General features: G+C 55.4%; 5 protein-coding genes across 15 annotated transcripts; 4 read left to right on the top strand and 1 right to left on the bottom strand.

Annotated features, from left to right (window-relative positions):
* Positions 1–2,488: 2,488 nt before the first annotated feature.
* Positions 2,489–37,594, top strand: POU2F2 (POU class 2 homeobox 2). 9 transcript variants are annotated; one of them, XM_044257264.1, is made up of 16 exons: positions 2,489–2,569; positions 10,013–10,078; positions 10,183–10,217; positions 10,360–10,416; positions 13,372–13,554; positions 13,792–14,073; positions 28,365–28,470; positions 28,564–28,655; positions 30,355–30,468; positions 30,742–30,883; positions 30,972–31,120; positions 31,200–31,376; positions 32,622–32,688; positions 33,851–34,052; positions 34,191–34,264; positions 34,518–37,594. In XM_044257264.1, exons 1-16 carry the CDS (start codon positions 2,503–2,505, stop codon positions 34,847–34,849), a joined length of 2,145 nt encoding a protein of 714 aa, XP_044113199.1. In that variant the 5' UTR covers positions 2,489–2,502; the 3' UTR covers positions 34,850–37,594. The 9 variants fall into 9 exon arrangements, with proteins under 9 accessions (XP_044113199.1, XP_044113202.1, XP_044113201.1 ...); XM_044257267.1 differs by lacking the exon at positions 13,792–14,073 and having other exon boundaries at positions 13,438–13,554; XM_044257266.1 differs by lacking the exon at positions 13,792–14,073.
* Positions 37,595–43,933: 6,339 nt separating this feature from the next.
* ZNF574 (zinc finger protein 574) lies at positions 43,934–49,671 on the bottom strand. 2 transcript variants are annotated; one of them, XM_044257259.1, is made up of 2 exons: positions 49,477–49,671; positions 43,934–46,904 (listed from the first exon to the last, which is right to left on the bottom strand). In XM_044257259.1, the coding sequence occupies exon 2, from the start codon at positions 46,882–46,884 to the stop codon at positions 44,194–44,196; it is 2,691 nt and encodes an 896-aa protein (XP_044113194.1). In that variant the 5' UTR covers positions 46,885–46,904; positions 49,477–49,671; the 3' UTR covers positions 43,934–44,193. The 2 variants fall into 2 exon arrangements, with proteins under 2 accessions (XP_044113194.1, XP_044113193.1); XM_044257258.1 differs by lacking the exon at positions 49,477–49,671 and adding an exon at positions 49,317–49,446.
* Positions 49,672–53,882: 4,211 nt separating this feature from the next.
* Positions 53,883–105,210, top strand: GRIK5 (glutamate ionotropic receptor kainate type subunit 5). Of its 2 annotated transcripts, none has more exons than XM_044257257.1 (20): positions 53,883–54,125; positions 57,518–57,646; positions 57,948–58,112; positions 60,369–60,466; positions 60,569–60,734; positions 61,822–62,000; positions 63,337–63,390; positions 63,492–63,653; positions 65,147–65,299; positions 65,683–65,787; positions 65,895–66,002; positions 72,789–72,992; positions 86,530–86,643; positions 86,838–86,947; positions 87,347–87,520; positions 97,560–97,725; positions 98,497–98,722; positions 100,548–100,676; positions 100,772–100,893; positions 104,232–105,210. In XM_044257257.1, the coding sequence occupies exons 2-20, from the start codon at positions 57,568–57,570 to the stop codon at positions 104,658–104,660; spliced, it is 2,943 nt and encodes a 980-aa protein (XP_044113192.1). In that variant the 5' UTR covers positions 53,883–54,125; positions 57,518–57,567; the 3' UTR covers positions 104,661–105,210. The 2 variants fall into 2 exon arrangements, with proteins under 2 accessions (XP_044113192.1, XP_044113191.1); XM_044257256.1 differs by having other exon boundaries at positions 86,527–86,643.
* Positions 105,211–109,494: 4,284 nt separating this feature from the next.
* Positions 109,495–129,747, top strand: ATP1A3 (ATPase Na+/K+ transporting subunit alpha 3). The gene is made up of 23 exons (XM_044257248.1): positions 109,495–109,528; positions 113,723–113,812; positions 113,951–114,010; positions 114,853–115,056; positions 116,240–116,353; positions 116,471–116,605; positions 117,177–117,294; positions 117,426–117,694; positions 119,388–119,586; positions 119,664–119,773; positions 119,861–119,995; positions 122,289–122,481; positions 122,812–122,987; positions 123,090–123,226; positions 123,490–123,640; positions 123,741–123,909; positions 126,387–126,541; positions 126,618–126,741; positions 127,435–127,580; positions 127,939–128,069; positions 128,476–128,577; positions 129,064–129,155; positions 129,356–129,747. The coding sequence occupies exons 1-23, from the start codon at positions 109,523–109,525 to the stop codon at positions 129,382–129,384; spliced, it is 3,045 nt and encodes a 1,014-aa protein (XP_044113183.1). The 5' UTR covers positions 109,495–109,522; the 3' UTR covers positions 129,385–129,747.
* Positions 129,748–133,918: 4,171 nt separating this feature from the next.
* RABAC1 (Rab acceptor 1) lies at positions 133,919–136,565 on the top strand. The gene is made up of 5 exons (XM_044257255.1): positions 133,919–134,047; positions 134,351–134,563; positions 134,838–134,935; positions 136,092–136,193; positions 136,281–136,565. Exons 1-5 carry the CDS (start codon positions 133,992–133,994, stop codon positions 136,367–136,369), a joined length of 558 nt encoding a protein of 185 aa, XP_044113190.1. The 5' UTR covers positions 133,919–133,991; the 3' UTR covers positions 136,370–136,565.
* Positions 136,566–137,262: the final 697 nt, after the last annotated feature.

Raw genomic sequence — 137,262 nt, 5'->3', positions numbered from 1 at the left:
GCCGGCCGCGTACAAGCGATTATTGTCTTGTCGGGAGTCAAACGTATCGATCCGGTGAGAAATATGAGCAGAGCAATGGGGCCCGCGTGTCAGTTACCAGCCCCGCTGGCCCTGGGGAGCCCCCTACGTCTCCTTTAATTACCGCTCAGCCCTGAGCCCAGCCTGGCCTCCCCTGTACTGCCTCACTTCCAGGCTCCCCACACCTGAGAGGCCCCCCACTGCTCCCCAGCTCCCATGTCCTACCTGCCTTGCTCAACATGGCTTGAGGCCTCTTCTCTGGCTGAGAGGGCACTATCTGCCCTGCCTGGGCCTCCCATTCCTTGCTGCCAGGCCTTCCCCACCCAGAGGCCCCAAAGTCTGGCCCTCTGTTCTTTCCCAGCAGGCAGACACCTCAGACCCATTCTTCTTCCGCTCCCTGACTCCAGCTCAGGGACTCCGTCAGCCCTGGGAGGCAAGAGGTATGGGGTGATTTTATCCATTGGGGGAGCACTTGAGGCCTTCCCTGGCTCCCCTCACTCAGCTACAGAGCTGGGAGGGCAGTGCCAGAAATGGGTGGCGCTTCCCTTCGTTCTCATCCTAAGGGGCTGACACCCAGTCATGTCCAAAAGCAGGAACCTGACATGGCTGACATTGACTATGTCCACAGTGGATCACCACGGTGGCTTGGTAGGGTTCTGGCCCCCCGTGATGTCCTTATGACCCTCGTTTCCATGCCCCTCAAGATGTAAATCCTAAATCAGAACAGAGCCTACAGCATCAAGACAAGACTCCAGTACTCACGGCCACCAGCCAGACTGCCATTTGGAAGGCCCTCATGTACAGAAACCCTGCACCTGAAAGAGAGATGGGGTTGGGCCAGGAGGGGTAGGTTTGAATTGAAGCTGTGGTGGGTGGCTTGATGCTGTGTGGTCTCTGGATCTCCTGGGTGAAACAGCTGTTGGGATATGGGGTGCTGTGGAGTGTAGATGGCTGGGAACTGTCCCCTCTGTGTGCAGACATAAAAGCCCTTGGCCATCCCCAGTGAGTGGGCGGGCTGGCCTGCCTGCCTGCCTGGGTGTGTCTGGGTGCACTGGGTCCAGAAGGAAGGGCACTCATGAAGGGTCTGCCTCTGTGTTCTGTCCTGCCCGATTGTGCACGGGTGGGCACACATGCATGGCCAGGAGGTGTGCCTGGGCACACACGTGTAGATGTGCCCTTGTGCCCACGTGAGGGAGCAGAGGGGTTTCTGTACACAGGAGTCTCCGATGGTGGGTGGAGAGGGCTGGCATTGGACCCTGGGCTCATAGACGAGGGTTCTCTTGTGTCTGCGTGTGCACATGTGTGTGTGAAGTGCTGGGGCCCACGTGTGTAAATGCTTGAGTGTATGTGTCTGTCTGGGTGAGTCCAGGCGTCTGTGTGCGCGCGTGTGGTTTGGGTGTCCCTCATTGTGGGCGCGGCGAGTCCTGCGGGACCTAGGGCGGGCGGGCGGGCTGTGTGGACGTGCCAGGTGGCTTTGCAGCCTCGGACCGATCGCAGGCAGGAGGAAGAGGGCAGAGGATTCCGCCGCGCCTTTGTCTACACCGCGGTGCGCTGGGAGTCCTGCGCCTTTGTGTGACCCTCGCAGGTGTGCGCGCGGGGGCGGGGGGGGGCGGGGAGGGGAGCGGAGGGAGGGGCTTCCTCCTCCGCAGCCGGCCCCGCCCTCCGGCCTATTGGCTGAGCGCTGCCGCCCTCTGGCGGGCACGGTGGGAAATGCTGGGCCGGGAGCGCAGTTCTGAGAATGGCCGGCGGGCAGTCAGGGGACGCGGGGCTCCCCTCACCCGAACCGGCTCGGCCGCCCGCATTTGCCCCCGGCAGACGTCTTGCCATTCTGGGTCAAGGCCCTGCCCCGTCGCCCTCACTGCCACCGCCCACGGGCACCCATTCCTCTTAATGGATGGGTGCCGCACCTGCAGACAGGTGCGCGGCTGGGTACCTCCCCCCTCACAGCCTTGCAGGACACCCAGCGCAAACGTCTCCCCGTGCTGTGCTTCTTGGCTTCATCGCTTCTTGGCTCTGGGCCCTCGGGAAGGCACCTCCGCTCTATTGGCCCTCAGTCTTTTGGTCTGTAAAATGGCACAAATAGTGATCAGTATAAGAGATGGTGCCTGTCAAGCCTGGCATTGGGAAAGCCCCCCCAAAAATTCCAGCCAGTGTTTAGTGTTGTTGTTGTTGTTAGAGGCCCACCCTCTTTGCCAGGCCCACATGCCCTGTTCCAGATGTGTCGGCCTTTGTGAAGGCAGCTGGAGGGAGGGCTGGGGCAGCTGGGGCAGGCGTGTCCCAGACACTCAGCTGGAGGACTCAGCCTCTCCAGCCTGGGGACCCTGCACCCCCACTTCCCCAACACACACATGATTTGGGGTCCGCAGCCTCCTGAGGTGGGCCTTTGGGCCAGAGTATTTTCCCTTTTGAAGGGGGCGGACCCTGTGGTTTCCTCCCTGGGTGACTTCCGGCTGAGAGGGCTTGGCCCCCAGAGAGGGCGGGGAGATGACACAGTTGTTCCCCCAGCCCTGCGGGGCAGGCAGCATGGTTCACTCCAGCATGGGGGCTCCAGGTAAGGGGCCTGGGGCCAGCACCCGCTGCCTGCCCTGCCCTTCCTCCTTAGCTGTCTCCTCTTGTTTTCTTTCACTCTGAACCTCACCAGCTCCCCCTTTCCCACCCTGGGTCCCCACCCTCAGCTCCTCTTTCCCCTTCCCTTCCACTCCAAACACCTGGGGGCTTCTGATCTCCCTCCTCATCTGTGCTGCCATGTTCTCAGGGCTGTGGGCTGGGGGCGGACAATGGAGCCCCGTGTTGGTAGCAGGCTCTTATATGGAGGATCAGTGAGTGGGCCTCTTGGTTGGGGGGCTGCTAATGAGTGGGAACACTAAGTTGCAGGACTTTTCAGTGCGTGTGAGTTTCTGTGTGTGTGTAGGTGACTGGTAGTTCTGAGTCCTCCGAGTATGCCTGTAGTGTCTGTGCGTGCGGGGCTCTTGTGTGTGGCATTGTGGGCTCGCCTTGGCAATGATCTCTTGGCTCACTGCCTCACTTCATTTGTCTCCAATGTCATCTCCTCAGGGAGGCCTTCCCTGACCTCCTTGTCTCAAGGACGTGGGCAGGAGGTGGGCAACCAGTCCAACCATTCTCAGTCCCCTTGCCCCTGCTTTGTCTTTCCTTTATGGCATTTATCACGGCCTGGAAATTTATTATATGTCAGCAGACCAAGTGGATGTTGGGTGCCAGGCACCGTACAACATGATTTGTATTTGTTGGCTCATTTGATAAAATGTGTCTCTCTCTGCATGATGATAGTCATCTCCCAGCAGTGCTGATGGGACAGTTAAATGAGGTAATGTGTGTAGATGCTTAACACAGTGCCTGGAACACAGCAAGCGTCAGCACTGCGTGATTGTTTCGTTTGTGGCTGTATAGGCCTGTGTGTCGGTGTGTGTCCCATTCGCGAGCATCTGCAGGATGAGTCCTGGTTTGGCATGTGCCATCCTCTCTGCACCTGTGTGTGTAGGCATCCCTGGGATCCTTCAACCACATATATTTATTGAGCAGTTCCATGCTGGGTGATGGAAATATAACTGAAAAAGGGAGCTTGGGGCCCGTCCTCCCGGAGTTCCCAGTTGGGACACACAGACCTGTTGGCTAGACAGCAGAGGAGTCAGGGCTGGGATGCTGGAGACACGGAGCCGTGGGAGCCCAGAAGACTGGCCTGGTTGAGCCAGTGGGGGTGTCAGAGAGGGCTTCCTGGAAGAGGGGACATGTGGGCTGAGATGTGAAGGATGAGTGGGTATGAGCAAGACAAAGGAGGTGAAGGAGGGGGTTGAGATGGAGGGAAGAGTACTTACAGGATGGCACATGGTTATTTATTGAGGTGACTGTGCAACTATGTATGTGTGTGCGCACATACAGTGTAGACCCAGAGATCCGGGGCACTGCACACGCATGCCCTCTGCTCTACCCCGGACTCATGCCCATCTGGGTTTGAATGGGGGCCTCGTATGTGCTGGAAGTATTTAGTTAGACCCCTGACTGGGGATTTCTCACAGAGCTGCCCTGCCCTGGAAGCTCACCTGACTTCCCTGCCTGGACGTGAATGAATACACTGCATGGTCTTGGGCAGATCACTTGTCCCACCTGGGCTTGAGCTCCGCACCTGCGAACTGGGTTCAGGGGTCCACCCTGGCCATCTCCCAGGATAAGCTGATTCTGGATGTGTGAGTGTGCACTCGTGTGTGTGTGTCTGTCTGTCTGTGTCAGTCCGTGTGTCTGTCTGTGAGTGACTCTTAGTATGTATGCACATTTGTGTGTTTCCAAGTAACTGTGTGTGTGTGTGTATGCATGCATGCGTGTGCGTGTCTCCGTGTGTACCTGTCTGTGTGGCTCTGGGCATATGTGTGCGTCTGTCTGAGCAACCAGAGTGCATGTGTGTATTCACGTCTGTCTATCTGTCTGTCTGTGAGTGACTCAGGTGTGAGTGTGTGTGTGTTTGTCTGAGTGACCTCTGTGTGTGTGTGTGTGTGTGTGTGTACACATGCATGTCTGTTTGTATGTCTCTTTGTGACTCCAGGGTGCGATTCGGTGTATGTGGGCATGTGTATGTGTTGTCTGTCTGTCTGAGTGACCTGGGTGTGTGAGTGTGTGTGTAAGTGCAGGTGTGCTTGCACATGTCTAGGTGTGTGTTTTGCATATGTACCCATGTCATTTTGTCTGGGTGTGTGTCTTCTCCTGCCTGGGCTCTGTGCGCACCTGTCCCTGTGTGTGTCTGCGTGGTCTGTCCTCGTCTGGGCCCTGCCCAGCTGAGGTTGTGGTGTGTGTGCGACGTAGCAGCTCTAGCCTGTTGTCGGCACAGCTGCGGGGGCCACCCTCTCTTGTTGTGTCTGCTGCCTCTCTCGCCATCCCTCCCTCCTGACAGCTCAGAAGTGTTCACTCCCTTGAGGCCACCCAGGGACAGATGTGGGGTGGTGGGGGTGTGAGATGCTGCTCCTAGGGAGGCAAGGACCAGGCCAGCTGGGCACACAGAGGTTCCTGGCAGCGTGAACCCTGCCCACAGGGGCTCCCAAGCCGCAGCCTTGATTGAAGCCAGCTCTGAAGGCAGGAGACCCAGGGGACAGGCCAAGAGGGGCCAGGAGGGGTGAGGGGCAGCCCTTGGGCCCTCTATATTTAGCCCCATTTTCGGTAAGTGCTAACGAGAAGCTGGCCGAAGTCTGCTAAAACCGGCTGGGGGAAATGCAGAGGAGAAGTGAAAGTCCGGGGAGGGAGGGGCGAAGGAGGGGTGGGGAGGGCGGAGGGGACCCAGAGTCCCAGGCCTGAGGCAGTGGGGCAAGCGAGTGTGACCCCAAGGGTGTGGGTAGCCCTGGGTGTGTCTGACTCCAGGATGGTGGGATTGAAGGGGCCCGGCAGAATTCTGCATTGCTTTTTCCTGCCTGGCCCTCTAAAGAGTTATACACTGCCTGGGCCGGGAGAAGGGAGGGATGACTGTAGTCACGTGACCAAGCAGCCTTTCTGTGTGAACGAGGCCTTGAGATGAGCTTTGGAAGGCACCAGGGAACTGGAGCATATTCGATGGCCTGGTGGGCGTGGGGGATTTTTCAAAGTCCAGATGTCCAGGTCTCCCCTTGTCCCTGTGAAAGCAGAGAGTCTGGGTGGGAATAGGTGTCAGTGTTTCTCTAGAGTCAAGAGACCGGGGCCTGGGCTGACAGCCTGCAGGACAGATGCCTCTGCATGACTCTTAAGGGGATTGTCAGTGCCCTCCAGTGTCAAGGAATCATTTGGCTTTGGGTCTGTGGTAGAAACGGAGTCTCCTCTTCATCCTTGGTGGGGATGATTCGATGACTCCCTTTTTGTGGATTGTGGGAAGGAGGAAGAAAAGAAAAATGGGCTTGGGCAAAGGGCAACACTGGCCATTTTACCGGCAGCCCAGCCAAATGCTGCAGGGTGCCTGGGCTGTATGCAAATTGGGGTGGGGGAAGAATTAGGGAGAACAAGGGAAACGGAGTGGTAGAGATTTCCTCTCATGCCACCTTTGCCTCCACGGCCACTATCCCTGCAGAGGTTACTTCAAAGGTTTAGGTTGGAGTTGCTTGGAGATTGGGGCTCAAGGTCAAGGTGGCAGGTGGCAGCAGGGAGAGAGGCTTGTCTGGGACAAGATTGGGTCCTGGTCTGTCAGAGATTCTTGCACGCATTCATTCATTCCAAAGACATAGTCCCAGCCAGGACTGCTGGGCTCTAAGGCGCTCTTAGTCTGGGGCAGGGGGAGGCCCTTGCCCAGCGGGTCAGAGTGTGTTAGGGAGGGGGAGGCAGGGGGTTTCCAGATAAGAAAGACACTAACCACTTGAGGAGTCAGGGAGGACCTCACAGAGGAGGTGATGTGTGAGCTGGGACCTTAAAGAGGAGCTGGAGTTTGCTTGTGGGGAAGAAAAGGTCACCAGCTGGGGGCAAGAGAGAGATCAGGGCCTCTGGGGCACCCGTGTGCACTCGGCCCAGATGTCCTGGGCTGGGCAGTGCTGTGGACCCCAAGATGAGTCAGACCTGCCCTCAAGGGGGTCCTGGTCTGACGGGGGAGAGGTACTGGGGCCCAGATGGCTGCAACCTCTAGGACAGTCACCAGGGGAGGAGGTGGAGGGAGCTACCACCATAAGGGACAGAGCCTGTGCTGGGGCCTGAAGGATGAGTAGGAGCTCGCCAGGTGGACAGAGTGGGGGCAGCCTTCCAGGTGGGGGGAGTAGCCCATACCGAGGCCTCAGGAAACATGTGTCAAATGGCAGAGAGACAGCAGGACAGAGGCAGGAACAGGTAGAGAGACCCAACACTTAGCACCTACTCTTATGATCTGGGGGTGCTGGGGAGCCAGCAGTGAGTCAGAGCAGGTCTGGTGGGAGAGGATGGGGACACAGAAGGCCACAGGCCATTTGGCCTGTGGGCTCAGGGCTAGGACAGTGGGAGGGCACTGCCGTGGGAGGCTGTATTATTTTCCCAGGGCTGTCATCTTGAAGTGCTGTATGCTGGGTGGCTTAAACAACAGGAATTAACTTCCCCAAAATCTGGAAGCTAGAAGTCCAAGGTCAAGGTTGCAGTGGGTTGGTTCCTTCCAAGGCCTCTCTCCTTGGCTTGGGAGTACCGACTTCTCCCTGAGTCTTCATGCTGGCTTCTTTCTGTGTGTCTGTGTCCCAATTTCCTCCTCTTATGAGGACACTAGTCATATTGGGTTAAGGCCCACCGTAATGGTCTCATTTAACTTGATTACCTCTTTGAAAACCCTATCTGGGTTTTTCTTGGGGAGACAGGGAGCTGTGGAAAGGTTCACAGCCAGGTTGTGGGGAGATCCTCCCTGGGGCCTGATGGACACTGGCTGGGAGGAGGGGCCAGGGAGGAGGTTGGAGCAGGAGTCTCAGGGATACTAGGAGGTCTGGGATGTAGGGCCACACTAGCACCAGCCGTCACTGCAAGCTGGACCAAGTTCTGGGACATGTAGAGGCAGGATTAGGGTGGGGTCTCTCACCTGGGATCAGCACCTGGGGCCTCCTCCTGTGTCTCTCAAGCTCATGAGCCACTCACCACCACCCACGGCCTAGAAGCAGGGCCTGAGCTCCCGTAGCATCCTGGGCACCCACGCTGCCCTCGCCAGCCTCTGCCTTAGTAGTGCTGTGTATTGGCTCTTTTCTTTTCTTTTTTTTTAAATAAAGATATTTATTTATTTATTTGGCAGAGAGAGATCACAAGTAGGCAGAGAGGCAGGCAGAGAGAGAGAGAGAGAGAGGGAAGCAGGCTCACTGCTGAGCAGAGAGCCCAATGCGGGGCTCGATCCCAGGACCCCGGGATCATGACCTGAGCCAAAGGCAGAGGCTTAACCCACTGAGCCACCCAGGCGCCCCTTCTTTTCTTTTCTTTTAGCTTTTAATTTTCTTCTTTTTTTGGTGAAAACGTACTTAGAGTAAAGTGCTTGAATTTTAAGGTGCAGCTTGATGCATTTTCCCTATGTATGGAACCACATAACCACCCAACAGATGATGGTACAGAGCATTCCCAACCCCCTGCAGGCATCCTCATGCCCATTCCCCGTCAGCAAGCCCCAAATGGTACCCAGAGTCTGACCTTGGCCATCTGGTATCATCTTGCCTGTCTGTGAGCTTCCTGTAATTGGAATCCTACCGTCTGTCCGCTTTTGTGTCTGCTGTCTTTCCCTCGGTGTCGGGCCTGCCAGACTCAGGGGTGCGTGTGATGCAGGAGTTTGGTCCTTTTCCTGTAGTGGAGCATTTCACTCCATGGACAAACCACATTGTGTCCATCTGCTGAGAGGCCCTTGACTTGTTTCCAGTTTGGGGTCATTTGGAAGGGGCTGCTGTGTGCCTGCGGGCTCAGGGGGCCGGGTGTTTCTCTGTCTCAGGAGGTTGCCTGGGAGTGGATGTGCAGGGTCTTAGGGAGGGGGCACCTCTTCAGTTTTCCTGAGTTGTGCTTGTATCGATTTACACTCCCATGAGCAGTATGTGACCTGGCTTTTTAATCAGTAATTTTAAACCCGAGCAGCGTTTCATGTCAAGTAACCCTCAATTGCAAAATTCCTGGACATTTTTTCCCCCCAGTTGCTGAGAACGTCCTAGCTCTCGTTAGTGGACCTTCTTTAAATATCTTGGGCACGGAACACTCTTGGATCGGACACCCCCTTTGATAGGGCATCGTGGTTTAGGCAGGGATGTAGAGTGAGTGGTGGGGGAGACCTTCGGGTCAGAGTCAGGGTCACGAGTGAGGTCTGGGGCCACACTGGGAGTCAAGGTCAGATGAAGGGCTTGTACCACTTGGATGGGAGTTGGGATTCAGGGTGGGTAAGGGGACTGAGAATGGGTAGGGCAGAAGCCTAGGTTTGTGTGGGGTCTAGGACGAGAAAGGGTTGGATTTGAGATGGCATCAGTCAGGGTACACTCCAGTAGGGGTGACAGCTGGAAATGAGGCCGGCAGAAATCACAGCAGGGGTCCACTAGACCATAGCAGTCCTGATTAAAAGTGGGAACTCTGGAGTCATGAAGACTGGTGTCCAATTGGGGCACCTCTACTGTCATATCTCTACTATGCTCTCAGGCCCTCAGTTTTCTCCTCTGTAAAATGGGGGTAATATTAGCACCAACTTCTACTGTGAGCTCTGAATCGTACTTAATGCTGTGCTCAGCACTGGTAATCGCTTGCCTTTCCATTCTCAGCATCGGAGTGTTGTGAGGGCAGAGCATTGCTTTGGGTCCCTGGTGCCAGCTGGCTGTTTGCCCCCTCCCTTCGTGTCCTGGGCTTACGGGACGATTGTGTGGCACTGAGTTTGTATGCTGGGGTACCCGGGTTGGATCTGGGATGCAGTCAGGATTCAAGGCTGGAGTCCTGGGGAAGCCTAGGAGTAAGGCTGAGGACCTGGTCAGGGGCAGAGCTGGATAGTGTTGGAGTCGGGGTTCCGAGGTCCTGTGGGGCTGCCGGGCCTGTATGCTGAACATGAGAAGGGAGGCCAGGAGGCCAGGTGGGGGTCAGGTGTGGACAGGAACGTTGTGGGCTGAGGGAGGGGCAGAGGGCGCCGAATCCCACGCAGAGATCAGAAGACTCACTCCTTTGGGGATGCTACAGCCCTTCACACCCCCAGACCCCACTCAGAGTGGAAAACATGTCTCACCCGAAACCTGGTGAGGCAGGACGGGTGTGCCTCAGGAGGAGGCCCAAGGCTGACTCGCTCCTGTGGAACATCACCCACATTCTCCCGGGCACCAAAGCCTTCCTGCGACCACCAGCCGCCTCCCACCCTGTCCCAGGGCCTCACGGGAGCTGGCCCTCCCCGTGCCACCTTCTGCAGGGGTGAAAAGGATCCCGTTCTTGTCCTGACAGAGGAGGGCAGAGGCCCAGTAAGGAGGGCATGTCTCCTGGAAAGAGGCATCTGCAAGGTGGCAAGGGGTGCGGGGGGTTTGGAGAGAGGCCGGGGTGGTGCCCAAGGGCCCTCCTGGCTTCCCTCACCCCACTTATATCCCTCTTCTGTCCCCAGAAATAAGAATGTCTAAGCCCCTGGAGGCCGAGAAGCAAGGTCTGGACTCCCCGTCAGAGCACACAGGTGGGTGGGGAGGGGAGCAGGGAAGGCAGGGGGCCTGTGGGGTGGAGGAGCTGCAGGGCTATGGGGGGGGCACAGGTGACAACTCACTTTCCCTCTCGTTGCAGACACTGAAAGAAATGGACCAGACACTAACCATCAGGTCAGGAGGGAGTGGATGAGCTGGAGGGGTGGGAAGGGGGAGAAGGGAACAGAGGGGGCCCTTGTTGGGGAGGGGCAGGGTGTCAGAGCTGAGCTGCTTCACCTCACTCTTCCGATTCCCCACCCCAATTTTTTCTTCCTAGAACCCCCAGAATAAAACCTCCCCGTTCTCTGTGTCCCCAACCGGCCCCAGCACCAAGGTAAGCAGCTATCCGAACAGCCACAGCAGAGGAAAGAGGAGGGTGTCCTGTGATGGGTTGGTGTCTGGGAGAGGGTCCCCGCACACCTCTATGGGCCCAGGGCCTGAAGGGGGGCGACATGGAGCCCTGATACCTTGGTGACAAGGCTCCTCCCGCCCCTTCTCACACTTGGGCTCCCGCCCCAGGCCTGTGACTCACCCAGGCTCCTTCCCCTTCCCTGGGGGGTGGGGGTGGCCAGGGAAATCCCCCCCAGAGCCCCAGGGCGATGAACAACAGGAAGCTGAGGGCCCCGCCCCCATCCCAACTTCCCTGACAGAGGCCTGCCCTACCCTCCAGCCCCCCAACACACACAGTCAGGGGCCAGCCAATAGAGGGGGATAAGGATTGGGGGCAGACCCAGTAAGGATGGCTGAGGTTGATAGGGAAGCTGGAAGTGGCCAGACAGAACAAATCCCTAATCCAGATGGGGCCCAGGCCTCCACGCTTCAGTCTGTCGAGGTTGAAGGCAGCATGGACGGCAGGGACGGAGGGGTCCTTAGCAAGGCATGGGGTTGGGAGCCAGGAACTACTCTGTGACCTTGGGAAAATCACTGTCCCGCCCCGCCCCCTACCGCTGCTGGGCTGCTCAGTTTCCTCTTCTCTAACATGGGGGGCTGTCAGATCCCATGGCCTCTGAGGTACCCTGAAGCATTTTAGCGGGTGGGCATCTTGTGCTGAGTGAGTTGGCTGGGGCCCAGGGGAGAAGGGCTCTGCCTCTGGCCTCCTTCTCTCTCATCTCAGGCGCAGTTCTGGCCTTAGCCCTTGGAGCGGAGCGCATACACATTGCCCTGACCCTCTCCCTCCTCAGCTCTATCTTTGCAGCCTCTCCCAGCCCCACAGCAGCCTTGCTTCTGTGTGGGGAAACCAGGGGACCCTGGGAAAGAAGGGTTCTCGCTGCCCTTCCCTCGCCTGGACCCTGGTTCCTCGGGAAAGCCCGAGGCAGACCGAGGCAGAGAGGGCATTGACCTCTGACTCTGGGCCTCTGTCCACACCTCGTCCTGTTTGCTGGTGGCCTCTGTTTTCCCCAACTACAGTGATTCATGTGCTCCCATCATGATTTCAGATACATCCACACACTGCCGTGTACAACTATGTACGTTACAATCGTGTTAATTGGCTTCAATTTTAAAAACATTTTATTATGGAAAATGTGAAGCAGGTACAAAAGGAGAAAAAAGAGTCTCATGAAAGTAAGCCCCCAGGTACCCATCAGTCAGCTTCAGCAATTCTCAGCTTATGAACTGGCTTGCTTTTTCAACAGCTCAAATAAATGTTTTTTAAATGGAAATTTCATGAATGGAAAACCAGAATCTCTTACCATGGAAATAAATGCAATGATTTTTTTTTTTTTAAGTAATCTCCACGCTCCACGTGGGGCTCGATCTTGTGACCCTGAGATCAAGTGTCAGTGCTGTACCAGCCAGGCGCCCACACAATGATTATTAAAATGTACCCAGAGACTCCTGCCTGCTGATGGGTGTAAGCCCGAGGCCTTCCCTTCATTTGTTAGAAAGGGAGGTGAGCAGTGCTGGGGGTGAGGCGCTAGACGCATCCCAACCCCTAAGGGAGGCTTTCTCAAGAGAACCAGAAACAAGGAAAGAAATCTGAAAGACTCACCATGTTGGTTGTTTTTATTTTGTTTCTTGTTTTTTTTTTTTTAACTTTTAATTGAAATGTGACAGTACAGAGATCCTCAGTGGATTTTCACAAACTGAACACCTATGTTGCTTGCACCAGGTTAAGAGGCAGAACACGGCCAGACTTCCGGAGGCCCCCGATTTCCCACCAGGGGATGCGGCATCCCTGGACCCTTCAGACTTCCTGACATTTGTCTCCATCCCCTGGGGCACACCACTCACGCTCTGGGATCTGGCCTTGGCCAGGCCTCTGTTCATCTCAGGCTGCATTCCAAATGCCACACCCCCCTGCCAAGCTGCTGGGTCACCTTGCACAAGTTGCTTGCCCTCTCTGGAACCCCTCTTGTAAAACGGAGCTGGGACATTGGGCTGAGGGATTAGGGATCGTCCTTCAGCCCAGCGTCCCCTCTGGGCCCGAGAGTGTGATTCTCCAAGCCTTGCCCACCCCACCCACACACGTCCTTTACCCGCTGACCTCTCAGGCAAGCCTACCGTGGCCTGGCCTTTCTGTCTAGGAGAGGAGGAAGACCATGACTGCTCTATGCCAGTCTGTCCTATGTGTTTGATGCAAGACGCGGCTACATAGTGCGCCAAGAGACAAGGCGGGGTTCGGCGGACTTCTTGGGGGGGGGCGAAAAGCGGGCAGCAGCTGGGCCACATCTGGCCTATGTATGTGTTTGGCTGGTCCTGCCAGTGGATTTTTTTTTTTTTTTCTGGGTTTTGCTTTAGATTTTGAAATGAGTGGTTGGTGAGAGCAGGGGGCCCGAGTAAGCTCCCCCCAGGAGGCCTACCTGCACCACCGGCCCACCCCTCCTCACCTGCCCGTGCCACCCGTTCGCACTGTCTGCCTCTCTCCATACTTACTCGAATTCCAGACCCGTGTCCCAAGGGGGTGATTTTTTTTTTTTTTTTCATTCTTCCAATGAAGTCTCACTTCATTAATGGGAGATGCATCTCTGGCTAAAGCCTATGAGGGCTTGGTGCCTGGAACTCTACTTTTTGATGCCCCGAGCCCCCTGCTGGCACATTCCCCATTTTACAGATGGAGAAACCGACCCCCACCCCCCAGAGGGGAAAACTGCTCTCCAAAGGTGCCCCCTCCTGTTTGGTGCAGGGGGGTGTGCTAGCCCTACTGAATGATGAGCAGCCTGAGGCCAGAGGGGTGGCCTGAGATCACCAGCCAGTCGGTACAGGGCCCTGCCCCCATGCCTCAACACACCCCTCCTTTACCAGCCCGAGGCTGCTGTTACCACACACGTGCCCTCTCTTTGATTCACAGGTGGGCATTCTCTCTGGCCTCCACTTAACATTCTGGGGTCCCGGACCCTGCCTCTCTCCCCCCCAGATCAAGGCTGAAGACCCCAGTGGCGACTCAGCCCCAGCAGCACCCCCGCCCCCCCCGCCGGCTCAGCCACATCTGCCCCAGGCCCAACTCATGTTGACGGGCAGCCAGCTAGCCGGGGTAAGTACTTGGGGAAGGATGGGGAATGTGGGCCACCCATCTGTTACAGGACCCGTGGCAGGGGGTGTTCTACCAGGGCCGCGGCCACGCTCTCATGCCTGCCTCCCGCCCTCCTCAGGCCTCCTGGAAGACTTGCCCCCTAACCTGCTTGGCTCGGGCACTAACCCCTCTCTGCCTTCTCTGCTCCTCCCGCCCCCCCTCCGCCCCTCCTTTGGCCCTGCCACCCGTGCCCCACAGCTCACGGCGCTGATGCCAACTCAGCAGCAGCTCCTCCTGCAGCAAGCCCAGGCCCAGCTCCTGGCCGCCGCTGTGCAGCAATCCAGTGCCGCCGCCGCCGCCGCTGCCGCCTCCTCCACCTCCTCCTCCTCTTCCTCCTCCTCCTCCTCCTCTGCCTCCTCCTCGACCTCGCAGCCCCCAGCCTCCTCTGGGGGGGGGGACCTGCCACCACCACAGCCTGCCAGCCAGCCCCCCGGGACCCCGCAGCTCACCCTCTCCCAGCCCATCCAACTCACAGCACAGGTAAGGGCAGCCCTGGGGGGCAGGCGCCCTCCAGCAGAGGGCCTGCAGAAGCCCAGTGTGTAGGCGGCTGACCGGTCCATGTGGACACTTCTGACCGCCGGTCACATGCCAGGCAGCTCCCAGCAACCCAAGGAAGCCTTTGGGGAAGCCGCCCCCCGCCCCCATGTCTCAGTGGGGTACAGTGAGGCTCGGGGGGATGGGTCTCCTCCATGTGGTGGTACCCCCGGCTGAGCGCTTTCTGTGTATCTTTCTGTGTATCTCACCGCGGTCTCCCAGACACCTGGGAGGTTGGCCCATTATCCTCAGTTTATGGCTGAGGAAACGAGGAGTCACCTCCGTGGAATGGTGCCCACGTGGGCTCAGAAAGAAAGGCGGAGGCTCTGAGCCAGCGCCCTATAATGTGTGCTGAGGCATATCCAGTGAGAGATGCTCTTTCAGAAAAGAGACCTGTGGCCGCTGGGTCAGGGAATACCGCAGCTGCTCTGGCCATTCTGGACACTTCCAGCTACACTGAATCATGAGTCAGTAACTGTATTCATTTCCCAGGGCTGCCGTGACACAGCCCCGCAAACTGGGTAGCTCTAGGGAGAATCTCTCTCTGCTTCCTCTAGCTTCTTCTAGCTTCTTCTAGCTTCTGGTAGTGCCGGAAATCCTTGGCATTCTTGTAGTTGGATCGCTCCAATCTCTGCCTCTTTGGTCATAAAGCCATCTTCTCTCTGTGCGTGTCTGTCTCTGCATTCACCTTTCCCCTTCTTAGTTAGGACACCAGTCATTGCATTAGAGCCCACCCTAATGACCTCATTTAACTTGATTACATCTGCAAAGACCATGTTTCCAAATACAGTCATATTTATTGGCACCAGGGGTTAAGGCTTCCAACAAATCTTTTTGGGAGACCCAATTCAACCCAAGATAGCGGCCCACAAATTTCCTGTGAGGATAGGTGGTGGAACCGAGTAGGTAGAACAAAGCCTCCCGTCCTGATGGGCTGCTCTCTCCATCCACACTTATTACCTCCATCCACACCTATTACCCATTGGTGCTATCTGCCTGGGTTCTCTAAGCATTTCAGTCTGTGGCCCATGTTCCAGGGCAGTGAAGGTCCTGAGAAGTCCTGCAGCAAGGAGCCTTGTTTAACTTCCCTTCGCCCCGAGTTTCCCAAGATGACTGTTCTTTGGATCGCTTTTCTTTCTATCCACTGCCTTTCGTGGAACCCTGGGGCCAGACACTGTCTACACAGAGAAGGTGTCCGGTGCCCACAAGGTTGTCCCTTGACAGAGTTCAGCTTCTGATGGGCCCATTCCACTACTGACCAGCGCTTTCATTGAGACAGTCTTTAATGCTGAGCTGGTTTCTGCCTCCTTAGAGCTTCCTGTCTCTGGGCCTCGTTCTGCGGAGACTCATAGAGAAGTCTGTGTCACCGCTCTGTGGCAGCTCTTCCAGACTCAGCCCCATGGTGCCTGGCTTGCCACGGCAACTGTAACTGGAGTCTGGCAGGTGCTGCCTTGGTAGCAGGTACTGTGCTAACCGTGACCTCCTTGATTCCACAAATCCTCATCCCAGGCAAGGGCACCCCAAGGGGCAGAGCAGCCTGGGAGTCCGGGGCTCAAACCACATGATCTGGGGCTGCTGCCTGTAGCCATCCTTTCTACCTTCCCCCTCCCCACACCAGAGATCTCAGAAGCTGGTGAGGGGGGGTTCCTCTTAGCACACTCAGCTCTTCACAGAGCATCCCCAATACTCAGGGCTCCTCCCTCCCCCAGGCCTCACGTGTCCGTGCCCTGGCTCCTGTTCTCCTGTCTGCCTGGAAGTTGGCTCCCTCCCTTTACCTGGACGGCTTCTCTTTAGCCTTTGAACTTCATCTTGGGAGTCCACACCCCCAGGAAGTCTTTCAAGACTTCACTCCCTCCAGCTGCTTTGATTTCCTGCCTCCTGCTTTCTCCGGAGGCCCCCAACCCCTTTCCTTTGCTTCTGGCTCTAATCACCAGTGCTGGGTCTGAATATGCCCGAGGAAGCATCTGTGGAAGGGACAAAGACTCCAGTGGGGAGAGAGGGACGGAGCAGCCCTGTGCAGGTCAGCCAGGCATCCTCCCTTGGGAGCGGCAGGCATTCCTTCTGTGCATACACTCCTAAAACCACCTCCTCCAAGCTCCCTGCCACCTACTGTCCGGCCTCCTCCAACCCCTTCCTCTCGCTCCTCTCTCCCCAGCCCCAATCTGCTGGGGTCTGCCTTCTGCAACTCTGAAGCTGGGCCAAGTTTCTTTCCCAGAGTTCTGTCACCCTGTGACCTCATTTCCATAACAGACAAATGTTTATCCCATAACAACAAGGGCTCTAGGCACCGTGCCAACCAGTTGCAGTGGGTACCACAGTCCTCCCCACTTAGGTGCCCCCTGCAGCCCCCCCGTTGTCTTGCCGCTGGGCTTGACCGCTCTTCCTCAGCCTGTGTCCCATGCCTGCCCATTCTGCTTCCTGTGCCCGCTCCGCTCTGTCCTGTGGTCATTTCAGACACTTCCCAGCCTCCAGTGTGTCAGGCCCAGGCGGGAAGCTAAAGGCTTAGGAATGACTCAGACCCTTCCTTGCCCCCTCAGGGCTCCCAGTCTTCTAGGGAAACAGACCCACCAGCGAACCACTAAGAAATGTTTTACTTGAACAATACTAAGAAAGTAAAAAACACCCTTAGCCCTATCATTTTAAAATTACATGAAGTGCTAAGGGAAAGTCCCATCTGTCCCCCAAATGCCAGCTTCCAGAGTAATGTCAATTCAGCCATTTGGCAGGAACCTTCCCTGCATTTTCCCAGCTCATACAGAGAAAGGGACGATTATAACACACTTCTATAATTTGTGTGTCCAGCTCTCAGCACAATGCTTTCCACCAAGGGGGACACGTGGATGTTTACTGAATCAATGAGGGATGTTTTGCTGCAACTTTTCAATCAAGGGTAGGGAAGACATCTCTCCAGGCGGGTAATTCAGAATGTCTGGGGTAGGGGTGGGCATTGATTGAAAATTTACATTAACCGTTAAAACATTATCTTGTATTTGGAGAGGGAAAAAAATCCCTATTTTCATAATATGACTGTAGCAAATAAAGCTTAACAAAATCTTTTAGGCGGGCAGGACCTAGTGAGTACAGGTTTCCCAGAGAAACCCATTGGATGTGGTGGAAGTGTGAGAGAAGACAGGTGAACTGTGTCTGAGGGAATCAGAGAAGGCTTCCTGGAGGAGGTGGAATCTCGCCTGAACGGGGACAAGTAGGAGTTTACCAGGTATATGAAGGGGAGAAAGCTGTTCCAGGCCTGGAGTGTAACGTAAGAGAGTGCAGTGTGCTTTGGGAGTGGGGGGTCGGGGACCAGCAGTGGAAGACTGCGCAGGATGGGCTAGCAGGGGTGGCCGTGGGACCAAACACCATGCCAGGTGGCTGAAGAAGGAAAGGGGATATTTGGCTCAGATCACTGAAGAGGCCCAGCCTGGAACGTGGGGCCTGGCCCCAGGGGTCTGCCTCTTGTTTTCATTCTGAGCCAGGCAAAATGGGCACCTGCCCATTTCAACTTGCAGCCTCAGTGCCTAGAGAGATAAAAGAGCCAGCCAGGGTTGAGTTAGTGTCCTCAACCCCTGTGGCGGTAGGGTGAGCCCACCTGGACCGTGTGACCTGAGAATGGGGGAGAGCAAGTCCCCAAGAGGAAGCGATGGGTCCTGTTGCTCGGGGAAGGGGCAGTGGGTGCTGGGTCATCCAGTCCTGGAGACATGGGGTCAGTGTACCTTGGAGTCCAGGAGCCAGGCCAGGGTGTATCAGTCGCCCCACAGCTGCGGGGTTGGGGTCTGCTGTTACTTACCTATCCTGGCATTTTTACGTGAGGGAGTAGCAGGGGGTATAACACAGAATGTGCAGAAGGCGTTTTTGCTCCCTGTTGGGTGGGTTGCGGCTTGGCTGTGTTCTGCCCCAGTCGTTGGGTCGTCCTGGGCTCTGTGCGGCAGGGCCACCTCTGGGGGAGGGAGCACAGAGAAGAGCCCTTGCTCTATAGAGCCACATCTCTCTCAGAGGTGTGGGCCACCTCTGCCCACACCACTGCCCCCCCCCAAACTTCAGGGCTTCTTCTAGTGAAGTGACTAGAATAACATAGTTGCTTATTCATTTATCCAGGACTTCGGAGCACCTTGTACGTGCCAGGTGCTCATTCATGGCCCTGAGGGAACAGCTATGAATGAGGTGGAGGTGGCTGCCCTTGAGGGCATTATGGTCTAGTGGGGAGACAGACAGTAAACAAGTAAACAAATGAACAAAACAAGAATGTTTTAGAGTGGGTGTCCTGAAGAAAATGAAACAGGCTGGTGTCTTTGAGGGTGGTGGGCAGGAGAAGTTTCACTGAGGAGGTGGCCTTTGAATGCTGAGGCCTGAATGAGTCAGTCACAAAGAAGTGAGGAAAAAGTAACAGCAAGTGCAAAGGTCCTGAGGTGGAAGGCAGCTTGACATCAGGGCATGGAGGAGAGTAGTTATATCTGAAGTTGGGCAAGTGAGCGGGACACAAGTAAGAGGTGAGGGATCTTCTAGGCCAGATAAGTGGGTTTGGAATGTCTGCCAGGTATGAGGGAAGCTGTAGAACCCCTACAGCTTAAACAGGCAAGTGGCATGAGCCAACTGACCCTTTACAAAGCTCCCTCTAGCTGCCATGGGGAGAATGGACCATGGGGGCCCAGAGTAGAAGTAAGGGGCCCAGTGGGAAATGCTGGCAGGCATCCAGGTGGGAGGTGAGTGTGATGGTGGGAGTCTGGGGTGCAATTTTGTGTAGATAGGGTAGATCAAGGATGACTCCTAGAATTTTGGCTTCAGCAACTGGAGGGTAGTGAGGTGATTTCCTGAGTTGGGGAAGACAGGGAGTGGGTACAGGGTGTTTTGGAGGGCAGGAGTAGGGAACCAGGAGTTTCCCTTTAGACATGGCAGGGGATAAAGAGTGTATTCATCATCCAAGTGGAGACATCAAAGAGGCAGACGGGCATTTGAGGCTGGAGCTCAGTGGAGAGGCTGAGGGGGGGGAGGGGACTGACAGTTATGAGTTGTCAGGCAGAGGACAGGGCTCCTGCCCTTGAGAGCTTATGGTTGAGGGGGGTGACAGCAGGGGAGTGACAGGGGGTACAGGGGTAGCAGATGCTTGTGCTAGGGGAGTCTGTTGTGATTTCCCAAACACCTTGCAGGTACTAATATTAGTCAGGCCTCAGTACAATCCAGTAAAGAGTCAGACATTCTTATTCCCATTTTGTAGATGAGAACACCAAGGCCCCGAGAGAGCTATGACTCAGTGGTAATGACTACCATTTATGCAGGACCACTCAAGTGAACAGAGACCAGACTAAACATGCTACATGTGTTGTTTCATTTAATTCCTGTACTAGCCCCCGGAGGTAAGAATTATTGTGGCATCACTGGAAGAAATGGAGGTGTAAACAGGGTAAGGGATGCCCACATTCCCCCACTGTGTGGAGGACAGCTGGGTGTCTGGCCGTCTCCAGGACACCGTGCACTGTCACCCTATAGAGCTGGGGAGGCCAAGGCCCGGAAGCGAGCTGGCTTCCCCGGAGTCACACAGGGAGAGGCAAGCAACAGAGCCTGGGCTCAGACCCCCAAGGCTCCCAGCAGGCAGGGACCCTTGCACTCCTCCGACCGCCCTCCCACCTATCTCCCTCCGCACAGTTCTGGGCAAGTCCGGGTGCCGCTTCTCCCAGGTGGCTCTCAGGACAGGTGCTCCCTGCCTTCCTGGGCAGCCTTCTCCACCAACAGGGTGATCTGACATGGCTCAGAGGGTCAGGAAGCCCATCCTCATTCTGAACACAACTGATGACAGTGTCGTTTACATGGTCCTACAGACACCCCCTTCCTGCCCTCCTCGCTCTGGACTTAATTCTAAACTGTCCATATCTTGGAATGGGGTGTCCAGAACTGGCTAGAGATTGCCGTATCAGGGGTGGCCGGTGAGTGTTACGCAGACACCAGCTCAGTCTGCGTGGCTGCCGGAGCATGTGTGGGGGCCTGCAGTTTGGGGGGGTGGTGTCTGCCCTGTGCGCTGGAGTGAGGCGCTGCACCTGGCCGCGAGCAGCCGCAGCAGGGGCCAGGCCTCCTTTAGTTCCTTTTAAAGGCCTTTTTTCCACCCCACCCCCCACCCCAAGGTGGAACCAAGCCCAGATGGGAAAATGGACATTTATACTCCGATTCACCCGTGTGTCATGTAAATTGAGCGTGAGTCTTTCTGCCCAGCTGTGGCCAAGATCCCAGTTGTGGCAAAGGACAGCCTGAAACACCACCAGTCAGTCCTAGGTTTTACTCATTCATTGGAAATTCATTGATGCCTGCTGGGTGCCCACTCTGGGGTGGGGGTGATCAGAATACAGCGATGAATGAGAACCTGAGAACCGGTCTCTTCTCACCTTCCCTTGAGAGCTTATGGCCTTAAGTGGGGTGTGCTAAGCCCTCTGTGCTCATTTTTCTCACAGGTCAGGAACAGAGCAGATGATCCACTAAATATCCTGGCCAGGGGACCTTCCCCAGTGTCTCCACTTCCTCTAACTTCCTCACCATCTTGACTTGGTCTTAACACGCCCCCAAGTGGCTTCAAATTGCCCATGGCCTGTAGATTATGGAGAAATGGGGCCTCCTACTGGTTAACCCCAGTCCTGAGCCAGCACAGCACCCAGAATCTTCTTTTTCTCATGCTGTAATTTCTTTAGTCATTTAGTGAACATCCAGCATGCCCCAGCACCTTTTGCTGGAATAAGGCAGACAAATCTGTGCCCTCCCAGAGCTGGCATCTCCCCATGGCAGAAAACTGCCATGAAGAAAGTAAAAGAGTATAATGTAATAGAGAGAGATTGAGGAAAGGAAGACTCCTGATCAGAGTGGGTAGCCAAGGGAGGCCTCTTTGGGGGGAGGGTGCATTTTAGAGAGACCTGCATGATGGGGTGGGTCCAGTTGTGTACAGATCAAGAAGAGGGAGGGCAACAGCATGTGCAAAGGCCCTGAGGTGGGGACCTTTTCTGGGTTCAGTAATAGGAAGGAGACCAGTGTGACTGGCTCTGAGTCAGGGAATGAGAGTCCTTGTTGATGAGGAAGGCCAGGTCAGCCAGGGCCATGGCAAGGAGTTTAATTGTCTTACAAGTGTGATGAAAACCAGTGGAGGCTTTATGGTTAGATTAACATTTCAGAACAGGAACCCTCTGGAGGGGTCTGTGCATAGAATTCAGGGGGGGTCCATGAACTTGGATGGGAAAAAATTATGTCTCAAATTTTACTATCCTCTAACTGAAAATGTTGCATTTCCTTCTATTATGAATATAGGGAACATTAGCATTAGTGGGACTCTGTTACCAATGGAATCACAGATAATTCTATATGATACACACAGACCTCAAAGTATTTTTACTCATCATTGCTTTGAAATTACAGTAGTCTTCAGATGTATTATTTGATCTTATTATTTAACAGGCTAATAAAGAAACCCATAGATTATTATTCATAATTCAAGATGTTGGATGATTTTTTTCATATGTAGTTGATTTCATATGAAATCCTGCACATTTTACTTTATACATTTTAAACTATATATTTTTTAAAAGATTTTATTTATTTATTTGACAGACAGAGATCACAAGTAGGCAGAGAAGCAGGCAGAGAGAGAGAAGGGAGACCGAGCCAAAGGCAGAGGCTTTAACCTACTGAGCCACCCAGGCATCCCTACACATTTTTTTTAAACTCTGAGAAGGGGGAAGTAAGTCTTGTCAGACATGGGGTAATTCTGAGCCCAGAAAAAAATTTAAAACTTTTTTTGTTAGGACTTGCAGATGTGTTGGATGGGGGAGAGGAAGGGATGGAGGGTATCAGGACTGACCTCTAAGTTTCTGGTCTGAGTGGCCATGCATGGAGTGGGGTTGGGTTTTTCATTTGGACTTCTCCCTATGAGGCCCCCTGCAAACTGGGATGCATTTTCCCCACCCCTTTTCCTCTCCCTGCTGATTCAGAAAGAAATCTGTGGACACTCCTCTTTTAGGCTTCTGGGAGAAAGGTGAGTTTTCGCTAAGAGTCACATTAGGGTAGAGACAGTAGTTAACAGATATTTTAATCAGCAAACTAGTCAGGAAAACACTGGTGATAAGTCTTTATTTCTGGCTTTATTCTTTGATTCAGCTCAGGGGGCATTTAATGGGGGCTGACCAGACTGTGTTGAGAGATAGGGATATAAGAAGAGTAAAACCTGGCCTCTGCCTTCTAGAGTTACAGTAGAGCAGAGGAAAACTGTACATAAACAAATGCGTTGCATTGCGAGAAATGCAGTGTAGAGCAGGGTGGGTTCAGTTTTGTGGGGCCTCATCTTTATACAATGTACAGATCCTTTTAGAGAAAAGGAAGACAAAATTATGAGACCAAAATTAGGTTTGGGGACCTGGAAGGGTCTCTTGTAATGGAGTGGGGGTCCTCAGTTCCAGGCTTCACTCATATCAGGCTAGGCCTCACATGGAAGGGACGCCACCCCGTGAGTGACCAGGAGGAGAGACTCAGAAGACAAGGCAGAATGGAGTGTTGGGACTTCAAACCCCTTAAGCTTTGTTTTAGATGAGCAGCTAGAAGGAAGAAGTGAGAAGTCAGGAGCAGTTGGGGACTTTGTCCACTTTCTGAGGCACAGAGAGGAAGCAGAAGCCTTTACCATGGACAGAAAATAAGCAATTGGGAAACAGGATTGTCAGGCAGAAGCGAGTGTTCGGTTGGGTAGGGTGGGGTGGGACATCTTTATTTCTTTATTCGGGCTAGGTAAATGTGCAAAACTCAAGAGATATGGGAAGACTTACAGCACTGCTAGTTTCTGGTATAGTCTTCCAGGTATAGTCTATGCATACCCAGGAAATACCTAGATATACTTAAAAAAAACAAAAACAAAAACAAGCGCCACAAACAGAAGCACCTCATACCCACTGTTCTGTCTCTTGAGGTCTTCATTCAACAGGACATCTGGGCGATTGTTCCATATCAGGACACGAAGAGTGTCCTTGCTCTTTTTGACGTATGTATAGTATTCCGTCAGAAAGATCCACTCTCGCTCATTTACCTGCTCCCCTGCTGTGCGGTCACCTTACTTCCCCTCTTGCGGAACACTGCGTGCTGCTAGGAATGCCCTTCTAGGGAGGGCATTTTGCACAAGTGTGAACGTATCTCTAAGACAAATTCCTAGAAGCGAAATGGCTGAGTCAAAGGGTATAGGCCTTTGTCATTCTTTTTTCGTTTTAAAATTTTTATTTTATTTAAATTCAATCAATTAACATATAATGTATTACTGGTTTCAGAGGTAGAGGTCAGTGATTCATCAGTCTTATGTGGTACCCAGTTCTCATTACATCATGTGCCCTCCTTAATGTCTACCACCCAGTTACCCCATCCTCCTCCCTCCTCCCCTCTAGCAACTCTCAGTTTCCTATGATTAAGAGTCTGTTATGCTTTGTCTCCCTCTCTGATTTCATCTTGTTTTATTTTTTCCTCTTTTCCCCTATGATTCTCTGTTTTGTTTCTTAAATTCTACATATGAGACCATATGATAATTGTCTTTCTCTGATTGACATAGCCCTTAGCATAATACTCTCTGGTTCCATCCACGTCATTGCAAATGGCAAGATTTCATTTTTTTAAAGAGATTTTATTTACTTATGTGACAGAGAGAGATCACAAATAGGCAGAGAGAGGGGGGATGCAGGCTCCCTGCTGAGCAGAGAACCCGAATCCCAGGACCCTGAGATCATGACCTGAGCCAAAGGCAGGGGCTTAACCCACTGAGCCACCCAGATGCCCCAATATTTCAGCTTTGATGACTGCACTATATCTATATCTATACACCACACCTTCTTTATCCATTCATCTCTCGGTGGACATGGGCTCATTCCATAGTTTGGCTGTCGTGGGCATTGCTGCTATAAATATTAGGGTGCTGTGCCCCTTCAGATCACTACATTTATATCTTTGGGGTAAATACCCAGTAGTGCAATTTCTGGGTTGTAGGGTAGCTCTATTTTCAATTTTTTTTTAAAAGATTCTATTTATTTGACAGAGATCACAAGTAGTCAGAGAGGCAGGCAGCAATAGCAGGGGAAATAGGTTCCCTGCCGAGCAGAGAGCCCGATGCGGGGCTCAATCCCAGGACCCTGAGACCATGACCTGAGCCATAGGCAGAGGTTTAACCCACTGAGACACCTAGGTGCCCCTATTTTCAGATTTTTTTGAGGAACCTCCATGCTGTTTTCCGGAGTGGCTGCACCAGCTTGCATTCCCACCAACAGTGTAGGAGGGTTCCCCTTCCTCCGCATCCTCGCCAACATTTGTTGTTTCCTGACTTGTTAATTTTAGCCATTCTCACTGATGTGAGGTGGTATCTCATTGTGGTTTTGTTTTGTGTTTCCCTGATGCCGAGTGATACTGAGCAGCATTTCATGTGTCTGTTGTCCATTTATACATCTTCTTTGGAGAAATGTGTGTTCTTGTCTTCTGCCCTGCTTCTGACAGATGTTGCCAAATTATCTTCTCCCCAGTGATGTGCAAGAGTGTATGTTTCCCGATATGCCCCAACACAGCATGTTCTGCACTGCTGTTATCTGCCCATCAGATAGGTAAAAATAGTATCTCTGTGCAGTTGTGGCTGTGTTTATCTTACTGTGAATGAGTCTGAATGTTTTTTCATTCAGCTGTTTATATTTCCTTTGCTGGGCAGTCACCAGACCTATGTTGGCCAGATTACAACTGGATTGTTCGTTTTTCTCTTATTGATCTGTAATGACTCTTTATATGTTAAAGAAATGAACACTTTGTTTCAACTTGCTTGTTTCCCCTCAGCTTGTTCACATCCTAGGACATCAAATTGGTCTTTGGGATAACGATAGCATTGGGAAGAATTGAGGGGCATTTGTCATCCCCCTCAACTTCCCAGAAGGAAAAAGAATGTTACTCTAAGTAACATAACTTTCAACTGTATACATAAAAGTTGCTGGGTAAAAATCATGAAGTATCCATGTGGGTCCATTCAACAAATATATGTGGAGCACTTACTGGGTACCTGATCCTATTCTAGATGCTTGGATTATAATATTGACCAGAACCATCAAGACTGCATACTTGTGGAGCTGACATACCAGTGAGGGAGATGCACTGTGAAAGGCTAAACAGAATGAGAGATACCTTGAGATAGTAATAAGTCTTAAAGAGAAGGTGAAGGGAAAATAACAAAGGGAGGGATAGGGGTGACTGGGTGGCTCAGTTGTTGAGCATCTGCCTTCAGCTCAGGTCATGATCCCAGGGTCCTGGGATCGAGCCCCATATCGGGCTCCCTGCTCGGCGAGAAGCCTGCTTCTCCCTTTCCCACTCCCCCTGCTTGTGTTCCCTCTCTTGCTGTCCTTCTCCCTCTCTGTCAAATAAATTTTAAAAATAATATTTTAAAAAACAAAAGGAGGGGTGGTAGTGGCTGCTTTAGATTAGATGGTCAAGGAGGGCATCTCTGAAGAGGTAATTTTTTTTTTTCCCAAGAGAGAGCAGGAGTCCCTGAGGAGTGGGGTAGAGAGAGAGAGAGAATCTTTTTTAAAGGATTTATTTATTATTTATTTATTCTCTATTTTTAAAAAATGTTTTACTTATTTATTTGAGAGAGAGAGAGAGAACACAGAGAGAAAGAGGGAGAGAGAGAAGCAGACTCCCCACGGAGCAGGGAAGCCGATGTGGAGCTCGATCTCAGGACCTTGAGAGTGTGACCTGAGCTGAAAGCAGATGCTTAACTGGCTGAGCCACCCATGCACTCCTATTCATTTATTTTAGAGAGAGAGAGAGAGAGCACAAGTGGAAGGGGCAGGAGAGGGAGAGAATCTTAAGCAGATTCCATGCCTAGCCTGACGCAGGTCTCAATCTCATGACTCTGAGATCACCAACCTGAGATCATGACTTGAACTGAAATCAAGAGTTGGACACTTGGGGGGGCGCCTGGGTGGCTCAGTGGGTTAAGTCGCTGCCTTCGGCTCAGGCCATGATCTCAGGGTACTGGGATCGAGGCCCGCATGGGGCTCTCTGCTCAGCAGGGAGCCTGCTTCCCTTCCTCTCTCTCTGCCTGCCTCTCTGCTTACTTGTGATCTCTCTCTGTCAAATGAATAAATAAAAATCTTTTAAAAAAAAAAAGATTTGGACACTTGGGGTGCCTGTATGGCTCAGTTGTTGGGTGTCTGCCTTTGGCTCAGGTACTGGGATCAAGCCCCACATCTGGTTCCCTGCTCAGTGGGAAGCCTGCTTCTCCCACTCCCCGTGCTTGTGTTCCCTCTCTCTCTGTGTCTCTCTGTCAAATAAATAAACATTTAAAAAAAAAAAAAGAGTCAGACACTTAACTGACTGAGCCACCCAGGGGCCCCTGAAAAGGTGATTTTGTGTGAAGACTTGAGTGATAAGAAGAGATTAGGCAGGAGTATAAGAACTAGAACTGTTTTGGCTGAGGGAACAGCATGTGCAAAGGCCCTGAGGTAGGAGTTGAGGTCAGGAAGACTAGCATGGGCTTTGGTATAAAGGACCTTAGAGACCAGGTGAGGAGTTTTGATTGTATTATTGTGGCCACAAGAAGCCACTGGAGTGTGTGTGTGTGTGTATGTTTTACTTTTTCTTTTGGAAATGTTCAAAGCTAAAAGTGAAGAGTATGATATAAGGAACCATACATGCCTTCACCCAGTTTAACAGATTCCAACCTTTTGCCAATCCTGTTTCCTTTATATCCCTCATTTTTTGGTAGAGAGGCTAGATTTTTTTTTTCTCTCCCTTTGTCCCTGCCTCATTTTCTTAAAACAAAACAAAACAAAATCTTTCAGGGCACCTGGGTGGCTCATTCGTTAAGCATTTGCCTTTGGCTCAGGTCCCAGGGTTCTGGGATCAAGCCCTACATCCCTGCTGAGCAAGGAGCCCACTTCTCCCTCTCCAATTCCCCCTGTTTGTGTTCCTTCCCTTGCTGTCTCTCTCTGTCAAATAAATAAATAAATTCTTTTTTTTTTTAATCTTTTCATTGAAGTTGTAACAAATACTGAAAAGTGCACCAATCATAAATATACAAGCCAACGACCCTTGCAAACTGAGCGTACCCCTGTAACTGGCAGCCAGATCAAGAAGTGAATATGGCCAGCTCCCCAGGCGCCCTGTGATGCCTTCTTGCTTCTCCCTCCCCACATGCGAATGGAACCAGAGAGGACACTCTCTACCGTGTCTAGCTCCTTCTATGTATCATGTCTGGGAAGTTTATTTTGCTGTGCGTCATTATAGGTTGTAGACTGCCCCTTCTCATTGCTGTAGTAGCCCACTGAATCAGTTTACTCACCCATTTCTATGCTTGATGGGTACCTGGGCTATCTTTGAGTTTGGGCTATTACAAATGGTTCTGCCGTGAACCTTCAGGTACGTGTCTTTTGGTGAACACAAAAACACACTGACAGTGGCTTACCCCCAGGCGTGGAACTGCTGGGTCGCGAGGCAGGCATACATTCAGCTTTAGTAAGTAGTGCTTCTACTTGTTTTCTAGAGCTGCTGTAACAACCAGCCACCAGTGGCTGTCTCGAACAACAGAAATGTCTTCTTTCACAGTTCTGGAGGCTCAACGTCCAAAGCCAGGGTGTTGGCAGGGTTGGGTATCTTCTCTCTGCTTTCTCTTCACAGTGCCTCCCCTCTATACATTTCTGCCTGTGTCCAAATTCCCCCTTACTAAATGGGCACCCATCATATTGGATTGGGACCCCGTCTCCAAATAAGGTCACCCTCTGGGGTTCCGGTGGGGGCGGTGAGGATTCCTACACATTTTTTGAGGGGCGGACACAATTCAAACCATAACAGTGCCAAAGAGTTTTCCAAAGTGGTTGAACCAGTTTACTGTGCTGGAGTATTTTAAAGCTAATTCCAGCTTGGTATCATTTGCCTCGAGTGTTTTAAGAGAAAGGAAGACTTGGTCTGATTTACATTTTTAAACGATCCTATTTGTTCTGAGGAAATGTAAGACAAGGCAAATATTTCTTTAAGAAAGAGCAGGTAAATCAAGAGTGAGCCCTCCTGGGATGGCCCAGATAGGATGCTCTGGTAGCCCTGGGTTGGGAGAAACCTCCTGGGGGTGCTTAGCTCCGGGACACTATGGGACACCATTCAGAGCCAGTGCTCTGTCCCTCCCTGCCCACTCTGTGGAGTCCCTCAGGGCTCAAGCAATGCAGAGGGAGCTGGGCCAGGACTCAGGCTGTCTTTCTGTCCGTCCCCATCCCTGCCAGGACATACAGCAGCTCCTCCAGCTTCAGCAGCTGGTGCTTGTCCCCGGCCACCACCTCCAGCCACCTGCTCAGTTCCTGCTGCCACAGGCCCAGCAGAGTCAGCCAGGTAAGGCCCCACCCCAAAGGCCTCCCCTCCCCAGGATGCTTCCACAGAATTCTCCCTCCCCCCTCACCCCGTGCAATCCCCTTGTCTCCCCAGGCCTGCTACCGACGCCAAATCTCTTCCAGCTACCTCAGCAAACCCAGGGAGCTCTTCTGACCTCCCAGCCCCGGGCGGGGCTACCCACACAGGTGAGAATGTGTGCCAGGCTGGGTGAATGAGGGTGGGAGGGTGAGGGTCTCCTCTCCCTTTGACCCTTCTCATGACCACAGAAGCCAGGTCAGGAGTCAGAAGACCTGGGGACCAGCCTTGCTGTGGGACCTTAGACAGGCCGTGCTCCGTTCTGGGTCAGCTTCTTCCTCTGTAGAAGGAGGGGAATCAGCCATGCCAGCAGCTCTTAACCCTTTCAGACACATGGACTCCTTTGAGAATCTGATGAAAGATTTTGATCTGGGGACGCCTGGGTGGCTCAGTTGGTTAAGCAGCTGCCTTCGGCTCAGGTCATGATCCCAGCGTCCTGGGATCGAGTCCCACATCGGGCTCCTTGCTCAGCAGGGAGCCTGCTTCTCCCTCTGCCTCTGCCTGCCATTCTGTCTGCCTGTGCTCTCTCTCCCTCTCTGACAAATAAATAAAAAATCTTTAAAAAAAAAAAAAAAGATTTTGATCTGATCCCCACTGTCCCAAAATGCATACGTGCATAAGCACAAAACAACAACAACAACAAAAAAACTATAGATTGTGGCCTGGCCTTTCTTTCAGTGTGCTGACTGGGTTCTAGGCTTTAATAATCTTTCATGATTCTTTATGGATTTTAGTGTTCCCTCCTAGCCACTTTTTTTTTTAAACAGCCCTTTCAAAAAATATGAACTATTTCAGAAAACCCCAAAAGTTTAGAGACTAATACAGGGCTGGGCTGAATTCTGAAGCCCAAAATGCTTGGAAAACCAAGTTGTTTTTGTAATGTGAGACCAGAAGTCACCTGGCTGCAAAACCCACCTTGACCTATGGCAGGGAGTCTGATTTCCTTTTCTCCCTCCTGTGTGAGATTTGTGCTTTGCTAAGAGCTGTTAATGTGTTCGGTGATGGGGCGATGCCTTGACCCTGATGGGGAGGGGGGTCACATTATTTATATGTGCCTGTGTAGGCTTTCTAAAATCTGTAAAATTTCTGGGTTACAAAACACATCTGGCTCCAGCGTTTGGATAATGGATGGAGGACTTGTGTGACCAAAGTGGTTGCACTTAACGCCTGTTTCAGATATTTTTAGGGAAATGAAGCAATCCAGAGAGAGTTGTTGCTTCTTTGTAAATCCCCCAGTCACCCTCCCCATCTACTTTTTAAAACATTTTCACTTTATTTGCAACCTTTAAGGGGGTTCTCCCATCCCTCAACCCCATGGGGTCGGCAGAGCAGCCATGATTGTTTCCATTCTACAGAGGCCCAGGGAGATTAAGAAACTTGCCTGAGTTACCTGACAATTCGGTAACAGAGCCACTTGTTGATTCCCTGCCTGAGAGAAGGATAAAACCATGGGCCCCAGCTCCAGGGAAAAAGCAGTTGGTTGAAAGGAGCTGGCTACTCCTTTTGGGAGTTTGCATGCTGGGAGGGAATGTGCTGAGAGAGCGTTGGGGCAGCGAGAGGTTCCTACAGAGCCGCAGAGTGTCTCCTCGGCAGTCCCTGCCGGTGAGAGCGCACCAGCCTCCTGGGGACCAGTAGAAGAGAGCCTGCAGGAAGAGGCGGGAGGGCTGGAAGGGAAGGAGGGAGGGGGAACTGTGCACCCATCGCTGAGCCCCATCCTGGTCCTCGGTCCTGCACCCCACCCACCCCTGCCCACCCTACCAGGCCGTGACCCGCCCCACGCTGCCCGACCCGCACCTCTCACACCCGCAGCCCCCCAAATGCTTGGAGCCACCATCCCACCCCGAGGAGCCCAGTGACCTGGAGGAGCTGGAGCAGTTCGCCCGCACCTTCAAGCAACGCCGCATCAAGCTGGGCTTCACACAGGTCTGGGGCCACCAGGCGGGGGGTGGGGGGGTGAGGGGTGTTGTGGGGGGAGGTGCGGTGGGCGTGAGGCTGAAGCGACCTGGCCAGGTGGTGGGCGGGAGGCGGGCTTGCTGTCCCTGACACTTGGGCAGTAGGTGTGGTCAGGTAGTAGGGCGGGGCGATGCCACAGCAGGTTGGTGGGCGGGGCAGGAGTGTGGCCAGCCTGTGCAGCAGTGAGCCCTAACCCGCAGGCTGGGCCCTGACCACTGCCTGTTTCCCATCTCACTCGGCCAGGGTGACGTGGGCCTGGCCATGGGCAAGCTCTACGGCAACGACTTTAGCCAGACGACCATCTCCCGTTTCGAGGCCCTCAACCTGAGCTTCAAGAACATGTGCAAACTCAAGCCCCTTCTGGAGAAGTGGCTCAACGACGCAGGTGGGACTGGGTTGGGGCTCCCAGGGCACACGGCGGGTTCTGGGCCCAGGAGGCGCCCTCTCATGCCCCCGTTTCCGCCCGGGCACAGAGACTATGTCTGTGGACTCAAGCCTGCCGAGCCCCAACCAGCTGAGCAGCCCCAGCCTGGGCTTTGACGGGCTCCCCGGCCGGAGACGCAAGAAGAGGACCAGCATCGAGACAAACGTCCGCTTCGCCTTAGAGAAGAGTTTTCTAGCGGTGAGGCCTTCTGTGTGGCCCTGAGGGTTGGGGTGGGGGGTCGGAGTGGACCTGGGGTTCACCAGCCCTCTGCCCGCAGAACCAGAAGCCTACCTCAGAGGAGATCCTGCTGATCGCAGAGCAGCTGCACATGGAGAAGGAAGTGATCCGCGTCTGGTTCTGCAACCGGCGCCAGAAGGAAAAACGCATCAACCCCTGCAGTGCAGCCCCCATGTTGCCCAGCCCGGGGAAACCGGCCAGCTACAGCCCCCATCTGGTACAAGGAGCCTCCGGGGGGTGGGGGGCATAGCGCTCTGACAACACCCCGCCCCTGGGCAGGCGCCTCTGTGAAGCACAGTCTACCTGCTTGTTCTCAGTGCCTGGCACAGGGGCAGGGAGACTGACTTTTAGGGACAGGCTGTCACATGGGTAGAGCACAGTCACCCAGGGACAGTTTCCAGGAAACTGTAGTCTTTTGTGGGGCATACAAGCACCCATAGACACACACCATCAGAGCCAAAAAACAGGGCCCAGTTCTCACAGGGCATGGCCACATGGGGAGGGATCCCAGGTAAGGGATGGAGGTGCCCCTCCCTCCACACACAGGTTCACAGCCACACACACAGACACAGGCAGGGACAGCATTTTGTCCCTGGGTGTACATTCAGGCTCACCGCTGCACACAGACCCACTCAGGATCAGACACACTGGGACACCTTTTTATTGCATTCTTATGTGGAAAGGGGCTGTGACGTGACAGAGAGGAGCCCCCTGCCCCCCTGGTATGGAGGAAGAAGAGACCACCTGAGCTGAGTTCTAAAGGATGAGGGCGAGGTTGCCAGACACTTGAAGACTGCTGTGCACAGAGGCCTAGAAGCCAGAGTGTGCTGACCACAACTGGAGGAACTCCAGCGCAATTTAATGTGGTTGGAGCAGGAATGTATATGAATGAGTGTGAGGGTAGGGGCTGGGCAGGGGCCAGACTCTCAAGTAACATGCTGAGGAGCTTGAATGTGAACATGGGCAGTGAGGGGCTAATGTGGACTTTTGAGCTGGGAAGGGACAGGGTCACCTTAAGAATGAGCTATTGGAGATGATAGAAGGACAAGACTGGAGGCAGGGAGGCCAAGGAGGCTGGTGGGTGATCCCAGAAAATCAAGCAGTAGGACACCCCAACACTCTGATGCAGAGACACCCCTTATGATCATAACACCCCCTCACACACACACACACGCTTTAGACTTGTAGCTGGATGGTGTCAGAGGAAACACTGATGGTGTCAGTGGGGGAACACTCTTAACCGGGAATGCTTTCTTCCCACCTGTGGCTCAGGATCATGTTGGGTAAATGTTAAGTTAGATAAGATGGAAAGAACCTAGCATAATATAAGCATAGCATTGTGCCCAGAGCCCCTTCTCCCCTCAGCCTGAGGGCAGATGAATGGGGGTCTTCCCCACAGGGAGCATCATGGGGGCTGCTGGGAAACAGTGGCCTCACCATGCCTTCTTTCGTCTCTCCCCAGGTCACACCCCAGGGGGGCGCCGGGACCTTGCCATTGTCCCAAGCTTCCAGCAGTCTGAGCACAACAGGTCAGGGCAGGCAAGAGCCCCCCGGTGAGGGGGCATTGGGAAGACCCAGTGCAGGCCCGGGGTTCTCTAGTGGCTCTGGGTGTCTGTGGGCCTCAAGGTTGAGCCTGGGGATGAGGAAGGCAGGGGGCATGGACGGGAGAGGGCAGCCTCACCCCTCCCTGCCAGAGCAGCTCGGCTCTCCTCTGCTCTGTGATTTACTATGAGAAAAGCACAGGCTTTGCTAAAAGTTGATGTCCTCAGGTCTGTTCCTGCCTTTTATAAACTGTGTGAGCTCCAGAAGTGACTTTACCTCTCTGAGCTTCGGGTTTTATAAAACTATTGTGAATGTATACTACATACAGAAGCTTTATACATGAATATGTACATACAAGAGTGTGTGTCTGCGTACAGACCCACATACACACAAATATATACTCTTTTGTACCCAAAGCCCTCCTTGCTCCCTTCCTGGGACAGGGCTTGTGTATATGAGAATAATATATGTAAGGATTTATAAGAATATATATATAAGAATAATAAAACTGGAGCCTGGCTGGCTCAGTCCGTGGAGTATGCGGCTCCGGATCTTAGCGTTGTGAGTTCGAGCACTACACTGAGCATGGAGATTACTTAAATAAATAAGCTAAACAAAGAAAAAAAAAATCATCCTCACACCCATTTTATGAAGTCGGTCCTGTTATTAACCGCATTTTCCAAGTTAGGGAACTGAAGGCCAGAGAGGTGAAGGCATTCTCCCAAGGGTACAGATGGGACGGAAAGCTTGGAAATTGCTGCCCTTGGCTGTCTGGCGATGTGGCCCCAGCCGGCTCCGAGCCTGGTCCACCGTGGGGCGCACAGCTGCAACCCCGGGCCTGGCCCCTAGAGGGGGCCCCAGGGCGTAGTCCTCTGGGCGCCCGACGCCGAGGCTCTGGGAGGGGTTCGCGCCGGCTGAGCGCTCCCGGGCACCGGGCTCGGCTCGGTGGGTGGCGGCTCACACTGCGATTATTGCGATCGCTGTCACCGCGGCTGTGGGAAGAGCGGGCGGGAGGCCTAAATCTGTTCCTCCGGGGGAGAGGCTGCAGGGCGCGCGCCGGGCAGGAAGGCGAGCGGGGGTGGACCCCGAGCTCCCCGGTGGAGGAGGGGTGGAAGCTGAAGCCTCCGTCTCTCTGTCTCTCTCTGGCAGTTACTACCTTATCCTCAGCTGTGGGGACGCTCCACACCAGCCGGACAGCCGGAGGGGGCGGGGGCGGGGGCGGGGCCGCGCCCCCCCTCAATTCCATCCCCTCTGTCACTCCCCCACCCCCCGCCACCACCAACAGCACAAATCCCAGCCCTCAAGGCAGCCACTCGGCTATCGGCTTGTCCGGCCTGAACCCCAGCACGGGGTAAGTGGACAGCTGCGGTTTGGGAGGCTGTGGGGAGAGAAGCTGGCTGGCTGCTGCTTCCTGGGGTGGGAGCTGCGCCCCAGTTCTGCCGCCGGCGGGTCCCTGCCCCTGCTAACGCCTCTGCTTTGCCTCTTGCAGAAGCACAATGGTGGGGTTGAGCTCCGGGCTGAGTCCAGCCCTCATGAGCAACAACCCTTTGGCCACTATCCAAGGTGCGTTCTGCCTCATGTCACTCCCATCACCTCCAGCCTGGCCCCTTGGGGCCTCGAGCCTCCCCCCATTGCTGCTCCAGCCATGCCATCCTGTCCCTGCTCACTGCATCGCTCGCCTCTTCATACCCATCTCACCTTTGGGGAAGGTGTGAGGGGTGCTGACGGGGGTCAGTGGGGCAGATGGGAAGACAGGGGGCACCGTGGGAAGGATGTTGGAAGGCACCCCAGCCCAGCCTCTCTCTCTCCCCACCAGCCCTGGCCTCTGGTGGAACCCTGCCCCTTACCAGCCTTGACGGCAGCGGGAACCTGGTGCTGGGGGCGGCTGGCGCGGCCCCGGGGAGCCCCGGCCTGGTGACCTCGCCGCTCTTCTTGAACCACGCTGGGCTGCCCCTGCTCAGTGCCCCGCCTGGCGTGGGCCTGGTCTCGGCAGCCGCTGCGGCCGTGGCGGCCTCCATCTCCAGCAAGTCTCCGGGCCTCTCTTCATCCTCCTCCTCATCCTCATCCTCGTCCTCCACTTGCAGTGAGGCGGCAGCACAGACCCCTGGAGGCCCTGGGGGGCCCGAGGCAGGGTCCAAGCCCGAGTGAGGACCCACCTTGCCTCCCCTCCTACTCCTCTGATCCCCACCTCAGTCCCCCCGCCTGGGAAGAGGGCGAGGAGGTCAGCGGTGGTGGCGCAGAGGGTCCTTGGAGCTGGAGTGACAAGGGAGGAAAGACCAAAAGAAAACAAAAAACAAAAAAACCCCAACTAACCAAAAAAACAAAACAAAACAAAAGGAAGAAAGAAGGAAAGAAAGAAAATGAAAGAAACCAACCAACAAAAAGAAACCAAAAATAATCGCAACAGAAACCAGCTGCCCCAAAGGAACCAGAGGTGAAAAACAAACCAAAACCAAAAACAAAAAAAATGCCCCACAAAACCAAACCAAAAACCAGTTGCGAGCCAGACCTCAGTGTGCTCACCCTCACCGCTATGACACCAAATAAGAACCCCAGCCAGGGGCAGAGAAGCCTCGGCAGGGTGGACCTCTCGCCGAGCCCCTGGCTGGGGGGCCAACCCCCAATCTTGCCTCCCTTGGTGGGGGCCAGAGAAGGCAAAAGAGAATGTGCCAGCCTCCAGCCCCAGCCCCCAGCCCTGGGCCAGCGAAGACAGGGCACAGCCTGGGGCCGACGGGTTGGGCTCAGAACCACCCGTCAAATGTTCTTTTCCAGAAGGTGAAAGAGAAGGGGCCTGAACAACCTTACACCAAATATTCAGTAGCTTCATCCAAAGGATGTACAGAATTTTTAGCGTTGCGCTCAACAGAATGTGTCCCTACCATGTGTCCCCCTCTCCCTTGGTCCCCAGCTCTCCCCACCTGGGCAGGGGGTCTCGCTTTAACCTCCTCCCTCCCCCAGCCAGGGGAGAGCACAGGGGCAGGTCTGGGATGACTTTTCACCCCTCGTACCTCCCCCTTTTCCCTTTGAAGGGTGGGCTAGGCTGTTTTGCGAAGTTCTAGCTCTCACATGTGCCCCCCTCAACCCCATCACTGTCCTCTGCTCTGGAATCCACCCACCGCCCCGGCCCAGGGGAAGGTGGACGTTTCGGGCAAGAGGGATGAGGTGAGGGCATTTGAGTTGTCTCTTTTCCCATCCTCGTCTGTCAGTTTCCCTGAAAAAAAAAAAAAAATTCATATTCCAGTGCCTATCCGTGGGATCCTTCACGTTCTTTGACATTGACCAGAAACCAAAAAGAGAACTCACCTCGCTCTTCCCACCCTGTGCCCCTCTGATACTGGCAGATGCCTCTTCCTCCCCCCCACACACGTATACACGCACGCACCCCAGTGGTGGGGTTCCTCAAGGTGGCATCCCCATCAGGGTCCATGTGGCGGGGACAGTGCCATGACCTGTGGTCCCCATCCAAGAGGGCGCTGTGGTGGCCACCACTCCCATGAGACCTCCCTCAAGTCTTGGCTGGACCCCATGTTTACCCAGCCCCGGACCCGTCTGAACAGACAGAGGAGAGACGCCGCTGGGAGCCACTTTGCCCTCCTGCTATGTGGAGGCCAACAAAGTTTTGAACCAAAAACAAAACACACACACACAAAAAAAAAAACAAAAAAACCAAACAAACAATAAATTAAAACTAGAAAAAAAAAAAGAATTTATAGATATATATATATTTAAGGGAAAGAAGACGAGGACTTTTCAAGAATAAGAAGGAGCCGCGAGGTGGAGCCAAGCCCCTGCACCAGTGGTCCAGGCCCTTGGTCCCCAAGGCGGTTGGAAGGACAGACGCTTCTTTCTCTTCACAAATACCTCATGGACGTCGTCTTCGGGAAAGCCGGAGGGGGAGGCTGGGGCTGGGCCTGTCCCTCAGCCAGGGCAGATGGATGCGGGCGGGCAGGGCTGGGAGCGGGGGTCAGGGACAGGGGTCAAGAGCCCCAAGCTCCCTGCCCCCCAATCCATTGAAAAAGCTTTAAAAAAAAAAAAAAAGAAACAAGGAATAAGCAAGCAAAAAGAATGGACAAAGGAAAACGAACAAACTTTCGGGTGGTTTGATTCCTCCTCTGATTTCTTTTTCTGTTCTCTTCAGTCCGTTCTCTCTCTACTCTCTCTCCCTCATCCTTCACTCTTCTCTCGCCCCTTTCAGTCTCCTGTCTTTCTGTGTCTCTCCTCAAACCAAAGTGTTGCTGTGAAGGACGCGAGCCATTGAAATCAGAGGCCTGGACCCCGCTGGGCGGAGCAGCGGGGAGCCCAGAGCCCCGAGCCCCCAGCGGTGCCGCTGGACACTCCAAGGAGAGGCAGCTGCTGCCCTGGGCCCCCCAAGGCCTCAGCGTTCTTTCTTTCTTGTCTCCTTTCTCCCACCCGGGAAATGAAACTGTTGGGCTGGGCAACGGAGACAGCAGAGACTCGGCTGTTTTGGGGGTCTCGGGGTGCCTTGTCTGGGCAGCAGTGGAGCGGCTGCCCCTCCCGCCCTGGCACCAATGGGGCCTGGCATGCCGTTGAACCATCCTTGCCGGAATGTAAGCATCTCCGCTGAACCGACTCCCTGCCCTTACCCTACCTCTGAGTTTGTCCATGTTTATTTCCTGAAGAGAAGGAACTGGCGAGAGGGCCTGGGCCCCAGCCCAAGGGTGGAGAGGGGGCCAAGGGCTCCTGAACAGATAGGAAGGACATTTGAGCAGAGCAAAATGAAAGGAATTACGACCAAATACCCCTCCGAGAAGACAGGCAGCATGGAAGGCATGGTGGAGATGACTCAAAAACTATGATTCTAGACCAAAAAAAAAAACAAAAAACAAAAAACAAAACAAAAAAAACACAAAAAAACAAAAAAACAAACAAAAAAAAAACACCAAAAAACCCCACAAAAAAACAACAAAAACAAAAAACAAAAAACAAAAAAAAAAAAAAAAAAGGAAAAAAGAAAAAAAGGAAAGAAAATCCAGGACTCACCACCACCCACTTCATCCTGCTTCCTCCCCATCAAGTCCGGCCACATGGGACCTCTCCCACACCCCGTACCCCCCAGTGTGAGGGGAGTGGGGCAGAGAGGAGAGGAGGAAGCAGGGGCAGGGATGGGGCCAATGCCCTGACATTGGTGGAGGGACCCCCGTGCAGCGGGGGGTGGGGGGGACCCTCCCCATCCAACCCCCATAACTGGGAAAAGAAAAACAAGAAAAAAAAAGAAAATTCCTGGGAGGGGAAAAATAACCAAATCCCAAGCTTTAACTACAGCTGTGAAACCAAATATTGGGAAGGGGGTGGGAGGGAGGGAGGGGCAAGTGTGCCCCAGGTCTCCCCCCTGGGCCCCCCTCCCCCCGAGGACTCGAGATAAGGCACCAAATACCTCATAGAACTTTAATGTTAAAAAAAGGAAACCAAATATCGTTGGCTGGGGGCCAGCCAGGGCAAGGGGCTGGGGGGCTGGAGGGAGCCAGGGTTGGGAAGGTGATGGGGGAATTCATACCCCCCACCCCGCTCTGCCCCTTCCACTCCAGTACCCCCTGTCTCGACTCCGGGAAACAAAACTATCTCATCGTTTTTATTTTGTGGTCTGTACAGAGCCTGTGTCCGTGTGTCTGTGTGTGAGCGAGAGAGTTGGGGGGCTGGGGGACTTTATGTGGGAGATGGGGTGGGAGACCCCAAGCTAGGCTCTGGGCTAGGTGAGATGTCTGAGGTGGGGGTCCAGCGGCCTGGGCTGGAAAGAGAGGAAGATGAGTGGATTGGAGGAAGGGGGAACCTTCTGAAATTCTCTTCTCCCCAACCCTGACCTCCTACTTGAGGGAGGGACAGAGAATGGGTCTACCCTAATGGTGGGCCATTTGTGCCAAAAAAAAAAAATGCCAGTAACTGAAACATCTCTCTGTTCTCTTCTGGGAGGGTGGGGGCTGGAATTGGGAGGGAGGGGGTGGGGGTATATGTAGGGTTGGGTGGAGATGGGGAACCCAAGCCCTATAAGAGTTGGGGCTATGATCAGGAGGGGAGGGAAGGATATGAGTCTTGTTCTGTTCCCCCTCCCCCCCCCTCCCGCCCCCAGCACATCTCTGCCCTGGGGAAGCCCAAGAGAGGGTCTCCAAGCCCCGAACCCTGGGCAGACAGGCTAAGGGATTAGCCTCTTAGGTGATGACCTGACTAATTTCCTTGCCCACCCAAATCCCAGGGTGCCTCTCTCTCCCTTTAGCCCAGGGTAGGGGGAACTGAGTGAGAGAGAGAGTGAGACCGACTGAGCAAGACTGAGACACGCGGGCCCCCACTGGCCTCCAAGTGGGAAAGGCAAGTGAGAGAGATAAAGGCCTCCAAGAGAAAAAAAAAAAAACAAACCAAAGATTTAACCATTTAAAAAAAAAAAAAAACCCACAGACAACTCCGCTACCTTTTTATACGTTGGAAAAAAAAGTGAAAAAAATTAAAAAAGAAAAATTTAAAAAAATACACAAAAACTCCAAGCCGCAGTTCCTTCGTGCGGTTTGAACTTTGACCTCAGCAGTCTCCAAAGCAAGATGACGATGACAAAGGCGAAAAAGAAGAAAAAAAATAATGTATATTTTTAAGTATTTGTCCTTGAAATGTTAGCTCCTTGTTAAACAAACACAAAAAAGGAGAGAAAAATCTAGAGAGAAGTGTTGCTGGGACGGAGACAACTATTTACTATGTCTGTGACCCCTCCCTTCTGCCTCCCTTTCCTCTCCTCTATCCCTGCTGCCCCTCCCCCAGCCTGTCCTCCAAGTCCAGGGGCTCAGTATTTACTTATTTACATATCTGCAGGGTGACTGGGGCTTCTCTGCACTTGTAGAGAGGGCCTTTGGATCCTGGTGGGATGGGAAAGGGGCAAGGAGTCTGGGGGAAAAGCAGGGGCCTGATCTTGGATCAACTCCTCTTCTGCTAGCTCCTTTCTGGCTTCCTGTGCCACTGCTGCCATTGTCACCTCCCAAATCCAAGCCTGTGCTAGGGCAAGATGAGCACCCACCTTGTAAAGATCTTAGTGGCTCAGCCCTTTCTGGGGTGGGTGTCTCTTACCCATTCATTTAGATGATCAGGTTGGAATGGGGAGGGAGGAGGTGGCAAGTAGAGGGCAAGGGAGACCATGAAATGGTGTCTGGAAATTGAGTAGGCCTGGAGGAGACCTGCCTTTCATCTGTTCTCAGAAGTTAGCCCCACTTTCAGTTCTGTCTGACCCCTGTGTTGGTAGCCCCTCCCTGCCCATCCTGTACCCCTCCCTGTCTCTTCTCGTGGTAGCGGGTTAGCGTTTCAGTGTTCTTAACTCCAATCTGCTTGTTCATTGTACAATGTGCTTCTTTTAAGGCCCCATTTTTGTAACTTGAGTGTGTCATTCATCTGAACAACATCAAAAAATAAAAAAGTAAAAACTGTACAGAGAGAAATGCTGCCTGCTCTCCTGTGTTCTCCTCTCTGGCAAGGGTGGTGGGTACGCGTGTGCTGTGGAGGGGGTTGGCTTTGCTTCTGTTCAAACAGTATATGTTCAGAAATGAGGCCTGAGCCATATTTTCACCCATCAGAACCAAGTCTCAGAATTTAGGATGAATTCAAAGTTCTGAATTCACATCTCAGTTCTGCCATTTTATAGCTGTGTGACTTTTGATAGCTGACCTTCAATGTCCTCATCCGTAACATATGGGCGATACCAAACCTACGGGGTTGAAGAATTAAAGGAGATGACGAGGTAAGTGCTTAGGACAGATCTCTAGCAACACTGCCTTCAGTAAATGAGAACTATGGGAAAGCCGGGAAGCCAGTGAATCCTTCCCCACTTCCATGCCCAGAGGACTAACAAGACCCTTGAAAAACAGTTGACTTTGAAGTTGTCTGGTGATACAAGGTACACTCTTTCTCAGAGTGACATGAACACTCATTCAAATTTTTGTGCCCAGCTTGACTAGGTAATTTGGCAAGAACAGTCGCTTTACAGGCCAGGCCATGGGCTGATCCCCATGACCTCACTACTGAAAATCAGAAATGCTGTCAACAACTAGGTTTTCTCACTGGCATCATGTCTCCTTGTCACTGTTCCACCCCTCTGATGTATGCTTGGCACACAGATGCTGGGATTCTGCAAATTCAACAGGAGGGGGTGGGAGAGATAGGAGAAAGGAAAAGAACAGAAGAGGGGTTGGATCACTTAGGTACGAAGTAGTAGCACTGCATCATTTTGGCAAGATTGAAAGAAAAAAAGCACCTTTTCTTCTCCTTATGCAGCTCCCATATCCAACTAAAAATAGGCACTGCAAGGCTCCTTAGAGGGGTCAGCAAGTCACCTCCATCAGAAATGGTGTTTGTTTATTGATTGGGGGTGGGGTGGGATGGGGAGAGAGGCAGAGACAATCTTAAGCAGGTTCCACATCCAGCCTGGAACTTGACCTGGGGCTCAATCCCATGACCCCAGCCTTCCCTATTTATTTTTAAATGTTTTATTTTTAAGTAATCTCTACACCCAACATGGGGCTTAAACTCACAATGCCAAGATCAAGAGTTGCACACTCTACTGACTGAAAACAGCTGATGCCCCAGAATTGGTGTTTAAATGCAGATTTCTAGGGGCACCTGGGTGGCTCAAGTTAGTTAAGCATCCAACTCTTGATTTCCACTCAGGTCATGATCTCAGGGTCGTGGGACTGAGCCTCTGCACTGGGTATGGAACCTGCTTGGGATTCTCACTCTTAAAAAAAAGGGGGGGGGGCGCCTGGGTGGCTCAGTGGGTTAAAGCCTCTGCCTTCAGTTCAGGTCATGATCCCAGAGTCCTGGGATCAAGCCCCACATCGGGCTCTCTGCTCAGTGGGGAGCCTGCTTCCTCCTCTCTCTCTGCCTGCCTCTCTGCCTACTTGTGATCTCCTTCAAATAAATAAATAAAATCTTAAAAAAAAAAAAAAGTGCAGATTTCTGGATCTCATCTGGACACGTTTGCTGGATCTGAATCTCTGGGGCAATCAGCCTAACAAACATTAAAGTTCAGGGGCACCTGGGTGGCTCAGGGGGTTAAGCCTCTGCCTTCAGCTGAAGTCATGGTCTCTGGGTCCTGGGATGGAGCCCCACATCCAGCTCTCTGCTCTGTCTGCGTGGCAGGGAGCCTGCTTCCCCCTCTCTACCTGCCTTTCTGCCTATTTATGATCTCTCTCTCTGTGTCAAATAAATAAGTAAAATCTTTAAAAAACAAAAAGAAAACGTTCAAGAGCCTTTTGCTGTCCAAACCCCAGCATCCAATAAGGGCTTGATTTGTGCCATCTTTTTTTTAGGACAGTGGTTCAACTGAGAACCATCAAGTTTCAGCAGGGTGATGGTGAACAATGAGTCTTGTTCAGCAGTGTTTGCACACGTCAGCTTTTCTCAGGATGAGTCTGAAGTTTTCATTTGAGGCTCTAAAAAGGAACCTCTTTTTGAACAGCTGAGTAAGAGAGCCGTTCTTCTCTTCTGAATCTGGGAGTCAACCAGCACCCTCAGCGTTCCCCCTTCCCCTATCCTCATCCCTTTTCTTTATTCAACCTGTCTGGTTTGGCCGGGACAGACCCTCCAATTGTTCTAAGCACTTACTTGATAGGACTTTTAGGACATTGCTGCTTTTCTTGGGAACAGGCAGTTTGAGAATGACTGCCTGGGGACCAAAGGGGATCCGGCATGCAGGGCTGAGGTGGCCTGAGGCCTTTCTGCAGGGTATGAGGTCGTGAAAGCTGGCGTCCATGCTCCACATACTCTGCTGGAGAACAACTGCTCAACAGGTAACTGCTCTTCATGAGGGCAATCAGGTTATCTTTTTTTTTTTTTTTTAAAGATTTTACTTACTTGACAGAATCACAAGTAGGCAGAGAGGCAGACAAACAGAGGGGGAAGCAGGCTCTCCACTGAGCAGAAAGCCCAATGTGGGGCTCGATCCCAGAACCCTGAGATCATGACCTGAGCCAAAGGCAGAGGCTTAACCCACAGAGTCACCCATGCGCCCCAGAGTGTAGTCAGGTTATCAAACAGGTGACTTGTTTTAATAATAAGGCTTAGTCAAGTTTCTGTTACAGGTTAGGAGACTTGGCTTTTATAGTCTGTGGCCTGGGTAAATCTCCCCTCTTTTGAGCCCTCACTTTTCACCTGACATAAGGAGAAACCAGTGTATGTCTCCGAGTCCGGGGCCCCGAGGCTCCAGGACTAGTGACAGGGCCGAGAGTAACAGAGTCTGAGTGGGCAGCTCTCAGGTCTCCCTTTCCCTGGTTTCAGTACAAACAGCTTCTCTCCACCTCTCAATTATCAGGGTTCCAAATATGAATTTTCTCCAGCAGAAAGATTGGAGTGGGGAGTAACCTTAGCAAGGACTTTTTCTGGGGCTGAGGCCCTCAGAGACAACGCAAGCAGAGCAACTGACCGTTCCCTCCAGTCGCCATCTTCTCGACTGCCCTCCCCCTTGTATGTAGAAGGCAGCAGACTGCGGGGAAGCATATGGGTGATTAAACCAGATGAAACCAGGCTTCAATTCAAGCTCTGTCCCATGTGGGTTGAATGACCATGGGCAAATCACCGCCCTGCTTCCCTCTTCAGACTCCTGTCCTGCAGGATGTTCTCTTCACAGAGGACTCTGACAACTGTTATAAAAACCTAGGAAAGTTCTTGAGACAAACTAGACAAATACCACTCCAACCTGCCCTCTCCCAGTCTGTTGGCTAAGTCAGAATTCAGTTCCAGGCGGGTGTCAAGGTAGCTCTCCTTATGAGGCTGCCTCCCCCCCAAAATCTTTTCTAACACCACCATTGGGTCTGTTCCCAGGAGCCACCCTCTTCTACTGCCCTGGAGATCACACCTTTCCCAGACCTACATTTGCCCTCAGGGATCCACAGTGAGAAAACCAGATGGCCTTGGGGGAGATGGCTCACATCAGGCCAGGAGTTGGGGGCAGAAGTGGTGAGAAAAAAACAGGTTTTCCCAAACTTGTTCTTGCAGCCAACTGAAACAGCTTCAGGATTTTCTATGGGGCTATGGGGACCTCTAGTGGCAAGACAGCCACACTACTTCCCATGCTGCCCCAGGGTGAAGTCCCTAATCTCTTGAGCCCAGAGAGCACAGCCCTGGGCCTCTTGGATTCAGTAAATGTCTACTAAACTCCTCCTCCTAGCCACACAGTTCTGGATGTCGACAAAGCCATTAAGGCAGCTCCCAAATTCCCCACACACAGCTGGGCCAGACAAAAACACATAAAATGTCCAATTCAGTCTTTATTTTTCACCTTGGGGCCACCAGCACTAACAGGTGGAAGGTGGGGGTGGGGTGGGGCACCTTTTATGCATATCAAGGACCCCAGAGCGACCCCCTTGGAAAGAGAATCCAGTTACAGAACTTACACTGCGGTTAGGAAAGGTGGAAGGGGCACAGTATCTACAGAGACTTAAAGGGATGCTGGAGAAGTTCTTCGGCAACAGGGCCTGGTGCTGCTAAAGAGGGAAGCGGGGGCAGGGTCAGCCACTGATCTGGACCCCCTCAGCCTCAGCCAGAGGGTAGATCTCAATGGCCTCCACCAGGGGCAGTGCCTCCACGGCAGTCTCCATGACGGCCAGACCAACGGCGGCCTCGGCCTCAGCCAGCTGCTGCCGCACGGCTGCCTGATGCTGCTGCTGGTGGGTCTTACGGTGCTTCCAGAGGTTGGAAAAGGAGCGGTAGCTCTTGCCACAGTCAGGGCAGGAGTAAGGCCGCTCCCCCGTGTGAATGCGGCGATGTTCTGCCAAGCGCATGGAGATGGCGAAGGCCTTGCCGCAGACTTCGCAGGCAAAGGGCCGCTCACCTGTGTGCAGGCGCCGGTGGTCCTTCAGGTGGGTACTCTGGCGGAAGGCCTTGCCGCAGTCCGGACACGGGTATGGCCGCTCACCTGTGTGGATGCGCCGGTGCACCTGCAGCGAGGTCTCTGTGCTGAACAGCTTCTTACACTCACTGCACTCCAGGCCTCGGCGTCGGGCAGGGGCCGTGGGAGCTGCGGGGGCCGCGCCCCCCAGGGTGGTCGGGGAGGTGACTGGTGTGCGAGTGGCTCGGGGGACCCGGGGGGCGGGGGGCTCCTTAGCCAGGACCTCGCCCGGCCCAGCAGCTGCATGGGCCGCCTCATGCGCCTGCAACCGGGCTGCCGAGCCCACTTTCTTGCCACAGGTGCCGCACTCGAAGCGCCGAGGAGCCTGGGCCGCAGCAGCGGCGCAGCGATGCTCACGGAGCCGCAGGGAGGAAGGGAAGGCGGCCCCACAGGATGGGCAGCGGTGGGGCTGGCGCCCGGCATGGGCCACGAGCTGGTGCACCTCCAGCAGCCGGCGCAGCAGGAAGGAGCGGGGGCACTCGCGACACTTGTAGGGGTACTCGCCTGTGTGGTGGTAGCGGTGCATTAGCAGGCGGTAGGGGCGATGAAAGCGCACCCCGCACTCCTGGCAGCGGTAGGGGAAGTGCTGGGCGTGCACCAGGCGATGCTGCCGCAGTGTGGAACTCTGCGTGAAGGCCTTGCCACAGTCCCCGCACCGGTAGGGCCGCTCCCCTGTGTGCGTGAGTCGGTGGCGGGCCAGGTTGGCAGGCGAGTTGAAGGGCTTGGAGCAGTCCGGACAGGGGAAGGGCCGCTCGCCGGTGTGCGTGCGCAGGTGGTTACGCACGTGAGACTTCTTCTTAAACATCTTGCCACAGATGCCACACTTGTGGCGCCGCTCCAGCCGATGCACGAAACGTTGGTGCCGGGTCAGCTGCAAGGCCTTGCCGAACTCCCGGCTGCATAGGAGGCAGCGGTAAGTGCCTGGGGCAGTTGGCCCTTCTGAGCTCTCTTCGGTTGCGGGAGGCTCTGGTGCCTCGGACTCTCCAGTCTCTGCCGCGGCTGGCTCGGGGAACCCAATGACAGGCTCCTCCGGGGGGACTGGTGTGGTAGGCAAAGGGACGCCCCCTGCCCCATGTGTACGCCGGTGATACAGGAACTTGGTGAGGTTGACGAAGGTCTTTCCACACGGACACGAATGCAGAGGATTCGGGGTATGGGCTCGCCGGTGGGCCAGGAGCAGGGCCTCTGTGCCAAAGGCCAGGCCACAGTCCACACACAGGAAGTGAGACTCACTGCTGTGGTCTCCAAGGTGCTGGTCTAGACTGGAAGGGCTGGGGAAGACACGACTGCACAGAGGGCATTTAAAGACACCCTCCCGGTGACTCCGCAGATGCTGCTGTAGCTGGTGAGGAGAGAGAAAGAGCTGGTCACACGCGGAGCAGAAGAGCTCCTGGGTGGCTGTCCCGCCTGGCTCTCCGCTGTTGTTCCTCCGGGCCTTGCGCCCCCGGCGATCCCGCCCAATGGCTTCACCGTTACGCAACTCGTAACTGTGGTCAGAGGATGGCAGGGTGTCCGGCTGGGACACAGGCACCTCTGCAGGTGACGGAGTCAGGGTCTCCGGATGCACAGCAGGCTCCTCTGACTCGGGGACTGGGGCAGGGAAGTGGGTGGCCTGGTGCTCCAGGAAGTCGGCTGGAAGCTGGAAGAGCTGGGAGCACTCTGAGCACTTGTAGAGGAGGAGCTCCACCTCAGTGACCACCTCAGTGGTGGCAGCGGCAGCAGAAGGGACAGCTGCCCCTTCCCCACCCTCCTCTGCCTTGCGGTAGGAGTGCTCCACAGCCACACGGGCCTGGCCCACAGGGGGCCCCAGGACCACCGGGGACCCCAGGACCACTGGGGCCGGAGGCTTGGTGGGAGTGCCCCGGAGGTGCGTCTGCCGGTGGTTCAGCCAGAGCTCCTGGCTGGCGAAAAGAGCCTTGCAATCCACACACTCATAGTGGATGGTACTGGAGCTCAGCGTGGGGGCCTTGGGCGGGGGCTCGACCGGCACTGCCTCTGGGGGAGCCATCATCTTCAGGTGCAGCTCCTGGTGCTCCAGGAGCTGGCTGGGGGACATCAGCAGCTGCCCACACTCCAAGCACTGGTACTGGCTCTCTTGCACCAGGGTCTGGTACAGGCCCGTGCCCGAAGCTGCCTCCGCTGCCACTGTGACTCCGGGGTCAGCCACGCCCACCAGCTCAAAGTGCTGCTGGGGCACATGGGAGTTCTGGTGCACGAGCACCTCCTCCAGGGACCCATACAGCTGGTTGCACTCGGAGCAGACATAGCGGTGCTCGATGTACAGGACTGTCTCCTCGGACTCCTCAGTCATGGCGGCAGCAAGGCCCTGGGCTGCGAGAAGAAAGAGGCGGGGACAAAGCCCAGCTCATCTGCTATTTCCTCGATCCTTCTCAGGGACAATTCTTTCCCTTTAGCACTCCCCGCCACGACCTTGTCTGTATTTTACCCTCTAACTTCTTGCTTCCGTTTCCCACTCCCACCCCCCTCTCTTCCTCTCTAGAACACACAAGACTACCAAGCACAGAACCTTCCCAGCAGTCCCTTCCCAGAATCTACCCAAGTCTCATCTCTGAATCAAAGTGCATCAAACTCCACCCGCCAGATCCTTGCAACCTGTCCCGCCCCTCACCTCCCATGCCTCTCAGAGGGTCCACAGCCACGGGCATCACACAAGAACCTATGTCCTCTGTACTTGAGCTCCTTCCGCTGAATTCCTCTCCTTACCAACTCACTACCCCATTCCTGCTTCCCGGTGCTTGGGGGACTCCTCAGGGGCCCTAACCGCTGCTACTTCCCAGCCTTGCTCCTCCTCTTTCCCCTCCCCCAGGTTCCTGACATCTTTTTCCACCTGACAACTCAAACTGCCCCAAGGCCCCGCCACTTTCTGCACCCTCACATGGTGCAACCCCTCTCCTTTATGTATGCCTGTTCATACACTGCCTCTTCCTCTGGTCCCCAGACCCCTAACATCAAACCCGCCCTTCCATCAACCAACTTGTCTGTCTCATGTTGGCCTAAGCCATCGCCATACCTACACTTTTCCCTCCTTGACCACTTCCCCATGATACTCAGATCCCTCTTCAAAGTACTTACACCTCTCTACAAATCAAAGCCCCCTCCCACAACCCTAACTATCCCATCCAGAATACCCAGCCCCACTTCACAAAACCCCAACCCTTTCTTGATACCTATCAACCCAACTCCTGTCTCAGACCCTCCGCATGTTAATTACTTCTTTACACTGAGACCTCACCTACAATTCTAATCCCCCCCGGGGTACCCAGATCTCTTCTACCCCAACCACTACAGGGATGCCCTAGGTGCTTCTTCATATCAACCTCAGCCACTCTTCTTTACAAATGCCTCAGTCTAACCCATTTCAGGGATGCCAAGATACGGTCTTCAAAACAACGTAACCCCTCCTTTACAAATCCATGTGCCTAACCCAAGCCAAAAACATCCCGATTCCCTTTCACATTATTAAAATACCTAAGCTCTTCTTTGCAAAAAGACCCTTTCCCACCCTGGCCCATTCTGGGATGCCCAGATCCCCTCTTCATATCATCATAAACCCCTCTTCTTTGCAAAAAGACCCAACCCTGCTCGAACCCATTCCAGGGATGCTCAGACCCGCTCTTCATAACAACTTAGTCTCTCTCCTTTGCAAAAAAATACCAGCACATGCTACAACCTAATCCAGGGACATCCAGACAACCCTTCACAAAGGCTTAAAGTTTCACATATACCACCCCACCCCCCAAATTCCCTTTAGTAATACCCAGACCCTGCCTTCTTCTTAGCTGAACCCCTCCACCCCGCCCCCAAGCTAGACAAAGGATACCCAGACCCCTCTCATCAGTTTATTACCCTGGGGGATACCCAGAGCCCCCAACTTCTGGTCAGACTAACAGTTCATTCTCATTCCAGCGATACCAAGACCTTCCCCCACTTAGCACAGAGACCTCTCCATGACCCTAACCTCCAGGGACACCAATTCCCACTCTTCACCTTGACCTAATTCCCTATACTTTTCAAAAACATTACCTCTCCCCAACCTATCCTAGGGACACCCAGACACCCTTTTCACATAACCCTTTGAACAGACACCCCTCTCAACCCATTCCGACGGTACCCGCCCCCCGCCCCCTTCACATAATGTAACTCCATTCTCAAATGCCCCGACCTGGGTCTCAGCTCCAAATCCTCCCTCCAAGGACATTCATTTGCTAATATCTTTCCACACCAAGCCCTTCTCACTGGTCGAATTCCTCCCAGGCATAACTAGGTTTATGTCTTTACGTTAACTTAATTACCTCTTTCCTCACGCCCTAACCCCCCTCCCCGGACACTCAAACCCCCTCTAACCGTCCACCCCGCTTCGGTCCTAGACGGCCCCACCACCAGACTTTGGCCCCGATATCCCCCGGAGCCTTGGAGCCTCTCCCCGGGGGCAGTTCTAACACCTCCCTTCCCACCCGGGTCTCTCCCAGCCCCCGGCCCGGGGCCCCGCCCCTCCTCACTCAGCCCAGCACACACGACTCTACCCCCTTCCCCACCCGCTGCCCCCGCCCAGACCCCCACCCGGCCGCCCGCGCGCCCCACGGGCCGTTAGTGCCGCTCCGCCCTCCCCGCCCCGAGCGCGCCCCCTCCGGCCCTCAGTGCGCAGGCGGGGTGGTGTGGGGAGGTCGGGAGCGGGGGAGGGGGGTAGCCGGGCCGGTCTGCAGCGCGCCCGCCCGCACTCACCCGCCTCGGCCGTCTCGCACGCCCCGGGCCCAGGCCCGGGCCGCTGCTCCCCGCGCGCGGCCACCCTAGCGCTGCGCCCTCTCTAGCTCCCGCCGTCGCCTCTCGTCTGCTCCGCAGCCTCGCTCTCGCCCCCAATCGCCCTCAGCAACGCCCCGCCTACCTTCCTTCTCGGCCGCTCCGGGGACGGCCGAACGCGCCCAATCAGCGTCCGTCTGGCTCCGGCCGTTCGACCAATCAATGTTCACGTCTCTGACTCTTGGGCCAATAGTGTGGAGCGTCGGAATCCGCCGCAGCGCCCAACCAATCCTCCGGCGATGTCCCCACACCTGCCAGCCCCCAGGTTGATAGTGTCCGCCCCCTTAAGCCCATTGGAGGATGCTCCTCCTCCAGCTGCTCCTGGACGCTGCCTGACGCCTGGGGGCAGCGCAGTGACGTCAGGCGGCGGAGCGAAGCTGCGGGCGCCATCTTGGGGACGCAAGGTGGCGGTCGCGTCGGTTCGAGGGGAAGTTGGAGAAACTGAGGCACACGATACCCAGAGGGTGGGGGCGGGGGCACGGTGCGCAGGAACCCCAGAGGAGCGAAGCGAGAACGTGAAGCCCCCGTCAGCGCGAAGCGGGGAGGGGAAACAGCAGCACCAAGCACATGGAGAGAGTAAAAAGGGAAACTGAGGCTCCAGACCCCTTTTATTAGAAAGAGGAACGAAGGCAGCAAGAAGGAAGGGGAGAAGAACCGAGGGACTCTTGAGGAAGGGGGAAGGAGCAATGTCAAAGGGGAAGCAACGAGCCAAGGAGAAACCTAAAGAAAGGAGGAAATGGGAAATGGAGGGGATAAAGAAAAAGCAAGGACAGCTGCACTGGAAGAAACGGGGAGTATGGGGGGTAGAAGACCTGAAGGACAACTAGGGTGAGAACCTTCAGGAGGTGACCCTGTAGCAGATGGAATTCTGCTCTGCTGCCTTCCAAGGTGCCTGCATTCTAAGCTGACCCAGGGCGACTCCGAGGGTGGAGTTTGTAGGTGTCCACGGGGCCCTGCCCATCCTTACTCATCTGCTGTTCGGGACGTGGGCAAGGGTGGTTACGTTTCCAGAGCTACTCTCTGAACGCAGGGAATGGGGAGATGCAGAGATTCCCTTGTTCTAACTAGCCGTCCCACATCCCCCCATTTCTCAAATGAGTAAACTGAGTCAGGGGAGGTGGACATTTCCTTTCCTGAAGCTAAAAGCTGCTGAGGGACCCCAAATACAGAGTAGGACCTAGGCCTGACTCTTTGGTTCTCACCTTTGCTGTGTCCTTCAATTGGTTTCTCAGTGGGAGTCCTAACTTCCCACTAAAAATCCCTAACACCAGTGCTCCCTTCGGCAGCACATATACTAAAAATCCCTAACACCAAGCCAGTGTAATTGAACTAGGCTGTCTGGATTGAAATCCTGACCTGGCCACTTCCTAGCTCTTGAACAAGTTAACTCCCCTGTGCCTCGGTTTCCTCATCTGTGAAATGAGGATTAATAGCCCGTGTCATGGTTGTAAGGCACACATCAAACGCTGTTGGGAATTATTTTTATTAGGACCTCAAGGAGCCTGGTGACAACAGCGAATGTGTCCTGAATGTGTTATGATGTGCCAAGCATTGTGCTTAGTGCTTTGTACGATGTCAACAACCCTACAGGGGAGGAGCTACTGTTCTCACTTTACAAAGAGACTGGGGCCCAGAGAAGTTAAGTAGCTTGCCCATCTTCAGGAGGAGACAGAGCTAGGGTTCCAACCCAGGAGCTGACTCCAGGGTCTAGGCTCTTGGCCCCCAGGCTCTGCTGCCTGACTGGTGTATGTCCTATTCCTCAGGTGTGTTGAATGATGAATGCAAGAAGTAGAGGAAAGAACTTGGTGGGAATGCATGAGCTCTAAAGCTGGTAATCTGGGTTTGCCCTCAGTGGAATCAACTGAGGTGGGAGCCAGATGACCTGGAAGCTAGACGCAGCCTTTGATAGGCTCCATGCACTTGGGCATGTTCTCACTCCTGCTGAAGCCCCCTTTTCCACCTGAAAACCCAAGGGTCCAGCATGGCATGTCAGGCTACTTTCTGCTCAGACCTTCTGCTTGGAGTTCCCAGTTTATCCGGGTAGATTAGCTCCGTTCCTTCCCTTCTGATGACACAGGAGTAAGCTGAGGCCTGGATCAGTCTTTGTGGAGGTGGTGGCATGGGCTAGATTTCTGGGGTAGGTTTATTTTAGAAAGGATAGGCATTCTTTGCTGGGGTCCCTGGATTAGCAAAGGCCTAGAGGCTGATAAGAGTCTGGGCTTTCAGTCTTAGCGCGAGGGGAGGGTGAGGGTTAGGAGACTGTAGTTGTTGCCCACATAGGGTGAGGAGGTATATGCAAAGCTGGTGGTCCTTCAGGGTCCATTGTATGTGTCAAACATATGTCAGGGATGCTCCATGTGGATGAGGGCTTTCTGTACGAGGTTGGTGTAAGGGTTGCCATGTGCTGTGTGTGTGTGTGTGTGTGTGTGTGTATGAGAAAGGCATATGGTCACGTGGGCTGGGGGGCTGCACGTGAGTGTGTCAGTGTCTCCTCCCCATCACGAGCATTGGGGGTGGTGGTGAGTCACGGGCTCAGCCTTCAGCGCCAACTGTCATGTTCCTTCCCCCCAAATTTCACCCCCCACCCAGCCATGCACCACCCACCCCCACTCCAAGATCTGTGTCACTGCTGCTGTCTTCCATCCCCCTGTCCTGCTCAGTTCCCTCTGAGAAGCTGCAGTGGGCTCCCTGGGAGGGAGTCTCCCACTTCTGCAGGCTCTGCCCTCCAGCTTCCTGCCCTCTCCCACTGCCTCTTTGCTCAGGTAGTGGCTTGAGAAGGAGGACCTTCTCACGCCACCTGCTCATGTCTGTGGGGCCCAAGGATTTCTCTGTGCATTATAGACAATCCCCATACTCCCCACCCATCCCTTCCTCTCAGGGCTATTTCTCCTTCGGGGGGCTTCTCCCTTATCTCCAGGGGCTGGTTGCTCCTGCCTTAGTGGACCTCTTGTGTCCACACATCCTTATTTTCATGGGTTCCTGGTATCTGTTCCTCAATCCCCATTTCTGTGACTTTTTCCCACTTTGCTTGGCCCACCTCCCTGTCTCTGTGATATGTATCCTTGTTCCCATTTCTGTGGTCTTTCTCCTATCCCCATGCACCATTCCCCATATCCGAGGAGTGCTTTCTGTTCCCATGGACCTCTCTCCATCTTCCTGGGGGTGCTCTCTGTGTCCACCAGCTGCCCTCGTTTCTGAGGTCCTTTGCTGCCTCTGGTCTGCTCCCATGTTTCCATGGGCTTTTCTGTCTTTTCTCTGGGCTTTTCCCTGCTCTTGTCCTTGTGGGGTTTATGGACCTTGGCTCACCTCTGTGAGTTTTGATGGTCTTGCTATTCCTTTCCATTTTTCTTTATCTCTGTAGGCACCCCCCCGCCCCCCCCCCCCCGCCCCCAGCTCCATGGCCTTTTCCTCAGGTCTCCCTGCTCTCATCTCCATGGGCTCCTGGGCAGGGCGGTGGCATGGTGGTGGAGGGGGTGGCCCAGGGGTGGGCCCTCTGTCCAATGCAGCGCCTTCCCCTCATCAGTATTCTCCTCGCGGGGGGCCCCCCAGCCCCAACCAATACAGGCTCCCCCTCCCCCCTGACTCCCCTCCCTCCTCTTTCTCCGCCTGCTGCCCTCCCTTCCTCCTGCCCGCCCTCCTCCCTGCCTCCTCCCTCCCTCAGCCGCCCCCCCCCCCCCCCCCCCCCCGCGCTCCAAGACCCAGCGCGGGCGGGCGGCGGGCAGCAGGCAGGCGGGCAGGCAGGCGGCGGCCTCAGAGGGGAGGAGAGGTGGCGGCAGTGGAGGTGGTGGTGGTGGTGGTGGTGGTGTTGGCAGCAGCGGCGGTGGCGGCAGTGGAGGTGGCAGCGGTGGCCAGCAGCAGGGAGGCAGGCCCAGCTGGGGACCCAGAACCGGCGGCTGCGCCTCGCAGGGGACCCGGAGTCCGTGGCCAGGCCCTCCCACTGAGGCCCTGCACCAGGGGCCCCCGGGACACCCCACCCTCCTCCGCCTTCCTCTTCCACCTGCTCCTCTCCATCCTTCCCTCCTTCCTCCTCTCCCTCCTCCCTACCCTTCCACCTCTCCTGCCCCCCTCTCTGCTCTGGGTCTTCCAGCACCCCATCCTCTCCAGCCCCTCCACCCTTCTGCTTCTCCCCACCCCTAGCATGTTTTTCCCTTGGGGGCTGAGGGCTTGAGGACTCCAGGCCCTCGCCTCATCCAGGGCAGGGCCAAGGCTCTGGGGGGAGGGGGGAAGGGGTGGCCCCCTCCCCCCAATCCAGTCCTCCCCTCCCCCACTCCTCCTGATGGCCGGCTTCCTGGTCTCCAGCCAGTCCTCGCCCCCCGTGGCCCCCCCAGGCCGGCCCGGCTAGGGGAGGGGGTGGGGGCCCTTTCCTGGGCCAGCTTCCCCCTCCCCCGGCTTTGCCTGTGCCCCCCTCCCTTCCGTTTTCACCTTCCTCTCCTCCTTTCCTCCCTCCTTCCCCTCCATTTGCTCCTTCCCCCTCTCCTCTCTCCCCTTCTCTCCTCCATTTTCTCCTTTCCCCTTCCTCCCTGCCCGCCCTCTCTGCTTCCACCTGTCCTTCCTCCTTGCTCCCGGGGAGCCCCGTTTTGGACTAGTTGGGGGCCACTCTCGGTGGCGGGGGAGGGGGCCCTGTGGACTGCCCTCTCCCCCCGCCCCAGCCACACCACCACCCAGCGCCAGAGCATCTCCCCGCTGTCTTTCTCGGGCCTCGAGGGAGCCCAGCCCTCCGTCCCACCAGGATCCGTGAGTGTCTGCGGGGCGGGGGTTGGGCTGGGGCCAGCCTGGGTCTTGGAAGGCTGGGCTCATGGCCGCCTGGGGCCCCCACTTCCCCCTGCCCCTCCCTGAGTAGGGGCCTGCCTCGTGTCCCCCATCTCCCAACCGCCATTCCCCTCAGCCTCTTCTCACCGTTCTTCTGGGTGCATAGCTCAGCCTCACCCCCAGCCCCCAGCCTCTGGGGTCCTGAGGGGCTGCCTGGCTCTTACTTGTGGGCGCACTCCTTGTCCGGGACTCTCAGCCAGTCTCCGCCCCTGCTTTCTCCAGCCCTGGTCCCGTGGTGACCGACTCTGCTCTCTCTCTCTTTCCATCTCTCTTCTTTCCTCCAAGGCTCGTCCTCTCCGCCTGCCATGGGCCTATCCCTATCCCATCTGCTCCGTCTCCTGGAATGTCTATGTTTTACAATCTCCATTTCGTGTTCTCTTGGGCCTCTCTCTGACTCTGTCCAACTTCTCTCTTCTTTGCTGTTAGCCTAACTCTTTCTTGGTGTCTCTCTGTTGATCTCTCGCTCTCTCTCTCAAAACTCCCCTGTCTCTTGTCTGGCTCTTCTGGTGGTGCCCACACCACCAGGTGTGGCTCTCTATCCACTTCTCTCCGTCCATTCTGTACTCTGCCTGTGGCCCTGCTCCCCTGTCCTCCTCCTCTGCCCTTGCACTTGGAGGCTGTCTTTCTGTTCACTTTTCCGCCCTCTTCCCCCAAATCCACTCTTCTATCCTTAGCCACTCTGGGGTCCACTTTGCCTTTTCCTTGGTGGTCCTAGCCCCATCCCCGCTCATTTCTGTGTCCTGGGCTGGCCTTCGGTCCTCATCCCTCCCCATGCCTTGGGGTTTGTGGGCTCTGGGGATTGACCACCCCTCCTCCAGATGCCCTGAGTGGATGTACCTCAGTGTGAACCAGGCCCCCTTCCGTGGGCGCTTGCCCTGTCTCTGCCTATGCCCCTCCTGGTTACTTGCTCTTCCTTCCCCCTCATTTTCCTCCCTGGCCCTCACTGTCCCTCCCCTAGTTTGTGCCTGTCCCCCTGGTCCCTTCCTCTTTCCACCTGGCCCTCTTCCTTTTCAGAGTTTAGCGATTTTTCTCCTCCCTGTAATTCTTTGCACCTGTGGTCTGTTGTTTGGTTTAGCTTTTTTTTTTTGCCCTCTTCCTCACCCCATTTGTCTCACCGATTTCCCTTCTCACCTTGGCCATGTCTCCTGCTTGCCCGCTTCTCTGTCTTCCTCCCCTGGCGGGGCCCTCACTCGGCTCCTTCTGCCCACTTGGCTGCTATGCTTCCACCTTTATTTGGCTTTGCCTGAGTGTCTGGGCCTGTGGGGCTCAGGCCTGCCTGCTTCCCTGCCTCACGCAGGCCATATTGTCTCTGTTTCTGTTGGTGTCTCATTCCTAGATAACATGTGTGTGTTCTTCTCTCTTACTTCCTTTTGGTCTGTCTGTCTTTCTGTCTGTGCCTTCTCGTTAGGTCTTTGTCCATCCGCTCCCCTGCACTCTTTCTGCTCTCCGCCTGTGTCTGCCACCTGTGGGACCCTGCCCACCTGGCCCCAGGCTCTCCCTTGGGCTTCCCTCCCCTCCAGTGTCTGTTCCCCTATTTGCCCCCAGAAGCCCTTGGTGTCTCGGGATGACCCCCTTGGGCTCCTGCCTCTCTCCGAGCCCCACCCTCTACAGCCCTCCCCTGGAGACTTTTTTTCCTGGTCTCCAACTTGCCTTGCTCCTCCACCCTTGAAGCCTTCACCTCAGATCCAGATGACCATTTGCGGCCCCCAGTCCAAGATGCCCTCCCACCCCCAGCCTGCCTTTTGTAGAGTCCCCAAGAGAGGGACCTACTCAAGGTCAGGTGGGAGTCGAGGCACAGCAGGCACTGACGGCCTCCTGCTGCCCTGGCCTAGGTTTCCCTGGCTGCTGGGATGGTCTGAAGCATTGCTTGTTGTGCCTCCACACTCCACTGGCAGGTTTCTTTCTGCTCTCTCACCAGCTCAAGCCCTCTTCTATGGGGATCGGGGAGGGGTGCAAGATGACCCCTCCCTCCCCACCCCCTGGCTCATCTCATAGCACTCTGGGCCTCACAGTAACCCTCTACCCTGGATACCCAATATTCCTTCCATCGGGGTATGGCTCTTGTCCAGGAGAAGCTGTGCATCTAGCCCAACTCCTCCCTTCCCTGGGTGGGGATGGGGGTGGGCAGGTGCTCCTCAGAAGGCTGGGGCCCCCCTAGGGACTCCCAACTGCATGGGGTTGGAGCTGTTATGGGGAGCAGAGATGCAGTGTCTCCCCCTCCTCCTCAACTCCCCAGAGCTGGGTTGGGGGCTGCAGCACGTCACCTGCTTTAGCAGACAGCTTCCTACCTGCCTTCCTCACTCTTCCCTTCCAGCTGCTTCTGGTGGCATCTCAAGCGGGGTTGTGTTCTCTCTCCATTCTGTCTTCCTGTTCTATTCTGTGTCTCTCTGCTGCCTTGATTTCCCTCTCTGCTGCCTGTCCTGTGATCCTCTCCCCATTCTGCCCTTTCTCCACCCCCATAGCTCCCTGCCTTCCTGCCTCTTCCCTAGGCCTGTCCTTACCTCCCAGAAACTCCTCTCTCTTCTCCATCTCTATCCCCCCTTTTCCTGTCTTCTGATCTTCTTGTTCTTGTATTTCTGCCTGTTTTTCTCTTTCCCCTTTTCTGAGTCTCTGTATTTTCTCTGCCTCAGCCTCTCTTCCTATTTTTGTCTCTCTGTTTCTCCCTTCTCTCTCTCTACTTTTTTTTTTTTAGCCCCTTGGCTGCCTTGGGTCCATCCATCTGCCTCCATCTGTGTGTCTCTGTGTGTGTCTCCATCTTTCTCCATCATTCCCTCTCTTTCCAAGTTTCCTTAACTCCCGGATACTCTCCCCTCCAGACCCCGGATGTCCAGGCCTCTCTCCCCGTGGGATTGTGGGAGCCAGGGACGTCAGGAAAGTGGCAAGTGAGGCCTGGGATGGGGTTGCCTAGCAACCACAGCATCCTCTCCAGCCAGTTTCTGTTGCTTAGTAACAGCTGCCTGCCCAGAGACAGGGGCAGAACTGGGTGGGGGGGTGGCACTTCCTGGTTTTCCGTTGCAGTGGGGATGGTCCTTGGAATTTGCTCTTACCAGAGATCCCTTCCATTTTGGTAGCTGTGAATGTCCTGCAGTGCCTGTCCCACTCAGCGCTGGGAGCTCTTCACTGGTAGTGCTCTCAGAGCCTGAATTTCCTTCGTAGCAATGCTCTCTGTATTGTCAGCTTCTGACAAGGGCAGGGCCCTTCAGAGCTCACCCACAGTGTCCCGGGGTCTGTGGTCACCACCCCGTCTCGAAGTCTTCCAAAGGGCTCTGAGGCCCCCTCATGTCAGCAGTCTCCCCATGGGCGGGGGCTCCTTGCAGGTGGCAAGTGGGGGCCGCGGCAGCTGCGTCCCCATGAGGAGGGGAGGAAGATGCCGGCTGAGCTGCTGCTGCTGCTGATTGTTGCCTTCGCCAGCCCCAGCTGCCAGGTGCTCTCATCACTGCGCATGGGTGAGGCCCTACAGCCCCTGCCCCGCCCCCGCAGAGACCCTCCCTAGCAGGCCAGTCCCTCAGAACCCAGGAATCTGGGCTTTAGGTCTCAGCTTCCCTCAGCAACAAGGAACAGCAGCCCCCAGCTTCTTCCTCCTGGACCTAGCAGTCCAGAACCCCAGCTCTGTCCAACCTTAGATCCAGGAGCCTAGACCCCTCTGTCTGCATCCCCACCCCCACCTCAGAGCCCAGGGGTGTAGGACCCCACCCTCTCCTTTCTCAGGACCCAGGAGTCTGGTCCCCAACCCCTGTGTCCCCTCAGCTGCAATCCTGGACGACCAGACAGTGTGTGGCCGCGGTGAGCGTCTGGCCCTGGCTCTGGCCCGGGAGCAGATCAACGGGATCATCGAGGTCCCAGCCAAGGCCCGGGTGGAAGTAGACATCTTTGAGCTTCAGCGGGACAGCCAGTACGAGACCACGGACACCAGTGAGCAGGGCCTCAGGGGGTGTGGGGTGAGGCAGGGCAGGCTTCTAGCCCTCAGTCTGTTTCTCAGCTTGCTTGCTTGCTTTCTAGCTCCACCTGCTCCTTCCTTCCTTGTCTGCTCTGCCTTCCCCTCCCAGAGATGGTGCTTCGGGGCATGAGGGGGTGGCGGCCCACCCCTACCCTATAGGAGCTGAAGACCTCATTTGAAAGATAAGCTGGCCAGGGACATAGGCCCTAGAGCTGAGTAAGGATGGGCATGGCCACCGAGGCCAGGGGACCTCAGGGGCAGGGACAGCAAAAGGTCTGAGCTCTGAAAGTTGAGCAGGATATAGAAGGAGTGGGATTGCTCAAAGTATGCCCTGTAGCCACATAGTAGGGGTGCATAAGTATTTGTTGGATCCTAACAGATCAAGTGAATGTTAATGGGTATCTCTTGAACAGACATGCTGGCTTTGTATACCCTCAGGAGATGCTGTCTTCAGTGTGTTTTCGAGTGGCTGATTTCTTACAGGCCTTATCAGAGCCTTTGTTATATTCATGCATGTTTCAAATCAGTGAGAGGAAGAATGGGGTACAGTGTTTCTTGTAATTTTCCCAACTGGTGCGGCACAGAACACAAACTGGGAGAAGCTGGGATGGAGAGTAAGGAAGCAGATGGTGTTCCAGGCATATGCCTATACTCTGAAGCTGGAGCGGAGGAGGTGGGTATATGGAGCTGAGGAATAGGGTGTGGGGTTGCCCCTGTCCCGACTACCTGGACTTAGGACATATTTGGAGGGATCGTGAGAGACTCTTGGGCTGAAGTGTAACGGAGCAATAGGAGGTGAGGCTGGGCTGTTGGGCGGGTCAGTTCAAGGAGGCCTACAGTGACAGGCTGAAAGGTGCCATCCTCACCTCTAGGCAGATGAGAGCCATTGATGAGTTTAGGCTAGGGACCTGGGCTTCTGGAAGGTGAATCTGGAGGCTAGATTTGGGTGATTAGTGAGGAGGCTGTTGCATGTGTGAGATGAGAGCCCTAAAGTAGGGCAGGGGTGGAGGGGGTCAAAGAGAAGGAAACAGATGTGAGAAAATATGAGGACAAAAAAGAGACAAGATTTGTTGACTAATTTGCCTATTGAGAGAAGGATTGAAGGCAAGGATTGTTCCAAGCATTTGCTTTGTGCAAATGTGGCCTTACCAATATGGAAGGCACAGAAGAATCAAGTTTGGAAGAAGGTAAGGGATTTAGTTATGAGGCTTTTAGTTGGATGTGGCAGAAGCCCCACTCGAGCTGCTTTAAGGGAAAAAGGGAACTTATCAGCTCATGACACTAGAAGGCCTAGGGACTAATTTCAGGCATGGCTTGATCTAGGTACTGAAATGATATCCCAGGATTGTTTCAGGCATGATTAGATCCAGGTACTCCAATGATGTCCCAGGGTTGTTTCAGGCATGGCTTGATCCAGGAACTTTAATGATGTCCCAGGAATCTCTGTGTCTTTGTGGGCCCTAATTTCTTCTAAGTTGGTTTCATTTTCAGGAACACTTTCACTAATATCCCGGCCCAACAGCTCAAAGCTTTTATCTTACCAGGATAGCACACTTAGTCATAATTGTAGCAGAAACCTGGGGAAGGCTCTTGATGGCGTGGTTTGAGCCTGTCCCTATCTCTGCACTGATCACTGTGGCCAGGACAGCATGGTTCTGGTACTGGACTGGGTGCCGGCCAATCCTGGGAAACCTACGGTTCCCTGAGGAAAATTAGGGTTCTGCCATGGGAAGGGGCACCAGGCAGACAAAAGGAACAACTCCTACTTCCTAGTGTTGAGAAGTGTATGTATTTAAGGGGAAAGAAATCAGAAGAAAGAGAAGTGAATGAATGCAAGAGAAGAACCATGTTTGGGATGTGGGGCAGAGAAGGGGCCTTGGCTGTGGGTTTGGGGTAGAAGGGCTGTGGGACATACCCCAGGTTGTAGCATGGTTAGAAAGGAGGAGTAAGAGAGAGGCTGGGGAAGCAGGCACCAGCTTTGCTGCCAGGAGGCCCCTGCTCTTTTCTCTTTGTCCTTTCGTTGTTTCTTTCGTGGTCTGACCCACTGCTCTTGCCATTTCTCCCCATCTCTCTATTTGTTCAATGCAGTGGGTGGGGTCAGGGATTGGGCCTCGGGATCTGGGGTGGCCAAGGGGGATCGGGCCGCTCCAAGCATCAGAGGTGCTTCTGGGCCAGGTGAGGACAGAGAGGAGGGCCCCTGACCACCATCTGTCTCTCCCCACCCCTTGCAGTGTGTCAGATCCTTCCCAAGGGAGTCGTGTCTGTCCTGGGGCCCTCCTCCAGCCCTGCGTCTGCCTCCACCGTGAGCCATATCTGTGGGGAGAAGGAGGTAAGCCGAGCGTCGGGCAGGGCAGGGGTGGGTCCCTGGGAGGCGAGGCTGGATGGGGGCAGGGGGCAACAGGGCAGAAGCAAAGGCTCCTTCTTTGTCCAGATCCCCCACATCAAAGTGGGTCCTGAGGAGACGCCCCGCCTACAGTACCTGCGCTTCGCATCTGTCAGCCTGTACCCCAGTAACGAGGACGTCAGCCTGGCGGTCTCCCGCATCCTCAAGTCCTTCAACTACCCCTCGGCCAGCCTCATCTGCGCCAAGGCTGAGTGTGAGGGAGAGCTGGATGTTTTGTTTTTATTCCCCCCAGTTCCCCTGCCCAAGAGTACTGGTTTCCCACACAGCACAAGCTCCCCTAGTCCCCTACCATCCTTCCCCCTTAGGGACCCAGACCCCCACCACCACCCTAAAGAGATCATCTGGTCCTCAGCTACTGATGGGCACCCATGTGCAAGACCCCTGCTAGGCCCTGGTGGGTGCACACTGGGTGTGGTCCCTGAGGTCACTTTAGGGCCAGCAGGGGACCATGGCAGCCGAGCACCATCAGTGGTCCTGTGGGGTGCTGTCGGAGCACAGAGAAGGGAATCCCACCCGAGTCCAGAAGGCTCAGAGCCCGGGTCACGGAGAAAGGGGCCTCTGAGTGGGACCTGAAGGTTGGGGAGGTGTTGGGGGTCAGGGAGAGGTAGGGTGTGTGGCCGGGCAGAGGCCGAGGGCCCAGGGGCGTGTGGCCCCTGTGAGAGGCTCGAGAGACCTCCCACTGAGCCCATGCCCGTGTGTGGGAGCCATGAGGCAGCACGTACAGGAGCCATGATCACGCGGGGCCTTGTGTCAGCCTGGAAGGTTCTCACATGGGGCGGGGTAGTTTGCACAGGAGGAGGCACACCTTGGCTTCACTCGCTGTGGCTGCCCTTCAGGGATAGCCTTGGGGGCAGGTGTGGCTGTTGGAAGGGCTGAGAGAAGGCTGTGGTTCAGGTGCCCCCTTCCTCCACCCCTGCACAGTGGGCTCTGCCTTATTCTGCAGGTGGAGCCTGGGATGTTGGCTGTGGGTGGGAGAGAGCGGAAGCAGGGAGCTGGGTTGCCATCAGGGTTCGGGCCTGAGCCCCAGGCAGGCTGGTGGTGGCTTGCATGACAGGAGTGGAATGTGGCTTGCACAAGTGAACTGTGAAATCCCTGTCTCACATCCCAGAAGGCAGAAAGGAGGCAGGAAACAGTCGCCTGGAGGTTGAGCACGGGGTCCCGGGGCCCAGTACCCCCAAGAGAGCCACCATGCTCTGGGCAGTGGAGCCGTCGTCCCCTCCCAGGCTCCCCTACGCCGGCACTTGCCGTGGACTCTGACCCGGGCCCTCCGGCTTCCCCAGGCCTGTTGCGGTTGGAGGAGCTGGTGCGTGGCTTCCTCATCTCCAAGGAGACGCTGTCGGTGAGGATGCTGGACGACAGCCGGGACCCCACACCGCTGCTCAAGGAGATCCGCGACGACAAGGTGTCCACCATCATCATTGACGCCAACGCGTCCATCTCCCACCTCATCCTCCGTAAGGTGGGTCCCCCCCATCCCTGATTCCCTGCAGAGTCGGGGCAGAAACGTGGCATCACAGAGCAAGTCACCCCATGCCCACATGCCTCAGTGGTCCCATGGGGCGTGGAGACCCACTTCCTAAGCACAGATGATTAGCTTGCTGCTTCTGGTTGCACCCCTCGTCAGGCCCTGGAAAGTCACCTCCCCTCTCTGCACACTGGCTGCCTCGGTGGATGGCTGCCGTGGAAGCTCCCTGTGATCTTCACTAAGTGCTTGTCCTGCCATGTGGGGACACTTGAATTTGGCTCCCACCCACCCTGCTGGGTGGGTGTGATAATCATTTTGTGGCCAAAGGAGCTGGGGTTCTGGGGTGGGGGGAGGAAATGGGCTGGCTCAGGGGTACCCAGGCGGGGTATAGTGCTGGGACCTGCCCCCACAGGCCCGCCTCTTGCCCGCCAGTAGTGACCTATATTCATTCATCACCCATTGCTTCCTTGCTCTTAATTCATTCTCCTAATCCAATCTGGATTATTTATTTTTCTCTAGTTTTTTTTTTTTTTTCTTTTAATTAAAACCATATGTCACTGCTGATCATAGCACACAGGAAGATGTGTGGACAGAATCCACAGGGCCTTCAAGGCAGGAAGGGTTAGAGAAAGGATTTCAGGCTTCGGAGGGAGGCAGGCAGGCCTGGGCTGGGGTCCCATAGCCGAGTGACCAGTGGTCACTTTGCTCTCGAGCCTGCACGTCCCCAGCCCTCAGGAGGACAGTACCTGCCACTCCGGCAATGCAGGCTGATGCCGTTTACTGTTCTAATGACCATAGCAGGGACAGGGTTCCCACACCCCTGGTAGGGAGAGGCCTTCTCATTTTGTTCTTCTTGAGGACTATGAAGAAGGGGGGTGACTTACCTGGCCCATAAGCAGGCTGAGCCCCACATGGGAGCAGCCCACACTCGACTTTGGGGCAGTGCGGGGAGAAGGCTAAGGTTCAGGGTACCCTCCCAGCCTGCCCCATTTCTAAGGCATCCCTCTGCCTGCCTGTCTCCAGAAGGCAGTCTTGTAAGTGCCCTAAAGAGAGGTGTGGGCATCTGAGGGCGCCCTTTTCTCCTCTGCGGAGACCTCCATCTCACCTGGGGCACCAGTCCACACAGTGCGACAGTAGGGACCGAGGTCTCCCTCTTCCCCCACACGTCTCCTTCTCCCTGTCTCTGTCTCGGGGTGTCTCTTACTGCGTCTCCCACGGGTATCTTCGCTAGGCCTGTCTCTAAATCTCTCTCCCTCTCTCGGCGTCTCCTCGGCTCGGCCCATGGCTCTTCGTCTCTCCCACTGCGTCCGCACTGCCCTGTGTTCTCCAGGCCTCAGAGCTGGGAATGACCTCAGCGTTTTACAAGTACATCCTCACTACCATGGTGCGTACCCCATTGAGCTCCTCTGGTCCCCCTGCCCCTCCCGTGGTGTCTGGCCTGCCTAAGGCCCGGCCCCAGTCCTCACGCCTTCCTCTGGGTCCCAGGACTTCCCCATCCTGCACCTGGACGGGATTGTGGAGGACACCTCCAACATCCTGGGCTTCTCCATGTTCAACACCTCACATCCCTTCTACCCGGAGTTTGTGCGCAGCCTCAACATGTCCTGGAGGGAGAACTGTGAAGCCAGCACCTACCCGGGTCCTGCGGTGAGCACTCGCCATCCCCTCCAGGCACACAAACACTTATGTGGGTCCCTTCAGACCTCGAGCAGATGGTGCTCAGAACCCTCTGGCACCCCCACTCGCTTTCTGAGTACATGCTATGAGACCTCCAATGCCATCTCCCATGCTCCCCAGCTGCACTGGCCTCTTCCAGGTCCCTGTGTGGCCCCAGCATATACCCACCCCAGGGCCTTTGCACTCGGTCCTCCTGCTACTTTGTACTTCCCCAGAGAACTAGTGACTCTCCCTCATTGCCAAGTCAGCACTCCAACGTTCCCTCAGTTATAAGACCTTCCTTGGTCCCCCATCTGAAAAAAAAAAACCTGCCCAGTGTTTTAGCTCCCTTCCCTACTGAATTTTTCTCCCTAGCTCCTGTCCTTGCATATCTATTCACCACAGGGGTCGTTCTGTATTTTGCTTAGGCATAGATACAAGTAAATAGACTGTCCCAGGATGGCAGGGGTTTCTTTCTTTGTCCACCATTGTATTCCCAGCACCGAAATCAGCCTGGTTTAGGGTAGGCATCCAATAACACATGTTGAATAAATACAAGCATACCAAAGACGCATACCTATGTGTGTTTGTTCCCAGACACGTAGTTACCTGCCAAGGCCCCGAGAGACGCTGCTCCTGCATACACACACACATACACACACAGAGCCAGGCCATCGGACATCAGGGACCTACCTGGGCAGAGGTGCATTTGTGTACACCTGTCTCCACAACACAGCCGTTCAGACCCTCCCACCGACCCAGCAGAGACGCACTCTCTTGCACACACACACCACGGGTCGTCAGCCACAGCGCGGTGCCTGGTGGGTATCACTCACTGGGTGCCGGGTGGTATTGAGCCCGTGCGCACGTTATCCTGTTTGATCCCCATGCTAGAACATGGTGGAGGCAGAGGACAATCATCTTTATACTACAGGGAAGGAAACTGAGGTGGACATAGGAGAAACAGACCCCCAGCTCAGAGCTTTCCGCTGCGCAGGCCCAGGCTCCCTCCCATGCCTGCCTCCTAGATGCCACAGCCATGCTGTGTGTGGACAGACAGGCGTGTGTGTCCCGCCTGCGTGCGTGAGCATCAGGCTGTGGCCCTCTTCCCGTGCCCGCATCAGCCATGTGGACACAAATGGCAGGACGTGCCCTCAGGCCCGCGGACATCTCCCTGTGGAGGTGACCTGGCTGGCCATCCTGGCCAACCCTCTCTGACTTCCCCTTCCCCCAAACAGGCGCGTGGCTGCATGACTCGGGGAGAGAGGCTGCATGACTCCCCCAGACACACGGGCAGCACGCGCTTTTTCCCCATAGCCATCTGATTCCCTGGGAAAGGCACCCCCGCCACTGCCCCGAGACCCGTCCTCACTGCCTGCCTGCCTGGTTCCACATTCCTGAAGGGACGGGCCTTGTCTGAGGCTGTGGGGTGCCTGGCTGAGCTGCCTCTCTGCCATCCTGCCCCCCCCCCGCCCTCCCCCCAGCTGTCGGCAGCCCTGATGTTTGACGCCGTGCACGTGGTGGTGAGTGCCGTCCGGGAGCTGAACCGCAGCCAGGAGATCGGCGTGAAGCCACTGGCCTGTACGTCGGCCAACATTTGGCCCCACGGGACCAGCCTCATGAACTACCTGCGCATGGTGAGCCGGGAGCGGGGAGGGCCGAGGGGGCAGGGCTGCCCGCCTCAGGCTGGGACACTCACTGTGTCCACCCTGTGGCCCCTCTGCCCTCTCCCCTGCTATCAACCCCACCCATCGCCTGCTTTCTCTGGGCCTCTTCCTCCTCCTTTCTGTGGTCTCTCCTCCTGGCCATCCTCTGCCCGTCTGCGCCGCCCTCTCCCGGCTTCTTTGTCCCACCTTCTTTCTTTTGCTGGGAGTTGTCTTTCTCTTTTAACTGTGGTCTTCCCTGGTCCATCTCCCTCTCTTGTCTGTCTCTTCCTTCTCCATCTCCTCCCCTCTGGGCCTCTCCTGCTTGTACCTCCGGGACCCTGCCACCCCCCTCTGCCCGCCTCCCGCCCTGCTAGGTAGAGTATGACGGGCTGACTGGGCGGGTCGAGTTCAACAGCAAAGGGCAGAGGACCAACTATACCCTGCGCATCCTCGAGAAGTCCCGGCAGGGCCACCGCGAGGTGAGCAGGCCAGGGGTACCTCCGGAGTCCCAGTGGGGTGGGGGCAGCCCAGGGGGCTGAGGCATCTTCAGGCCGGCCTCATGCTCACGGCAGCTTCTCTGCCCCAGATTGGGGTATGGTACTCTAACCGGACCCTGGCCATGAACGCCACCACCCTGGACATCAACCTGTCGCAGACGCTGGCCAACAAGACGCTGGTGGTCACAACCATTCTGGTGAGTGGCCCTCGGCAGGGACGGCCCTTTCCTGAGTGACGCCCCAACCCAGTCCCAGCGAGGGGGATGCCTCGGCTCAGGTGGCACGCAGACCAGCAGGGAGTGTGACCCTCGCACCCAGCAACTCCTGACTGTGGCCAGGGTGTCCCCAGCTTTGTGGCCCCTGCAAGAGGGGAGGGCACAGGCTTTGGCAGCTGGCTATCACATGGTGGGTGTCATGGGGAGTCCATGGGGCCACACAGTGTCCGGCCCAGAGTAGGCCCCCGAAAATCACCATCGCTGGCATGGTCATTTTGCCACACTGGCCGCGTGAGGGAGTTGACATGTGACAACTTCATGTCCGTCTTAAAGTTGTGGAAAGCAGGGCTCTGAGAGACAAGGTGTCTTGCCAGCAGTCCCACAGCGAGGACATGGCAGAGCCAGGGCAGAGGTCATGTCCCTGAGGTTCCAGCGCCTGAGCTGGAGCCGCAGTGCTCTGCACCTGCAGTCTTTTGTACTTGAACTTGAGCACCAGCTAGGGACATGGTCCAGGAACCCCTGTGCATGCTGTTCCTGTGGTCAGCAGACCAGAGACCAAGGGGCCTTTGTGGGTCAGCGAGTGTGCATGGAGCGCCCCACCCTGCACCATCCCCTGTGCCAGGCGCTGCTTTACAGACCTGTCAGCCATTCCATGAGGCGTGTCTTACTTTCCTCATTTTGAAGGTGAGGAAACAGGTCACAAGGCGAATCTGGTTGGAATCAGGGATGTGCTCAGAGACTGTGGCCTCTCCCCCTGCACACTGCTGCCTCACACCAGACACAGCAGGCCACCAGAAGGTCAGGACAAGGGGTGACACACAGGCCCCAGTGAGCAGGAGGCAGCCCAGAGCTGCTGGGCCTGGAGGCTGGGGTGCCAGGCAGCCGTGCCCTGTAGAGCAGCCAAGTGCCTGGCATGCTGGCCTCCGCTGTCTGTGCAAGGCTCTCAGCAAGTGTGTAAGCTGCTCCCAGCTGCCAGGGCTGAGTTCAAGAGGGTTGCCACAGGTGCCACAGGATCCCAGCAGCCCCCTCGAGCCATGTGGTGCGGAGCTGTTCTCTCCATCCCCAGGGAACTCCCAGTCTAATGAGGACCTCGTGTCCCTCTGGAGAAGGGCCAGTGAGCCTGCTGGGGAGGCCCAGATGGCCTGCAGACGGGAAGCCAGACGCCTCATAACAGCCTCCCCAGCGGGCTGGGCTGGGCTGGCTGGGAGAAGTCACGCCTCTGCGCCTGTGGCAGTGTGGCCAGACCCAGAAGCTTCCAGGGGCCAAGAGAGCTGAGGTCCTTGGTGGGAAGCAGGGACAGAGGTCAGGGACAGGATGTCAGGAGAGTTGAGCCATGATCCTGGAGGCTTCATCCCCTCCTCATACCTGTGTCCCCTTTGCCCTAAAGCCCATAAGCCAGTGTGGTTCTCTTCCTAAGATTCATTGCTCTTTGGATGGATGGATGGATGGATGGATGGACTCATTCATTCCACTAAATTTACTGAAGCCGCTGTGCACCAGGCCTAACACAAATGCTGGATGTACGTGAATAGTCAGACACTCTGTGGTTTCCTTATTCTTGAGTGGCACTGGGAGAGGGGATGCCATTCTGATGCAGAAGATCGACCTGGACATAACCATTCCAACACATGTAATGAGGGAACCCCTCCCCGCCTAGAAAGGAGGGACTGACTCAGCTTTAGAAGAGTTCGAAGAGGCCTTCGCAAAGGAGGTAGCATTAGACAGGTTTTTAGAAGCTGTGTAGGAGTTGGGTGCATGGAGAAGGAAGGACTGGACATGCCGAGAAGCATGAGCTTTGAGAACAGGGGCTTAGGAGATGTTTGTCAGACCAGATATGGAAGCAGTGGCTTTGTCTGCACAGCTGGACATACCCATTCGTTCGCTGATGTTTTCTGACATCAGAAAACTGGGCTGGGCCTGCGTTGGGCATGGGGGGATTCTGGCGTGAGACTAACTGGATGCCTGGGACAAGAGCCGGTCAGACTCTGCCTTTTTCCCCCTGCTCAATCCCTGGGGCCTAGAACAGTGCCTGGCACCTAGCAAGCACAGAGAGTGGTAAGTGCTGTGACGGGGGTGGCCTGGCGGCTGTGGGGCTGTTGGAGGGGGTCTCTGGAGGGTACACTTATCCTTTCCCTGAGCCCTTGGAGGGCGTTGAGCCGGAAGGGGCAGGGTCCTCTCTAGATATGAGAAGAGCTCCAGAGAGGTGCTCCAGGTCGGGAAGTGAGGCCTGAGCTTGCTGGGGTTGTAGGAGGAGGGAGGGGAAGCTCATGTGGGTGTTGAGGCTGGCAGAGAGGCTGGGAGTGAGGACTCAGGGAGAGGCCTGAGATGGGGGAAGGGTGAGGCTGTCTCTGCTTTAGAGCTCACTGGTCTGGAGCTGAAAGGGTGGCTGGGCCCAAGATTGACAGAGGCCCCACAAGGAAGCTAAGGTCCAAGAAGGCCCATGGAGGCAAGGTTGTGTGGGGCCTTCCCTCAACCTCCAGCCCTTCTCCCGCCTGTAAAGGTTTCTCAGAACGCTCCATGGTCCCCGTGATTGTTTTCCCCATGCTGGGATGTCTCATCCTCCTCTTGGGTGAACCTGTGGCTGGTCAGACCTCAATCTCCTTTTGACTTTGCCCCCTGCCACTTCAGCTGGCCTAAACCTTCATCTGTAATATGGGTCTCCTGACCCCACCTTGAAGGGCTGTGGGAGGATCACATGAGGTAGAAAAGCCACCTGGCCTCCCAGCACTGAAGGCATACCTTCCCGAGCTCGCATCCCGGATAAACCAGAACCCACTGTGGCCGGTGTTTCAGTGCCCGGCCAGGCCCTCTGCTCCTGCTGTCTGGTCCTCCTGGCCCCCCAAAGCTTGGTACCCGGATGACGCCCAGACCAACCACATTGTGGTCCTCATTTGTATTTCCCTAATAGGGACGTCAACCACCTTGTCCGCATTATTGGCCATTTGATACTCTTCTTTTGGAAATCCTCTGTTCGAGACTTTTTTTTTTTTAATTAAACAAAAACTGGGACATGGGATCTTTTTACCGATTTATGAGTTATTTATATATTCTGGATTTAACTTCTCACTGGTTGTTTGTCCTGCAAATACCTTGTGCCTTGCTTCTGAACCCTCAGTCTTTCGATGAAAAGATTTCTAATTTTACTAAAGTCCATTTTATCCGTGATTTTTTTCCTTTTTGATTAATACTTTTAGAATTTAAGAATCCTTTGCCTACCCCAAGGTCGCAAAGACAGGCTTCTATTTGTTTTTGAAAAATTTAATCGTTGTACCTTTTACAGTGAGATCTACCATCTTCCTGATGTACCATGTGAGGTGGGGGACAGGACACATTTATGTCACGGTTTTTGTTTTGTTTGAGATTTTATTTTTAATAATCTCTATGCCCAGTGTGGGACTCGAACTTATGACCCTGAGATCAAGAGTCACAGACTCTTCCGACTGAGCGCTCTCCCAACCCCCGCCAAGCTATCTATTCTATTGTCGGTTTGTCCTTGCACTAACACCATATTGTCTCAAATACTGTAGCTTTAAATTAAGTAGTAATAGGGCGCCTGGGTGGCTCAGTGGGTTAAGCCGCTGCCTTCAGCTCGGGTCATGATCTCAGGGTCCTGGGATCGAGTCCCGCATCGGGCTCTCTGCTCAGCGGGGAGCCTGCTTCTTCCTCTCTCTCTCTGCCTGCCTCTCTGCCTACTTGTGATCTCTCTCTGTCAAATAAATGAATAAAATCTTTAAAAAAAAAAAAAATTAAGTAGTAATACCCCAGAGGCTCAGTCCTCCAATTTCTTCTTTAGGATTGCTCTGACTCTTCCTGACCATTCACATTTCTATACACACTTAAATATCCTGCTTCAAATTTTAAAAATATTTTCATAATTAATATTAAAATTTTTTTTTAAAGATTTTATTTATTTATTTGACAGACAGAGATCACAAGTAGGCAGAGAGGAGGAAGCAGGCTCCCTGCCGAGCAGAGAGCTGGATGTGGGGCTCGATCCCAGGACTCTGAGATCACGACCTGAGCTGAAGGCAGAGGCTTTAACCCACTGAGCCACCCAGGCGCCCCAATATTAAAATTTTTAATTAAAAGAATTTATCACATTGGAGGAGGCACTGAAGTTAATACAAACCTACATAAAAGAGATTTCAAAGAGCACATGGGGTGAGGAGTGGAAAGCCAGGCTCCTTCCGCTCCACGCACCCCCTTTTTTTCCTCTGAGACCACATCCTTCCAGAAACGTCAATGCACATACAATCTGTAGCTAGGTTTTTTTTTTTTTTTTTCCTTTTCCTCTTAATATATCCGATAGAACTTGTTATTTTAGGAGTTGCCTAGGAGTCTTCGATGACATCAATAATCTTTTTAACCTGTCCCAAATTAGGCAGTTTCAGTCTTTGTTCCCACTGGGAGCAGTGCTGCCATGCTGCCGTTGGGCGTACATTTTGTGTACAGATGCACAGCCATTTGTGGGATGGAGTCTCAGAATCAGACTTAGCACCAGCCCACTGTCTGTCTGCGGTGCTTCCGCAGAAAACTGAAGGAGTCAGAAAACCCTGCGTGAGAGACTCCATCAGACCCTTGGTTCCGGTGGTCTGGGGCTCTGTGTTGAGCCCCACATCAGTGGTCTCTAATCTCGAGTTCTGTTCATAGGCTCCAGTCCCTATTTCTGCCTTTATAAGTTCAGACCCCAATGCTGAGGCCTTGATCCCAAACCCACAACACAGGTGTCTCAGCCTTGGGTCTGGAGATCAGCTGGGCCTTGGCGGAAGGACTGAGGACTTCACAGTGCAAAGCAACTGGGTTTGGAGGCCCAGCTTTGTCCCATCTCCCCTCCCCACTGCCCTGCTTCTGCTCTGTGGCCTCAGATGAGACGCTGGGCCTCCCTGAGCTTTGGTTCCCTGCTCCGTATGTCCAGAGAGCTTGGGGAATGGAGGGAGCCTTCCAGCTCCAGCGCTGGTGCCTGCCTAGAGAAGTCTTGATTTCTGATTCTCTAGCTTTGACACTGGGACCATGTCCCGGGTCTACCTGGCTTCTCCCACGTCCCCCTCGGATTCTGTCCACTTGGCTTCCCTCTAGCACAGGGCCTCAGAGGCCTCAGAGCCGAGTTTTGGAGTCCGCCTGGCTTGTCCATTTCAGCCACTTACAGCTCCACTTCTCGGGACCTTGGTGTCCTCATCTCTGAAACGGGGGTATTAATACCGACCTCCCACGCTGACGGAGTAGCTGTCACACAGCAAGCCTACAAGAAATTCTAGCTACTGATGCTATTATTAGCAGCATCTCACATTCCTACTCCCTGTTCCACAGTTTGGGGCTTGGAAAGGTGGCTTGGTGGAAAGAGAGCAGCACTGATTTCCCTCCATCCCACTACCCCTCAGCTGTGGGGCTTGGTGCGGTCTGAGAACCCAGAGTCTATACTGAGACTCAGCCTCATTGTGCCGGTAGCTGAAGAACAAATCACCTCGCTTGACCTCTATGAGCCTCAGTTTTCCAAATGTGTAAATTGAGTCTGATAATGCCTCTGGTGTAAGGTCACTGCCAGGAGTTAAAGGGATCTGTTCGAGGGCTGGGGGTGGGGGGCTGGCACTTAGCTGGTACTTGGTATGCGGCCACCATCCTGGATATTCTTGCCAGAGCCCTCCCCACTGTGTCCAAAGCCCTAACTTCCTTTGTTCCTCCGTCCAGAGAGACACTATACACATACCCTTTCAGACATAACTGTGTCAAGATTAAGATTCCCTTTGGTCGACATCATCTTAATGCCTCCTCTTACTAGCCTTTGGCACATTTTCTCTACTTTTGTGCTCATTTGGTGCATGAGGGGGGGTGGTCAGTAAGGTTTACTGGAACCCCTCAGAAATAAGCATCAGGGTAGCAAACCTGTGCAAAGTCTGAGGTGTTTGCTTAGCTTGCAAAGCATTGCCAGAATCGGTATTAAAATGTGAATTGCTGTTAACCTTTATAATCAGGACATTTTGCAAAACAGCCGAGGATTCCAGAATTCTTGACGTCGGGCCATCTGGCATCTCAGGCCTGCTTCCCTCACAGTGATGTCGGCTGGCTCTTGATCCTGGTGGGGCAGACCCTGTGATCCCTTGCTAGTTCATCAAGTTAGTTCAGGGGGTCGGTACTGATCGTGTGGACAAGAGGGGCACCTGGCTGGCTCGGTCAGTAGAATATGTGACTCTTGATCCCGGGGTTGTGAGTTCAAGCCCTGTGTTGGGTATATTGATATCTTAAAAAAGAAAAAAAAAAAGAAAAGTGAAGTGGAGCAGAACGGAAAATAATCAGGGTCTGCTGCCTTTTGGTCCCTAAGGGTAAGGACTCTTTTGAGGAACAAAGTCTATTTAAATATACATATGCGTGCGTAGGACTTGCGTAGGACTTGCGTTGCAAAGTAAAATGTATCTCTTACTATGATCATGGTCAGAAATTTGAAAGCCCCTCTTCTAGTTTGGCATAATCTCCTTCCAGTGCGATTCACTCTTAGGTTACTCGCCTCCCTGGTAAGCATTTGAGCATCAAGTTGGCCCGCAGAGCTGAACACCGCTCCCTGTGATCTGCAGGGAGGGGGCGGCGTCCCGAGACCACAGTCGGCAGCTTCTAGGCCTAACCCCGCTCTGAGCATCTTCAGGCCAGGAACAGATGCCCTGACTCCGTCCCTCTCGGAGGCGGATTCCTGATCTGGTGGCCCTGGCCAGGGCTCCAGGCTCTTCAAGCAGCCCCTAGCTGCTCAGTCTCTGACCCCTCTTCTCTGCTGCTTCCCAGGAGAACCCATACGTCATGCGCCGGCCGAACTTCCAGGCCCTGTCTGGGAATGAGCGTTTCGAGGGCTTCTGCGTGGACATGCTGCGTGAGCTGGCTGAGCTCCTGCGCTTCCGTTACCGCCTGCGGCTGGTGGAGGATGGGCTGTACGGGGCGCCTGAGCCCAACGGCTCCTGGACAGGCATGGTCGGCGAGCTCATCAACCGGGTACGGCTGGGCCAGGTCTGGGCAAGGGGCTGTGGCCTGGGTGGGTGTGGGGAGGCCGGCCGGCAAGCAGCCAGTGGCGCATCCACCAGCCGGGCCTAGGACAGCAGGTGCTCTGTGTTCCTCTGCCTGGTGAATGCCACGGGGCCAGCATGGCCAGGCAGAGGGTGGAGAGGCCTCATCTCCTGGGTCATGCTTTGTCACATGCTCCCCTAGCATCCCTTGGCTCCACTGGTGCTCAGGCATTGTTTGGGTGAACAAAAAAAACATGGAGTTAGAATCAGACAGAGACTGTAGAGGTGGAAAGAGGCTTCTTGTTGGAGGGAGGGCTGGACGGGGAAGATAGGGATGGCGCTCACTTGTGCCCTATGGCTGGTGCCCGCCACTTGGGCCTGGCCTATTGCAGATGCATCGAGGCTGCCTGTTGTACTCACAAGTCCACTCACTCAGAAAGTGTTTATTGAGCACCGTCTGTGTGCCTTGCACCATGCTTGGCCTAGGATAGAGTGGTGAGCACAGGGGATCCGGACCATGCTCTCGAAAGTTTAGGGTGTCTTTAGGAAGCCGGAGAGCAAATGACCACGAGATAACCCTCAGGGCTGTGATGGGGGAGACTGCGAGGGGGGACCCAGAGGAGGCTCCTGACCCAGCTGGTCCAGGGAGGATTTCCCAGGAGAGGACACCCCCAAACAGATTCCCAAAGGGTATGAAGGAGTCAGCAAAGTGAAGGGGGTATGGGAGCGGGGGAATGTGTTCAGAGCAGAGGAAATGGCATTTAGAGAAGGGGAGTCAGGGTGAGACAGAGTGGGGTGCCCTGGAAGGGCCCTGAGTGTGGGAGGGATTTGGATGAAGGGGAGGAGGGAGAGAGGCAGGGGTGTGGGAGGTGGGAGGTGAGGGTGGTGTGGAAAAAGTATTTTGGAATCAGACCAGTCTGGGTTTGAATGCTCAGGTGAGTTGTTTCTCTTTCCTTCACTTTTCTTTTTCCCTCCCTCGGATGGGGATAATGATGCCTCTCAGGTCTGTCCTGAGGGTTTCAGAGAACGAGGACAGCACCACCCATGCTGCTTGTCAGAGGCAGGAGATCTCAATATGTAGTCCCTCTTTTTATTCCAGGCAGGAGAAACCATGTGGGTGAGGGCCTGGAGCCAGGGCTGTGCGGGGGAGACACACCGGCCCCAGCCAGCCAGGGGAGGTGTGCAGAGTAGGGATGGATGGCCATGAACAGTCAGGGAAGCCTGGACATTGGACTTGGCTGAGGGCATGAGGGATCCTCACCCTCATGTCTCTTCCAACCCAGAATTCAGTGCATCCAAGTCCCTGAATGTCACTGGAGTAGACTTGAGAAGGCCACTTTACGTGACAAGGGCATTTATTCCTTACGGAACTGATTTTCAAGAGCTATTTTGACTGCAGAACCGCCCCCCCCCCAGTTGAAGGCACCCTCAGAAGCCGGGACAAAGCAGAATAGCTGTGGCGGGGGCAGGGCTAGGAGGGTGTCCTTGGGGTCCTGGTGGCTAGGCCCTCTCCCACCCCACCCCACGAGCAGGCCTGAGGCACTGCCTTGCTGCTGCTGGCCTGTTTGAAAGCTTCTGTCCCGGGTGGGTTCTCGAAGGGCCCACAGCCAGAATCCAAGAAGGCAGACGGCATGCAGAGATGGCGGCCTGGCACCCCCACCCCCCGACTTCCATTTCTACATCCTGGTCCTCAGCCATGTGGGCTCAGAGAGTTCTTCAGGGTCCCCGGAAATAGGCAGGCGGCAGGAGAGTAGCCCCCAGCCCGAGTCCCTGTAGTTTCTTCATCAACAAATAGTAGGTAATAGTCCTCTTTGCAGCTGCATGACCTTGGGGAAGCACCTCAGGCCTGCCCTGCAGTAGGGGCGGGGGATTTGGAAGATTCCAAGTGGTGTCTGAGGGTGGTGTCTGGGGCTAGGACAGCACAGAGGCCCGGAGCTTTCCGGATGCACGGGCTTGTCATTGTGATCCTGAGCCCTGTTGGTATCTTGGCTCTGCTGCCTGCTAGCTGTGTGACCTTTGGCGGGTTCCTTAACCTCTCTGTGATGTTTCTTCAACAGTAAAATTGGAGAGATAATGGTAACTAGTACACACCACGGTCTTGAGCGTGAAACGTGTTCTTCCCAGGGCTTAGAACAGGTGCCTGGTGGGTTGTGGGAGCTGCAAGCATGTACTCCACTCACGTTCTTTTTAATGTTATTTCGACTGGCTCGGCCAGCACCCGCATACATTCGTGGGTCTGTGTGTTCTCCAGCCGGCAAGCATTCACTGAGGGCCTACTGTATACTAGGCGCTGTGCTACGCCTTGGGGGATACAATAGCCAGGCCTGGCCTTACTCTAAATGAGCCTGACTGTCAGCAGGGGGCTCATGGCGTGCCCTCAAAGGTCTCAAGCTGGCTCAAGTGAGGAAACAGAATCAATCACTCGGAGGTGGGGGTGGGGGTCAGGATGACCTGCAGGGAGGTAGGGGGATGACAAGGATGGAGGAGACGGGGGAGGCTGAGAGCGCCAGGGCTTGGTGATGGCCTGGGGCGGGGAACTCTAGAGAAAGGACAGAGCCTCTCCGTTGCTCTGGCAGCTGGCTGATGGCGATGACATTTAGGGAGAGAACACTGGAGGAGGAGCGAGCTGGGAGCGCGAAGGATGGGTGGTGTTTGGCCCTGCAGAGGCTCAGCTGCTGCCTGCTGTGGGATGGCCATGGACACGGAGCTTCATGGGGTCCTGGCTGTGACCTCCTGAGCGGCTGCAGCAGCAGCTGTCTTTGTTATCACCACCCCCCATGCCAGAGGCTTTTCAAGTGTTACTTAAAGGACCTCCCACTGCTGCCCTGGGGCTCAGAGGCAGAGGGACTTGCCCCCCTCACCATGGGTCTGCAGCCAGGGGGTCTGACCGAGGGCCTTTCCCAGACCCCCAGCAGGGACTCAGGGAGCCTGGGGTAGACAGGAGGATGCGTTCACCCCACGCCGGGGCCGTGCCCAAGCGTTTTGAACCATGCGAACACCGCCCCACTAGGAGGGCCTGGTATTAGCCCAGTTTTCTCTAATGGTGAGTGAGACACCAAGGCATCACGTCCAGGCCACACTGCTAGCGACCAGCAGAGCCAGGGCTGGCCCCATCAGGCTGGCCTGGAGCTGACGAGTGACTCCAGATGGAAGCCAGCCCAGGGCGCCGGAGTCTCCCCTGTCACCCCACCCGTCCCCAGGCCAGTCTCGAATCATCATCCATTTAGTCCACCCAGTGGCCGCGGCAGGAATTGACCTGCTCCCTGTCCTGTCTGTGTGACTTCAGGCTCCCGCCCCTCTCCCAGCCTCCTCACTGGCCTCTTGGCCTCACGGCTTTCTCCATTATGCTGTGTCCTCCAGTAGGATCCTCTACAGTGCAAGTCTGACCTGTCATTCATGGGCTGTCGCCAGAGTGCCTCCCCTCCACGCCTCACCACCCCCCCACCCCCCCCCCACGCCGGGATAAAAATCTGTGCCCTCCGGCCCTGCCCTCAAGGACAAAGCAGCTGTCTTAGTGTGTTCTGGGGAAGCAGACTCTGAGTGCAGATTAGCAGGCAGGAGGCCCCGTTGGAAACCAGCCCTGGGAGGGCAGGAAGAAGTGGGCCCGGCAGAGGAAGGAGCAGCATTGCGATGCAGCTCTGACTGAGCCTCAGCTATCCCCCAGGCATCTCTGGGGCTGAGGTTGGTGGGGGGGTCAGGCCTTTATACGCCCCACCAACCTGTGATTGGTGGGGGGCGTCCTTAGGGAGGCTCTTCTGCCCACCGAGCTGAGAGCTGAGGGCCCTGAGCCACCAGAACGCTCGGCAGCCAGGGCCATCAGTGCCGGACCCCGAGGGAGAATCTGAGCGGCCTGTGCTGTGGCCTGATAGTCACGAGCTCATTCGGGATCAGGCAGGGCTGGCTTCAGCTGCCTGCATTCCCATGTGGTCCCCGCAAACCAGGTCCCCTCTCTAGACTCGGTGTCCCCTCTTGAAGTGGAGAGCTTTGGGGTGAGGGGTGGGTGAGGGAGAGTACGAGGTCCCAGAGTGGAGCCTGTTTCACAGGGGACCTTGCGGGGTAAAGAGCTGGAATGTTCTTTTCTTTTCTTTTTTGTTAAGATTTTATTTATTTATTTGACAGAAATCACAAGTAGGCAAAGAGGCAGGCAGAGAGAGGAGGAAGCAGGCACTCTGCTGAGCAGAGAGCCCGATGCAGGGCTCGTTCCCAGGACCCTGGGATCATGACCTGAGCCGAAGGCAGAGGCTTTAACCCACTGAGCCACCCAGGCGCCCCTGGGATGTTATTTTCACTGTGTGTGAAGCCAGTGGGAGGGTTTAGGCAGGGAATGTGCCATGAGCTAATTGGTTTTCTCTCTTTTTTAATTGAGGTCAAGTTCATATAACATAAAACGAATCATTTTAAAGTATATAACTCAGGGTCAGGCAGCCTATTCACGGTCACCTCTACCTCATGCTAAAAACATTTTCGTGAGCCCCAGAGAAATCCCCATACCCGTGCAGCAGTCAGCTCTCATTCCCCTTTACCCCGGCCCCTGGCAACCACCAGACTCCTATCTGCCACCACCAGTCTCTCCACCTCCGTGGATTTACTTATTCTAGGTATTTCCTGTAAATGGCATCACCTGCTATGTGGCTGTCTACATGTGGCTGCTTTCACTTGGCATCACGTGTCCATGTGGAAGCGTGGATCAGTTACCACCTTTTCTAGGGCTGAATAATGTTCCACGGTATGGAAGTATGACCTTGATTAATTTTTAATTCATTTAAAAGTGATTACTCTGGCTGCTCTCTTGAGAAATTACCGTAGTGAGGCAAAAGTAAAAACAGGATTCTCCGTTTAGAAGTCTGTCGGAAGGTCCAGGAGACAGAAGACAGGGGCTGATACTCCGGCGATGGCAGTGTCAGAGGTGCTCAAGAGGGAGACAGGAATCAGGGGTGACTGCAGTGTGTGGCCTGAGCAGCTGGGTGGGTGGCAAGGCCAGCTCCCGCCCTGGGGAGGACGTGGGAGGTGCACTTTGGGGGGCTTGGGGAAAGAGGGGTTGTCTCTGGGCAGGGATCGTTTAAGGTGATGATCCAAAACTCCAGAGGAGAAATATGGATTTCATCGTGCAGCTGAGGATGAATTACTATTATTTTTAAAATATTTTTTTATTTATTTGACATACAGAGATCACAAGTAGGCAGAGAGGCAGGCAGAGAGAGGGGAGGAGGCAGGCTCCCTGCCGAGCAGAGAACCCCATGATCCGGGGCTCATCCTAGGACCCTGGGATCATGACCTGAGCCGAAGGCAGAGGCTTTAACCCACTGAGCCACCCAGGCGCCCTGAGGATGAATTATTTAACACATCCCCTGTCTGGGTGGTTTCCTGTGTTTGCCAGTGTAGACACGGTCACCGTGCCCTGGGCCTGTGGATTGGCAGGAATGTTCCCGAAGGAGAAACTCCTAACCGCAGAAGCACCGGGTCAGAGAGCGTGAATGTTTTTTAAGCAGAGAGAGACTGCCACATGGACGCTCAGAAAGGTTCCGCCAATTTATATTCCCACCAAAAGTGCACGAGAATGTCACATTTCCCACACTCTTGCCAATAAGAGGTATTATCAATCTTTAAACAAAACAACAAACAAAAAAAAAAAAACCTCTACCCAAATGCCAAAAATAAGAGCTTATCGTTCCCACCTAAATAGAACATTACCTGGCTGCCGATACTGATCCCCGAGCAGTCAGGCTGTAATTCATGGACGCATGGTTTTGTACTTTGTTGTTTCCAGACATTTTTTATTTGTTTGTGCCGTTATAAACAACCATAAGCAGACATCTTTGTGCACTAAAGCTTTGCCTGCACTGTAGCTGATTGGACCGATTCTGCAGATAGAGTAACGAGGTCAAGGAGGAGGACCCTCTATGACTTTTGTTATATGTCCTCAAACCACTTTCCAGAAAACCTGCAGTGGGTCCTATGCAGGCTCCTTCTCACACAGAAGGTTTTTGTTTGGCTTTTATTTATTTTTTTAAATTTTTATAAAAGATTTTATTTGTTTATTTGACAGAGAGATCACAAGTAGGCAGAGAGGCAGGCAGAGAGAGAGGAGGAAGCAGGCTCCCTGCTGAGCAGAGAGCCTGATGTGGGGCTCGATCCCAGGATCCTGACACCATGACCCAAGCCAAAGGCTTAACCCACTGAGCCACCCAGGCACCCCTTGGTTAGCTTTTAGAACTTGAGATACCCGTCCCCTGCCCCCCGGTCATTTTTACAGATGGCAGAGCACTTTGATTTTTTCTGTTCTGCCTAGTGAACCACAGTGGGCCTGGTCAGGTGATGGATAGAGTCTAAGTCCAAGTTCAGCTTGGAATGTGCCTGACAGGTCCACAGACCCACCCTGAGTTTTCCCATGTCCCACTTGTATACTTGGAAGAGACCTTCATGGCCCACAAATCAGGGCCCTTATGGTCAAAGAACCAAGTGGAAGCTCCTAGAATTGCCCGTCTTTCTCAGGATAGGAACCCCAAAGCAGTTCTACATCCTTTGGGGGAATCGCAGAGATCGGTGCTGCCATGCACGGCTTGAAGGAAGCAGAGGTAATGACTTCATCCCTAGTCAGCTGGCCAGTTCGGCCAGTGCAGAAGGCAGATGGATCTTGGCCGATGACTGGGGATTTTTGCCAATGGAGTCCAGGCGGTGGCTCCAACTGCAGTTGCTGGCCCAAATGAAATGTCTTTCCTGGAGCACATCAACACAGCTTCCTTGGCAGCTAGCATGAGCTGTTGACCTGGCAGACGTGGTTCTCTCCAGCCTGCTTTCTGAGGCTTACCAGAAGCCTTCCGTCTCGCCTCGGGGTGACTTTCGTTTCCTCGCCTTCTGCCGTCACCTAGGCTGTGGAGGGCTTGATCTGAACAGTGTCACCGATCGGATCTCGTGAGCAGGAAGTCACATTTAAGGGGGTTGGCAATAAAGCCGCCCACTTTACGCCGGTCAGGGTCCGAGTGGACACAAAAACAACACCAGCTACCGGAACGGAATCACATCAGCTACTTGGACAGAGCGCATTTGATACAAAGAACTGTTACTTAGAGGTGGAGTGGTTAAATACAGGACTGAAAGCGCAGAAAGCAAAGGAAGGGACCCTGGAGTAAGGGGTGCAGGAAACAGCCACCTTCCTGAGGCCTCGGGACGGGGAAAGAGCTGGAAAGGTGAAAACTCAGAAACCCAGACGAGAGGCCTCACGGAGCTGAAACTCAGGCGTCTGAGGAGGGGCCACTGCGTGTGTGGTACCGGTGACGTGTGGTGGGGGTCAGGGATTTGGAAGTGAGTTGTGTGCCTGCTTCAGCCCACTTACCAAACTCCCCACATGGCTTTTCACTCTGAGGGAGACCTGGAGCACACCAAGGTGCTGTGACAGATCACAGCCGATCTGCCTCCTGGGCCCGATGACCCAGCAGATTCTGGGATACGCAGAGTGCAGGTGGCAAACAGAGACAGAGGCACCCCGGGGGGGTGACTCACGGCGCAGACCTCTGGGGTTTGAGAGCAGATGGTGCGGTCTTCTGAGGCTCACTGTTTTCCTGAGAAAATGCTCATTGCCGGGCTCTCCCAGAGACTGAGCAGTGAGGGCCGCTGTGGCCTGAGCATTCCTGCAGCCTGGCTGTTGTCCTCTCTGTGTGAGTCAGGACTGAGTCAGGGTCCTGCCGGGAGACAAGGCGTGCGGTATGTTTGAATGAAGAGCTGTTACCATTACCATGGTAACGAAAAGGGTAAAAGTTGAACTCCAACGCAGGGATCAGCGAACTTTTTCTGGAAAGGGCCTGATGTTATTTTCGACCTTCGGGCCATACTGTCACCATGCTGCAACTTTGTTGTTGGATGGAAAACAGTAGGCGACACCTAAACAAGAAGCCAAGGGTGTGTTCCAATAAAACTTTATTCACAAAATGGGGCATTGGACTTGGCCCGAGGGCCGTAGTTTTCACACTCTCACTCCCAGCTCTCACGGAGGTGGCAAGGCAGGAACTGAACTGGGGGCTTCCCTAGTTCTGAAGGAATGGAGAGAGGAGCAGAAACCACTGGAAACTGGCTTCTGGAAGCTGGCTGGCACGGGTTTCCCCGGGTGGGGCGGGGGCGGGACTCGGACTCGGTGAGGCCGGTTCTGCAAGTGCAGGGAAGCCACAAACTGGATTCATCTGCTGCCCCAGGACAAAAGGCTGCTGCAGGGCAAGCCTTCTTCACCTTCCTGCCGCTTTGCAGCGTCCCGCTGGCGCCCCCTACTGGCAGAATCTGACATGGAACTCGTGGCAAAGCAGAACCAGGGTTTGCACAGAGCTGGGGTAGAGTTTGGGGCCAGGGGAGACTCGCGAGCACGTTGGCTGACTTTTCGGGATTGAGACAGCCTCCCCGCCGCATCGTTTCTGTTTGTTTGTTTGTTTGTTTGTTTTTTAAAAGTTTTTATTTATTTGACAGAGATCACAAGTAGGCAGAGAGGCAGGCAGAGAGAGGAGGAAGCAGGCTCCCGCTGAGCAGAGAGCCCGATGCGGGGCTCGATCCCAGGACCCTGGAATCATGACCTGGGCCCAAAGCAGAGGCTTTAACCCACTGAGCCACCCTGGTGCCCCTCCACCCCATCGTTTCTACAGATGGCTCAGCATTTGGATTTTACCTGATTTCATTCCAGAGATTAGATGTCAGCGTCCCCTTGTGGAGGGAAATCTTCTGTAAGAAATAGGGGACTCCACTAGGAAATTTAGGGTGTGGAGGGGGAGGTGGAAGGAGAGTTCCAGGCTCTAAGAGGACCTTACCAGAGTTTGCAGAGTTTAAGGATGTGTCTGTCCTCTTCGGAACAAAGTCCAAATCTGACCACTTCTTTTCACCATTACCCAGCTGCCCCCCCTCCCAAGTACTTCCATGGACTTCATTTGGTCCCCAAGACCCCTGCTTTCACTCTTGCCCCTGTGGTGTGTTCTCATGGTGGCCAGATCACCTCACCCCCTGCTCACACCTTCCGATGTGGTGTTCTGTGTTGTCCTGTGAGTAGAACCCAGCCCCCTTCCTTTCCTTCACGTTTGTCCCCCAGACCTCCCTGCAGCAGGGAGCGTGTCCAAACTAGCGTCTTCCAGCAATCTCGAGCCCTTTGCTCTGCTTTATTTTTCTTCATAGCGCTTGTTGCCACCCACCATTTCATGTTCATCTTCACTGCTGGATCCCCAAAGCTAGAACAGTGCTTGGTCGGGGATGGGTATTCCCAAGTATTTGTTAAGTAGGTAAATGAGTGGATGGACAAACAGACTCCCTGGGGAGGGGATGCAGGGCAAGGTGGTGGGTGTTTTAGCCTGTTTGTGCTTCTGTAACAGAATACTGCAGACTGGGTGGGGGGCCTGCTGAACCACAGAAATCTATTTCTCACCGTTCTGGAGACGGAGGACGTCCAAGATCAAGGTGCCGGCAGATTTGGTGTCTGGTGAGGGGCCTCTTCCTGGTTCACAGACAGCCGTCTTGCTGCGCTGAATGTGGTGGAGGATGGTTCTGCTTTCTGGATGGAATGGGACAAGTGCACTAAATCCGTTCACGAGCTTCTGTCCTCATGACCTCCTCACCTCCCAAGGCCGGCCTCCTAACACCATCACATTGGGGGATCAGACGCATTCATGATGTGGCAGGGGGTGGACGCTGGGTGGCATGGGCCTCAAGGGGCTGGGTGAGGAGTACGGGGACAGTGTAAGGAGAGTGGGCGTTGTTGCCAGCTTTAAGCAGGGCTGCCGTGACCCAGGCTGTAGTTTCTGGGGCCCCTTGGGTGGCTGGCTGAGCTTTCCAGTCCTGAGACATGGTGATAGGGGCAGGAGCAGGGCTGTGAAGTTGGAGGAAACAATTGATTCCAGAAGGGTTTGGGGGCAGAATCAGGAGAGCTTGAAGATAGAAGCAGTGAGGGGTGGAGAGATGTCAAGGACAATATTGGGGAGAGGGTGGGGGCTTCTGCCTGGGATGACCCCGGGGACAGAGTGGGGGCTGAGTTTGCTGGCTGTATGTTGACGAGAATTTCAAGGACCCGTTGTTCACTCTAGTCACATGCAAAGCACCCGTCTCCTGAGCTCCCTGGGACCTGGACCCTGTCCTCCGATGCCGCTGGCCTGGGTGGGGACAGTGGACTGGCAAAACCCTGAGAGGGGGACTGGTTCTGAACCACAGGGTCAGCTGTAAGCCAGGAGCTTACCTCCACTCTGCTTCCGTTTCTTCATGTGCAAAATGGGAAGAATGGTTCCCTGACAGGGCTGCTCTGGGGACTACGTGAGCTATTCTGGGCGGGGGGAGCCCTGAAACAGTGGCCACAGGGTGTGTGCTGTGTGAGGGTGAGCCTCTGGGCCCAGGTGTTTCCGTGAAGCATGGGGAAGGAGAGCGTTGTCTGTCTGGGTCACTCTGAAGGCTCCTGGAGGAGGGGGGCACGTTCCTCATTCTTCCCTGGGGCAGACACGGTGCCTCCAGCCTGCCCTGCTTCTGCGGGTTCCACTGTGGAAGCAGAGATGCAAACAGTTATTTTCCAAACTGAGCTAAAGGCTGTGGTAGATCCACGGGCATTGAGCCTGGGAGGGTCTAGAGAAGGTGCCACAGAGGAGGGAGGGTTCAGGGACCCTGTCGGGGTGGGCAGGATCCAGTTCTGTGCAGAGTGGGGGGCTCCATGCAAAGGCAGTGTTCACTGAGGTTGAGGGTGGAAAGCAGCTGAGTGAGACGGGGGGAGAGGCTCAGGAGTATGGTGGGGAATGGTGGCAGCCCTGGGGGCTGCTCAGAGAGGCCACGCTTGGTCAAAATCCAGCAGTGTTTGTTGGGAACCCCTGTGTAGGTTCTGGGGTGCACCTCTAACCAGATGGACAAGGAACTGGTAATTTAGTAGGAAAGCTAGTCCATGAATAAGCAAACAGGCAGGGTCATCTCCAATAGTGCAAAGCAGGATATAAAATGGGGTCTGGAGGCTGCTGTGGAGAGGGCTGAAGGAGGGAAATGTGAGCTATATCTTGAATGGTGAGGCAGAGCTCTGGAGGAGCACATGCAAAGGCCCTGAGGTAAGGAATGAGCCTTCTGTATCAAAGAACAAAAGGCAGCCACTGTGGCTGGAGCCGAGTGGGTGAGGGGAAAGGGGCATGAGGCGAGGCCAGCAGGTGGTGGGTCTCAGATCACCAGGGCCTCTTGGCCATGAAAGGGATTTGTTGCAGGTGGTAGTGCAAAGCCACCCAGGGCTTTCAAGCAGGGGACCTTCCATTTGGACTATGGGGTTCTGAGTGATGGTTGGGGGGCTGGTGAGGTGGCTGGTGTGGTTGTGAGGAGAACAACTGATGGTCAGGGCCTGGACGGGGTGGGGGGATGGACAGGGGTGGACAGATCTGAGGTGCGTTTTAGCAGTAGAGTCTCTGCCCTTGCTGCTGGAGGAGAGGTAGAGAATTCGGGAAAGGGAAGAAGTGGGTTTGGCCTAGGTGTTGGCCTGAGATGAGCTGCCCAGAGTGGATGAGGAGACCAGGGAGCAGAGCAAGAAATGGAGAAGAAGGGTACTGGGAGCGCTTTGGGGAGGAAGAGGGCCCCTAGAGCCTGACCTAGGGACGAACAGCCCCCTCCTGATCCCCATCTGCAAAGCTGCTGCCTCCTGTTTTCTGAAGGGGAGACTCGGGCCCCTAGGAAGGGCCTTCCCAGGGTGCACATCCTGTAGGTGCATCAAAGTCATAGTATTCTTGTATTAGCTGACATCATTCCTGGCAGTTCACATATTAGTCATAAGAGTGGTGAGTGTGTAAGAGGCAAGAAGCTCCTTACTCTCACTCTCCAGGAATTCCAAAGGGTGTGCCTCCCCCACCCCAATCCAGCTGTGTTTTGGGCCCCTGACACAGTTTGCCACCTCTGGATTCTGCCCTGGGGCTGGAGCCATGTCCCTCACCCCATGGTAGCTGTTTGACCTGGGCCCCACTTGCATCCACACCTGTGTTACCTCGTATGCTCTGTGTGTCAGCCACTTCTGTGAGTGTGTGTCCCCCCCGGGCCGGTGAGCTGGGCCCTCTATTCTTATTTCAGCCCTATGGGTCTCTGCTTGAATTTGGAGTCAATTCTGGGATCCATTGGAGGTGTGGGGGATAGTCTATATGCCTGGAAGAGGTGTCCTGGGAGCCGGGTCCCGACGCCGGGGAAGTGCTGTGTGAGACATCTCACCCAACCCCGTCCCCATTTTGCAGATGAACAAACTGAGGCCCAGAGACATGGAAGTCCCTGTCCGAGGTCACCCAGAGAACCCAGGGCAGAGCTGGGGCTCCTCATTCCCCATTCCCACACCAGGCCCTTTCTAGTACCCTGCCCGCTTTGTCATGTATGTACACATTGAGGGCCATGTGTGCCTCGAGGGAACACCCCTCCTCTGTGTGTCTCCACTGCTCCCTACGCTGTGTTGAGGGCACAAGTCTGTCTGCCTGTGCCCATGCTGCTAGTATATCGCTGGGCCAGCCTGTGTCTCAGCCCGTGTGTGTGGATGTGGCGTGGTATGCACACATCAGTCGTGGCATATGCGCGACCCGACACTGCTCACGTGTGCCGAGTGCAGTGGGAAGGGTGTGCGAAGTGCTGGCTTTTTCCCAGTCTTCTGTCCAGCCCACAGCTAAAGGCCAGCTAAGTCCCCTCGAGCTAGAGTGAAATGATCCTTCTGGATAAGGGATTCTGGGTATGCCCACCAGACGCTAACGTGAGCCATTCTCTCTGTTCTACCCCTCCTGCTCCCCACCCTTGCCACCTCAGACCTGGACCCCAGGAACTCCTCTCTGCCTTGAGACCATTTGCAGCTCCCCCTGAGGTCATTCTGTTGGTTGAGCTGGGCGCCGGTCCGGTCTTGGGGGTAACTTGATGCACACATGTAGGTCACCTGTGCCAGCTGATGGCGGGAGAGTCGAGGTCCCATCTCTGTGTTAAGGTCCCCCAGCTGCTGCCTTTGCTGACGAGTGTCTTTGCCTCTCTGAGATTCAGTTTCTCCATCTGTAAAATGGCACTAATAGTGGCCTTCCCGGAGATGTTGGAAGGAGGACTCAAGGTAATCCATAGAAAGTGTTACCTAGCGTGGACCCTGGCGCAGAGTCAGCGCGTAATGAATGTTCCATGTCGTGAGCCGTAGAGACAGAAGAGGAAACCAAGGCCTGAAGAGAAACCTGAGTGGGTCAGTGTCCTGGGATCTCAGTGCCCATGTCACATTCTCCCCAGGACCTGGTGACAGGGAATGTGGGAGCTAAGAGGGTCTGTGGTGGTTTTTTAAGGCAGGGCCTTCACAGTGAACTTGACAGGATGAAGAGGGGTGGCTGGGCAGGGAAGGGGCCGCAGCAGCCTGTCCCAGAGACGTGAGATAACAGGGGTCCAATTCTGGGTCCCAGATGCCGTTCTGGAGCGAGTGTGTGCTCCTGGCCCCTTTGGTCCCTCTCCTTTCTCTTTGCTGGCCTCTCGGGTACTCTCTCTGTGCATATCTCCCTAACTACCCGTCTGTCTCCCCGGCCCACCCCTCTGCCCCTGCCTTGCTTCCCCTCCAGCAGAAGGCGGACCTGGCTGTGGCTGCATTCACCATCACAGCGGAGCGGGAGAAGGTCATCGACTTCTCCAAACCCTTCATGACCCTGGGGATCAGCATCCTCTACCGAGTGCACATGGTACGGCTCCCCGGACAGGTGGAGGTGGTGGGGTAGGGGGCTGGCGGTGGGGCCGACGCCTGTGCCCCCAAGGGAAGCAGAGGCTGAGGGCTGGACCCTGAGGGGCCACTCAGGCTTATGGACACCTGGCAGGGCTGGGGCACGGGACGCACTTGGGTCGGGGAGGCTCCAGGCCTCACACCCTCTCCCTGCAGGGCCGCAAGCCTGGCTATTTCTCCTTCCTGGACCCCTTCTCCCCTGCTGTGTGGCTCTTCATGCTTCTTGCCTACCTGGCTGTCAGCTGCGTCCTGTTCCTGGCCGCCCGGTGAGTCCACTGCCTACTACCTAGGAAGAGCCCTGGGCTGGGGTGTCTGTGACTGACCTGGATATTCTGTGCCGGGCCTCAGACTCCTGGGCCCTCCTTTCTCCCTCTCTCTCTGTCTGTGTGCCCTGTCCCACCTTGTGGCTCTGATTTTGCTCTGCTGTTCTCTCTCTGGGCCTGTCCCCTTCCCATTCTCTCTCTTTCTTCTCTGTTTCTCTCTCTGCACCTCTCTGTGCATCTCTTGCTGCCTCTTCTGTGTGTCTGTGTGCCTCTGTGTTTCTTTCTTTTCTTTTTTTTTTTCTGGTTTTTTTTTTTTTTTCTGTGTTTCTTTCTACTTCTCTTTGTGTGTATTTCCTTTCTACCTTGGCTCCATCCATCCCTCACTCCCATGTCTCTCCACAGGCTGAGTCCCTACGAGTGGTATAACCCCCACCCGTGCCTGCGAGCGCGTCCTCACATCCTGGAGAACCAGTACACACTGGGCAACAGCCTCTGGTTCCCCGTGGGGGGCTTCATGCAGCAGGGCTCGGAGATCATGCCTCGGGCGCTGTCCACACGCTGTGTCAGTGGAGTCTGGTGAGCAGCCTTCTGTCTGTCCTGCCCTGGGTGGGGAGGGTCCCTTCTGAGGCCTGGGTGGATTCCGGTACCCCTCCACCAGCTGTGTGACAGGGAATGGGGTGGGGAGAGCTGAGTCCCAGCTCTGCCCGGCTAGCTGTGTGACCCCTCTCCACACCTCAGTGTCCTCATCTGAAAAATGGAGATAGAAATGCCCACATGTCAGGTTGTAAGGACTCAGCTGGGATGCTACGCAGAAGTGCTTCTTCCGACATGAGGATTATAATTGGAACGGCATAAGCCTGGTTGTCGCTGGCCCAACTGTTGCTGGCTCGCCCCCGTGCCCTGGTGGTCACGGAGACCTGGGGCAGCCTTCACTATCCAGGGGTGCCTGTGCCCTCAAAGTCCCTTGGGGACCCCAGTAATGTGAACAGAGCTTACTTTATCCCCGTGATGAGCTCCAAGAAGCCACATGTTGGAGAGCAGACATGGTCAACTCATGTCAGTGTGGCCCACCACTTTTTAAATATTTGAATTAGCATTTAAAAATGGGGCGGATTCAATCAGGAATCCAGATTTCTCCCTCTTGTTGAAAATTCAGTGGTCGTGCTAGATGAACCGGCATTCTCCCGGGTTCATGCATCTGAGCCCTGAGACCAGGTATTCCCCAGGGCCACTCGCTCCAGCGCCACCCACGCCCTGCCCTGCTTCCCAGGCCCCTTCTTGCTGAGCATTTCTTCCTCGTCTCCTCCCCATCCCCAAAAATTCATGCCTTGACAGCCAGGCAGCAGATGCTTCAAGAGGCCCTTCTGGTGCCAGGCACTCAGGTGAAGAATCCGGCCTCAGAGGCAGAGGAGCGGAGAAGAAGGAGTTAAACAAATAAACCCAGGAACGTCCTGTTTGACCCTAGGACTAAACAAAGCCCTGAGACAGCATCTCATTCAAAGCTCACTCAAGGCTAACGTTGAGTGAGTGCCAGGCTGTGCCCTCCCCGCTAGGACTTACTGCCATAGAGCAAGCCATTGGCAGGTCGCTTGGCTCACTGGCTTTGCACCTTTGGAGTCTCGATGACATTTTTTTTTAACAACTTGGGACTGGCATCCTTCCAAGCTTCATGGACCCTGTGCTAGTTTCCAATTGCTGCTGCAACAAGTAAGACAGGTTTAGTGGCGTAAAGCCATATAAATGTATTTTCTTATGGGTCTGGAGGTCAGAAAGCAGAAATCTCGCTAGGCTCGAGTCCAGGTGTAGGCAGCCCTCGCTCCTCCTGGAGGCTCTAGGGGAGGTTCTGTTTGACTGACTCTTCTAGCATCCAGAAGCCACCTGCATTCCTCGGTTTGTAGCCACTTTCTCTGGCTCTCACCTCCTCCTTGCATACATAAGGAGCCCTGAGATACCACTGGGCCCACCTGAATAATCCGGGATAATCGCCCCATCTCAAATTCCCTAACTTCATCATATCTGCAAAGGCCCTTTGGCGGGACATACTCACGAGTTGCAGGGCTTTGGATGGACACATCTCTGGGGGTGGGGGTCTTCCTTCTGCCAACCACCTACCATGGCTGCAGCTTACTGAGGTCATCAGTGTAACGATGTGTCAGATGCACACAGACCTTGCTGTTAAAGCAAAGGGCACATACAACAACAGTAGGGAATGTGGGTACTCAGGGAAGCCTCCTTGAGGAGGTCCCATCTCGGCTGAGTCCTAAAGGTGAAAACAGAGGCGTCCACGCCCAGGAGAGGGATGAGCATTGTAGACAGGCTAGAGGAGGCGCACAGCAACTGGGACAAATCTGGCCGAGGCCTGGGGTCAGTGGCTGACCAGTGACCTCCTCTCTGCAGGGCGTTCCTTCTGCCTCTCGTTCAGGGGCCCCTTCCCCAGCCAGGCGTTCTCTGCCTGTACCATCACCATTAACCATTCCCCTCCCCACTGGAGACCGGGACCTGGAGCTCATTCCCGTCTTCACACCCAGTCCTTCCACACATACGCTCAGTCACTGGGTCAGTGGATGTCTCAACAGATGTTTCTAAATCTCTGACTGGGACCCCAGCACCATGACGCGTCAGTCCAATGCCTAGGGGACTTGGCGGCCAGTGGGCCGCTAACCCGCCTCCTGGGCCCTCCATCTTCGGGGTCCTTTGGGGCCACAACCTCCTACAGCCAGCCGCTTCATTCAGGATGGCCCCTTTCCAAGCTCCCAGTCAGTGCCTCTGAGGTTCTGCCTGACCGGCCGCAGCCCCGCCCTCCCTGGGTGCCCCCTCGCCCCCCATTCTTGCGACATGGTCCTTGCACCTCCCTCTTTTCTGCTCTGTGAGCCCTGCCTGCCCTCTGGTCCGTCCACCTCAGGTAGGTTCCTAGGCCACCACACTTTGATCATTGTTCTCAACTTCTCCTCAGGGCGTCCTGTCCTCAGAGCCCTCCCAGCAACCTCAGATTTAGTCCACAGCCTGGCTCCTTACCCCTGGTTCCACCAGGGCCACACAGGACCCTTTTATGGATGCGTCCAGTATACGCGATTAGCTACCGCCTTCTAGAAACTCCTCACCTCCAGGCTCTTGTGGCCTTGTGGACCCTTTGTTTCATTGCACCAGGGGGCGACTGTCCTTTGCCCTCACTCATGCGAGCTCCTCCCAACACACCGGTGATGTGGCAGCGCCGGCAGACCCAGCACCTTCGTTTTATGACAAATATTTTCTAACATCTGCTTTCCCACCCTGATGAAATTCGAGGGTAATATATGTACTTACGCACCTGTCTACAATTTTTTTTTAAAGATTTTATTTATTTGACAGACAGAGATCACAAGCAGGCAGAGAGGCAGGCAGAGAGAGGGGGAAGCAGGCTCCCTGCTGAGCAGAGAGCCCAATGCGGGGCTCGATCCCAGGACCCTGAGATCATGACCTGAGCCGAAGGCAGAGGCTTTACCCACTGAGCCATCCAGGCGCCCCCTACACATGATTTAAAACAAATCCATAACATGTCCTCACTGCAATACAAGGAAGAGAAAGGGACGTGATCCGTGGTAGGATAGCACGACAGCAGTGCATCAGTGTTCCGGCGGGGCCTCTCCAGGGAGAAAGCAGGAGTCAGGCGGCGACACCGACTTCCAACGGGTACCTTAGGAATGACGAGAAGTGAGACCGTTTAATAGAGTTGTGTCAACACCTGAGACTTGACACTTTAAAGTAGTTGGTCAGTGAGTATGTTTGTACTAATACAAACCACCCTGAGCGTGGTGATTTCCCAGTCCAGCTTCTCCAAGAGTCTCGGTTTGGGGCTGCAGAAACCGTGAGCTGGGCTGCTGCCAGAGACCCGAGTTCCGAACGGTGAAGGGTTCTTGGCAAAGTTTCAAGCACAACATCCAGTTGTTCCTCAGTCTGAACAACAGATTCGTTTCTAGAAACTTTGGTTTCTGTTAGAACCATGCAAAAACATGGTTGGCTTGTATGTGCCAAGGAGATAGGCTTAGGGAGCGATGGACTGGATTTTCCCTGTTATTTAGACTGGGCTGCATCACCAGACACCTGCCCCCACCCATCCACACCAGGAGCTACCAGGGTGGCCCCCATCTGTGTCCCCTTGCTCTGTCCCCGTGAGTGTCCTCACCCCACCCCCACAGTCACCACCACCAGTCAGCCACCTTGTACCCTTGGGGTCAAGGTGGTCCCTGCTGTGGACCCGGCACTGAGTAGTTTTATCTTGACTCAGTGAGATCGGCACTTGGGGTAGCTTTGAAGAGATTTGGTTTCCAGAGAGCTGTGTCAGACCCTGCGTCTTTGTGAGTCGGGTTCACTGGGGGGCTGTGTTCGACATCCCTCTGTCCTCCACTCCACCGCCGCCCCAGGGCCTAACTCGGCACCTTGCTTGTGAGCTCAGCGAAGGGTAGCTGCCGTCTTCATGATTAAACGCTGGGGGAGGGGCTGGTCTGGGAGGCCCTCCCAGCTTCGCCCCTGTCTTCCTGCCCCACAGATCTGTACCATCTCAGGCAGCCTGGCCACTCTCACCTGCCAGGCAGGAGGACAGACAGGTTCAGGGTAGGACAAGTGGGCTCTGTGGTGAGGTCAGCAGGTGCCTCTTCTCCCGAGTCCCCAAGGCCGTGAGAGCATCCCCTCCCACGGCTCCCTGCCGTGCCCCAAGCGGCCCATCCTCTGACAACAGCCCTATTAGGGGCAGCCGGCTCAGCAGAGGAGTCCAAGGTCACATGACGAGCCAGTGAGAGAGCCAGGATTTGGGGATTTTCCAGATATCTTTGTATTATTGATTTCTTGTTTAGTTCCACTGTGGTCAGAACATTCTCTGTAGGATTTTCTTCCTTTGAAATGCATGGAGACTTGGTCTGTAGCTCAGCGTAGGGTCTGTCCTGGTAACCGCTGTCTGTGCCGTGGGCTGTAAACAGCAATTAGGGCCTGGAGGCTGCTAGTGTTACTTTAGGCTTCTCTCTCCTCACCGATCTTCTGTCTACTCGCTCTGTCAGTTATTGAGGGGCGTTGAAATAGCCACCTGTAATTGTGCAGAAATCTTTTCAGTTTTAACGGTTTTTGCTTCATGAATTTTGAAGCTCTGTAATTAGGGGCATAAATGTTTAGGGTTTTTATGTTGTCTTGATGAATTGATCCCTTCGTCATTATATAATGCCTCTCTTTATTCCTGGTAACATGTCTGCTCTGAAGTTACCTTTATTTGATATTAATATAGCTACTCTAGCGTTCTTTCTTTCCTTTTTAAGATGTATTTATGTACTGGAGAGAGGGGAGGGGAAGAATATGAGTCAGGATAGGGGCAGAGAGAGAATCTCAAGCAGACCCCACACTGAATGCAGAGCCCGACTCGGGACTTGATCCCAGGACCCTGAGATCATGAGCCCAGTGGAAGCCAGACACTTAACCAACAGAGCCACCAAGGTCTCCTAACCACCCTAGCCTTCTCATGCTTAGTGTCGGTATAGCATATCTTTTCTTACCCCTTTGCTTCTGACCTACCTGGACCATTATCTTTAAAGTGGGCTTCTTGGGGCGCCTGGGTGGCTCAGTGGGTTAAGCCTCTGCCTTTGGCTCAGGTCATGATCTCACGATCATGGGATCGAGCCCCACGTCGGGATCTCTGCTCATCAGGGAAACTGCTCCCTCTTTTCTCTCTCTGTCTGCCTCTCTGCCTACTGTGATCTCTCTCTGTCAAATAAATAAATCTTAAAAAAAAAAAGCTAAGTGGGTTTCTTTTTTTTTCTTTAAGATTTTATTTATTCATTTGACAGACAGATCACAGGCAGGCAGAGAGAGAGGAAGGGAAGCAGGCTCCCTGCTGAGCAGAGAGCCCAATGCGGGACTCCATCCCAGGACCCTGGGATCATGATCCGAGCCAAAGGCAGAGGCTTTAACCCACTGAATCACCCAGGCGCCCCCAAAGTGGGTTTCTTATAGGCAGCATAGACAGGCCTTAGAGCAGGGGTTGGCAAACTTTTTCAATATTGGGCCAGATAGTAAACATTTTAGGCTGTGCTGGCCATCCGGTCTCTGTCACAGCTACTCTGCTCTGCCCTGTACTGTGAGAGGGGCCAGAGAGGACACACTGGTGAATGAGTGTGGCTGTGTTCCATTAAAACTTTATGGACACTGACACCGAAATTTGACTTTTATATGTCATGTGTCATGAAGTATATGGCTCTTCTTTCATTCTCTTTTGAGACATTTAAAAATGTGAAAGCCATTCTTAGCCTGGGGGTTGTGCAAAAAGAGCAAGACAGATTTGGCCTGTGGGCCATCATTTGCCAACCCCTGGTTGAGATCACTTATGTTAAATGCAATTACTGTTACGGCTGGGCTTAAATCTGTCACCTTGCTACTTGTTTTTAATTTGTCCCATCTCTTTTGGCTCCCGTTTCCCTCTTTTCCTGTCTTCCTTTGGATTTATTGAGATTTTTAGGATTCTGTTTCATGTCCACTATTGACTTTATTAAGCATACTTTTTTTTTTTTTAAGATTTTATTTGTTTGACAGAGAGAGAGACAGTGAGAGAGGGAACACAAGCAGGGGAGTGGGAGAGGGAGAAGCAAGCTCCCCGCTGAGCAGGGAGCCCAATACGGGGTTTGATCCCAGGACCCTGGGATTGTGACCTGAGCCAAAGGCAGCTGCTTAACAACTGAACCACCCAGGCACCCGTATGAAGCATATTTTTACAAATTTTTTTCTCAGTAGTTGCTTGCTTTGGGTTTACAATATGCCTTTTTAATTGATTACAAAATAATTTCAAGTAACATTCCCCTACTTCACATAAGATGGAGATCCTTAAGGCAGCATTCCATCCCTCCTATTTGTATTACTTCTGTTTATCTTATGAACCTTACAACATATGAGGTGTGTGTGTGTGTTTAAACAGTAAATGTTTTTTATTTTTATTTTTGGAAACATTTTATTTATTTATTTGAGAGAGACAGAGCATGAGTTGGGGGTTGCTGGGTAGGAGAGGGAGAAACAGGCTCACCACTGAACAGGGAGCCCGATGCAGGATTTGATCCTAGGACCCTGGGATCATGACCTGAGCCAAAGGCAGACACTTAACTGACTGTTAAGGCACCCGAAAGAGATTTTATTTTTAAGTAATCTCTACATCCAGTGTGAGGCTAGAACCTCTGCCTTCCGTTCAAGTCATGATCCCAGGATCCTGGGATCAAGCCCCACATCAGTTCCCTGTTCAGCTGAGAGCCTGCCTCTCCCTCTCCTACTCCCCCTGCTTATGTTCCCGCTTTCCATCTCTCTCTGTCAAATAAATAAATAAAATCTTTAAAAATATATTAATTCTCCCAGTTTTTGTTTGTATGAAAAATTAGCTAGTGTGTTTCCTTCTTTGAAGGAACTTTTTGACTGATACAGAATATAAGATTGACGGGTTGTTTTTCCCTTTCAGCACATTGTTGCATGGTCTCCTGACTCTGATAAGAAGTGTGTTGTCACTCTAATTTTGATTCTTCATGTATGTTTTCCTCCCTTCTGGCTGCTTTTTAAAAAAACAAATTATTTTCTTTATAAGATTTTATTTATTTGTTTGACAGATAGAGGCACAAGTAGGGAGAGAGGCAGGCAGAGGGAAAGGGAGAAGCAGAGTCCCTTCTGAGCAGAGAGTCTGATGCAGGGCTCGATCCCAGAACCTTGGGTTATGACCTGAGCCGAAGGTAGATGCTTAATTGACAGCCACTCAGGCACCCCACTTCTTTTCTTAAAGATTTCTTTATTTGAGGGGCACCTGGGTGGCTCAGTCATTAACCGTCTGCCTTTAGCTCAGGTCATGATCTCAGGGCCCTGGGATGGAGCCCCGCATCAGGCTCCCTGCTCAGTGGGAAGCCTGCTTCTCTCTCTCCCACTTCCCCTGCTTTAATTCCCTCTCTCGCTGTCTCTCTCTGTGTCAAATAAATAACTAAAACCTTTTTAAAACATTTTGGTTTTTTTTAAGATTATTTATTTATTTGACAGACAGAGATCGCAAGCAGGCAGAGAGGCAGGCAGAAAGAGAGGAGGAAGCAGGCTCCCCACTAAGCAGAGAGCCCGAAACGGGGTTTGATCCCAGGATCCTGGGGTCATGACCTGAGCCGAAGGCAAGGGCTTTAAACCACTGAGCCACCCAGGCACCCCTAAAACCTTTTTTTTTTTTTTAAAGATTTATTTATTTGAGAGAGAGAACAAGAGAGCACAGGAGGGAGGGGCAGAAGAAGAGAATCCTAAGCAGAGTCTGCACTGAGGAAGCCTGACGTGGGGCTCGATCTCATGACCCTGAGAGCACAACGTGAGCCGCAACCAAATCAGATCTTACGAGACTGAGCCACCCAGGCGCCCACTATATACTTTTTTTTTTTTTTTTTAAAGATTTCTGTGTTTGAGAGAGAAAGAGAGTTCTGGCTGCTTTTAAGATATTCTTTAGGGACTCCTGAGTGTCTCAGTTGGTTAAGCATCTGACTCTTGATTTTGACTTAGGTCAGGATCTCAGGGTTGTGAGACTGCCCTGCGTCAGTCTCCGCACTGAGCATAGAGCCTGCTTAATATTCTCTCTCTCCCTCAGCCCACCCCAGCCCCCGGCACATATTCTCTCTCTAAAAAAGAAAAAATGTATATTCTCCTTATCACTGGTTTTCAGTGATTGATTGTAACGTGATTTGATGGGTTTTATGTGTATGTGTGTTTATCCTACTTTGGTTTCAGTGAGTTTCTTAGGTCTGCCAGTTTATAATTTTTATCAGATTTGAAAAAGCTTCGACCAGTACTTCTTCAAATACTTTTTCCTCTTATCCTCTTCCTTTTCTCTCTTTATGGGATTCCAATCACATAGGTAAAGACCACTTGATACTATTCAACAGGCCACTCAAGCTTCGTGCTCATTGTCAGTCACTTTTCCCCCTCTCTGACTTCAATTTGAATAGATTCTATTGCTGTCTTCTAATTCTCTGTTCTTTTCTGTGCAGTGTCTGATTTATATAATCCCTTCCAGTAAAATTTCCCACTCGGATGTCATATATTTAATCTCTGGACATTTCATTTGCTCCTTTTTTAATATTTCTCTCTAGTTACATTCCAGTTTTTCTTTATATCCTTGAGAATTCTGAATATACCCTTAATAGCTTTTTAATACCCTCATCTGCTAATTCCATCATTCTGCCAGTTCTGGTTCTGTTTCAATTGAGTGACTTGTCTCTCACTGTTTCCTACACCTTTGTTTGTTTCCTTTTTTTAAGAATTTATTTATTTATTTGAGAGTGAGGGAGGAGGGTCAAAGGGAGAGGGAGAGAGACACTTTAGTAGACTCCAAGGTGAGCCCAGAGCCCGATGTGAGCCTTGATCTGACAACCCTGAGCTCAGACCTGAACTGAAACTGAGAGTCAGATGCTTAACCCACTGCACCACCCAGGAGCACCCTTCCCTGCACATTTGCATATCTGGTAATTTTTTTACTGAATGACAGACATTGTGAATTTTACATTGTTTACATTGTTGAATATATTACTTTAGAGAGTCTCCAACTTTCTCTGGCAGGCAGTTAAGCTCCTTGTGGATAATTTTTATCCTTTCCAGGCCTATTTTTCAGTTCTTTGAGGGCAGTTCTGGCATGGCCTTTATATTCTCGGGCTGACTTAACTGTTTGTAATGTGTTGTCCTTTGGGGTCTTTGCTGAATGTCTCATGTATTTAGTGAGATCTCATTACTCTGACTAGAGAGAGCTCAAAAGATTCCCAGCCCTGTGTGAACCCTGGGAATTGTTGTCGGTCTTTTTTTTTTTAAAGAATTTATTTATTTGGCAGAGAGAGAAAGAGAGTGAGAGCACAAGCAGGGAGAAGCAGGCTCGCCACTGAGCAGGGAGCCCTACGTGGGTCTCCATCCCAAGACCTGGAGATCATGACCTGAACTGAGGGCAGACACTTAACCAACTGAGTCACCCGGGCACCCCTGATTGTTGTCTTTGAAAGCAGTTCTCTGGTTCTTGGAGTTTTACCCTAAATGTACACAGATTAGTAATCAGTCAAGGATTCAAGGGGACTCTGAGCAGATTTCTGGAACCTTCTCTCCCTGTGCATCTCCCTCTTCTTGGATTCTCTGTCCCACAAGTTCTAGCCATGTTGGTCTCTCTGATCTCCAGTCTGCAGCTCAGTGAGATTTCCAGACTGGGTTTCCTTTCCTGGCACCGCAGCCTGTAAATTAAATTCAGCCAGATAGCCTGGGCAATGATAAGTCTCACTTCATTGTTTTTCTTTTTTTTCCTCAGGGATTACAGTCTTGTGATGCCTATTGTCCTAGGTCTTTAAATAGTTCTCTATAGTCTGTCCAGTTTTCTCGTTACTCACAGTAGAAGGGTTTTTTCTGGGTACCTTATTCTCTTATTTCTGGAAATGGAACTCTCTGGAAGCAACATTAAACCCAGAGAGTCAGGCCCCAGCATCTGTTCTCCCAGCCTTCCCACGAGTCAGCAGTTGCGGAGCCTTCTAGATGCTGAGGTCACTGAGGGGCTCCGCTGACAGGGAACATGGCCACAGTGGGAGGGTGGCAGGCACGGCTCCAGACTGTGGCTCACTCTACCCCTCAGGTGGGCTTTCACCTTGATCATCATCTCCTCCTACACGGCCAACCTGGCCGCCTTCCTCACCGTGCAGCGCATGGAGGTGCCTGTGGAGTCAGCTGACGACCTGGCCGACCAGACCAACATTGAGTACGGCACGATCCATGCTGGGTCCACCATGACCTTCTTTCAGGTAGGGCCTTTGAGTCACCTGGGCTTGCTGCCCCTGCCACGCGTAGCCACCTGGGGTGGGGCTGGGCAGGGCCTCCCGGGTCAGACGTACATTCGCTACAGTTTGGGAGGCTGGGGAGCAACTGCGAGACTGCTGCGAGACAGAGACATAGGTCTGGGAAATTGCTGAGCCCTGGGGAGAGCCTGTGGGGCACAAAGGTAGAGCAGTGTCTGGACCTCAGATCAAAGAAGGAGGAGTAGTGGCAGGGGTGGGCATCCCCAGACTGGCCTCTGCATGCCCCCCACCCCAGGCTTGTGAAGCTTTGGGGCTGTAACTGGGGCAGGGTGAGGCATTTCCCAGAAGGTTGCTGCAGGGCCTGAAGGAAGTAAACTGTCCTGTTTGGCAGGGACACAGGTCTTCCCGACTCAGGCTGGGCCCTGGGTAAATTTGGAATTGAGCTTCTGCATGTAAGGCCTGGGAATGCTGAGAAGACAGGGCTGGGTGTCAGGCCAAGCCAGACCCAGGAGTGGAAGAGAGAAGACAGGCTGGAGAACAGACTGTGGCCCCTTCTTCCCAAGCCTTTGGTCCTCGGGTCCTCACTGGGCTGGTGGGTGTGTGGATAACTTGGACCTGGCCTTGAACGGTCTCATCACTCTGCTCTGCCTTTGGCTCTTTCTGCTCCCTCTGGTCTCCTCGCTCACTCTCTGGTTGAGAGAAGCCTCCTAGAGGGCAGGGGACAGGGCTGAGGGGACAGACCCACCCCTGACATCCCCTTGTGCCCCCTCTGGCCAGAACTCACGGTACCAGACGTACCAGCGCATGTGGAACTACATGCAGTCCAAGCAGCCCAGTGTGTTTGTCAAGAGCACGGAGGAAGGCATTGCCCGTGTCCTCAACTCCCGCTACGCCTTCCTGCTCGAGTCCACCATGAACGAGTACCACCGGCGGCTCAACTGCAACCTCACCCAGATCGGGGGCCTCCTCGACACCAAGGGCTACGGCATCGGCATGCCGCTGGGTAGGGAGCCAGAGGGCGGGACGAGCTGGGGGCGGGGCAGGGGGCCGTCTGGGGCTATGCCCTCCCTGTAGCGGTCTGGGTGCATCGCGCATGTCTTGCATGGCCTCCTGGCTGGGTGCCACCATCCCGAACCTCCACACTTGGGCTGCAAACACGGGTCTAGCAACAGTCAGTTCCAGCCTTGCATGGCCTCTGGGAGAGCCCATTGAGACTGGGTGCAGCCCCAGTGCTTATGGGCCGTGACACCTGCCACCTTCCCTTGTGGCCTGAGGACTCCTTGAGGGTGAAGACCTGGTTTTATGGGCCATGTTCTCTGCCTGGAACCGACAGCCTGGCTCACGGGGTACTGAGAATACAGATGATGGATGGAGGAGGGAGGGAGGAAGGGAAGGTGGGGGAGAAAGTGGGGGTGTCTGAGGGAGGGATGGGTGGATCTGCCAGAGAAACCTGGACCTGCTTTTCCAGGGCCCAGTGCTGGAAACCCACCAATTTTGTCACCAAACTTTGACATCTTGGCTTTTAAATTCATCTCTCTGCCACTGACTGCCGTTAGTTCTCTATTGCTGTGTAACCAATGACCTCAAATCTTAGCTGCGCTGTGCTTCTCGAAGTGCTGGGCCAGGGAAGCAGGCTAGCCCAGTGCTTTGGGGGACAGGCTCTGGAGTCACACTGACCTGGATTCAAATCCCACCTCCCTCCCTGACTCTGTGCGTGACCTTGGGCAAGAATGTCACGTGCCCCATCCAGAAGGGGTGATAACACCTGATAATAACCAGGATCAGGAGGGCTTCAAATTAATGCCTCTAAACTGAGGATCCGGCGTGTAGAGGGTGCCTGATAAATAGTAATCCCTCCACTCACCCACGGCCCTTGTTCCTGGCCCCTGCCAGGGGCTTGAGAATTGCTGTAGCAAATGAAGAAATGAGTCCAGGGTAGGAAATGTGTCAGGTGTTTGGGACCTAAAAGTGGCTTAAGGCAAGGCTCTGAGGGTAGGGAGGAGAGAAGGGGTCTGGGGCTGAAGCCATGCAGCAGAGAATCATTCACGAGCGGACTGTTGGATGCCCTGTGTGTGCTGGGCACGCGCTGCATGCTGTGATCCCAGACCAGGGAGCTGCCGAGCCCCCCACCTCCTGCCGGGGGTGCGCAGACAACAGGCAGATAGTAAACACCTGGCTTTATAAAGCCATATCAGGTGGTCACAACTGCTCCAAAGTAAATTCAGGGGACAGGACTGACGGGGAGGGGCGTGCTTGGAAGTTGACCAGAGATCCCTTGAGGTACCGTGTGAGTAGAGCCCTGGGTGACGTGAAGGAAGGAACATTCCAGGCAGAAGTGCTAAGGTGGGATTGTGTCTGAAGGACTCAAGGAACAGCCTGGAGGCTGGTGTGTGGCCAGAGCTGCAAGCCCAGAGGACGGGGGCAGGGGCAGGGTGAGTGAACACAGGATCTCTAGGCTGAGGGGAGGACCGGGTTCTCTCTGCATCGGGAAGCCACTGGAGAATTTTGAGCACCAGAAAGGCAAGTTCTAGGACTCAGTTTCCAAAGTTGTCCCTCTGGCTGCTGTGTTAGGAAGAGCCTGGGTGGGAGGTGAGGAGAGCAGCAGGGAGGGGACCATCACAAATGTGACATGCGGTGTATTGGGGGCATGGCCCAGGGTGGTTGCAGGGGAGGTCAAGGCAAGCAGTGGTCAGACTCAAAGGTGGACAGCGGACCTGGGGGTGTGGTGGAGGCAGGAGGAAGGGCCGTGCTAAGGGCATGATAGGGGTTTGGGTAGGCAGCATTTCAGGGCCCCAATGGCCAGTCACCCCCTTGTGTGTCTGGTCCAGGCTCCCCATTCCGGGATGAGATCACCTTGGCCATCCTGCAGCTTCAGGAGAACAACCGGCTGGAGATCCTGAAGCGCAAGTGGTGGGAGGGGGGCCGGTGCCCCAAGGAGGAGGATCATCGAGCTAAAGGTCAGCGGCCCCACATACCGTGCCATTCCCCAAGCCCCCTGTGGCCCCCGTGCCTGCACAGCCCTGACTCTGTGGCTTTCCCCCTCCACCCCCAGGTCTGGGCATGGAGAACATTGGTGGCATTTTTGTTGTGCTCATCTGTGGTCTCATCATTGCTGTCTTCGTGGCGGTCATGGAATTCATATGGTCCACACGGAGGTCGGCAGAGTCTGAAGAGGTGAGGGGGTTGGCAAAGAGGGTGGGGGGGGGAGATTGTGGCCTTCCTGGAGGAATGTCAGAGGCAGTAAGGGACTGGGAGTGGGGAGTGGGGGACATGACCTGAGAGACCCCTGGGGCGGAGGGGGTTCAAAAGAGGTGGGGGCAGACAGAAGGGAGAGGGGAGCCAGGTGGAGGAAGTCCAGAGAAGGGAAAGCTGCAGGGACAGAGCTGAGGATGAGGGGGGAAGGAGGGAGAAGGGTGTGGAGAGGGGCAGGGGGTGAAGCCAGGAGAAATGAGATGCGGGTGGGGCCGGAAGATGGCAGGCTGGTTTCAGCTGCTGCCCAGTGACACTCCATCTCCTGCCCCTACCCCTGGCCCTCTATGCTCCTGTGGCCTTCCACCTCCCCTCCCAGCCCCTCCCCCTCCTCACCTGGGCTGACCTCGCTTCCATTTCTCTGAGAAATGCGGAGGAGCCCAAGGAAAGCATGCAGATTTCACATCTGGGCACCTGCCTGCTTTCCCCACAACCTGGTTAGTTACTCCGAGGCAATGTGCATACTCCTGCTAAGTCGCCCTCCCCTGGGCCCCCATCTCCTCTCTCGCCAAGGACATTCCTCTGTGGTTCTCTGCACCCTCCCCCCATCATCAGTTTCCTCCTCTCTGTTGGATCAAGGCTACCTGCATACAAACATGCTGTCTTCTCTCCCATGTTCCAGAAATTTCTCTTGCCCCCACTTCCCCTCCCAGACACCACCCCACTTCTCCCCTAACCTTACAACCTTGAAAGAGTGCATCTGTCTGCTACTTCAGTCCCCCTCCTGCATTCTCTCTTGAACATGCTCCCATCCAGCTGTTGTCCCACCTCCGCACTGAAACCACTCATCACCACTCGTCATCCCACGACTGGGATCCACTGCCCGAGTTTCAGGCCTCACCATACGTGAAGTAGTGATAGGCTTCAGCATAGCTGATCACAGTCCTAAAACCCTCTCTTCCAGGCTCATGCCTCACTTTTCTCCTTCTTCTGTGACCAGTCCTTTGTCAGGGCCCCAAGGGCTCCTTCCTGGACTCTTCTCTGGCTTTCTCCTGCCCCTTGGTGATCCCACCCAGCAAAATGGTTTGTGAGGCCACCGCTGTGCTGATGACACGTATTAGTTACTTATTACCATAGCTCACCCTAAGACATAGCAGCTTCGAGAAGCACGCTTAACATCAGTTTACAGTTTCTATGGGTCAGAAGTCTGGGAGCGGGTTGGCTGAGTGATTCTAGCTGCCAGGGTCTCTAGTGAGGTCATGGTTATGCTGTTGGCCGAAGGCTTGCCTGGAGCCAGAGGGTGCACTTCCAAGGTGGCCTACTGTCTCCCGATGCACTTGCAGGATTTTGATTTAAGGAGACGACTAAGTGATGACATGGAGAGGCCAATGCCATTGAAAGAAGATTGTTATTTACTTATATTTCCCAGGAGGGGTCATGCCATACCCCACTGGGCCACAGGGGTAGGTCAGGGGCTGGAGCTGGTTTGGTCAGGGGCTGGAGCTGGGGGACAGCCTGGGCCACAGGCTTCACTGGGGTTTCTGCACAAAAGGCAAGGCCGGCAGGGAAAGCAGCTTAGAACTGGCTGATGTTGATAATGTCAGTAGGCTCTGGGCTAGAGGGGTGGTCTCTAGTGGTGTGTACCTGGTCCTGGGTGATTTAGGGCAGCTGGGTATGAGAATTAGGTTAAGTGGGTGGGGGGCTGGGGTGGGGGCTGCAGAGGTATTGGGATTGCTTGGTTTGCATATAAAAGGTGGGCTCCCAGCCCTTTGCTATCCCTAAGAATTGTCTAGCCAGTCTCTCCCTGGCCAGCAAGGTTTTTAAGATGTCAGAACATTCTGAGACAGAGCAACGAACAGGAGGAACACACACTCCCCTGGCAGGGACAGGAGGCCTCAGCCCCTCCCACGGGGACCTCTCTGTAGGGCTGCTGGGGTGTCCTCACACCGTGGCAGCTGACTTCCTCCAGAGCGAGTGATCCAAGGGCGAACCCAGCAGAGGCCAAAACGTCAGCTGACTAGTCAGCTGACTAGCTGTAGTCTGCTGGTCACACAGCAGCCCCAATCCAAAGGCAGAGGGGACTCCGGAGGGTGGGAACACTGGGGGGCAGGACCCTGGAAGCTACCTGCCTTAAGCCCCCCATGTGCCTCCCCCCCCGGGGGGGCTATCCCTGGACCCAAGCTTTGTACACTCGGCCCCATACTCCACATCTCCCTGTGGATGTCTGACAGAGAGCCCACGGAGCATCACGTGGCCAGTGCAGGGCTCCTGCCCACGCACCAGACACCACCGACATTCCACCTGATCAGGCCGCGGTGTGATTACCCTTCAGCCTCCTCTTGATCTCAGCCAGTTCTGTTGGCTCCACCCTCGAAATATACCCAGAATCCAGCCCCTTCTCACCTCCTTGGCCACTGCCCCTTGGCTTGCCCTTGGCCTTCCTAGTCTGTTCTCAACATAGTGAAAGTACCACAGTCCTCAAAGCTCCCCAGTGCCTCCCACCTCGCTGGGAAAAAGCCAACCCCTCACAGCAGCTCAGGGGCCCCCTTGCTCCTCTGACCTCCTCTTCTCTCTCTGTCCCCCTGCGTCCCCAGTCCAGCCACCCTGGTGGTTCTCCCCCACCTCCCCAGCACCTCTGTCCTTGCTGAGGTACCTGCTTGCCCTCCTCCCAGGCTCCAGGGCTCACTCCACACTGCCTTTCAGTCTCACTGAAGCTCCTCTTTGCCATGAGTGTTCCCGGACGTCCCTACTCCAGATGCGGCATGACCTCCCACCTCTCTTCCCTCTCTTATTTTTCCCCAAAGCACTCATCACCACCTATCCTGCTACCTCGATTTACAGCTTTGTTGTTGTTGGGGGGGGGGTTGTTTTGTTTTATTTTTTTGGTTTTGGGTTTTTTGTTTGGTTGGGTTTTTTTGGTCTCTGCATGCTGGAAATCACCCTCCAGGAGGGCATGGACTTCCATCTGTTTTGTTTTGTTTTTTCTTTTCTCTGCATACAGCTGGGGCTCAGTAAATGACTTGCAGTAATGGTAGCATGAATGAGAGGCAGAAGATGGAAAACAAGCAGGAGGTGGTCAGAGACTCAGCAGTGATAAGAAAGGGAAAGAGAGGAGCCAAGATAGGAGGCGAGGGCGGACTCCCTGTGAATGGAAGGGGCGAGGGAAGCGGAGAGACAGGGTGGAGAGGCGGAGAGGGAGAGGTGAGGGGAACAGTGAAGAGGAATGGAGCTGGGGATGGTGGTGGGGGAGAGAAGACGCGGAGGCCGGTCCAGGGGTGGCGGTCGGACGGTGACCCCCGCGCCCCGCCCTGCGCCGCCCACAGGTGTCGGTGTGCCAGGAGATGCTTCAGGAGCTGCGGCACGCGGTGTCTTGCCGCAAGACTTCGCGTTCCCGCCGGCGCCGGCGCCCAGGCGGCCCGAGCCGGGCCCTGCTGTCGCTGCGAGCAGTCCGCGAGATGCGCCTCAGCAACGGCAAGCTCTACTCGGCCGGCGCGGGCGGGGATGGGGGCGGCGCGCACGGCGGCCCCCAGCGCCTCCTGGACGACCCGGGGCCGCCTGGCGGGGCCCGGCCACTAGCCCCCACGCCCTGCACCCACGTGCGCGTCTGCCAGGAGTGTCGGCGCATCCAGGCGCTGCGGGCGTCCGGGGCTGGCGCGCCCCCGCGTGGCCTAGGTGCCCCCGCCGAAGCCACCAGCCCGCCCCGGCCGCGGCCAGGCCCCACCGGCCCCCGAGAGCTGGCCGAGCACGAGTGACCACGGGCGGAGCCGGGCTGGCGGCCGGACTGATTGCAGGGACGGGGCCCGCCCCAGGCCCGGGCCGCCCCCGTTTCCCCAGTGGACAAGGGACGGGACTTGTGCCCCCGATACTCCGGACGCCGCGATTTTGCCTTCGGCTCGCGGTGAAGTCCAAGGCCCGGCTCCGGAGCCTGCCTGCGCCCCCTAGTGGACTCGCTGGAGGGTGCCGCGGACCCTGCATTCCGCCCCCGACTGCGGACATGAGCGCAGGAACTGAGGACTTCAGGGGCCGGGGACTGCGGGGCCATTCCAGAAGCGGAAAGCAGTCCGCGAGGAGAGCCCCATCCTGGGACTGCTCAGGCTCCTCAAGACTTGACACAGCCCTCCCTACTTCTGGAGGAAGGGAGGGCTTCTGGGCAGATGGGTGTCCCCTGGCGCCCCTCAACTCTTCTCTTTCTCTCTTTTTTTTGGGGAGAAACCTCGGAATTTCTATGAGACCCCCCCCAGGGAGGAGGTCAGTTGGGCCCCCATCCCTCCCCCTGCCACACCCCCGGTCCCTGTTGGAATAAAAAAAAGAACAAAACCCCAAAACTGGGGATACCTGGGTCTCATTTCCTGGGGATGTGAGGGCATTAAAGGCTTGGGCTCTCCAGGGAGTCTGCTGAGAACTACACACTGGATGGTCACTCCTGAACTCTCTTCACCCTTGGGCCCTGCCCTCAGGCAGCAGGTCAGCCCAGGTCCTGGCAGCTGGCCCCTCTCCACTGACCTTCTCTCAGGACAGAAGGAGGCTGTGACAGAGACCCTGAGACAGATGGAGAAAGATGCAGGGATCTGGAGAGGCGGAGACACCAGGGAACAGAGACACAGAAAGAAGGCAGATGGGGTTGGGGGGTGGGGAGGGTTAGAGAACTGCTTAGTGTGGCGGTGCCTGGTGTGACCACACGGTGACAAGTGTGTGCTGGGGCCAGGGTAATCTGGTGACTTTTTAATTGTGAACATGTGTGTGTATGTACGCCCATGAGGCCGTTTTCAACTGTCTATGGCTGTGACCCCGTGTTTCTGCTGAAAGTGTGCCTTCCCAACCCCCAAGAGAGGAAGTGAGAAATCCCAGTGGTAGGGGTGGGGGTGTGGCTGAAGGGCTGGTTGAGCAGGGAGAGGGGCAGGGAGAGGGGTGGGTCTGCTTTCTGTCCCCGCCTTCCCTCCTTCCTTCCCCCTCTACCCCCCCACTCCCGTGCTCCGCTGGAGGTTTCCACTGGAAACTGCAGCTGAGAAAGGACGAGTGAAGGTCACACAGCAAGAGCCATAATGAGGCCGAGTAGAAGGGGGAGAGGTGGAGGGGTGGAGAGCGAGGAAGAGATGGGGCAGGGGTGGGGGAGAGAGAGATGGGGAGAGACTAGGAGGGGGCCAGGAGGGAGGGGGAGAGGCAGAGGGAGACACCGTGATTAGGTGAGATAGAATGGAGAAGGGGGCAAGAGACTGAGACAGGCAGGGAGATAGATGAAGCAAGGAAGTTAGACCCCAGGGAACTGGTGCTGAGAGAAGCAGAGCTTGAGGTGAGACAGAGGCTGGCTAGCGATGGGAAGCCAAAGAAGACTAGATGGAGAGGGGAGGGGGCCGGAGCGGTGAGCAAAGCCAGATGGATTGAGACTGGGCTGGGAGTGGAGAGTCTGGGCCCTCCTCTCGGGCAGGCTGCCGGAATAGGGAGCTGTCCGTTCAGCACCGGCATGGTGGGGACTGGTGTGCACTGCGGTCTCCCTTGCGGGGCCCGCCTGCCTTCGCGGAGCTTAGGCAGGCCACATCCAGGAGACCTCCTCACCTGGTACATAGCACCCCCAGTCTCCGCTCAGCCCCTTCTGCGTCTCCAGCCCTTGCTGCGTGTGCCCCTCGGGGACAGGTGTGGGGGCGAGCTTGTCTCAGGGACTCTTTGGCCCCACATCTATTGGTCAGACTTTAATCAATGTCTCTGCCCTTGGGATAGACGCTCAGTCTGTTGAGGTGACTAGAATATGATTGCAGACATTTTTGGTCTCTCTAGCTTTCTGTCCCCATACCATGCAGCTGATCTATGAGGTCTCTCCCCATTTCCGAGTCTCCCCACCCCTCCCTGTTTCTGTTCCATGTATCTCACTGGTCTTTATCTCTGAGTCTCCCCAGTTGCCAAATGTGTCTCTTCCTGGCTCTCCATGTCCCTGTGGCTGGCTCTCTGTCACCTTCACGGAGTAATTCTGTTGCTCTTATTTCCCTCCGTTTGTTTTTTTAATCTGTCTTTGCCAGTCTCCCTGCCTTTGTCCATCTGTATCTGCTTCTACCTGGTTCTGAACTGTGTCCATTTCTCCTCTTAAGTCTCTCCTTATGTCTCCCTCACCAAGCTCCCCTGTCCCTGTCCATCCCTGTGACCTTCCTAAGTCTTCCCTCCTCCCCACCCCAACTTCCGCAGAGCCTCGCCCTGGGAGCATGGTGCACAGTCATCAGTCTCACCAGGCTTGTGTCTGAGGTGGGAGTGCATAAAGGCGGACACAAGCCTGTATCTGGGGTGTTGCATGGTGGGACCGAGGTCTCCCTCAGCTGAACTGGAGAACAGGGAGAGAGAGAACCTAGAATCTCCTGGGATCCAAACATCTTTAGGCATCTCTGTCCCCCCAACCCCCTTGCCCGTGGTCCAGGCCCATCCCTTCCAGAAACAGACAAGGTGTAAGTGGGGGGTGGGGAGAGACAATATGTTGACAGATCATCCCCCACACACACACACTCCCAGGAAGGGGGCAGAATTGCAGAGGGGATCTGGGGGCCAATCACCTGGGCTAGGAGATATGGCTCCCCCCCTTCCCCAGTCTCCATGGAGACGGGCCAGGTCTGCAGGCCCAGCCTCCTTTGCTGCATATTCGGCCTCCCTATTACCATGGCAACAAGGGACAGCAGGGAGGGATGGGGATGGGTCAGAGTACAGGATTGGGCAGAGGCTCTGGGTGCTGGGGAAAGCCCGGGAAGCTGACTTCCTGTCCCCCTTTACTCCCAGGCCCTGTCTTATTGTCCGTGTCTGTCTCTCTTCAGCCTCAAATCTGTCTCTCTGTTTCTCTTTATCTTTTTTTGTGCCTCATTCTGGCTTTTAGCCTTTCACATATTTCCCTGATCAGACCCTTAACCTTCACCACCCACCCCCCCACACACACACCAGGCCTACTCTGTGCCCCTTGCCTGTGTCCCTCATGCCTCCACTCCCACAGGTAGGGAGAATACCCATATTCTGAGGAAGCTACAGGGACAGACTTTCACTTGCTCTCTGCCCCTTCTATAATCCCCTGGGCAAGTCTGAGGTGTTCCTCAGAGAGCAAAGAGTGGGGGTGAGAGGCTGTGACTGCTGGGGCTATGATGAGTGGCTGATGGGGTGTTGTGTGTATGTGGCAGGCCTGGGGGTGTGTGTGCATACACATGCTGAGCTGGGACATGTGTGGCGTGTGGGTGGGGGCACTGGGGGGGTGTTTGTAAGTGCAGCAAAGGTGTCTGTGCAGTGTGGGAAGTGGGGACGGTGTCATGAGATCTGTCTCTGGGAATTATTGTCCTGTGTGTGAGTCTGTGTGCACCTTTTCGTCTGTCATTCACAATCAGCGACACTTTGGCAATTGTGCCCTGTGGACTTTTGCCCCCTGGAGAGGAGTGTGGGTGGTTATGTGTGTGCTGTTGTGTGACTGCAGCAGGGACCACAAAGGCTCCTGGGGTGCGTGGGGGGGTGCGAGGCCTGTAAGCGGGTGATGGTACCGAGTGTGGGTACGTGTGGGTCTGTGGGTTGATGGGCTGCATGGTTGTGGGTCTCTGTGTGAAATGATTCGAGGCCAGGTGCGGTGGTGGAGTGTGTGATGTACACGTCTGTGATGTAGGGTTCGCAGGGTGTGAGTCAGTCTACACGGCCATTTATGACCATGGTTGTAATTCCGCTGTGATGTGAGGGGGGTGCATTTTATTTCCACATGTTGGTGAATCTCTGGGGTTGTGTGATGGGGTGTTGTGGTGTGTGTGAGCATCCACACTGGTGTGTTTTGGAATGTGATGGTGAAACTGCTGGTGTTGGTGCTGGATGTGGATGTGTGTGTCCTCCCCATCTGGGCTATCTGGGTGATGCTTGGGCGTGAGTGTGAGGCTTGATGGGGTCCTCTGGCTGCGATGGTTCTCCCTGCAGAATTCTGCCATTGTGTGTGTGTGGGGGGGCACACTACTGAGAGGGCCTCAAGGCTCATTTCCCCTCTGCAGCAACTCTCCTCACTGTAGGGTCTTCCTTGCCTCGTAGGCGCCCTGCAGCTCCCCCTCCTGAACAACACCTCCACAAGGTCTCCAGCCCCCCTTCCAGTCCGCTGTGTCCCCGGCCTTACTGTGGTGGTTTAAAGGAGTTCCTCCCAAACCGGTGTCCACCTCCCCCAGCGCACCCTTCTTTTGCTGTGGCAACACCCCCACAGTGAGGGGATTTTCGGAGCCCTATCTTCCTCAGCGCCCCATTGCGGGGGTCTCCACATTCTTCATTGCGGGGTCTCTGGGATCCCCCTTACTGCGGCGCTCCCCCTTCTCGGCGGTGCCAACACTTTGCGGAGGCTGGGGGGCGGGGAGGACAGCTGCAGTACCGGGGGCGGGGCCGCGGGCCATCCGTCAGGCCGGCGGCACCCCTGATTGGCCGGCGCGGGCCCCCCCGCGGGCGCGGGCATATGAGGAGGCGGAGGCGGCGGCAGCCGCAGACTCTGTGCGGGAGGGCTGCCGGCTGGACGGACCCGCCGACCGAGGCGCGGGCGCTGCAGAGGCCCCCCAGCCCAAGCCCGCGCCTGAGCCAGCCCTGAGGCCTCTGCTCCAGCCCCCGCCCCGCCCGCCCACCCCTCTCCCCCGGAGCCGCCAAGATGGGGGTAGGTGCTGGGGCCGGCCGGGCCGTACATGTGTGCGACATGTGGGTCCAGTGACATTGGGTATCTGCGGGGGGCGGTGGCTCCGGGACCCCTGCGCTCCGGGGCCAGGTCCGCGGGACCCGGCCCGTCGGTTTGGTTGTGCCGCTGGTTGAGCGTGTGCGCGGGACGGCCTGGGGCCGCGGGGTCTGTGGCGTATGTTGGCGTGTCTTTGTGTGCGGGGTTCGTGGGGCACCGACCGGCCCTGGGCAGCTCTGCCTGACCTGGTGCGGTTGCACGCTCCACCGTATGTGTGCGTGTGCATGTGTGCGCGCGTGAGCTCCTGGCTCTGTCCGGTCCTGCCAGCACCGTCTGCCAGCGATCGTGTGGCCCAGGTTGTGTCTGGGTGTGTCTGAGAGCTGGCGTTTGTGTCTGGGGGTGTTGAAACCCCTCTGCTTCCCCGGCCGGGTGGGGACAGGTCTGGGCTATGGGGTGAACACCAAATGACCTCTCTTTCTCCTTCCAGGCCTGGATGGGGGGGCTCCGCAGTGCGGCAGGTGGCCTGGGGATGTGTGTGTGTCCAGCCCCTAATCTGAGGAAGCTGATATGGCGGGGGGGGGGGGGGGGCGCTGGGAGAAGTAGGAGAGCAGTGGCAGGGAGATTTCGTGCCTGGCTGAGGGCGCATGTGTGCACATGTGGGGGGGTAGTGGGTGGGGGGAATGTATCGTGCATGTCTGGCTATGCCCTTGCCTCTGTGTCCGTGTGTCCTTGTCTGTCTGTGAGTCTCTCCAGCAGATGCCGCCTCCTTCCCCGGCTGACCACCTGATCCCCTCTGCAGCTCTGGATTCCTCCCTGCGTGTCTGGGGCGGGGCCATAGGGGGAGAGTGGGAGAAGGAGGTGGGGGCTGGGCAGGAGGAAGACAGAGTCCGGATGGGAAAGGCTAATGGAGAGGGAATATGAGGGATGGGGAGAAAGATGGCGGATGAACACTGATAGGCCCAGGGATGGAGATGGGGGGTGGGGCTGCAGATCTTTGGCTTGGGGTGGGTGAGGGGGGGTGGTGGGGAGAAGAAATGGGTGGGAGAGGACCAGGAGAGAGAAGTGGGGGGAGATGAAAGTTAGTGATGGCTTCCAGGTAAGTGGAATGGAGGGAGGTGTGGGCACATTGGAGGAGACTGAGACCGTACCCTGCAGGAAAGGAAGGGGAGCATAAGGAAAAGAAGAGGGGACAGGAGAAGAGAGGCCTTTTAGACATGGGTGGCAGACAGAGAGACAGAACCCTATGGAAAGAGCGAAGGAAATAGGCAGGGTCAGAGAGAGATGCTCTGAAAGAGAAAGAGAGAAAGGGATATTGATGCAGAGACAAAGACACACGGTCAGAGAGACATGCAGAGACGTGGGTGAGACAAAGACATGGAGAGACATATAGAAACAAAGAGAGAAACGGAGTCTGAGATTAGGAGACCCAAGGACAGACATTTCCTATCCAGAGACCTCCAAAGTCAGCCTGAAGGGTGGGAGGAGGAGGCAGAGAGCAAAAGGGGAGGTGGAGAGAGAGAGATGCTCAGAGAAGGCCCCAGACACTCTCAGAGGGGGAGGGAGAGGCTGGCCAAGGTGCAGAAGCTGCGGGTGTCAGGGGGAGGCGGATAGTTGAAAATGGTGAGGAGACGCAGAGACTGGCTGCAGCGAGACAGGCGTGTCCCCCACCCTCAGAGGTGCTCCCGCCCCGCAGTGCGCCCATCTGGGCCTCCCGCCTTGACTGGGAAAGCCTCGGCTCCCCCTCCAACAGATGGAAGCCCGCCCCCAAGGGAGTCTGGTCATAGCAAGGGCAAGCAGGAGCCAAGGCTTGCCTGCCAGGGACTGGGGTGTCCCGGTCCCCTCCTCCCTCAGACCCAGGGGTCCAGGCCCCCAGCCCCTCCTCCCTCAGACTCAGAAGTCCAGGCCCCCGGCCCCTCCTCCCTCAGACCCAGGAGTCAATACCCCCAGCCCCTCTTCCCTCAGACTCAGAAATCCAGGACCAGCCCCTCCTCCCTCAGACCTAGGGGTCCAGACCCCCAGCCCCCTCCTCCCTCATACCCAGGAGTCAGGCCCCCAGGCCCTTCCTCCCTCAGACCCCGGGATCTAGTCCCCCAGTCCCTCCTCCCTCAGACCCACGAGTCCAGGCCCCTGGGCCCCTCCTTTTTCAGACCAGGAGTCCAAGGATCCCAGCTCCTCCTCCCTCCAAGCATCAACTCCCAACCTTCCCTAAGGTTCCTAGGGGGCGGGGGCTGCTGGTTTCCTTCCCAACTCCTGCCAGGCCCCCATCTCTCTTGTCTCCTGCCTTGTCCCTCATTTCTCTACCTTGACATCTTCACCACATCTTCCCATCCGGGGGGCCACCCCTGTGGGGAGGTAAGGGCCCTTCTGGCCCAGGCAGTGGAGACGTGTCCTGCCTGTGCCCCAGGCCTCCGTGCTTTGGAGTGAGACGCAGTGCTGCCGCAGGGCTGGTCCAGGGCCAAGCCTACCCCCCACCCTCTGACACCTTCATAGAGCCTCCAGGCTGTGGTAACCCCAGGCTCAGCCTCAGGGTCTGGGGGCAGACCGCAGGCAGCTCAGGCCTCTACAAGGTCATGAGGGGATTAGGCCTGAGCTGCCTGAGCCCAGGATCCCGGCTTGGCTCTGGGCCCACAGGATCTGTCAGCAGCCCTCTCCCAGCACCTGGCCTCACCCCACCCCTCCTGCCAGCCTCCAGGGACACTGTCTTCCCCAGCTGCCCAAGCCCCCCAGACTGACACCTCCCTCCCACCCTTCACACTGCATCCAGGGCAAGCCAGGCCTGGGGCTTCTGTACCCCAAATCCCAGCCAGCTCCTAGTCTGTCCTCCAGAGACCTGACCTTGCCCATCCCTTGTTCAAAACTGTCCATGGCTGCCGCCAACCCCCAAGACAGAGGCCAGGGCCTACAGCTCGTCAGTCAGGGCCCCCAGGTCTGGCTGTGTCACCATGCACATAGGAGGCTGGCTCCCAGGCTCTTGTCCCAGCTGTGACCAACTGCTGCGGTACCCTTTCCTCCATCCCCACCGGGCCTGTGGGGCCTTCCAGGATTAGCTGGGTCCTCCGAGAGACGGAGACTGAGACACCCATGGGGCTGAGGAAGGGGCCCAGGAAAAGTGTTAGGTAGAGAAGACTGGAAGACAGGGAGAGTGACAGAGGCAGGGAGACCTGGAGCTAGAAGGACAGAGATGCCGAGATAGACCTGAGAGAGACAGACAGACGGATGGACAGGAAGGTCGCAGAGTGAGACAGCCAGAGATAGACAAGGGGATTGAAACAGAGAGGTGGAGAGGGTCCCTGGACACCAAGCATTCCAGGGAAGACATAGCTCAAAAGTTAAAGACAGAGACTTATGGCAGAGAGAGGCGGAGAGAAGGACGGGGAAAGACACTGAGGGGATCCTCGGGATCTGAGATCCCACAACATGGTAACTTGGAGAGAGACAGGAACCCAGAGAGAATCCAAAAAGAGACTCAGCCAGTCATGGGGAGAGATCATTCGGGAGATGCAGACAGACATTGTATGAGACAGAGGGACATATAGAGCTGGAGATCAGACAGACGGACAGAATTATACAGAGACCCATGCTGAGAGGCTCAGATAGACAGACAGATGACATAAAGAGATGGAGACAGAGCAGGGGGAGAAATAGCCACAGAGAGACAGAGATGGAAAGATACAGAGGTAGGAGACAGAGAAACAAAATAGAACAGTAAGACAGAAGGGAACAGAGACCTGGAGAGACAGATCCAGAGACAGAGAAAGACAGACATAGCAAGGGGAGGACACTCTAGGATCTGGGACAGGCCCATGGAGGGGGAGAACAAGACACAGAGATAAAGAGACACCAAGTGACTGAAGGAGAGAGAGCCACAGAGATTGGCACAGAAACAGAGAGACAGAAGCACAGACAGACCCAACAGAGACCCCGGGGACAGAGACCCAGAGATAACACGGCACCAGAGGCGAGACCCATGCATTCTGAGAGACAACCACCCAGAGACACGGGGTAGAGACAGGAGGGTGCAGACAAGCCTGACAGACTGTGACCCCCAGAGCCAGCTCTGCCCAAGGCACACAGAAGCAGGGTGAAGGTGGGCCCGCAGGGAGAGCAGGTGTCCCCCTTGTAACCCCTTCTCGCCCGCAGTCTGGTGGCTCTGACAGCTATCGTGTCGCCACCTCGCAGGACAAGAAAGATGACAAGGTCTCGCCCAAGAAGAGCAAGGGCACCAAAGAGCGCAGGGACCTGGATGACCTCAAGAAGGAGGTGGCTATGGTAAGCCCCACGCGTTGTACCCGCATAGCCTCCCAGAGCCAAGATATGGCTGGGGATGGGCCTCATGCTCTCAGGTCCTGCCCCAGCCCCCCAAAGGCCTTGGCTCTCACTGCCTCCCTGCAAACTCTTGTTCCTCAGACAGAGCACAAGATGTCAGTGGAAGAGGTCTGCCGAAAATACAACACAGACTGTGTGCAGGTGCGGCTGGGCCTGAAGGAAGAGGACATCTGGGAGGGGGTGCTGGGGCCTGGACCCCTGAGTCTGAGAGAGGAGGGGCTGGGGGCCTGGACTTCTGGGTCTGAGGGAGGAGGGGCTGGGGGCCTGGAATCCTGGGTCTGAGAGAGGAGGGGGCTGGGGGCCTGGACCCCTGAGTCTGAGGGAGGAGGGGCTGGGGGCCTGGACTTCTGGGTCTGAGGGAGGAGGGGCTGGAAGCCTGGACCCCTGGGTCTAGAGAAGAGGGGCTGGGGGGTCTGGACCCTTGGGTCTGAGGGAGGAGGGGGCTGAGGGCCTAGGACCCTGGGTCTGAGGGAGAAGGGGCTGGGGCCTGGACCCCTGGGTCTGAGAGAAGAGGGGCTGGGGCCTGGACCTCTGGGTCTGAGGGAGGAGGGGCTAAAGGTCTGGATTCCTGGGTCTGAGGGAGGAGGGGGCTGAGGGCCTGGGACCCTGGGTCTGAAGGAGGAGGGGCTGGGGGGTCTGGACCCCTGAGTCTGAGGGAGGAGGGGCTGGAAGCCTGGACCCCTGGGTCTGAGGGAGGAGGGGCTGGGGGACTGGACCATTGGGTCTGAGGGAGGAAGGGGCTGAGGGCCTGGGACCCTGGGTCTAAGGGAGGAGGGGCTGGGGGCTGGACCCCTGAGTTTGAGGAATGAGGGACTGGGGGGTCTGGATCCCTGGGTCTGAGGAAGGAGGAAGTGGGGGTCTGGACCTCTGGTCTGAAGGAGGAGAGGCTGGGGGCCTGAGTCCTGGGGGCCTGCAGTGCCTGTGAAGTGTTGGGGAGGCAGGGTGGCTCAAGGAGGGTCCTGTGTGAGTCCTGTGTCCCCCAGGGTCTGACCCACAGCAAAGCCCAGGAGATCCTGGCCCGGGATGGCCCCAACGCACTCACACCACCGCCTACCACCCCCGAGTGGGTCAAGTTCTGCCGCCAGCTCTTCGGGGGTTTCTCAATCCTGCTGTGGATCGGAGCCATCCTCTGCTTCCTGGCCTACGGCATCCAGGCGGGCACAGAGGACGACCCCTCGGGCGACAACGTGAGTGCCCCCCACCCTGCCTTGTGCCAGGGCCTCAATATTTAGGGGTGCCCACCCTGCCCCGCTTCTGGCCCCTTCTGGCTTCTCAAAGTCCACTCATGGCTTTGTCATCAGACCTGGGTGATCCCTCAGCGAGAGAGCCGGAAATGGTCTTAGGAGACTGAGGCTCAGTAAAGCCAGGAAACTTCTCTGCCATATAGGGGTGGCCTTGGGGACAGTCGTTGCCTGAAAGACTCCCCCCCCAAAAAAACTGAGTGCCCTCATGTAGAGAGCCAGGCACACCCTCCAATGCAGGGGACGCACAGGGGATGCGGTTGCAGCAGACCCTGTGCCTGGGAACACAGACCTGCATGCTGACCCCGTGGAGATCTTTGTACATGCATATGCACAAATGTGCGGAGTCAACACCGTCACACCTAGACACGGACTCAGACACAGCTGCCTAGTTCAGACACACAGGCAGGGACACCGAAGCAGATGGACAGACACAGGAACTCAGACATACACAGAGCTGCAGGCCCAGCCTGGGGACAGATAGACTGACCTGTGACTCAGGCAGAGACCGATTGTATTCCTAGACTTTGGAACCCAGGGCGCCTGCCTGGCCCATTCGGAGGAGTGTGCGACACTTGACCTTGGAGTCCTGAGTTCGAGCCCCACATTGGGTGTAGCGATCACCCCCCAAATAAATAAGAAAATAAACAAAACTTAAAAGGAAATTTAAAATGCACACAGGCAGATAGACAGACACGGGGTCTCAGACCCAGGCAGAGAGAGACAGAGAGACAGAGATCCACACACAGAGACCTACACACAAACAGTCCCATCAGTTTAAAGCCAGGCACGCAGCCCGGCAGAGGGACAGACACATTGACCTGAGCACAGGACAGACATGTACATGGATAATGTATGCTCAGCTTCTCAAACACAGGCAGAAAGACGGAGCAACACACAAAATCGAGAGACTGACTGACCTAGAGACACACGCACCCACGTGCAGAAAGAGGGGCCCTAACAGGCAGATGGACACACGGACCCTCGAGTAGACACAACCTGGGGTCAGGTACACAAATACGGAGCCCCCTGCCTCCTGTTGACTCGGGGCCCCCTTCCTGGATCCCACACCTCTTGGGCTGAGCCTGGGAGGGAGCAGCTCTGAGGTGTGGCCCTGTTTGCCCCACAGCTATACCTGGGTATCGTGCTGGCTGCTGTGGTCATCATCACGGGCTGCTTCTCCTACTACCAGGAGGCCAAGAGCTCCAAGATCATGGAGTCCTTCAAGAACATGGTGCCCCAGGTGAGCGGGGCTCGGAAGGGGGCGCGTAGGAGCAAGAGGTAGGAAGGTGGTGGTGAAGTGTGCCATCCAAACCCGGGTGGAGAGCGGGGCACTGACTCTTCTCCGTTGGGCCCCCAGCAAGCCCTGGTGATCCGCGAGGGTGAGAAGATGCAGGTAAACGCTGAGGAGGTGGTGGTCGGGGACCTGGTGGAGATCAAGGGTGGAGACCGAGTCCCAGCCGACCTACGGATCATCTCAGCCCATGGCTGCAAGGTGGGACCAGGACCTGGGACCCAACTCTGTCCTTCCTGAAGTGGCTCTGGGGTCCAGGCCCCCAGCTCCTCCTCCCTCAGACCCAGGGTTCTAGGCCCCAGCCCTTCCTCCCTCAGACCCAGGTGTCCAGGCCCCCAGCCCCTCCTCCCTCAGACCTGAGTCCAGGCCCCCAGACCCTCCTCTGTCAGGTTCAGGAGTCTAGACCCTTAGCCTTCCCGCCCTCAAAGCTAAGAGTCCCGCCCTCAGCCTTCTCCTCCATCAGACCCAAGAGTCCAGGCCCCCAACCCCCTCCTTCCTCAAACCCATGGGCCAGGCCCCCATCCTTCCTCCCCCAGGACCCAGGAGGTCAGGCCCCTTATCCCTACCCCGGGACCCATCAATACCTTAGAGCTTGACGAGCAGTCTCTGCTTCCCAGCTTTAGGAGCCTCTAGCCCCCAGACACCACTCACTCACCCAGGCGTCTAGGCTTCTAGTTACGACCTCCACGGGTACAGCCTTGACCCCGGTGTCCTCTGGACAAGTGCCCCCGGACCCCAGGACTGAGCCCTCCCTCCTTTCACCCACCCTCAGGTGGACAACTCCTCCCTGACCGGCGAATCAGAACCGCAGACCCGCTCTCCTGACTGCACCCACGACAACCCCTTGGAGACCCGGAACATCACCTTCTTCTCTACCAACTGCGTGGAAGGTGCGGCAGGGGGCCCTCAGGTTGGGGCAGGGCTGGTCCAGACAGAGGGCTGTGTATCTGGGACTCGGGGTCCCTCTGAACCTCGCTCTGACCCCACCCCCAGCTCAGCCTGCTCCCCTCTGGACCCACAGGCACGGCTCGTGGCGTGGTGGTGGCCACAGGTGACCGCACTGTCATGGGCCGCATTGCCACACTGGCTTCAGGCCTGGAGGTGGGCAAGACGCCCATCGCCATTGAGATCGAGCATTTCATCCAGCTGATCACCGGTGTGGCTGTCTTCCTGGGCGTGTCCTTCTTCATCCTGTCCCTCATTCTCGGGTACACCTGGCTGGAGGCTGTCATCTTCCTCATCGGCATCATCGTGGCCAATGTCCCAGAGGGCCTGCTGGCCACCGTCACTGTAAGGCTCGGACCCCCACGTTTGAGGGAGGAGGGGGCAGGGGGACCTGAATGCCACATTCCTGAGCAGGATGGCTTGTGCCCCGAGGGCTGAGCCTCCGAGGTCTTGAATGATGGGGTCTGGGGGCTCCGGAGGCTTTCTTAACGAAGCAGATGGAAATCTCAGGGCACACTGCGAGGCACAAAGGGCCAACAGCCTGCCACATTCTTTTTTCTTTTTCTTTGTTCTTTTTTGAGAAAGAGGGAGGGAGGAAGCAAGAGGGGGATGGGGCAGATCCCAAGTAGACTCCAGGCTCAGCGCAGAGCCCGACACGGGGCTAGATCCCATGACCCTGAGATGGTGACCTGAGCCGAAACCAAGAGTCAGATGCTCAACCGACTGAGCACCCCGGGCACCCCCTCAGTCCTATCACTTTCTAAGTTAAGTTACATGATTAAGAAGCCCACCCCCGTGGGGCTCTCTGCTATCTCAGATAGGAGAGCACATGACTCTCAATCTCGGTCTTGTGAGTTTGAGCCCCATGTTGGGTGCAGAGATTACTTAAAAATAAAATCTTAAAAAAAAAAAAAAAAAAGGAAGTCCATCCTCATGATAAAAGGTCCAAAGAATACATTAAAATAGTTTTAAAAAAATAAAATAATGCCCCCACCTGCCCTGCCGCCCAGTGGTCAGCCCCACCATAGAAGTGCATTGTCTACACAGCTCCCTGGCCAGTATAGGCGTATTCCAGCCAGTGGGGCAGTGCTGACGGCACATAGACCCGACCATCCCAGGAATTCTCTTTGTCTGCTTGGTGCTATTTTTTTTTTTTTTAAGATTTTATTTATTTGAGAGAGACAGAGAGAGAGAATGCACACAAGCAGTGGGGAGAGCAGAGGGAGAGGCAGGCTCCCTACTGAGCAGGGAGCCCAATGTGGGACTTGCTCCCAGGACCCTGAGATCATGACTTGAGCTGAAGGCCGACGCTTAATGACTGAGCCACGCAGGCGTCCCGCCTGCTTGATTTTTTTTCACTGAATATATCCTGCAGCGTTTTCCCCATTAGCATGTTCAGAGCCAGGGTAGGTCAGGGGCTCTTTACCAACGTGGGGTCACACATACGGACGCCCTGCTGTGAGTCTGGGCGTGGGCAGGTGGGCAGCACGCAGACTGAGCTCCCCAAGAGCCCCCTTGAGGCCTTGTCCAGCTTCTTCCCCTCAACCCACAGGTAGCCCCCCTACCCAGGCTTCCAGCAGCATCACTGTACTGACGGCAATAGAATAATTGAGTCCAGACCCCCGTTTTGGGCTCAGTTTTGTGCCAGGCACAATGGTCTTGAAACTCATCCTCACAGCTACAGGCGGTGGGGACCTGCTTTCTCGTGTATTTTTTCTTTCTTTCTCTGTATTATTCTGTACTTTTTGTCCCGTGGCTTATTCACCCTTGCTGTCATTCCCAGATGTTTGGGTTTTCTCTTGTTCGGGATAGTTCTCAAGGCTGCCGCTGAGAGCAGTGGCTGGCTTTGGGGGCGCATGTCCAAGCCTATGAGTGTTGGTCTCTGCCTCGGGGTGGAACTACCGGACAGCACCAGGCTTCCGAACGTCTGTCTGTCCTGTTGCTGTTTGATGTTAGGGCATGTGGGTGCTTGCGGTGCTGGCGCGAGCCTGCTGCCTGGCTCCCCCCATGACTGTGATTGTGACCTCCCGCCCCCTAGGTGTGTCTGACGCTGACAGCCAAACGCATGGCCCGGAAGAACTGCCTGGTGAAAAACCTGGAGGCTGTCGAGACCCTGGGCTCCACCTCCACCATCTGCTCGGACAAGACAGGGACCCTCACCCAGAACCGCATGACGGTCGCCCACATGTGGTTTGATAACCAGATCCATGAGGCTGACACCACAGAGGACCAGTCAGGTGAGGCTAGGGCCATGGCGGGGACCACGGGGGTCTGGCCCCAAGGCCCTGTGACAGGGGACACATGCCTCCTTCAGGCACCTCATTCGACAAGAGCTCGCACACCTGGGTGGCCCTGTCCCACATTGCTGGACTCTGCAATCGAGCCGTCTTCAAGGGAGGTCAGGACAATATCCCTGTGCTCAAGGTGGGTCCAGCTGCCCCCTTGACTCGGTCCTGCCCATGGCCATGGCCGCTGCCGCTGCTCTGCTCTTATGGTCCTCTGTCCCCACAGAGGGATGTGGCTGGCGATGCTTCCGAGTCTGCCCTGCTCAAGTGCATCGAGCTGTCCTCTGGCTCTGTGAAGCTGATGCGTGAACGTAACAAGAAAGTGGCAGAGATTCCCTTCAATTCCACCAACAAATACCAGGTACTCTGGGCTGTCTGGCCTGAGAGCCAGCCTGTACCTCCGGGTCTCGATCGTGCCTGTACGCGGTCACCTCTGCCCCACTGCCCCCTTGCTTTGGACAAGTTACTAACCTTCCAGAGCCTTGGTTTTACCATCTGTGAAATGGGAATGGCAGCATCCACCTGGTTAGGTGAGGAACAGGGTGACCCAGGAGTGAGAGCAAGGTCTCTGTCAGAGTGGGAAGCTGAGGAATGGAGATCTTTCTATAGTGAAGAGGGGCCCACCAGAGAGCTCTCATTCATTCTGCAATCTTTGGTTGAGCCATCAGCTCATGTCAGGAACACGTTTTAGGTCTGGGACACCTGTGACACCTGTGGCAGTGAGTGATACAGTGGAGTCCCTCCCTCTAGTGCTAGAAGACAGACAATGATGAAAGCATGAGGAAATATAGAATATCAGAATATGCTGGCTGTGGATGTCTGAGGCAAGAGTGTTCTAGACAGGGGGCACAGCCTGTGCAAAGGTCCTGAGGCAGGAGTATTCTGATGTCTGAACGCTAGCCAGACAGCCAGGATGGTGGAGTAGGAAGCCAGGGAGTGTGCTGGAGGCAAGGGCACTAGGTACCTGGGCAGGACCCATTGGGCTTGTGGGCCAGGGAGAGGACTCAGGTATGACATTTTTTTTTTTATGATTTTTATTTTTTATTAATTTGTTTGACGGAGATCACAAGCAGGCAGAGAGGCAGTCAGAGAGAGAGGGGGAAGCAGGCTCCCCGCTGAGCAGAGACCCTGATGCGGGGCTCGATCCCAGGACCCTGGGATCATGACCTGAGCTGAAGGCAGAGGCTTTAACCCACTGAGCCACCCAGACGCCCCTCAGGTGTGACTCTTAAGAGGGACGTAAGCCACGGGAGGGCTCTGTGCAGAGGAACAGTGGGGCCTGACTCACATTTTTATTCTTTATTATTTTTTAAGATTTTGTTTATTTATTTGACAGAGATCACAAGTAGGGCGAGAGGCAGGCAGAGGTGGGGGGGAGCAGGCTTCGCACTGAGCAGAGAGCCCAATGCGGGGCTCCATCCCAGGACCCTGAGACCATGACCTGAGTCAAAGGCAGAGGCTTTAACCTACTGAACCACCCAGGCACCCCTTGACTCATGTTTTTAAAAAGAGTTTCACTGAGATATCATTCATCTATCCTAGATCGCCCACATGAAGTACATAACTCAGCGTTTTGGGTTGTTCACAGATACGTGCAGTCAGCTCCACAATTATGGAGCTTTCCATCACATCAAAAAGAAGCCTCGCGCTCCTTAGCGCTTGTTCTCCTCCTTCTCCATCTCTCTGATCCCTCAGCAACCACTCGTCTACTTTCTGTCTCTCTGCATTGGTCTATTCTGGACATTTCGTATAAATGGAACCCTGAGACGCGTGGGGTTTTGTAGCTGGCGTCTTCCATTTCGTGTGATGTTCTCAAGGGTCACTTGGTGTGTGTGGGGCCCCCAGACCTCTCCGTGGCTGGGCAGTGTGGCGTTGCCCACACAGGCCCGTGCCTTGGTCCCTTAATCCGCCGATGGACGCTTGAGTCCTTCGCCCCTATGCACTACCGTGTGTGATGCCACTGGAAACTTCCCACACACGTTTCCTTGTGGCTAAACTTTGGCTGTCTCTCGGGTGTGTGCTTGGGAACGGGTGTGTGCTTGGCTCACAGAGTAACTCTACCTTTTGGGGGCAGCCTTTTGGGGGCTGCCACACTGTTTGCCAAAGTGGCTGCCCCGTGTCCCACTGACTCACCTTTTTTAAAGGCTCCTCCTGGCTGCTGGGGGGAGGAAGTACTATGGGCTGCAGAGGGCAACAGGGAGCCTCGGCATGGTAGCGGGTGGGGCATGGTAGCGGGTGGCCGGCCAGGGAGGGCGGGGGGAGGTGAGGGGAGGTCAGAAGCTGAGTGTATTGGAGAGGGGAGCTGGGCAGATTCGGTGGTGGGTCAGATGTGGGACGAGAGGACGCTGGGCAAGACAGGGAGAAAGAGATGTATCCTAAGGATGGCCGAGATTTCTGCGAGCGAGCCCCACGGGCTGAAACATCTGTGAGACATACAGAAATGGGCAGTGGGGAGCTGCGATCTCTGGGAGAAACTCCAAGAACCAGATGGAGATCTCTTGGGTAGAGAGTTTGGGGCAGAGAGTTTTGCATTCTGAGGGAGCCGCCGCTGTGGTCTGTCCCGGCCCCCATGGCTCTGGGCAGGTGGGGGCCGTCCTCTCCCCCCGCTGGGTCCCGCTGAGGCTCAGGCAAGCCGTCCCTCGGCCTCTCCACAGCTCTCCATCCATGAGACTGAGGACCCCAACGACAACCGCTACCTGCTGGTGATGAAGGGAGCTCCCGAGCGGATCCTGGACCGGTGCTCCACCATCCTGCTGCAGGGCAAGGAGCAGCCGCTGGATGAGGAGATGAAGGAGGCCTTCCAGAACGCCTACCTCGAGCTCGGCGGCCTGGGCGAGCGTGTGCTGGGTATGCACCTCGGGAGGTGCTGACCTGGGGCAGGGGCTCGGCCAGCTTGCAGGGTCGGGGGTGCGGTCCTTGAGGGCATGGGGAGGAGTGTGAGGCTGCCCAGAATCTGGCTCAGAATAGGGCCTCCCAGAATGCACTGTGAATGAATAAATGGATGAAGAGGGAGTGAGTATATGAATGAGACAAGGCTTCTTTAGGGGGTGAATGTTGACAGTCCCCACCGGCCAGGGCTGCCCTGACTGCAGGGATCCTAGCGGTGCAGAGCCATGGACCGGGAGGGTGGCTGTCTGGGGCGGGAGCCCTCATGCCCTCACCCCATCCTGCCGTCAGGTTTCTGCCATTACTACCTGCCCGAGGAGCAGTTCCCCAAGGGCTTTGCCTTTGACTGTGACGACGTGAACTTTACCACCGACAACCTCTGCTTTGTCGGCCTCATGTCCATGATCGACCCGCCCCGAGCGGCCGTCCCAGACGCGGTGGGCAAGTGTCGCAGTGCCGGCATCAAGGTGTGGCCTGGGGCAGCAGGGGGTCGGGGAGGGGAGGTGGGGGCGGGGCCCTCCGGGGGTCACCAGCAGTAAGACTGGACCATCCCCGCCCAATGCCCACAGGTCATCATGGTCACGGGTGATCACCCCATCACGGCCAAGGCCATCGCCAAGGGCGTGGGCATCATCTCCGAGGGCAATGAGACAGTGGAGGACATCGCTGCCCGGCTCAACATTCCAGTCAGCCAGGTCAACCCCCGGTGAGGCTCCCCCCTCCCCCCCTCTTCTGGCTCTTAGCATCTGGTCCCACACCCCCTCCACATGCGAGGATGGGCTGGGTGGGGCAGGGCTGCCTCTGAGCTTGGCTGTTCACAGCCCTTGTGACCCTGAGCAAGTCACTTACACTTCCTGAGCCTTAGTTTCAGAGCCCGGTCCTCCCACCTCTCCTGTCTGTGGGCTCGGCCAGCCTGACTGTCTGTCCATGCTTCCCCACGTATCCTGACCGGCCCTCTGCTCTTCCCAGGGATGCCAAGGCCTGTGTGATCCATGGCACCGACCTCAAGGACTTTACCTCTGAGCAGATCGATGAAATCCTGCAGAACCACACCGAGATCGTCTTCGCCCGCACGTCCCCCCAGCAGAAGCTCATCATCGTGGAAGGCTGTCAGAGACAGGTGGGCTTGGCCTGAGGCCTCCTCGGAGGAGGGGGCTGCGACCCGGATGAGGGGCTGGAGCCAGGCCTCTGGGCATCACCCTCACCCACTCTCCCTCCAGGGAGCCATCGTGGCTGTGACTGGGGATGGTGTGAATGACTCCCCCGCCCTGAAGAAGGCCGACATTGGCGTGGCCATGGGCATCGCCGGCTCGGATGTGTCTAAGCAGGCAGCGGACATGATTCTGCTGGATGACAACTTTGCCTCCATCGTCACGGGCGTGGAAGAGGGTGAGTTGGCCGGGGAGGTCCTGGAGACTGGGGTTCCTGCAGGAGGCCCCGAGAGGAGCAAGAGGAGCCGGCCAGGGCTGTGGCGGAATGCGTAGTAGGGGGACACCAGAACCCTTCCAAGCCGCCTATGGAGCCTGAAACTAGTCCTTTCTGTCCTTCTTCCCCGAAGTGGGGCTGGGGGCTCCCTGGGGACAGGGCTGAGCTGACGCATTTCTGGGGCCCAGTCTGGTGAGCAAGGCAGACGCAGAAGCATTTTTAAAACCTGTAAGTGCAACCACGGGGAAGCCGAGGGTCCTTTGGGAGCCTCATGGAGGCCCCTCGCCAAGCCTGGGGTCAGGGGGCGAGGAAGCTTCTAGAGTAGGCAGGAATCAGCATATGGAGTCCCAGGAGCCAAGCTGGAACATTCAAGGAGAGTAGTGCAGGGGGAGGGAGCTGTTGGCTGAGGGACAGAGCGCACACAGGCAAGGCGCTGGGAGGTTGCCCGTGTGTGGGGTGGGACCTGGCGTCTGGGGCTTGGGACTCCGAGCCCAGGCTGCAGAGCCCATGGCCACCACCGCCTCCTGACAGGCTTTAATGAGGCCCCAGATGGAGCTGGTTCACATTTAATTTTATTCTGATCATCAGAGCAATTCCTGATAATTATAGGAAATGTAGACAAGCATTAGGAAGAAAATTGAAATCACCCCTAACCTCACCATCCAGAAATAATCACTACTCCTGCTCTGTGCATTCTCCTCCCGCTCCTCTCTCCCTTTGGCAGTGTCCCCAGGGTAAAAAAAGAATGCATGATAAAAGAGAATGCCAGCAATAAAGCTGAGCCTAAAGTGACAAATGAGATGACCTTGCCTCCTGGTCCTGGAAGACACCATGGGTAACCCTTTCTTCCTCCCCAAGACGTCTGTGTGTATGCAGGGCATGACCTTGTGAGAACACCGGTCACATCTTCCACACTTATACTGGGCTCCCACCTTGTGCCTCCTGCCTGGTGTGGGACAGACAGCTGTGAGCAGAGCAGACACAGTCCCTCCCCTCCAGGAGCCAGGAGGGGCAGCTTTAGACAAATTAACACACGGATCGTGACATAACACACATAGATATAAATTGCAGCAAGTGCCGAGAAACTCACAAGTGGGACGCCATGGCAGGTAACAGCCATGGCCCTATCCACATCGGGCAGGCAAGGCAGGCCTCTCAGAGGTGGGAAACACAAAGAAACCCACAAAGTTTAACTTCCAGTAGGGGAAATTCAGGTATACCGCAGAGCCAAGAGCATAGGGAACCCCCATGTTTTCATCCCCCAGCTCCCTCACCACTCACGACCCCTCTTGTCTCAACACACACACTGGATTACGTTGAAGCACATTTCAGTCCACATTGCCTCCATCAATACCAGCCGTTTGTGGAAAGCTGAGCACGCACGGCAGGAACAGGAAAGAGCGGGTCTTACTTTTACACAAAGGTGATCCGACCATTCGTACCACTGGGCAGCCTGCCTTTCTTTTTCCATGTGAATGACATACCTTGTTACTCATGCCTCTCAGGGCACCCTGGAGGATAGGAGGAGGTGCTGGCTGTGTTAGTCTTTACCTTTTATTTACTTTTTAAATTTTAAATATTTTCTTTATTTATTGGGGGGGAGAGGCAGAGGGAGAAGCAGGCTCCCCACTGAGCAGGGATTCCCAAGACGGGACTCGATCCCTGGACTCCGGGATCGTGACCTGAGCTGAAGGCAGATGCTTAACCCGCTGAGCCACCCAGCTGCCCCAGCTTCTTTTTACTTTATACACACTGGACTGATTGAATTTGTATGGAGAGAGGACATGCGTCCAGTAAGCTGGGCAGTTTGCTGAATTTTTACACATGTACACACCCAGGCAACCACCAGACCCCGATCATGATAAGGAACATTTCCAGCTCCATCAGGCTTCTTCTGGCCCATAGCTCCCCGCCCAGAAATAGGCTGTACCTTGACTCTGAGTCCCATGCAATAGTCTTGAACCTCCTCTAAATGGAGTCGTGGGATATGTGCACCTTTGTGTTTGGCTTTTTTCACTAGAGGTAATATCTATGAAATTCCTCCGTGGATTTGGGTGTGTCAGTAGCTTGTTCCTTTTCCTTGCTGGGCAGTATTCTGTTGTAGGGAGGGACAGTAGGCCGTTCATTCATCCACTCCCATGCTGGTGGCCATTGGGGTCAGTTCTGGGTTTTGGTGATGGGGACTAACACTATGGTGAACCTTCTCATACTTGTTTTTTGGTGGGCGTAAACACTCCTTTAAACCTGGGAGTAGGATTTCCAGGTCAGTAGAGTGGGGGAGGGGGTGTTAATTTTAATACAAGCTGCCCAACAGCCTTCCCAAGTGGCTATTTCTCAGGGCATCGCGGTGGGTGTTTGTGCAGGAAGGTGGGCAAGTGGGAGGGTGGATTGGAAGGAGCGGGGTCCAGGGTGCCCGGGATCTGAGCCTGCCCCTGCCACAGGCCGCCTGATCTTTGACAACCTGAAGAAGTCCATCGCCTACACGCTGACCAGCAACATCCCTGAGATCACGCCCTTCTTGCTGTTCATCATGGCCAACATCCCCCTGCCTCTGGGCACCATCACCATCCTCTGCATTGACCTGGGCACTGACATGGTGAGTCCCAGCCACCCTCTGGGCCCCATGAGGGGAGGGTCCCCCACTCCCAACTCACACAGCCTCTCCTGCCCAGGTCCCTGCCATCTCATTGGCATATGAAGCTGCAGAGAGTGACATCATGAAGAGACAGCCCAGGAACCCCCGCACGGACAAACTGGTCAATGAAAGGCTCATCAGTATGGCCTATGGGCAGATTGGTGAGGACTTGGCGACCCCACCTGGTTCATGGCTGGATGCCCAGTGCCTGGCCCACAGTGGGCACTCTGGAACCTTCTGTTGGATGAGTGGGGTGAAAGCAGGATTTGCTGCTGGAGGTTTGGGAATGACTGGCAGATGCAGGCAGAGGACAGGCCTGGGGGGTGCATCCGGGGGGCAAATGGGACACCAAGGGGCAGATCAGGATTGGCCCCAGGCTGGCCACCTCAGAACCCACTGCTCCACCCTCCTCCGTGGTGGGGAAGACAAGATCTGACCATGAGTGGTCTGAGGGCAGGAGTGAGCCCCATCCCTTTCCTCCTCACCCTGCTGCTGGAGGTGCATGTGTAGAGCCTTGGAGATGCTGAGCTCCCCGTTGCTGGGAGTATCCCAGAAGGCAGAGGCTTCATGGTGGTGGTCAGAGGCCAGGGAGATCATTCCTGCATCGGGGAGCCTGTCAGACTGATACCCCGGGGGTTCTCAGGGACTCCCTGATGCTTATTAGGGGGCCTGGCTCTGGTGGGAGAGAGCCTCCCGGTGAGTCCCGCCACCAGGTGGCGCTGCCGGGGTGCCCCCCTGGGAGCTGGGCCTGTGTTCTGGGGTAGCTGCCCCCCCTTCCCACTGTGGAGTCTCCCTTGGAGGTGCCCTGGGCTGGCCCCGACCTGAACCTCTCCTCATCTCCTCCCCACCTCCAGGAATGATCCAGGCTCTTGGTGGCTTCTTTTCCTACTTTGTGATCCTGGCAGAAAATGGCTTCTTGCCCAGCAACCTGGTGGGCATTCGGCTGAACTGGGATGACCGCACCGTCAACGACCTGGAGGACAGTTACGGACAGCAGTGGGTGAGCGGGCGGCCCCACGGCACTGGTGAGGGGGCTCCCGGTCAGCGCCCCTGCCTGCAGCAGGCAGGAGCCCCCATCCGCTGTCCCAGCCACAGGGTGGGACTGCCTCCTAGGATGGTCCTTCTGCCTGGGGCTCAGGCCTCCTGGCACTCTCAGCCCAGCCTACTGAGGTGCCCGCCACCTCTGGTCTCACTCTCCCCCACCTGCCACAGAGGGGAGGCCCCATCGGGACAGAGCCCCTGCCCCCCACCCCAGGGCTGATACAGGGGGTACAGACACGGGGCACGTGGGTCCCGGGTTGGGGCCTGGCTGTGGCGGTGCTGACGGCCACCTTGCCTGCTTGTCATCGCTGCTGCAGACGTACGAGCAGAGGAAGGTGGTGGAATTCACATGCCACACCGCCTTCTTCGTGAGCATCGTGGTCGTCCAGTGGGCTGACTTGATCATCTGCAAGACCCGAAGAAACTCCGTCTTCCAGCAGGGCATGAAGTGAGGGCCGGCGGCACGAGGCTCTGTTCTGTCCCATCCATGCATCTGTCTGTCCCTCCCCAAGTGTGCCACGCGTCCGTCTTTGCCCCTGAGTGATTTCCTCTGAGTGGTCCCATCTATCGTGGATTCCTTCTGTGTGTCTTTCCGTGTGTGTGTGTGTGTGTTTGTGTGTGTGTGTGTTGGGGGGGACAGGGGTGTCACTACTGGGGTCCCCTTCCCACGCCTGTCTGTGTGTTGCTGTCTCTGTCTGTCTGCCTTTCGCCTTCTGTTGCCAACTCTCTGTCTCCTGTTCGTCCCTCTGTGCGACTCCGGGGCTGTCTGTCTCTGTCCACCTCAGGCTGTGCCTGGCTCTGGGGGACTGGGGGCTGGCTCAGGTCCTCTGAACCAGCCCCGCCTGTGCCTCCAGGAACAAGATCCTGATCTTTGGGCTGTTCGAGGAGACGGCGCTTGCTGCCTTCTTGTCCTACTGCCCTGGCATGGACGTGGCCCTCCGCATGTACCCGCTCAAGTGAGTGCCCCTCACCCTCCTGCCTCCTGCTTCCTGCCTCTCACTCTGGGAGCGTCCAAGGAGCCTTCCCCATGGGACATCCTCCTTGGCCCCATGCGGATCTCAAGCCTCACCTCTCCTACTGTCTCCTTGAACCATCCACCATCACAGTCCCTGTTCTTCTTTTTTTTTTTCTCTAAGATTTTATTATCTTTAAGTCATCTCTGCACCCAACGTGGGGCTCAAACTCACAACCCTGAGTTGGAGAGCCACCCACCCCACCAACAGAGCTGGCCTGGTGCCTCCGAGTCTTTGTTCTGATGCCCCGGAGCCCTCCCCTATGGACATTCTCGCAGGGGGGCCCCTCCAGACCCCAGTCAGCAGCCTCAACCAGAGGGCAAGGGAGAATTCCCACCCCCCAGGGCGGCCTTCCTGTTCTCCAGACTTGGCCTCTGTGCCCCCAGGACGGCCGCTCACCCACAACCCGCTGCTCTCCTGTCTCTGCAGGCCCAGCTGGTGGTTCTGTGCCTTCCCCTACAGTTTCCTCATCTTCGTCTATGACGAGATCCGCAAACTTATCCTGCGCAGGAACCCCGGGGGTGAGGGGGCTCCCCGGGTGCGGGGCGAGGCTGGGGGGGCAGGGGTGCAGTTGGGGGGCAGGGGGCAGGGCGCTGTGCCAACCTCTCCGTCTCCCCCATGTCCCTCCTCCTCTCTTCCTGGCTCTACGGTCCCCCTCCTCTCAGTCTCTGTCCTGCACCCTTCTCCATGTCTCTTTCTTTTTCTCTCTCTTTGTCTCCAGGTTGGGTGGAGAAGGAAACCTACTACTGACCTCACCCCCCCCCACATCGCCCATCTCTTCCCTGCTCCCGAAGCCCAGGACAGCCCCCACCAGTCCCCCCATTTTGTATTCTGGGGGAGGGGCCCTCTCTCCCCATGGCCCCACCTTGGCCCCTACCCCCTCAATTTATCTCCTGCCTCCCCACTGACCCCCCTCTGGCTGGCTTCTCTCTCCAATCCCTTCCGGCCCCCTTCTCCCCCCTCTCTTTTCTGTGTCACTGTTCCTCTCCCTCTCCTCTTCCTCCCCATCCCCTCTGCACCCCCTCCCTGGGCTCTTTTTTACTCCCCCTAACCCCCGGCTGACGCCATCTCTGGTTCTGGACAATTATCAAATATATCAGTGGGGAGAGAGAAGCGTGTGTGTGTGTTGTGCTTGGTTTCTGACCCTGAGGGTGGGGAGCAGGTAGCTTCCCCGGCGCTGGCATCCATGGCCGGTGACCCACACAACCTCAGGAGCCACAGAATCATGGAGTCACCAAGTCATTGGGTTTTAGACCCAACCGAGGTTACAGCGAGAGCAGCTTCAAATCGCTGGGCAGTGGGATTATGGGATCAGAACAGGGCAGAGGAAGAGAGGCAAACTCAAAGGGGAAGGGAGGGGGACAATGCTGGTGACAAAGATGACAGTGGTGATGATGGTGATTCACTGAGTGCCCTGAGTTGTTCAACCTTTAAGTGCTGTGTTCTTCTCTCACTCTTTCTTTCTTTTTTTTTTTTTTTTTGAGATAAACTTTAAGTGCAAAATCTTAAAGGCACAAGGCACAGCTCAATGATTTTTAAGATGACATTGTGGGGCACCTGGGTGGCACAGTCGGTCAAGCATCAGACTTTTGAGCTCAGCTCAGGTCTTGATCTTGGGGTCATGAGTTCGAGCTCTAGCCTACTTTAAAAAAAAAAAAAAGCCGGGGGGCGCCTGGGTGGCTCAGTGGGTTAAAGCCTCTGCTTTTGGCTCAGGTCCTGATCCCAGGGTCCTGGGATCAAGCTCCGCATCGGGCTCTCTGCTCAGCGGGGAAGCCTGCTTCCCCCTCTCTCTCTGCCTGCCTCTCTGCCTACTTGTGATCTCTCTCTGTCAAATAAATAAATAAAATCTTTAAAAAAAAAAACCCTACAGTGCATAACCACCACCCAGATCAAAGTACCAAACATTTCCACCCACCCAGAAAGTTCCTTCGTGCCCCTTTCTCTCCAGCGCCCCTCCCCCACCAGAGGCTGCTCTGATTTCTGTCGTCATCCTTTAGTTGCACCTGTTCTGGGACTTTGTGTAAATGAAATCCTACAAGCACTGTCGTGTGTGTCCGGCTTCTTGTCCTCGGCACCCCTGTGAGAGTCACGAACACTGTCCCACGTATCGGTTGCTTTAGGACCTTTCTAACAGTGTCCTCTGATGACTTGCGTATATGTTTCTGTTGGGCTCATGCTTAGGAGAGGGATGGCTACGGGTGGCACAGGCTGTGTTTTCGCTTTAAGCCGGCCACACCCTTCCCAGAGCTCACAGGTCATCGGCTGTTGTCCGTCCCTTGACTTCCAGCCCTCCTGGCTGGGCTGCATCAGCCCCTGGCTCCAGGTCGACTCTCTGACCAACCCCAAGACGTTGAGTGTGAGTATGCACATGCCCACTGTACCCTACAATTACATTGACCTACATTAGCGCCCAATGGCCTTATGGCCTTTTTCGGAAAAGTGAAAATCCTCTTGGGATTTCTTTCATTTAGCGAAAACGGGTGCTAATGTAGGTCTTTTATCAAAGCGAAGTGACATGAACTTCTGGAAAGTGGGGCTACTCTTTGCTTTACCCCATTTTGGCTTAGAGCAGTTTTCCTAGGAACACTCCATTTGGGATACTGGGGGCAACCTGTACTCTCATAGACAGCCGAGGTCCAGAGAGGGCAGGGACTTCACTGAAGTCACACAGCAGGGACACAAGCCAGGTTTCTGATTGTGCTGAGGTCCTCCTACGTTCCCAGCTCCACTTCCTCCAGGGATCCAAGAGGCAGGAAGGAGACCTCAGACTGGAGGGAGCACAGGGCCAGAGCCTGTCTCCCCCAGACTTTTCAGGGGCCCCCTTATTTCCCACCATCCCCCTAATTCAGGGCCCACCTGCCATCTTCCACCATCCCCCTGCCTCAAGGACCCTCCCTTCTCTCCCACAATCCCAGTTTCAAGGGGCTCCTCTCCCACATTGTCCCTGTGCTGAGGCCCCATCTCCTGAGATCCCCTGATTCAGAACTCCCCACACCCCACTCAGAGGGCCGCTCCCCACAATATCCTTGCTCTGGACACCACTGTCCAAAGCCCATACTGCTCAGCACCTCCTATAAAGAAACCCAACCGGCTCTCCTAACAAAAGCAAACCCAGATTCCCCAAGGTTGGCTGTAGGAGGAGGCCTCCCACTCTCCGTTCCCCAAGATTCATCTCCCTCTTGGGGGCTCTTCTCACCTCTGCTGCCCCCATCACTTTGAAATCGGGTGCTGCTCCCCCATTAATGCTCTGGGCTAATTGTGCACTCACAGTCCTCCTTTGATTTCCAGAAACTAGCTAGATCCAAGTGGGAATCCTGAACAAGATTCCACTAAAGGCCTGGGGGTGACAAAGGGAAATAAACAGGATCGAGCCAATCTGATCTTCAAACTCTGGCTCATTCAGCTTTGGCTTGTGACCTTCCCACACAGGGGGCCTCCCTGCCTACTGCTGTACCAGCCCCTATGGCAGAGGCTGCCTCCCCCGCCTCATGGGAATGCCCACCAGCAGGCCTCATAGCCCAAACCAGAAGGGAGATGGGTCTCAGAAGACAGCTGGGGTTAAGAGTCCCCTGGATATTCCACAGCAGTATTCAACTGTCCCACCCAGCCCTGAAACTTCAGTCCAGGTAAGGGAGCCCAGGCTTCCTGATACTTCCATACACCCATTTCTTGAGGCTCTTCTGGTGCACCCTGTTAGAATTCTGGCCATTTACCCATTACTCACTCAGGGGCAGGGGCAAGAACTGAGAGGGAGCCATGGCTGTGGGAACCAGGGAAAAGAAAGGCCCATGGCTCAGACACCAGCCACGCCTTGGGACATCCAAGGGGCCAGCAGTTCCTAACATTGCTGTTAAATTTAGGAAGGTGAGGAGCACCTGGCTGGCTCAGCTGGCGGAACTTGGGACTCTTGATCTTGGGGTTGTGAGTCTGAGCCCCACACTGGGTATGCAGATTACTTAAAATAATTTTTTTAGAAGGTGTAACTCTAGATATAATCAAAGCATTTGTGATGTAATGGCAATAACATCAACTACCATTTATTTATTTTTTTTAAAGATTTTATTTATTTATTTGACAGAGAGAGATTACAAGTAGGCAGAGAGGCAGGCAGAGAGAGAGAGAGGAGGAAGCAGGCTCCCTGCAGAGCAGAGAGCCCGATGCGGGACCCGATCCCAGGACCCTGAGATCATGACCTGAGCCGAAGGCAGCGGCTTAACCCACTGAGCCACCCAGGCGCCCTCAACTACCATTTATTGAAGAATATCAGGTATCAAGACCCCTCTAAGCACTATACATGGACCATTTAACCAAATCATCATAACCCATGAGTGGGGTACTATCAGGGTTTCCACAGTCCTGATGATGTCACTGAGGTTCGGGGAGATCATCACAGCCTAGGTTTTTATCTCTGACTCCAGAATCCCAGTTCTTTCAGTTATAACAAGTCCCTCTTTCAAAAATTCTCAAACCTGGGGGCACCTGAGTGGCCCAGTCAGTTGAGCACCTGACTCTTGATTTTGGCTTAGGTCAGGATCCTGAGGTTCCAAGATGGAGCCCCACACTGGCTCCGCATAGGGCGTGGAGCCTGCTAGAAATTCTCTCCCTCCCCCTCTGCCCTGCCACCCACCCCCACCCACCCCAGCCAATAAATAAATAAATTCTCAATCCTTTCCCAACTCCCCTCTTCCTATCTGAGGGGTGGGGGGTATCCCGAGGTCCCTAGTCCTAACCCCTCCATCCCTGGGAGCTCAAGGGTATGGGGGGGAGCTTTGCTCTCCACCTCAGATACCCCTCCAGCAACCATGGCCCTGTCATTAGCTTCCGCCTCCAGAAAGGAATAGATTTCCACAAATTATCCGCAGTCTCGCCATTCAAAACGAGGTCCGTGGACCAGTAGCATCAGCATTACCTAGGAACTTGTTAGGAATGCAGATTGATGGGCCCCACCCAGGTGTTTTTTATGCACCCGAGTCAGGACGACAGTTCCTCACGAGCCCCACTGTACTCTGCAGGGGAGGGAGTACAGGACGACTGCTTCTGCCTTTAGATCTCCCAGGACACCCCGACTCCCTACCACCACCCGCCCCGCTCTGGAACTACAATTCCCACAATACCCAGAGGGGTTTAGCGTTACTTTACGCGACGACGTCTCCCAAGGTGTTTCGCGAGCCAGACCCTCCCCAACACCACGAGGACTACAACTCCCGCAATGCTCCGCGGCAGATCCACCGCCCCCGGCGCCTCCGGAACGGCGTCGCCACGTCGGCTCCGCTGGGTGGGGCCGGGCTCGGGCGGGGCCGCGGTGGTCTGCCTGGCGCTGCGCTCGTTGTAGCGGTTTTACCCCTCAGGACGCAGACATGGCGACCGAGAAGGACCCGCAGAAGGATTCCGAGCCGGAAGGGCTGAGCGCCACGTGAGCAAGCCGGCTCTAGCCCCCCGCCCCGACCGAAACCCGGGAGCCCTGACCCTCCGCCCCCTCTTCCTTCGAGTCCCGGGAGTCCGGGCCTCAGACACCAGAGTCTGGGCTCCTGGTCTCCAATTCGAGGACACTGGAGTCTGGGCCGCCCCCTACTCCTCCGGCATTCAGGAGGCTCGGACCCGTCCCCCTCAGGGCCCCAGAGTCCAGCCCTCACGGCCCCCTTCTTGCTCGGGGGGTGGGGAGTTGGGGGATCCGGGCTCAACCCCGGTCTACGGCTGACCCGGGGCTCCCCACCAGGACCCTGCTGCCGAAACTGATCCCGTCCGGCGCCGGCCGTGAGTGGCTGGAGCGGCGCCGCGCGACCATCCGGCCCTGGGGCTCCTTCGTGGACCAGCGGCGCTTCTCGCGGCCCCGCAACCTGGGCGAGCTGTGCCAGCGCCTGGTTCGCAACGTGGAGTACTACCAGAGCAACTACGTGTTCGTGTTCCTGGGCCTCATCCTCTACTGTGTGTGAGTGCCTCGCCCGCTCCGCACTGAACCCCTTGGGCAGGGCCGGGCCGTGCCCCCACCCGAGAGCCCAGCCCGCGCGGGTCGGCCCCTCCCCCACGGCACGGCTCGGCCAGACCTTTTCACCTAAGGGTCCGGCTCGAACTGCCCCATCAGCCTGGCCGGGACACCGTGTGACCGGATTTGACCTGGTCTTGCCTGGCCTCAAGGACTTAGCCTGCTGTCCTCCGGTGTAGGTGGTCAGCCGCCTGACCAATGCTTCCCTACCCTTCTCCAGGGTGACGTCCCCCATGCTGCTGGTGGCTCTGGCAGTTTTCTTTGGCGCCTGCTACATCCTCTATCTGCGTACCTTGCAGTCCAAGTTTGTGCTTTTTGGTGAGAAAGCCCCTGTCCAGACAGTTCCCTGATCCTTCAAATCCTGGTCTTGGAACACCAGACCCCAGTCTGCCCAAGCATAGATTTACACTGGTTCCCCCTAATTCCATCCTTTAAAATCTCAGACACACCAGGTGCTCACACCCAGCCTCAGAGCCCCCCACCCCGGTTGGTATTCTCAAAGCTAGAGATACCCCAGAACCAACTCTTCAGCTGGCTCCTGTCCTTTAAACCTCCTTTCCCTGGCATCCATCCATCCATCCTCCCTCGCCTCTCTGCGGAAAGCATCAGTTGCAGGTACCCACATTGGACACCAGGTGGCGACCTTACGCTGGCCTAGATCTGGGCCCCAGTCCTTTACAGCTGCCTGGGGCGGGGCCAGAAAGATCTTGGGACTGTTCTAACAGGGAAGCTGAAGTCTGTGGCTCCTGTGGTCCCAGACTGGCCCTTTGTACCACTGGGAAGAAAGAGGGGCCTGTGTCTCCACCCACGGGAAGCTCAAGGTTCAGAGTGGTGATATGGAAGAGCTGGGGTCAAACAGGAAGACCCAAGTCAGGGTCCTTCAGAGGCTTGTGTGTTCTGTCCATGACACGGGTGGGCTGGCACCTGAGGGCATGTCATGCAGGCATAGGGCATGAAGGGGGTGCCTGGAGCATGCAGACCCTATCCTCCAGCCTGCCCCAAGAAGTCAGAACTCTATATTCTTATGTGAAATCACTCAGTCCAACAGCCCCAAATCAGATTCTTGGGGAACAGTGTGCAGACTCAGAAAACACATCCACAGATCAGACTTGGCCTTTGGGTGACCCGTTTGAGACTCCTGGTGTATGTGAGTTGGGATGGGAGCAGGAGAACTGTAGTCTGGAGGAGTGGGAGGTGGGGAGCTTCCAAGCAGAGGTGGGGCTGAAGGGCAGTGAGCATGGTTGGGGTGGGCGGTTGTGGTAAGGAAGGTGCTCTGTTTGGGTGGGCAGTGGGACCATCAGAGAAATGGGTGAGGCAAGGCAAGACCAGGCTGGGGGGCCTTGGCATGAGGAGCTCGGACGATCCTGAGTCTCCTGGAGCTTGTTACATCAGACTGTTGGTGGGCTGTTGGGGGTTCCTTGGGGAGAAGACATGAGTGTTGGAACAGCAGCCCCAATGCCATCTGCACCCCCAGGCCGAGAGGTGACCCCAGCCCATCAGTACGCTCTGGCTGGGGGCGTCTCCTTCCCCTTCTTCTGGCTGGCCGGCGCGGGTTCTGCCGTCTTCTGGGTCCTGGGTGAGTGAGTACAGACTCTGGGACGCCCGGGCGGGCAGTGGGGAGCAGGTGAGGGAGTGATGCCCTGAACTGCCTGTCTCCCTGCAGGAGCCACCCTCGTGGTGATTGGCTCCCACGCCGCCTTCCACCAGACCGAGGCTGTGGATGGGGAAGAGCTGCAGATGGAGCCTGTGTGAGGGGGACCCTCCAGCCTCCCGAGCCCGCTGCCTTGGCCCCACTTGCCCCTGCCCTGCTCGCCCCTGCTCCACACTGCCCCTGCCCCACACTGCCCCGTGCTCCTGGTCAAAGGCCTCCCTGCTATCCCAAGCCCCGGGGTGGGGGTGGGGTGGGGGATTCCAACTGTGGAAATAAAACTGTTACAGCTGTCATTCAGCAGATACTCTCCCAGGGTCTTCTGTTGGCCTGTGCAGGGGTGTGGGGGACTGCAGAGACCCAGATGGAGGGGTCCTCTGGATGGGGGGGTTCGATAAGCAAGATGAATGACTAAAAAGAGAGGATGGGGCTTCTGCATGGCTTCGTGGGTTAAGGGCCCAACTCTTGATCTCAGCTCTGGTCTTGATCTCAGCGTTTTGAGTTCAAGCTCCAATTGGGCTCTACACTGGCCATGGGGCCTACTTGAAATAAACAAACACTTTTTAAAATACAAGATTGGATGGCAAATGGTGGTTAGTGCTGGGTTGGGGGGAGAGTGAGCCAGGGGTACCCCAGACTGTCCCCCCATGTTCAGTGAATTGCTAGAAAGACTAGATAGACAGTTGGACCTACAGCTGTAATTCATGATCATGAAAAGCTACAAAGCAAAACCAGGGAAGGGGAAAGGCCCGTGGGGCAGTCGAGAGAAAGCCAGGTGCAAGCTTCCCAGTGTCCTCCTGGGGGCCTCCCAAACCCTGTGCTCCATTCCTGCAACGGCAGTAAGGGCGGCTGCCAGGGAGGCTCAGGAGAGACTTGGTACCTGGCCTCTGCGGGGAAGTGACCCATAAGCACCCTCTGGCTTAGGGAAATTCCACACTCCCAGAAAGGAAGGCAGGTGTTCAGCCTAAACAGTATCATCTGCACGAACAAGTGTAGA

The sequence above is a fragment of the Neovison vison genome, chromosome 7 (assembly GCF_020171115.1).
Source record: "Neovison vison isolate M4711 chromosome 7, ASM_NN_V1, whole genome shotgun sequence".
NCBI lineage: Eukaryota > Metazoa > Chordata > Mammalia > Carnivora > Mustelidae > Neogale > Neogale vison.
This window is presented reverse-complemented; position numbering and strand designations above follow the sequence as displayed.

What these genes read in the sequence shown, in the direction of transcription:
- POU2F2 (XM_044257264.1), top strand. Translation starts at nt 2,503, where the DNA reads ATGACACAGTTGTTCCCCCAGCCCTGCGGGGCAGGCAGCATGGTTCAC. An exon ending in TCAAGCTGGGCTTCACACAG is followed by an intron (nt 30,469 to 30,741) that starts GTCTGGGGCCAC and finishes TCACTCGGCCAG; the next exon opens with GGTGACGTGGGCCTGGCCAT. An exon ending in GGCCTGAACCCCAGCACGGG is followed by an intron (nt 34,053 to 34,190) that starts GTAAGTGGACAG and finishes TGCCTCTTGCAG; the next exon opens with AAGCACAATGGTGGGGTTGA.
- RABAC1 (XM_044257255.1), top strand. Translation starts at nt 133,992, where the DNA reads ATGGCGACCGAGAAGGACCCGCAGAAGGATTCCGAGCCGGAAGGGCTG. An exon ending in CCGGAAGGGCTGAGCGCCAC is followed by an intron (nt 134,048 to 134,350) that starts GTGAGCAAGCCG and finishes GCTCCCCACCAG; the next exon opens with GACCCTGCTGCCGAAACTGA. An exon ending in GGCCTCATCCTCTACTGTGT is followed by an intron (nt 134,564 to 134,837) that starts GTGAGTGCCTCG and finishes ACCCTTCTCCAG; the next exon opens with GGTGACGTCCCCCATGCTGC.
- ATP1A3 (XM_044257248.1), top strand. An exon ending in ACGACCCCTCGGGCGACAAC is followed by an intron (nt 115,057 to 116,239) that starts GTGAGTGCCCCC and finishes TTTGCCCCACAG; the next exon opens with CTATACCTGGGTATCGTGCT. An exon ending in TCTCAGCCCATGGCTGCAAG is followed by an intron (nt 116,606 to 117,176) that starts GTGGGACCAGGA and finishes ACCCACCCTCAG; the next exon opens with GTGGACAACTCCTCCCTGAC.
- GRIK5 (XM_044257256.1), top strand. Translation starts at nt 57,568, where the DNA reads ATGCCGGCTGAGCTGCTGCTGCTGCTGATTGTTGCCTTCGCCAGCCCC. An exon ending in ATATCTGTGGGGAGAAGGAG is followed by an intron (nt 60,467 to 60,568) that starts GTAAGCCGAGCG and finishes TTCTTTGTCCAG; the next exon opens with ATCCCCCACATCAAAGTGGG. An exon ending in TGGTGGTCACAACCATTCTG is followed by an intron (nt 66,003 to 72,788) that starts GTGAGTGGCCCT and finishes GCTGCTTCCCAG; the next exon opens with GAGAACCCATACGTCATGCG.
- ZNF574 (XM_044257259.1), bottom strand. Translation starts at nt 46,884, where the DNA reads ATGACTGAGGAGTCCGAGGAGACAGTCCTGTACATCGAGCACCGCTAT.